This window comes from Hippocampus zosterae, chromosome 13, assembly GCF_025434085.1.
Source record: "Hippocampus zosterae strain Florida chromosome 13, ASM2543408v3, whole genome shotgun sequence".
Taxonomy (NCBI): Eukaryota; Metazoa; Chordata; class Actinopteri; order Syngnathiformes; family Syngnathidae; genus Hippocampus; species Hippocampus zosterae.
Window position 1 is genome coordinate 20,857,914 of NC_067463.1, and position 144,179 is coordinate 21,002,092.

At 43.4% G+C, this 144,179-nt stretch overlaps 2 protein-coding genes across 4 annotated transcripts in view; one reads left to right on the forward strand and one right to left on the reverse strand.

Moving 5' to 3' along the window:
- The first annotated feature begins 14,845 nt into the window (after positions 1-14,845).
- Positions 14,846-96,475, forward strand: LOC127612906 (VPS10 domain-containing receptor SorCS1). 3 transcript variants are annotated; one of them, XM_052083755.1, is made up of 27 exons: positions 14,846-15,750; positions 47,447-47,514; positions 55,235-55,334; positions 60,441-60,599; positions 62,727-62,800; positions 63,745-63,809; positions 66,460-66,578; positions 66,716-66,805; positions 68,949-69,128; positions 69,741-69,887; positions 72,477-72,579; positions 73,466-73,542; positions 74,463-74,554; positions 74,912-75,019; positions 75,260-75,377; positions 77,402-77,535; positions 78,918-79,031; positions 82,212-82,383; positions 82,863-83,049; positions 83,663-83,796; positions 84,967-85,090; positions 86,919-87,031; positions 88,832-88,960; positions 90,840-90,939; positions 94,050-94,155; positions 94,727-94,884; positions 95,477-96,475. In XM_052083755.1, the coding sequence occupies exons 1-27, from the start codon at positions 15,118-15,120 to the stop codon at positions 95,536-95,538; spliced, it is 3,666 nt and encodes a 1,221-aa protein (XP_051939715.1). In that variant the 5' UTR covers positions 14,846-15,117; the 3' UTR covers positions 95,539-96,475. The 3 variants fall into 3 exon arrangements, 2 of the variants coding, with proteins under 2 accessions (XP_051939715.1, XP_051939714.1); XM_052083754.1 differs by having other exon boundaries at positions 14,848-15,750; positions 84,964-85,090; XR_007966007.1 differs by having other exon boundaries at positions 14,899-15,750; positions 84,964-85,090; positions 94,731-94,884.
- Positions 96,476-106,769: 10,294 nt separating this feature from the next.
- Positions 106,770-144,179, reverse strand: part of sorcs3a (sortilin related VPS10 domain containing receptor 3a) — a 116,337-nt gene continuing 78,927 nt past the window's right edge. The window contains exons 8-27 of the mRNA XM_052083756.1: positions 143,927-144,016; positions 140,380-140,559; positions 138,050-138,196; positions 136,878-136,980; positions 133,978-134,054; positions 133,664-133,755; positions 132,271-132,378; positions 130,960-131,077; positions 130,707-130,840; positions 126,549-126,662; positions 125,956-126,127; positions 123,057-123,243; positions 120,643-120,776; positions 120,058-120,181; positions 119,239-119,351; positions 114,300-114,431; positions 114,110-114,209; positions 112,059-112,164; positions 110,278-110,438; positions 106,770-108,702 (exon numbers count right to left, since the gene is read on the reverse strand). Of these exons, the coding sequence (XP_051939716.1) occupies positions 108,644-108,702; positions 110,278-110,438; positions 112,059-112,164; positions 114,110-114,209; positions 114,300-114,431; positions 119,239-119,351; positions 120,058-120,181; positions 120,643-120,776; positions 123,057-123,243; positions 125,956-126,127; positions 126,549-126,662; positions 130,707-130,840; positions 130,960-131,077; positions 132,271-132,378; positions 133,664-133,755; positions 133,978-134,054; positions 136,878-136,980; positions 138,050-138,196; positions 140,380-140,559; positions 143,927-144,016 (2,451 nt within the window). The 3' untranslated portion in view covers positions 106,770-108,643. The remainder of the gene's footprint in view (positions 108,703-110,277; positions 110,439-112,058; positions 112,165-114,109; positions 114,210-114,299; positions 114,432-119,238; positions 119,352-120,057; positions 120,182-120,642; positions 120,777-123,056; positions 123,244-125,955; positions 126,128-126,548; positions 126,663-130,706; positions 130,841-130,959; positions 131,078-132,270; positions 132,379-133,663; positions 133,756-133,977; positions 134,055-136,877; positions 136,981-138,049; positions 138,197-140,379; positions 140,560-143,926; positions 144,017-144,179) is intronic.

Consider the following 144,179-nt stretch of genomic DNA (forward strand, 5'->3'; position numbering starts at 1 on the left):
AGCACCCCCCGCGACCCTAGTGAGGATCAAGCGGTACGGAAGATGAATGAATGAATGAATGATTTTATTGATGAAAACACAAAAAGCAGAACTGCCATTAAACCTTAAACGTGCTCCAGCTTTATTGATTTTCCAACGGATCCTCGTTGAATGTACCTTTCGGCATCTTGAAAAGTGTGAATCAGCAAAAAATTCACAGGTGCTCGTACAGAAAATAATTGTCGAGAGCCTGCAGTAGCCTTGCGGCTCGGCTATCTTTTTGACGCGTTTATGAATCCTCTGGGGTGTAGAGGTCAAGTGTCATCAGATAAGCCATTGATTTCAATTAGTGCGCAATTAACCAACCTTTGGCTGTCTGCCATCACTGACTTGTATCGATCCTAAAGCTTGTTCGCTTACGTTTGACTGATCAGTGGGACAATGTCAATTCCACAACCTGATTATCAGTCCTCTCTACCTCTCTCTGCAGCTTTTACACCACATCCAGGGTAACTTTTCCAAAGCCAGTTAAAACAATAAAACATTTGCGGAGCGTTAGTGAGAGTATCTGTCAGTTTTATTCTTTTTTTTTTAATGCCATAAATGTGCTTAATTGTATACTACTCTTGGTAGTTGCACTCGTTGGAATGTCTGCCTCACAGATGAAATGATGTGTGTGCGCGTGTGTGTGTGTGTGTGTGTGTACATACACTTCAGTTTTTCCTTATGTAAAGAATTTTGGCAATGGGTGATCTTTGTTTTGCAGAAAACTGCTGACATGCTTCGTGGAGGAGTCCGTGCGTTTTGGATCATAAGTAGATCTTTTCTTTCTCCGTACTTTGGCCTTTCCATCACTTTGGTCGAGGTTATTCTCGCAAGTTCACAAAATGTTCCGAAACTTTAGTAGCTCCCATCTATACTTCTTTACCAAATCTAATGAGGTCCAAAACACAATAGCCGGCGGCGAGTCTGGGTGTTGCTGATAAGTGGCTTCTTCTTTGCATTGTAGAGTTTTAAGTTGCACTTACGCATGTAGTGCCCAAATGTATTTTCTGATATTGGTTTTCTGAACTGTTCCTGACCCCATGTGGTGATAAGCTCGCAGTGATTTCTCCATATTCTCTAAAACTTTTGATATTATGGACCCTAGATGATGAAACCTGTAAATTCTTAGCAACTGTATATAGAGGAACGTTATATGGAGATGATAAAACACTCTGGGCAGACAATGGGTTTCTACTTGGACCAGTAAGGGGACACTAGGTTCGATTCACTGGAGCCAACGATTGTTGCCCATGCCACCATTGAGGGGGTGGCATGGGCAAAGAAACATGACAACAGTTGTAAAAACAATTAACTTTTATATCAAACATAAACACGGGACAACAAAATTATTATCACGACAAACACAGTGAAAAAGAAAGTAAATAAATCCAATTTAGTCTCAACCTTTTAGTTGACCTTTCCCTCAAGCAAAATAATTGGTGATCACCTTTCTCAACACCGGTGTGAGTTTCCTTTTTTTTCTTCTTTCAATCTGAATGAAATAACTAAACACAAAATGTTCTTGTCAACTCCTGTCGTACAAAATAAATTCTTCTAAACATCACCAACACAAATAAAATACATTAAAATTTATCAGGCGGCACGGTAGTCCAGTGGTTAGCACGTCGGCTTCACAGTGCAGAGGTACCGGGTTCGATTCCAGCTCCGGCCTCCCTGTGTGGAGTTTGCATGTTCTCCCCGGGCCTGGGTGGGTTTTCTCCGGGTGCTCCCACATTCCAAAAACATGCGTGGCAGGCTGATTGAACACTCTAAATTGTACCTCTGCACTGTGAAGCCGACGTGCTAACCACTGGACTACCGGGCCGCCCTACTCTTTTAGTCAATATAGATTTTGGTTATGTCCACTCCCCATTGCCTCATGCCATAATCCGGGTTACAATTGTCCTGAAACTGTTTGACTATTTTCTCATATTTGTTCACCAAGAGGTGAACCTCACCCCATCTTTGCTTGTGAATGAGTGAGCAATTCAGGAAAGCTCCTTTTATACCCAAACATGGCATGTTCCCATTTAGCCTGTTGACCTGTGGGATGTTCCAAACAGGTGTTTGATGAGCATCCCACAACTTTCTCAGTCTTTTTTTTCACCTGTCCCAGATTTTTGGGGAATGTATTGCAACCATAAAATTCTAAATGTAAAGATTTCCTCAAAACATGGTATATCTGTACTTGACATGTCATACAAGATGTGATATGTGTATATTGCTAGAGTATGCACCATCAACTGATGTCTGATTCGGTAATGCTATTTTGTGATCAAGGTGGATTGATGGCAATTTCATTAATTTTCTTGGATGTGTTTGATTATTCTGATATTCAACCCCAGCAGATGTTTCCCGTTTTGTTCGGAGCTTCAATGATAGATGTACTATCTGTGTCTTCTTCACTGGGAGCAGACACACTGTGAAGCAATAAATAATAGAACAAAGGATAGCTGCTTTTAAAAATAGCCATCCTTTTGTAATTTTTAAAACATTATTGTCGAGTGTTTGTTTGACATAAATGTTCATTAGCCTGAGCAATCGAGGACAAAGTGAAGCTTCTTGGTTATAAAAAAAGATTTTAATGAGCGCTTTGATTTTCATCTGTCTCAATGGCTTCGCATGCTTTATTCCTCACCATTTGCTTCTTTTGCATGCATTTTCGCTTGCACAAATCGTAGCTATTTTGCAGGCTGTTCGACAAAGCCCGAACACATCTGGATTTTTATTTATTTTTTAAATATATTATAATGTAGTCATGCAGAAAATTTTGTCTCTCTTTCTTCCTCAAAGTTATCAAATGCTGAGAGCGTTCCACATATCTACATGCCCATGATGAAAAAACAATAATATATACAAAAAAATTAACCCATCTTTGTCACACTACAGATGGTCCCACAAAACAAAGACATTTGTTTGGTTATGTTCCCTCATGTGCCCTTTTTGTCGCCACCTGTTCTCGTCATCACTGTCCCTTGTGTTTAACCAATCAGCTCCCTCAACCCTTTGTGTCTTGTCCAGGTGTTTCTCGTTGTCTCGTCACTTTGCTTGTATTGAGTTCCCTGAGTTCTGTCAGTCTTTGTTGAGTCATTGTGAGTTGTGAATATGTGAGTGTCTGTGTCATGTTTTGTTTTCTGTCACAGGTTTCCTTTGTTACTTTGGCCCCTTGTGATTTCCAGGACTTTGAGCGCTTGTAGTAGTGATGGGTCCATGAGGCGTCATTAAGCGGGTTGACACAATGACACACTGTGTTGATACTGTGTCGCTGACCACTGACTCTTGCTAGACTTCAAAAATCCCTGCAGACAACCCACTTGACAGACTGAACTGACGATGAAGTGTATACAATGTCATTCACATCTATGCATTTACATTTTATTATTCAATGTGTTTGAATAATGTGAAAATTATGTAAATGAGGATGCTTGTGGGCTTTGTCTTCACAAATTTTTATTCAGAAAAAAACAGTTGTTCCAGTGTTTTGAATTTCAGTCTGGTGCGTTTCTTGCATGCTACTTCCCCTGCTGTGGAGAACACACGCTCGCATGGCACTGATGATGCCGGCATACAGAGAAACAGTTTTGCGAGGTGGGAGAGGTTTGGAAAAGTCGTGTGTTGGTCCTTCGATTACAACAACGGGTCTTGACTGTGTGCAATTTTCCCCTCTGCCATGTATCGCTGGACCTCAGATATAGCATCTGATGTTGCAAATCTCTGAATAATCTCGCGCCACCTTACCTCTCTGAGCTCATCCGCCCCTACACACCTGCCCGGCGCCTCAGGTCTGTGGACCAGTCTTTGTTAGAAGTACCAAGAACTAAACTGAGGCTCAGAGGGGATCTAGCCTTTTCTGTTGCTGGTCCCTCTCTCTGTGTGATACAGTGTGATACAAGTATTTACCTTGAATTTATCCACATTGTTTCATTTTACAAACCATCACTTTTATAAAATCTTAATTATGTTTTTCCAAATTGTAATGAGTTTGTTCCACATTTAGACAAACAGGTTATCCAACACATTCAAAGATGTATTCCGAGTAATCACCAAGAAATCACTTCTATTTGGATAAATGAGAATCTGCCTTCCTCTCCGTTTGTCCATGTCTGCCTTATACCATGAGCATGAGTATTTATTACCTGCTGCTCTCTTCTTGTAACATTACACATTGCCCTCAAAGCCCCTGAAAGTGGAAATTGATGATGAATCAACATTTTGCTCGAGGGCTCCCAAATGAAAGCGGGAAGCTATCTGTCTGCAAAAGCATCTTCCTTCCACCCCCTTTCTCTGAAACACACGGATGTGCACGACTGGGTCTGCACTCGGTACTCACTGACAGCTCAAGCATCCAATTTAAAAGGCAGGCCTGGGAGTTGGGCCCACAACAAAAGGCTCATAATTGGCATCCTTCTTGTCTTATTAAAGAAGATCGGACAGGAAGGAAGCCCCGAAACTATTTTGCCCTTTTGTGTAAAGATTTGTGACCGTTTGGACCCTAAAGAAGATACAGAGCATTGTAAATTTAAAATTGAGTAAAATAAAAAGAAACGCACACAAACACAAAGGCAATTGACGAGTAGGGAGAAAATAAGTAAAGGAGTCATCAGAACAAAAAGTGTTGTAGTACAAAAATACTGAAAAAATAGAAATGAGCTGTGGCACAAAGCAAAAGTGCGGTGACAATAAATAAATACATAAACAAATGAGGGCAAAGGAAACAAGTAGGTTAAAGTGAGGGAGGAGTGGAGCAAGGAGTGTTGCCAGGAACACACTAAAATTTAGGGCAGTGGGATCTTGTCATACAAAAAATATATTCAACTGTGTGTGTGTGATTAAATGTAAATATATATATACTGTATATACATATGCGGCTGGAAAGCTCAGTTGGTAAGGCATCGGTTTGGCGTACGGGAGACGGTGGTTCGTGTGATGAGAGACAAAAAAAAAACGAATGACATGCCGGCTCAGACGCCGCCAGGCCAAACAAGTTCTGCGTCAGGTGCTGGGGAACCAGAGCACCTTGATAAAAAAAATGGGCTACTGGAACAAAGCAGAGATGGGCGAGATGCGATAACATGGCTCTGTTGGAATGCTACGACTCAAGCAACCCTAGTCAGATGCAGAAAATGTGGGCTAAATGGTAAAGCTTTCCCAAGCAACTTTTGGGGCTCTAATGCCGCTTATCCATTGCACAGGACTTTCTCAGCCGAGCCTCACCTCTACTTGGCTGCATTCGCCTCGGTTTAGGTGGTGTTTAGTTTTCCACTTCAAAAGTCGCAGTGATAGGGAGCAAAGGTCTCATGTAGTTACTGGACAGTACTTATTACTTATTTGTTTGTTGGTCTTATGGATGGGTCTGTCACACTGAAACAGGGTAAATCTCGGCTCAGCATGCCATGAACCTTTTCACATAGATTAAAATAATTCCAAACTTTTGCATAGCACTGACCCAACTCATTTACACCTCAAAGATTGGCCAGGTAGCGCACATTTTCCGGTTTCTAGGCAATACAATACAATACAATAAATTACAATACATGCTGATTTATATAGCGCTTTCACAACAGCGGCAGCTGTAACAAAGCGCTTTACAAAACAGTTAACATAAAGTAAAATAATAAACACAACACATAACATAAAACACGGACAGTCATGCAGTTCTAACCACTTTTCCATCACACGCTTTGTTGTTTGAAGCAGTTTGAGATGAAAGAGGAGAGAATCAAAGTGTCCTTTAACCAGTGGATCAGAGACGTCATGCTCAAAATGCGCACACGTCGGCTACAAGCTAAGTTTCAAAGTCAACAAGAAGCTGTAGCATCCATTGGCGAAAAAAGATTGGTTCACTTCTCCTGTCCCATGGAAATCCACTTCAATTCCAAGCGGCGACTCATGGATCCAAATACGCATCGGCGCTCTAAGCCAACGCGCCAATGCTGCCAATGTACTTATAAATAATAGGCCATCATTAAAGTATATCATCTGCAGTTAAAATTCAATAACTAATTTACAAAACAACTGTATTGTATATTGTGCAAAGCTTATGCACCTGACGTAGGCTACATGCGTGTTGTTGGTTTGGAGACTGATTTATTAATATGTACAATGCAAATGACTGGTTCTTGTCATCGAGGTAATATTGACTGAAAGGAGCTGGGTAGTGAGTGACAAACAGGAGCCAGAGGAATTTTAAGATTCACCACGTCACCACCTCCAAGTTTTGATCCAGCTGACTTCAGAGGAAGAGCCATAAATGATGTATCTCTGTGGATCCATCAATTATGCCCAAAGAGGACCTAATATAGGTATAAACTTTGACAGCTAGTTTTCACTCACAGCTTCCATAAATGAGACACTCAGGATGACCTGCATGAAACTAAAAAGCTATTGGTGGACATAAATCTCAAATAGATCAATTTGGGATGTATTATTCTTATCTTGGTCTCCCTGCACAAAACCATATTTTACTGTGTTATCGTATTCCAAAAACATGCGTCTCAGGCTAATGGAACTCTCTAACCGAGAGTTATAGGTGGTCATACTTTTGTCGCTGATCTACGAGATTTGGGGCAATTATTTTCTCAGTAGTAGTCACTTAAAACGTATAGTTCCTTATCTGGTGAAATCAAATAGTGTACAGTAAAGCTATCGGGTGGTAACTGTTTTTAACGTCTTAAGGGGAGAATGAATCCTGGCCCAAACAAAGTGGGTCTACCCCTTCTAACAAGATATGTCCACATCTGAGCATTTAAAGAGACAAGCTTTTTTTCCCGCCAGTCTGACAGGGCATTTCACAGAGGAATCAGGAGTGATGGAAGGAGGGGAGGGAAGAAAAGGAAAGGGAAATAGATGTAATTAGGCTGAAAGATAGAGCAGAAGAGGTCGAAGAAGATGCTGGGGGCGGGAGATGTAAGATGAGAGAAAGACATACCGAAAGTTAAGAAAGAAGAATAGAGCGAGAATGAGCTCAAACCGCCCTAACAATGTTTAGCACCAAGCTAAATGCCTCCTATAAATGGACTGTCAATCATCAAGACTCATATCCCGTTGCGGCACTCGCTTCGCAATAAAAAAAAAAAAAAAGAAAAACCCTGTTCATGTACAAATTGGTCTTTGACCAAGATTTTCAGACAAATGAAATATATTCCACTTTCACATGATCCATGTTGAACGCTCGGTTGTGCTTTCTCTCGCGCAGCGGAACCAGAGTTGACAACTTGGCTCCATCTGTCATCTATTTTCCATACTGGTGCAGGCAGTATGTGAAACTTTTTTTCTAAATTAGCCCGCAGTATGGTTCCCAAGAGAACACTATTTAGAAACCAAAATATATGTGTTTTTTGGGGGGTTGGCGGGGAGAGGAAATAATTGCTTATAAGGAAAATGGTTTCCATGTTTCTGATCTCCCGAAGCAATGTGGTTTGCGTAAGTCGAGGAGCAGCAAAGAATGTGTCGTTTTAATGCTTTCTTTATTTTTCAAGCAACTTATCCTGTACATGTATAATCATAAAAAGTATCTTCTTCATATTTTTGTAAATATTTGGCATTATCTTTTCATGTGAAAATGTATAAATTTGCCAGCAACGCAAAGATATTTATGTCTAAACCTCTGGCAACAATAGTGAGCCCGTTCTTAAATTAAATTGTCAGAATTGGGCTTCAAGACTCAATATAATGTGTGGCCACTTTTTTTTTTCTAGAACTGCCTTATTACTGGCATGTACCGTATTGGCCCAAATATAAGACGGTGTTTTTTTGCATTGAAATAAGAGTGAAAAAGTGTGGGTAGTCTTATATTCGGGGTCTAGACATTATACCCATTCACGACGCTAGATAGCGCCAGATATCATTGAAGTGAATGCTGAACTTGACTACACAGGCCAAAGTGAACCCCTGTCACGAAGAAGAAAATAAAAATAGTGGTAGCACGAAGAAGAAAATAATAGACGAGATAACAGAAAATGGAGAAACGTCACAACAATCTGGAGAAAAGTGGGTCGAAGATCAGCCAGGTTATATTATATAATCATTTGTTTCAGATGGACTGTAATTATTTTCTGTTATTTTCTGCTATGTGACAACAACATCCAGGAAAATGGCCCTTCAGGAACAGAATTGAAGAACAAAAAGAATAACAGTAAGTATAAAAGAACAAAGAGAGCCCTGCGACCAAGGTCACAAGGAAAACGGGAAATCAAGAACGTCCATCCATTTTCTAATCCGCTTGTCCTCACAAGGGTCGCGGGCGTGCTGGAGCATATCCCAGGAGAGCATGCAAACTCCACACAAGTGTCACGTTGCAATGTGGTGGACCCCAAAAAGCCGGCAGGAGAGAGGAGCAGGGTGTATTTGAAGAAGTTTATTGATAAAACAAAGAAAACTAAATCCAAAACAAAGTCATGAGAACAAAATGAATCCAAAGTGACAAACAAACACCATGGCAGAAACTAAAAACTCTCAAAAACAAAAACATGACCAAAACATGACTGAAGCTAAAACATAACAATAAACTAAACATGACTAAAACAGCATTCATCCTCAAATACATGACATGCGTGTGTCTCTTCTTTGATGCCACACTTAATTCATTCATTCATTCATTCATCTTCCGAGCCGCTTGATCCTCACTAGGGTCGCGGGGGGTGCTGGAGCCTATCCCAGCTGTCTTCGGGCAGTAGGCGGGGGACACCCTGAATCGGTTGCCAGCCACACACAGAGACGAACAACCATTCGCACTCACACTCACACCTAGGGACAATTTAGAGCGTCCAATCAGCCTGCCATGCATATTTTTGGAATGTGGGAGGAAACCGGAGCACCCGGAGAAAACCCACGCAGGCCCGGGGAGAACATGCAAACTCCACACAGGGAGGCCGGAGCTGGAATCGAACCCGTTACCTCTGCACTGTGAAGCCGATGTGCTAACCACTGGACTACCGGGCCGCCCGCCACACTTATTATTTAGTGTTTTTTTTTTCCTTTGTACATTATTTTCTGATATGTCACTATTATAAAATAAGAAAATCCTTATTCATCTCACAGTAGAGCAATTCTCAATTCACAGCAGCAAAAATCATGAAAGGGAGAAGTAGAAGAACAAAAACTATACAGGTAAATATAGATCAGGGGTGGCCAACCAGTCAGAGACGAAGATGTAAACGGTTTACATTATCCAAAGGTTAAATTGTGCGAATCCCAAATTCCTGAAGCTTTTTGAGGAGTGATTCTCAGAATGGCTACAAAGGTTACCACCATTTTTATTTCTTTAAGTTCACCTTCAAGCTCAAATGAAGTGACCAATTGTACTTTGTAAGAGATGATGGGATTTGGCTGCAAATGTCTTAGTGTGGGTTATTGGCTGCATACTAAAATATGTACTTTGTCAGCAAACACACTCGGACATTTAAGATCAGGAAGAAAATCTTAACCTTTTGCAATCCCCCCCCCCCCCTCCCAAATTTGTCTTTAGAAATGGATTTCTCTATTGGTTGTGATTTGCATTTAGCTGTAGGATGCACACACTTATTATCGATATAGCTACCAAATTAGACAATGACCTTTATACACTTTGTGACTTTTTGGTGTCATAGTGTGGTCCTGAGGAAAAAAAAAGATAGCAGACACTGCACTGCTGAGATCAAGTCTCTGAGCTAGGAGTTGTAAATGCCATCGCATTAACAATGTCTCCAGGGTCGCAATGTCCTGCACTGTTGAATAGTGGTCACATCACTCATGCCATGTGACTGTGGCTGCCATGATGACAAAATCAGCATGGTAATTGTGTAAGAGTCTCTGGATCGTTTTAATCAGTTCACTGAAATCAACTCAAATAATACTTCTTTCTCATCTAACCACCACTGAAGCAGGTTTAGACTAATTAACTCTACATTTGTTTTAATCCCCCCCCCCAAAAAAGTGCATGCAATGCACTTTTGCAGCTTCTTTTTACTATCAAAGCTCACGTGTATAGTTATAAAATGCTTCTCTTGGCCCTCCAGATTGGCATTCATTGCCCGTGCCCTTGGTGAATTGTACACGAAACAAACTCTGAATGAGAATAATGATAACGAAAAAAGATATAGCGCAACACCTCTGATCACAAACTGCTATGTTTAATATGAAACCATGGTGACAACCACAAAACATGACTTTCCTTTAATTAAAACATCACCATGCCATATCTATGACTGAATACAACTCTCACGAATAATTTGTTCATGGTTACATTTCTGCTCAACAATATCAGAAGCACAACTGATCCTCATTACTTTGTAATGGAATTGGAAGATGATGGAAATTCAAGAGTGGGCCCATTCTTGCCCAGTAGAACGAAGGCTATTGTGCGTGAAGCACACATTTCCTAAACCGCATGAATGAAATCACTGTGTGTAAAAATGCCTTCAGTAATCGCCAATGGATTCTCTCACCCGCCTTTTTGTTCCCCTGTTATTTGAGTCACAATAGTCTATTCATCGATATTTTCTTTCCAACAAACAAAACATCACGTTTTAGCAATATATCATCTGTGCATTGCTTGTCCCATTCAGGGTCCCGTTAGCATAAGGGTGCCCGAGTCCAGTCCTCAAAAGCCATCCCTCCTCTTTTAGGTGTCTCACTCCGGCAGCACACCTGATGCAAGTGATCAGCTCATCACTTTGTACAAGCCTGATAACAATCTTGATCATTTGAATCAGATGTGACATCTAAAACAGGCTGGCTAGGGGCTCTCGAAGAGTCACAGTGTACAACTAGACAACTATTCACACTCACATTCATATCTATGGACAATTAAAAGTCTTCATTTCACCCAACGTGCCTGCTTTTGGAACGTGGGGGGAAGCTTGAGTGGCTGGAGAAAATCTACCCATGCAACTTCACAAAGAAAGGCCTCAGATGAGATTCAAACCCATTGCATTACCAGATTTATAATCGACCCCATTGGTATTGTTTAGGAAAAGCTAACAAGAATGGACTAATTTGTATCATTTGAATCACAACAGGCGGCCCGGTAGTCCAGTGGTTAGCACGTCGGCTTCACAGTGCAGAGGTACCGGGTTCGATTCCAGCTCCGGCCTCCCTGTGTGGAGTTTGCATGTTCTCCCCGGGCCTGCGTGGGTTTTTCTCCGGGTGCTCCGGTTTCCTCCCACATTCCAAAAACATGCGTGGCAGGCTGATTGAACACTCTAAATTGTCCCTAGGTGCGAGTGTGAGTGCGGATGGTTGTTCGTCTCTGTGTGCCCTGTGATTGGCTGGCAACCGATTCAGGGTGTCCCCCGCCTACTGCCCGGAGACAGCTGGGATAGGCTCCAGCACCCCCCGCGACCCTAGTGAGGATCAAGCGGCTCGGAAGATGAATGAATGAATGAATGAATCACAACATAGTCGCTTAAAAGAAAGGACAAGCTATAGATAGCAGAAGTATGTGGAAGAAATACTGTCAGAGAAAAGCCGGTATAGAACCGGTAGGGCTTCGTCTCCAGTATGTTGTGACTCTTTTCAAGATGGTGTTCATATATTTGGAGTTGCATTGAAATCCAAACTGCAGGGTCTGCCTCTCAAACCCCATGTCAAGACAGAAGCTACCTGCTGTCCGAGTCAATTTGGGAAAGTGCTTGGGATTCAGTTCATGATTTGTTAATTGAATTCCAAGTGAATACTGGTCTTTTTTTTTGCTGGTGGATTAATAAAAAATGTCACTCACCATTTTTTTGGCCTGTTTGTTGCATATAGGCTTTCGTCTGTTGCCCCATAACAAAACATCATACTCGACTATTTTGTTTTGTGTTTATGGGTTTGAGATCCAAGGGAAAAAGAACAGCAATTTACATTGAACTCAATCTTAAAAGCTCTGAAAACTCTGTGTGATGTAATGCTGATGGTCATAAATGTACAGAATGCCCAAAGCCATTGAATGCAATTATCACCGACCTACTTGCTCCTTTTGCTTCTGTTGAATCCTTTTGTTGTCTTTCTTCCTTCTTCATCTGCATTCATTGGTCAGACTTCAAAGCTTTCCGGACAACACCACGATGCTAGAACAGATGACATACTGCTTCAGATGGCCGTACGTGCCCAAACTTGTGACGTTTGTAGATTTTGATTAAGTCATCAAAGTCATGAACTCTTCTTTCTGTCAAAGCACCACCACCACATTTGTTGCAGGAGGTGAATAAATACCCCCATTGGCAAGTCAATCAACCAATTTGAAGCCTTGGTGTGCGGTGCAATACCAGTCTCGGTTAACAGTTTTACAAACTGCTTGCCACCACACATACGGTATGTGTACTAGTTCCCCAAAAAGCTATAATATGTCTTGTGCCAAACCTTTTTTGACCACAGATCTACTTTTCAATCAATCAACCTCCCGCGATCGACCCGTGACCGCACACTTTGCTCCGTATTCCTGCTTGACAGCATCTTCTGCTGTGAACTAGAGAGCAGTCAGCTGCGAAGGAAGTCTGTGATCATATTTATTTCCGTCTGCGCCACTAAACGCTCAGCAGCAATCACTAGTCACGACCACCAGTCATTAGGCACAGAGCTGCAAGACAAAAGGGGTGAGTTTCCAGCCGTGTTGTTTGCACTGTTACACTGACTCCTGCAGTCTGAGACACGTTGGATGCTTGTCGAGTGCATCCGCCGACATCTTATGTGTTGCGTAGAGACATTGGAATACCGTATTCATCTGACTGTTACAGCTGACTGCAGTGTTTGTTTGAATCATACAAAATAAGCACGGACAACTTTGTTGTCTTTAGGATTAACAGCTGACACGCAAATGTCGTCAAACTTCTATTTATTTATCTAAGCAAAACTATACTGTTGGTCACAATTCAGAACATTTTCATGCCCTAATTTTGATGTATCGCCACTTATTAGAAAACACGAGGGAAGTTACAAATTCCAAGATGTAATTATGAAATATTGAGAAAAAATTAATCTAATAACGCATATACAAAATAAATACAGAATGTACAAAAATATCAAATTGTAAAATTCAATAATGAAATCAACAATATTGAATATAATGCCTCTTCTCATTTATTTATGTACTCTACATAGTTCTAATAAAAACAATGATGAAGCTCAAAATTATTCATACGCTGACATTATTTTGAAGTAACGTGAATTTTCATTTGAATGACTGGCAACCAGTTCAGGTTGCCTCTTGTCCAAAGTCAGTAATAGGCTCCAGCTCATCCATGACCCAATAATGACGATAAGGGCTCTAGAAAATGCATGGATAGATACATTTGTTGAATTTCAATAGACATGCTGAAAATCACACATAAAAGTAGCAAAAGACTGTTAAAACATTTTCAGAATATATATTATATTATATTATATTATATTATATTATATTATATTATATTATATTATATTATATTATATTATATTATATTATATTATATTATATTATATTATTAATTCATTCATCTTCCGAGCCGCTTGATCCTCACTAGGGTCGCCGGGGGTGCTGGAGCCTATCCCAGCTGTCTCCGGGCAGTAGGCGGGGGACACCCTGAATCGGTTGCCAGCCAATCGCAGGGCACACAGAAACGAACAACCATCCACGCTCACACTCACACCTAGGGACAATTTGGAGTGTTCAATCAACCTGCCACGCATGTTTTTGGAAAGTGGGAGGAAACCGGAGCACCCGGAGAAAACCCACACAGGCCCGGGGAGAACATGCAAACTCCACACAGGGAGGCCGGAGCTGGAATCGAACCCGGTACCTCTGCACTGTGAAGCCGACGTGCTAACCACTGGACTACCGGGCCGCCCCTATATTATATTATATATTATATTATATTATATTATATTATATTATATTATATTATATTATATTATATTATATTATATTATATTATCGGCAGCCCGATGGTCAACTGGTAAGCGCGTCAACCACACGGTGCAGAGGTACTGGGTTCGATTCCAGCTCCGGCCTTCTTGTGTGGGGTTTGCATGTTCTTCCCGTGCTTGCGTGGGTTTTCTCTGGGTGCTCCGGTTTCCTCCCACATTCCAAAAACATATGTGGCAGGTTAATGGAACACTCCAAATTGGCCAGATCAGGGTGGCCCCCCCCATCAGATGTATGTATGTATGTATGTATGTGTGTGAATATATTATATATATATATATATATATATAATATATATATAGGGCGGCCCGGTAGTCCAGTGGTTAGCACGTCGGCTTCACAGTGCAGAGGTACCGGGTTGGATTCCAGCTCCGGCCTCCCTGTGTGGAGTTTGCATGTTCTCCCCGGGCCTGCGTGGGTTTTCTCCGGGTGCTCCGGTTTCCTCCCACATTCCAAAAATATGCATGGCAGGCTGATTGAAATCTCTACATTGTCCCTCGGTGTGAGTGTGAGCGTGGATGGTTGTTTGTCTCTGTGTGCCCTGCGATTGGCTGGCAACCGATTCAGGGTGTCCCCCGCCAAATGCCCGGAGACAGCTGGGATAGGCTCCAGCACTCCCCGCGACCCAAGTGAGGATCAGGCGGTTAGGAAGATGAATGAATGAATATATACATATATATATTCTCTAGTAGTATACATTCCATTTGCAAATTGCAAAAATGGTCTATAATAATTCTCAATGCTAAACAATGACATAATGATATACTGTAATAAGAATACAGTATCCACAAGTTATCCTTAAGTATAGCATATGCATTTAAATGATCATAACTGTTAAGAGATTGGGTAAAACGGACATTTGAACTGTATGGAGTCAATAATCATAACAATAATAATATTCTCCGGTAAGAAATAAAAGCGCAACAGAGATCCTTTGAGTGTAATGATATTGAGCGGACACAGGGAGCAAGACAGTGGGGGACATTGTCCTTCTTCGGTGGATCCGCAGCTCCTCCCCCCCCCCCCCCCCCCCCCCCTGCGTGTGTGGCTTCAAATGATCAAATTCTTCAACTTGGATCAGTTTGACTCCGTAGGACTTTTTTAGCACACTGCAATCGGACAACGCCACAACTTGGGCAGCGCTTTGCATCCTCCAACCACCGAGAGGAGAGGGGGGAAAAGGCAGAGTGCGGGTGCGATTCATTGCAGCAGCAATTTTTCTGCCGTCAACAATGGAAAGGGAGATGCTATTTTGTTCAAAGTGGCACGGCGCGCTTTGGTGTGAAATGTTGATGATTTTCTTGATATTGCAAGGCGCCAGCCCTGAGATAACGTGCAGGTCATGTCAGGTTGGAAAGGTGGTTTATGCCCGGGAGTTATTGCTGCGATTTGTCACAAGTGAAAGTGTGACAGCATTTCAAGAAGTTGACGGACACCGCGTTGAGGCTGAGAGATCCCGGGCAGCAAGTGTCGGAACTCCGAGGCTCCGCCGCACATCTTTTACCCATGAACGCGCTCCGGATCGGGCAGACGCGTCAAATCTGACACGGAATACAAAAACGCTGCGCTCAAATGATGAAGTCGACGAGAAGCTTTTTTCCATGGGTAACATTTCACAGTATCACGGAAGTGGCGGAGCGCACAGAACGCGCGGTAGAAGGAGCAGCGATGACCGCAGTGTTGCTAGCCCGAGTCGGCGTTTCGGAACCAGAGTGACGCGCTCTGAACTGCGCTGGAACGGCGAGGAGAGGAGAGCAGGCGGTACCAGACAGGACGAGCTCAAACTTACCAGCTCTACCTTCGCTTTAACCGGGGATTCGTCTCACAACCAAGCTATGGTCCACTGGTCTGGCCAGAATAGCAGCGTAAGTGATTTTTTGTGTCCACGAAAAGCACTTCAAGTCTTTCCCTTGGCTCATGCTAGCTACCAGGCGAGGCACTCCACTCACTCCGCGGTATTCATCTGAAGACGAGACTGTCTGAAAGAGTGCCAGCGTTTTACCAAAAACCAAAAAAAAAGGCCAGAGTCCGTGATTAAAAGGTGTTAAAGACAGGAGTGATAAGAGGGAATTGATTAATTTGAGGAACGGCTGGGGTGGGAGAGGAATTCACAACACCGAGCACCGCTACCGGTTTTGCCAAATGGACCAAGCGTCTATTAATTCAAATTAGTTTTAAAGGGCGTGTTGCAGTTCATCGTGAATAGATTTGTGTCCATTACAAACACACAATGAGCATATTTAAAATAAAAGATACCCAAATTATTCAATTTGTCGGCCGGAGTGACACACACACACACACACACACACACACACAACACTAAGATCCAAATCTTTTGACATTTTTGAAAACACAAACACTCTTGTTTGTTTATTGAACATAAAACATATACAGTAATAATTTGACAGAAAATAAGGTAGATAAAAAAAGTAAAAAGAAAGAAATCAGTCTTCATTCAACAGTTATTATGTTCAAGTCACTCGACTCAGCATGACTTAGATTTGTTCTTGATTTTACTGCTTGGTGCTTTCTACCGCCTTTATTACCGATTCGTTTTACTGTTTGTGTGTATGTTAAATGCTCCATGTACAGCACTTTGTATGCAGCGATGGCTGTTTGAAAGTGCTCCAAAAATACTGTTGACTTGACTTGCATTAGAACATTAACATAATATTGTATACCTAATAAGATAAGATAAGATATCCTTTATTCGTCCCACAATATAATCCGTGATGGTGTCAGTGAGTGCATCAATGTCCTCCCCATGAACCTCGCTGAAGTCGCTAATAGTCATATTGCTTTTTAAATTGGAGGTTATTCAGTGAGTCGGTTGTTCACGTCACATACTAAAGATCAGTGGTGCCATCAGAGCTAAATCCTGGTTGACACGCTTTTAAGTCAGAAATATGTTTTGCCAATGTGCGCCTAATCGGTTAGCAACCACTCCTAACTCTGTTTGGCTCTCCTTAACATTGTGATTCGCGTTGGTTTCATGAATGTGGGTGTAAGGCGACCCCAAATCCACATATTTGTATGACTCTTTTTATTTGATATACGTACTGTATAGCCCCATTCCCAGATATGAATTAATCATTTTGAAATCGAACAAAAACAACCACAAAACATAGCTTAAATGCAGCTAGAAGCCTTTCACATGGCACAGTATTGGTCTTGATGGACACCAAATTAAATACAAAATGAAAACAGTTACTGATTTGCCAAGATTATTTATTTATTCATTCGTTCCTGCTAGTGACATAGCTCAATGCAATTTATTATTGCTCTAAACTTTCATTAACAGGGGAAAAATGTCCTTTGGGATCTTAAGCAAAGAACACGGCAGAGCATGGTGTAAATATATTCTTTTGCTGCAGGGCCAATGGCTGTTTTTTTTTACAATCGAAATACAATTAGAAACACCTCAGTGTTGAAGGTAACAGGACATATATAATGAATCACTTTGTTATTTGCTTTCCTGTAAAGGTCTGACGGTCTGTCTTCGAACTTGGCTTCCACAAGTCTTTTTTTTTTTCCAATGTTACACCAAAATTTGTACCAAACCACTGATAGTTAACCCTTTCAGGGACAGTGGTTACTACAATGGACAGTTTATCATGTTATCAGGTTACAGGATGCATGGAAGGGTTAAAATACTCAAATTACCAGCTCTCGCAAACACCAATTTTCCCCTGGCTCAAAATCTTGCACCTCAGGTGTTTCCTAGTAATTGACAAATCATTTCCGCTTTTAACAAAGCAGACCCTCTGTGGGTGGTAAAAATATTTTCTTTTGCAATGTAAAAAGATGCTACTCATGAGAAGATCCTTCTTTTGATTGATGCAAACAATTTACTAGAGCAGGGTTCCCCAAACTTTTTCCTGTGAGGGCCACATAACTTTTCCCTTCTCTGATGGGGGGGCGGTGAATGATACTTTGTAACATCAACGATCGTAGGGGAGCTTAAAAATGTTATTGTTTCCCAGAAAGCCACACATAACCAAATAAACCTTTCCAGGTTCTTTACAGAAAAAAAGTCAGGAAACAAAATAATAACACTATTAATGAAATAAATAATAACTAAATAACCCTCTCTGAGTTCTTCACAGAAAAAAACGGGAAATAAATAATAACTAAACAACTCTCGCTCTTTATAGCCCCTTGAAATCCACAAAAAAAGAGTTCTGCCATCTACGAGAACGCCACCTATCTTGTCTTGTTTATGTCTGCTACCGTCTTGTTCACGTGTTCTACTAATTGATCTGAGACACAACTAAAACACTGAAACATTCTATGTTGTTGTAAATAACGTTGTGACCTTGATTTCAACCCCATTTGCGTCATGGGTCATTTTGCCCCGAAGACCACCATTGTACTTTTTTTTTGTACAGCTTCCATTTCAATTTTTCTGCAGTTGGGGACAATCTAGGAAAAGTCATAAAATTTCAATTAAAAAAAATATCATTTAGGGTTTTTTGGGGGGCTTTTTTAACACAGTGATGGGTCATTTTGACCCGAGGACAACAGGAGGGTTACAGGGCCGGGTCAAATGTGCCCGTGGGCCGTATCCGGCCCGCGGGCCGTAGTTTGGTGACCCCTGTACTAGAGTAATGCAAAGCTGATCCGGCACTGAATCTGGAACATTTTTTTGCAAGCAGAACTTATCCCTGATCCTCACAAGTGCAGATGTATAAATAAAAGATGAGTCAACATATTGCCACGGATTGTGTGAAGAATAAAGATAAGGCTTTGCTGCGGTTAAAATGAACCTTAAAGGCATTTCTGTTGTCTTGTGATATTTGATGCTTGTAAATACCGGATGGATGTGAGACACTAATGACAGGGATTCAAGTCTAACAGCCGCTACCGCATGACTCAAATGGAATACAGGAGGACACCAAATGCATTAGATAATGGCAGAATATGACAGGGACGCACAGGTAAACGGTTGGATGCCTAATGATGTGCTCAGAGCATTGTGTGCAATTATGTGTACATCAATTCGAGTCTGACCAGTCAGAGCAGTCCTCAGCTTCACTGTTGAGCCATGCACTCCGGCACAAGTGTGTCCCACCAGAAGAGCTATCGCGGATCTGCCCCGATAGCATTGAATCTCCAACTTGCAGCCAAGATTGTTATCATCGACAATGATGAAGAAAGAAATACACATTTGCCGATTGCATGTGCTTGACTGTTAGATACTACATACGACTGTAAACGATGCTATGCTAGCAGATGCTAACAGCACATTATGATGATGATGATTCATTCATTCATCTTCCGTACCGCTTGATCCTCACCAGGGTCGCGGGGGGTGCTGGAGCCTATCCCAGCTGTCTCCGGGCAGTAGGCGGGGGACACCCTGAATCGGTTGCCAGCCAATCGCAGGGCACACAGAGACGAACAACCATCCGCGCTCACACTCACACCTAGGGACAATTTAGAGTGTTCAATCAGCCTGCCATGCATATATTTGGAACGTGGGAGGAAACCGGAGTACCCGGAGAAAACCCACGCAGGCCCGGGGAGAACATGCAAACTCCACACAGGGAGGCCGGAGCTGGATTCGAACCCGGTACCTCTGCACTGTGAAGCCGACGTGCTAACCACTGGACTACCGGGCCGCCGATGATGATGATGATGAGGATTATTATTATTAATAGCTCTTGGGTTAACGTCAACGTAAGCATCGCTGTTCAGACGCATTACGATGATGTAATGACGTAGCTCCTGCTTGTCTCTTTGCCCGTGGAAAACCAAGCACATTCTTCGTAAGAACCTGTTGAGAACCAACTAAGCAAAGCACCCGCACTGGAGCCGAACAAGCATTTTTTATTTATTTTTTGGTTGAAAAGTGGTATGATTCATCAGGGTTTGGACCTCATTTCACTTATACTGCTCAACTTTCAGTAATTGTTCAACTACAACTTTGAGTGTGCTAATTCTCGCTACTTCAACCTTTTTCATTCTCACTTTTTTTTTTAACTTTTTGCCGCAAGACATATATGAACTGAGCCACAAAAAATTGTGTGACTTGAACCATGTAGCGTAAATCCAAAGCTACTGAACTGTATTAGACTTGGTCATTTAATTTATGATGTAATTTCCATTCTTTCGTAAAAATATGGGTGACAAAATCAGACTTCTCTGAATCACTTGGGGGGGAGGGGGGGGGGGATTCTGACCGAAAATCTGCAGGACAAGGGTCTATGAACTCAAACCGCACTTTCACATATTCCAAATCAACCCGCACCCACTTATGTCCTTTTCATTCATTCATTCATCTTCCTAACCGCTTGATCCTCACTATGGTCGCGGGGGGTGCTGGAGCCTATCCCAGCTGTCTCCGGGCAGTAGGCGGGGTACACCCTGAATCGGTTGCCAGCCAATCGCAGGGCACACAGAAACAAACAACTATTCGCACTCACACTCACACCTAGGGACAATTTAGAGCGTCCAATCAGCCTGCTATGCATGTTTTTGGAATGTGGGAGGAAACCGGAGCACCCGGAGAAAACCCACGCAGGCCCGGGGAGAACATGCAAACTCCACACAGGGAGGCCGGAGCTGGAATCGAACCCGGTTCCTCTGCACTGTGAAGCCCACGTGCTAACCACTGGACTACCGGGCCGCCCCTCATCTTAAACATTTAACAGCAAACAAAAAAAGCATAGGTGAATTTACAATATTTTAATGTTCAAAGATGACATGGGAAACAGCATAGCACTGGACAACTGGTGAGGACCCTACAAAGACACGTAGACGGATATTTTTCTAGCCCCAGGTTTGAACAAATGTGCATCTGTGCGGGTTTTGTCCGCATGAATGTGCATTTGTTGGTTCAAGCACATTTTGTCCAATCAGACTGCTAAAAAAAGCAACGCCAGCAGAATCAGTCGCTTAATTTGATGCCTCCATTCTGACATGTTCAGCATGTTCAATCAGCACTGCTTTATACGGACTCTGGGAGGGAACATTAATCGATATACTGCGCAGTGAAACGCTACTTATTTGCCATTCGCCACTCTAAATTCACTGATTCACAGGCTATTTGTGGAACTTATCCTCAGTTATTTGCTGAAAAACTTGGCCATCCTCCGTTTTTGTACCCTCTAAAATGCTCTAAGTCGGTCCGGTGGTCGACTGGTTAGCGCGGCAACCTCACAGTGCAGAGGTACGGGATGCAAATCCAAATCCGGCCTCCCTGTGTGTAGTTTGCATGCTCTCCCTGTCACGTTGAGATGTAGTGGTGGACCCCAAAAAGCAGGCAAGAGAGAGGAGCAGGGTGTCCTTGACAAATTGTATTAAAACATAGAGAAAACTGAATCCAAAACAAAGAAAGTCCAAAGTATCAAAGAAAAAATCATGACTGAAGATAAAACATAACAATGACCTAAACATGACTAAAACAAACATGACAGCAGCCAACAAACAGCAAAAATGACCCAACAATGAGTGGTCGGGCTGGGAGTCCTTTGAAAGCACTCATTACAGAATGAGGCGGCCCGGTAGTCCAGTGGTTAGCACGTCGGCTTCACAGTGCAGAGGTACCGGGTTCGATTCCAGCTCCGGCCTCCCTGTGTGGAGTTTGAATGTTCTCCCCGGGCCTGCGTGGGTTTTCTCCGGGTGCTCCGGTTTCCTCCCACATTCCAAAAACATGCATGGCAGGCTGATTGAACACTCTAAATTGTCCCTAGGTGTGAGTGCGAATGGTTGTTCGTTTCTGTGTGCCCTGCGATTGGCTGGCAACCGATTCAGGGTGTCCCCCGCCTACTGCCCGAAGACGGCTGGGATAGGCTCCAGCACCCCCCGCGACCCTAGTGAGGATCAAGCGGCTCGGAAGATGAATGAATGAATGAATTACAGAATGACCAACAGGTGTACAGCTGCAGGGAGAGCCCTACAGTGCCACCTGTTGGTCATAAACAGAATCATGACACTCCCCGTGCCCGAGTGCGGTTTCTCCGGGTTCTCGGGTTTCCTCCCACATTCCAAAAACATGCGTGGCAAGCTGATTGAACACTCTAAATTGTCCCTCGGTGTGAGTGTGAGCCAGGTGGTTGTAGGAACCAGTTCAATGTGTACCCCACCTACTGCCGGAAGACGGTTGTGATAGGCTCCAGCACGCCCTGCGACCCTTGTGAGGCTAAAGCAGATCAGAAAATGGATGGATGGATAGATAAATGCCCTAAGATGGTTTGAAATGGTGCCCCGAACCCCTGTCTTATTGCCAAAGAACTATGTTGAAGTGACACGTCTCAAGAGAAACAATCCCCAAAATTTCTAGGGGAGTCCATTACTTGCAGGAGGGTTTTATGTCCAATAGTAGGGGTGGGGGAAATTATTGTAAATCGAAAAACAAATCAAGTAGTTTTGAAAATATCTGTGTAAGTGTGGCGATATATTCAGAAAGAAAGAGAAAACATTTCCTGCTTTTTGGGTAGGCCCCATCTGTTATTTCAGTGCTCCTTGAAATAGTTCAGGTGAAGGCATCTGGAGAATCAGAACTTGCCACATGTGCTAATGTCAGAACAGATTTACTTCAACCTTGTCATTACCAAGTGAAATTTCCATGCATCCCTCAGGTGAACCTTTGATCGTCCGAGCCCCACGTCTCACAGCCTGGAAGTTATCAGAGTCTATCAGGAAGTAAAAGTGAGTTGTTGACACGTTATCACTTTGGATCAGATTTAGATCTTCTTTATTTGCTACTTACAGCTCAGAAAAACAAATTCAATGTCACATAGATTTCATCTTAAGTATAGAATAAAATGTGTGTGTTTAGGAGTTGACAAAATCTACAGAAAACCCTTTGAAGATTAGATTTTCTTGGAGAAAATAAAAGATCCTTAATCCACATGTGGTTAGAGATGCATTAACAATAATCCAGTTCAACCTTTTTGACAGTCCAACATTGTTTTATCAATTTATCACTCACCAATCTTTCATTTGGGACAAATTGTTTAGGAGTCGAGGGCGGCCCGGTAGTCCAGTGGTTAGCACGTCGGCTTCACAGTGCAGAGGTACCGGGTTCCATTCCAGCTCCGGCCTCCCTTTGTGGAGTTTGCATGTTCTCCCCGGGCCTGCGTGGGTTTTCTCCGGGTGCTCCGGTTTCCTCCCACATTCCAAAACATGCGTGGCAGGCCGATTGAACACTCTAAATTGTCCCTAGATGTGAGTGTGAGTGCGAATGGTTGTTCGTCTCTGTGTGCCCTGCGATTGGCTGGCAACCGATTCAGGGTGTCCCCCGCCTACTGCCCGGAGACAGCTGGGATCGGCTCCAGCACCCCCCGCGACCCTAGTGAGGATCAAGCGGCTCGGAAGATGAATGAATGAATGTTTAGGAGTCTCGCTGATAAACTCTGAAAGAGTCGTATGCAACTTACTGCACACAGTATCTGACTCATCAAAAGTGCGCAAATGTATGGATGCTTTAGCCCACTAGTACTGTTTGCACATTTTAGAGACAAGGGAGAGAGATCATACGTTTCACATTGTATGAAACCTTCACTTTTTGAGCGCCGTTGACTTGAAACGATTTCAAACTGGAACCCTAGCGAGGAATGCCAGCGACGCCAACTGATGTCAACCAGTTTTTTTTTTATTTTATTGATGTATTTTGGGGTTTATTTATTGATTTACTTATTTGTTTGTTTTTATGGAACAGGCAGACAAAAGTCTTGGGCAGCTCTAGTTTGTTTATTATGCTGCAAAAGTTTTTAAAATACAATACAATACAATACAATACATGCTGATTTATATAGCGCTTTCACAACAGCGGCAGCTGTAACAAAGCGCTTTACAAAACAGTTAACATAAAGTAAAATAATAAACACAACACATAACATAAAACACGGACAGTCGTGCAGTCCTAACCACTTTTCCGTCACATGCTTTGTTGTTTGAAGCGGTTTGAGACGAAAGAGGAGAGAATCAAAGTGTCCTTTAACCAGTGGATCAGAGACGTCATGCTCAAAATGTGCACACGTCGGCTACAAGCTAAGTTTCAAAGTCAACAAGAAGCTGTAGCATCCATTGACGAAAAAAGAGATTGGTTCACTTCTCCTGTCCCATGGAAATCCATTTCAATTCCAAGCGGCGACTCACGGTTCCAAAACCGCATTGGCGCTCTTCAATTTAGAGCTGGAATCGAACCCGGTACCTCTGCACTGTGAAGCCGACGTGCTAACCACTGGACTACCGGGCCGCCTGATAAGAAATCAATAAATCAATAAAATAAATAAACACATTTATGCATGAGCACGCTGCAGTCACAGAACATTTACCTCGGCGCCTCCATTCCTTCTTGTGTCTGGCACATGCTCAGCGTTAACCTGATCTTATCAGGGAAAAGAACACGGTTACAACAGTGAATATCAATTCCAGCGTTTTCTGGCAGATGCCAATTACGCCGCATACTTTGAGCACAGGATCCATTTGTGGACATCAGGCCAGGAACATATTGGACGTTATTTGTGGTCTGCGCAAATGCGATTTGTCCGTCCGTCTCTGGTGGAGATCATTGTGTTGATTACCAGGTTGCTTTCACACTGACAAACCCCATGTTCAATGCAATTAGAATTTCGATCAAATATTTGAATGACTTATCTTCTGGTGGAAGCGGGAAGTCAGGTGGACAGGAAGTAGTAAATCAGATCATGTGCTGCTTGGAAGCCAAACTTCAATGGATGGACAAACGAAAGCAAAGAAGGAAATGCTGGCGAAATCTAATCATGCTCTAAATGAGGAAGGATTTGAAGGAAATAGATTCATCCTTCAATTTCATGTCCGATGAGCTGAGTAAGGTGGCAAAGGAGCAGACTGCTCTTATGGAGCTCATAAACAAAGTCAAACAATGGAAAGCCCAGGTGAGCGAGAGGGCAAAAAACTTTTGAGTGCATGATTAGTCTTGAACAGAATTCACAGGAGGAGGACAACTGGAGAAAAGACATTGGATCTATGCCAGGGTAGCTGCCGGTGGCCCAAATTATCAAAATGATGGAGAAAAATGTTTCCAGTTTGCAAGTCAATGTCATTCATTCATTCATTCATTCATTCATCTTCCGAGCCGCTTGATCCTCACAAGGGTCGCGGGGGTGCTGGAGCCTATCCCAGCTGTCTTCGGGCAGTAGGTGGGGGACACCCTGAATCGGTTGCCAGCCAATCGCAGGGCACACAGAAACGAACAACCATTCACACTCACACTCACACCACGGGACAATTTAGAGTGTTCAATCAGCCTGCCACGCATGTTTTTTGGAATGTGGGAGGAAACCGGAGCACCCGGAGAAAACCCACGCAGGCCCGGGGAGAACATGCAAACTCCACACAGGGAGGTCGGAGCTGAAATCGAACCCGGTACCTCTGCAGTGTGAAGCCGACGTGCTAACCACTGGACTACCGGGCTGCCTCTTCTTATTATTGTTAGTACTAATATTATTACAATAATTCAGTGGTTGTTTTTGAACAAAAAGACTTGTGTTTTTCTGTTCAAACAATTTCATAAGTGGCACATTACATTGTCATTTAAATTATTCATTTGTGACATACTGTATATCTGTAATTTCATTGCTTTATAAATCAAAACATATTAACGCAAATGTAAGGTTCCCGAAGATTTGTTTTTCCTTTAATTTCATTTGGACTGTCATGTTGGGAGTCAAAATGACATAAATCCGACAAACTGTAGAGCACATCATAAGACATGCAAAAGTTCCTTTGCGTCTTTCTTCCTGAGCTGCGGGCCATGCCGCCATGATTGCTGTGAACCTAGAAAGGAGCAATCAGTGGTGAAAGAATGGACTGTGCTCCACAAAAAACATGCTGGGAAAGGATGTGGCTCAACACTTACTGTACATAGTACTGGCTGGTACTATGGACCGTTAATGTCCAAAACCTGCAATTGTTTGTACCTGGTACTCATAGACCTTCCGATTGTGCAGTTTAAAAAAAATAAAAAGAAGGAGAAGAAGAAGAATTGGCAATGAGGCCAAAAAGTCAGTTTAAGATTAACTACCTTTTTTTATGATGGGATTTACAACAAAGTACATTTCTCCAGTGGCAGTGGAAAGCAAGGAACAATATTTGTGTGGGGGATGCTTACTTACCTTCTTCCCTTTGACTGCTTCCTTCTCCATCTCACTCTGCTGTCAGATGTTGACTGAATCAGGTTAGAGATGGGAGGCGCAGAAACACAAGCACTGCTGATGGAAATGACAATGTTTCTACTCTTTGTGGAGTTTCTATACGTACAAACTTTATTCCCGAGTCTCGGAAAAAAGAAAAAGAACTAACATAACTTGTACACAGCTTGGTGTAGGTCAGCAATTGAAACTGAAAAAAAAAAGATGTTATTTTCAGACTTAAAACGCAAAATGTCTATTGAATTACTCAGAAAGCCTCAGACAACTCCTGGGACCATTGGTACACAAACTCCTCCACCAAAATAGTGTGAAGCGTTGGGACATCTGAACATTCTTATTAAATATTTAGATCTGCCCTTATTGACAAACGTTTCGCTTCCGAAGCAGCATTTAGATGTCTCGTTATTTTTCATGCAAACTTGCACACTGCACGCATCCACAAAATATTCAGTTTTGCACTTTTTATTTTTTTAATTATTTATTTTTATGCATCAGCGAGTTGAGCAAGATGCCCTGTTTTGTCAAGGTTCTGCTTTGTTCTTTTATTTTCCATCAACTTGGATCCTTTACCTTAGCTGTGTGGCGGGGGCAGCAAGGGAGAAAACTATTGTGTCAAAAGGGATTCCTTTGAGCGTCTCCATTTTGCTTAGTTCAAGTGGAGGTTTTCTTCTCGCCGTATTTCAAAAGTGGAGGACTCCTTTGAATTCACACCTTGGGCAGCCCTATCCTTTCTGATCCCTCAGAAGTGCACTGATGAGTTGATCGGAGGCGTAAAAAGTTCTACTTAAATGATGAGCGATGGAGACACACGAGTCTGACGGCATTTCACAGTTTTTAATTGCTTCCAAACTGAAGACCGAGGATGCAAAGAATGATGCATGAATGGATCATAGTGTTACGAAAACCATAACACCATCTCCATCCTGAAAAGGGCCCGGCAGCGGATGTACTTCCTGAGGCTGCTGAGGAAGCATGGCCTGCCATAGGAGGTGCTACGACAGTTCTACACGGCAGTCATCGAATCAATCCTGTGTTCTTCCATCACGGTTTGGTTTGGGGCCGCCACAAAAAAGGACAAAATCCGACTTCAACGGACAGTTAGGACGGCGGAGAAAATCGTTGGCACTGCCCTACCCACTCTTGCGGACTTGCACAGTGCAAGAATCAAGACAAGGGCACGGAAAATCCTCCTGGATCCCCCGCACCCTGCCCACCACCTTTTCCAGCCACTCCCCTCAGGCAGACGCTACAGATCCATGCGCACCAAATCCAGTAGACACTTAAACAGCTTCTTCCCTCTAGCCATTAACTCCTTAAACAGTCACTGACATAGTCACTCTTCTTGCACCACAAAATGGTACTACAAAACTACTGGTTACTCTAAAATGGTTCAATGATTTTGTTGTTTACGATGATACTAGTGCAGCGTGTTATACCGGAGACAAATTCCTTGTGTGTTCTACATACTTGGCCAATAAAGATGATTTTGATTCTGAAGACATTTTCTACCATCACAATGATGATCTTTCAGCGCTCCATTTTCTGTACCACTAACAATCATGAGCCTCTACCGGCCAATCGCAGAGCACACAGACAAACAACCGTTCGTAATCGCATTGGTATCTGTGGAAATCAAGATCAGATAACCGGAGCTGCTCTATTCATATCCTGTAAATGCCAATGGCAGACGTCTTATTTCAAGTAGATCATCCAAAATAAGTCCTAAGGATTTGAAGTTGGCCCTCTCAAAATTTCATTTGCGCTGTAATAAAATCTCAAGTTTTTTTTTTGCACTCCAGCATTTTTATTTTGGGTTCGTAGCACGTCCGTGAAGCACTTAGACAGCTGGCCCAGCATATTTTCTCTGTTTCTCTGGCAGTCTGCTGTTTAGATAACCAGACAAGCAATATAACCAACCCACATCCACATTGCTCTAGTTTCTACCTGATTTGCGAACTGCAATGATAGACCCTCTTTCCGGAGTCCATAAGGGTGTTGAACTTGAGTGATGGAATTCACAGGGGATGAGTAGTGAGGTACTTTCATTACCATCAATCAAGAAATTGTTCATTTCAGTGATCAATGTTGCCTTCAGTCTCCTTTGCTCAAATTGCCTGTCTTTTCAACAAGTGTTGCTGATCTGGGTTGTTTTAAATTAAATCAAATAAAAAATGTTTTATATTTGATGAATTACCTTGTATATTAAATGTTGAAAACCTTGATTTATTTCATTGAGCATAATGAATAAACATGGAAATTGTGTTCCCATATTTCACCATATTACAGTATATATATATATATATATATATAAAAAAATCCTCATCTCACCCCTCGGGTGGTGTCCGTCCCTCATTCAGCTCGGGTCCTCTACCAGAGGCCAGGAAGCTTGAGGGTTCTGCGCAGTATCCTTGCTGTTCCCAGCACTGCACATTTCTGGACTGAGATGTCCGATGTTGTTCCCGGGATCTGTTGCAACCACTCATCTAGTTTGGGGGTCACTGCCCCGAGTGCTCCGACCACCACAGGCACGACTGTCACCTTTACCTTCCAGGCTCTCTCCAGCTCCTCTCTGAGCCCTTGGTATTTCTCGAGTTTCTCATGTTCCTTCTTCCTGATGTTTCCATCACTTGGGACCGCTACATCCACTACAACGGCTTTCCTCTGCCCTTTATCTATGATCACGATATCTGGTTGGTTCGCCATTACCATCTTGTCAGTCTGGATCTGGAAGTCCCACAGGATCTTCACTCTGTCATTCTCCACCACCTTCTGTGGTGTTTCCCATTTTGACCTTGGGGTTTCCAATCCATACTCCGCACAGATGTTTCGGTAGACTATGCCAGCCACCTGGTTATGGCGTTCCATGTAGGCTTTTCCTGCCAGCACCTTACACCCTGCAGTTATGTGTTGGATCGTCTCAGGTGCCTCTTTGCACAACCTACACCTTGGGTCTTGTCTGGTGTGGTATATCTGGGCCTCGATGGCTCTGGTTCTCAAGGCCTGCTCCTGAGCAGCCAGGATGAGTGCCTCTGTGCTGTCCTTCAGGCCAGCCCTCTCTAGCCACTGATAGGACTTCTTGAGATCAGCCACTTCAGTTATGGTCCGGTGGTACATCCCGTGTAGGGGCTTGTCCTCCCATGATGGTCCCTCTTCCAGCGCCTCATCTTCTGTTCCCCATTGTCTGAGACATTCTCTGAGTACGTCATCCGTTTGAGCCTTCTCCTTGATGTATTCATGGAGCTTGGATGTTTCATCCTGGACAGTGGCTCTCACACTCACTAGTCCCCGGCCTCCTTCCTTTCGGCTTGCGTACAGTCTCAGGGTGCTGGATTTGGGATGGAACCCTCCATGCATGGTTAGGAGCTTTCGGGTCTTAACGTCCATGGTCTGAATCTCTTCCTTTGGCCACCTTATTATTCCTGCAGGGTATCTGATCACTGGCAGGGCATAGCTATTTATTGCCCGGGTCTTATTCTTGCCATTGAGCTGGCTTCTTAGGACTTGCCTCACTCGCTGGAGGTATTTGGCCGTAGCCGCTTTCCTTGTTGCCAGTTCGAGGTTGCCATTGGCTTGTGGTATACCAAGGTACTTGTAGCTGTCCTCAATGTCTGCTATTGTTCCTTCAGGGAGTGAGACCCCTTCAGTGCGGACTAACCTTCCTCTCTTAGTCACCATCCGACTACATTTCTCAAGCCCGAATGACATCCCGATGTCGCTGCTGTAGATCCTGGTTGTGTGGATCAGGGAATCTATGTCCCTTTCGCTCTTAGCATACAGCTTTATGTCATCCATGTAGAGGAGGTGACTGATTGTAGCTCCATTTCTGAGGCGGTATCCATAGCCTGTCTTGGTGATTACTTGGCTTAGGGGGTTCAGTCCTATGCAGAACAGCAGTGGGGAGAGTGCATCACCTTGGTATATGCCACATTTGATGGACACTTGGGTAAGTGGCTTGCCATTGGCTTCAAGTGTGGTTTTCCACATCCTCATCGAGTTCGCAACGAAGGCTCTTAGGGTCCTGTTCACCTTATACAACTCCAAGCATTCAGTGATCCATGTATGTGGCATCGAGTCATAGGCTTTCTTGTAATCAATCCAAGCTGTGCACAGGTTGGTACGTCGGGACCTGCAGTCTTGTGCGACTGTTCTGTCAACCAGGAGTTGATGTTTGGCTCCTCTGGTATCCCTACCAATGCCCTTCTGCGCTTCGTTCATGTATTGATCCATGTGTCCACTTATCTTAGCCGCAATGATGCCTGACATGAGCTTCCATGTTGTGGAGAGACAGGTTATTGGCCGATAGTTGGATGGGGCTGCACCCTTCGAGGGATCCTTCATGATCAGGATCGTTCGCCCTTCGGTTAGCCATTCTGGGTGAGTCCCATCCCTCAGCAGCTGGTTCATTTGTACTGCTAGGCGCTCATGGAGTGCTGTGAGTCTCTTTAGCCAGTAGGTGTGGACCATGTCCGGGCCTGGTGCTGTCCAGTTCTTCATATCTGAGACTCTTTCCTGTATGTCTGCCACTGTTATGGTAACTGGGTTCTGTTCAGGGAGGTTGCTGTGCTCCTCTCTCAGGGTCACCAGCCATTGTGCACTGCTGTTATGTGCAACCTCCTTCTCCCATATGCCTTTCCAGTACCTTTCAGTTTCCAGTCTTGGTGGGTCAGCTCTGTTGTTAGGACCCTGCCACTGAGCATACACTTTCGCAGGTTGTGTTGCGAACAGCCTGTTTATTCGTCTGGCATCATTCTCTTTCGTGTACCGCTTTAGGCGACTGGACAAGGCTTGGAGCCTTTGTTTGGCAGTTTCGAGTGCTTCAGGTATGGTCATCTGGATGTACCTCTCGGGTATCGGCCTTTTCATCACACCTCTCTGGGCCTCCGTCAATTGACTCACATCTTTCCGGGCCGCCTTGATCTTAGCCTCCAACCGTCTTTTCCATGGTGGGTAACGTATCTCATGGCTCCCATGGTTGCTCTTATAGCCCAGAGTCTCCAGGATCACTGATGCTGAAGCGTATATCAGCTCATTGGTTTCTGTGATCGTTACGGTAGGGATCGCCCTCAGTGCTGCATTCACACTTTCTATGAGACTTTCAGATGGTACTTCACATAGCCGTTGTAATCGGTTTCTAGGTTGCCCAGCTTTCATTCTCGCCATGATCTTAGCTTTCAGGTCAGTTGCTGCCTCGCTCAGCATTTCATTCATTGGGGCTGGCCACCCAATCTCATCATCTGCATTCATTGGGGCTTGCCTCCCAATCTCTTGTATGACCTCCTCCTCTGATCTGGCAGCCTGGGGCCCTTCACCATGGAACCTGCGTTGTACCTCATCAATCTCAAGTTGTGACAGCAGTTGCCGTTTGTGGATGTTGGAACACTGAGCTACTAGTTGTTTCGCGGTCAACCGTGACTGTGGGTTTCGAAGTAACCATTTAGCCCACATTCTCTGCATGTAACCCCTCTGACTAGGGTTGCTTGAGTAGTAGCATTCCAACAGAGCCATGTTATCGCATCTCGCCCATCTCCGCTTTGTTCCAGTAGCCCATTTTTCATCAAGGTGCTCTGGTTCCCCAGCACCTGACGCAGACCTTGTTTGGCCGGGCGACGTCTGAGCCGGCATGTCATTCGTTTTATTGTCTCTCATCATTGTATGAGGTAGGCATTAGCGTGAAGGATCTTGCCCAAGGACCCACACTGGATGGTGTTATGTGCTCTTTTTTTTTTTTTTTTTTTTTTTTTTTTTTTTTTTTTTTGCCCCAAGCGGGATTCGAACCACCGTCTCCCGTATGCCAAACCGATGCCTTACCAACTGAGCTATCCAGCCGCTATTATATATATATATATATATATATATATATATATATATATATATGGGCGGCCCGGTAGTCCAGTGGTTAGCACGTCGGCTTCACAGTGCAGAGGTACCGGGTTCGATTCCAGCTCCGACCTCCCTGTGTGGAGGGAGTTGCATGTTCTCCCCGGGCCTGCGTGGGTTTTCTCCGGGTGCTCCGGTTTCCTCCCACATTCCAAAAAACATGCGTGGCAGGCTGATTGAACACTCTAAATTGTCCCTAGGTGTGAGTGTGAGTGCGAATGGTTGTTCGTTTCTGTGTGCCCTGCGATTGGCTGGTAATCGATTCAGGGTGTCCCCCGCCTACTGCCCGAAGACAGCTGGGATGGGCTCCAGCACCCCCCGCGACCCTAGTGAGGATCAAGCGGCTCGGAAGATGAATGAATGAATGAATGAATGAATTAATGAATATTGGGGAGCCACCCCCATACCGCCCTTGCAAACAAAACACACACTGAAGTGGACTGCCTCGTGACAACAATTTTTCATTTTCACTTCGATTTTAATTTAGAAAATAAAGAAAGAAATTAAAGTGATTGTTTGGCTGTGATCAGTTTATAATACTATGTATGTGTTTTTTGTTGGAAATATGCCATCTTTTTTGCTGAGCAGTTATATTTCTGTTTTGTCTTTTTGAAATTAATACATCACACGATTCACGGGACGGGAGTCGGGGTCACGAGAGCAGTTATTAAAGTAGATGTTATGTTTTGAGAGAGGAGTTTGTGCGTTTATTCACTTTGGCTCAGGCTGTTTGTTCTCTTTTGGCGGCGGCTACGGCACACATTAGCCATGTTTGTGATTTACAATAAAATGTGAGATAAACAACTAACATCTGACATCATATCCTTGAGACAAGGTTATAAAAGTTACACATCCTTTATTGTTTGTGTATTTTTGTGTATTTATTTTATTTGTACAACCACAACAATTATAATTAAGCCAAAGCCATGTGCACAAAGGGATGTCAAAAATTTGAAACCCTCAAAGTAAAATATAAAGAGGCACAATTAACACTCGAGGGAGATTTTAATGATTTTCCCGATGACCTTGATGAATCGATTACCAATAAGAACACACCAACACAAAGAATTTAAATACACTGCTTTCATTAGCGAACAATAATCAGTCATCCACGTATGTCCGATTCTTGAATCTTGAACATCATATATACCTAACTACCTATACATTTCACGTTTTATGGTTATTGAAGATAAGTGTCCTTTTTGCACAGCTGAACCTAAAGTATGTTTGATGTGAACAAGCACAACGGATGGGAAATTGTGTGAGCAAGATGACCATGGCATCTTCAAGTGAACGCCATTGATGTGTGTGAAAGTGGATGAAGATGGGGATAGAATCATGTGTGAATAATGTATAAAAGCACCCAGGTTGAACCCTTCGTACCCAAGTTGAAATTTTAAATGCAGTGCGTCACAAAATTGTGTCACAAAAACAGTGCATGACAGCCTGCTGTAGAACTGTGCATTCTAACGATAGATATCACAGTAGGCTATAAAGTGTTTGCCGTATGACATAACCCTCTATCTATGCTGTAATTAGATTTTACATTTGCTGTTCCTGAGGAAATCCTGTAGTTTCTTTACCTCTGCTCTGAGTAAGATGCGTATGCTGAGTGGGGAGGGGCTGTTCCCCTGCAGGCTGCCGCGGACCGCATAAAGACTCGTTAGGAAACCAGCAGTGACACAGAGGAACAGACGTGTTTCCCACTGAGCCGGGGGCCACAAGGTGCATTTGAAGTGCCGCTGATCAATGTATCCTGAAATGATTAATTCATATTATTTCTCTGAAGTAGCCGCACTCTTCCTTGATGCACAAGATTTTTTTTTACTGTGTTACTGCAAAGAGCCACATCCGACACATTGAAAATAAAGTAGATCCAATTCCAATGAGCACACATAAACATCACCACATCCTAAACACACACACACACTTACAATATGAAGTGTCAAATAAGTGTGTGTTCATACTTATGCAAGATTGGAATAAAAACAAAGAGTACACATACGTTTGTGTGTGCGTGTACAAGGACTTTTGTGTGTGTGTGTGTGTGTGTGTGTGTCTGTTTACATATGACATCAAGTTTGCTACAGTGAAAAACGCCCTGTTGTGAAAAATATCTTGCTACAATCATGTTTTCGTTGTAGAGGAGTTTCACTGTATAGGCAGTGAAATTCCTCTAGAACGAAACCTACATGGGTGAAAATACCCCCTTATGTGAAAAAATCTTCATCCATTGACACAATTCCCATTCTACTGCCCAACATACGACAAAAAAACCCCTGTTGTGTTATACGAAATCATTTTCTCTGCTTCTGCTTCTCTTGAAGCAATTCTGCGAAAAAGACTGGGCCAAACTTTTTCCACAGCAATGTGAAAGACTCATCACCAGTTAACGTTTGATTTCAGTAAATGCTGCCAAGGGTGGCACAGTCCATCATTAGGTTCAGGAGGCAATTGCTTTTTCACATCGGGACAAGACGGTTAGGATATATATATTTTTTTGTGCCATTATAAATTAATTTGGCCTTTAGAAACAGCAATTTTTATTTTTTTGGGTTGTCTCTGTGTGATATTAAAATTGGTTTGATGAATTGAAACCTTTGTGTGTGATAAATATGCAAAGAACACAGAAATCAGGAAGGGGCCAAGCAAATGCTTTTTCACGGCACTGTACTTGTCTCAACTGGTCCATGACACCAAAAAGGTTGGGGACCACTGCTCTAGAGCGTCAATTTTCCATAAAGCGGAGACTGAAGGGATTACCCCCAGAAAAAGGCTGCGGTGAAAGCTTGGCAAGGCATCACAAAATAAAAATGCAAAACCTTTGTTATGTCAGTGCCAGCCGGAAAAGCTGTTGCAACAAAATTGCTAATCTTATTTTCTCAGTCTTTGTAAAGTTTCAAATGCTTTTACTGTTACAAAGAGTCTCACAGTACCGTATAATATCTTATAAGTTGTGTATCAGCTGTAGATGTAAATACCTGTAATTAAAAGCTAGAACAAAATTTTTTTCAAACGCGTTTTGCTCATAGTTACATGGCTGCACAACTTTGTCATTATAGAAGGGCATTGGCAGCAGACTGAAGCACTTCATCACTCCACTGTATTAACCACTGTAAAGAACAATGACCTGTGTGACGTGACTGATCTCCCAGAACTGGCAGTGGGACAGCATTTCCATTTTTTTCTTTCTCCTATTCTATCAGACTTTGCAGGGAGACTTGTCAAGGTCAGGTGGGCATCTGTAACCACTAACTCCATATATATATGTAGAGAGAGATTGCATTTTAAATGAAACATTAATTCTTCAGTCGTTCCTTTTTGGTGCAAGATAAGATGGTGAAGTGGTTTCGGCATAATTTGATTTGCATGCAGGGGTACAGTATGTACTTTTGAAGAACATAAATATTTCAATATAAGATATGTATGTACAGGTATTTGGAATATTTAGCAAAATATCTTGAACCCTGCACCTCTGTGCTGTGAGGCCGACATGCTAACCAATATAACCACCTAAATAAAACATCAATCATCAGCATGGGTTAAGTTCAAATTAGTTTTCCATTACTGCCAGAGATGGCCGCAAAAAAAAAACAAAAAACAGGCATAATTAATCATCTGCATTCTATATACTCCAAGTCTAGAAATCTGAAAGAGGCAAATGATCTGTGATTGATAATTTAGCACTTTTTATGCTACTACGCAAAGAAGTAACATACAAAAAAATGACTGTACTAAAAATAGATATTATATATGATATATTATTATTATTATATATAGATTTGCCTGTTAAAAAATCACCAGTAAAAAATGCATTGACAATTTCCCCGTGATCCTGACTTGTATTGAGAATAGCATGTTTGCCTTTACCACAGTGATCCCTACTCACTTGTTTTAGTGGTCTATCGTTTTGACGGTTCATCCTACGATACAATATGTTACTGTTACACTTGACATCACAATTACTATTAATTCAACGGATCTTTTTTTTTCTTATTCTATAGCCATAAACATCGAATTGCGGGAGTTTTTCATTGTTGGTGCTTCTTTGTAGAAATATAAAGAATGGTCACCAAATATGGTTTAAAAACATAAAACATAACATCAGGCTACAAATCTGTGTTATTTGTTTTCCAAAGTCACCCCCCCCCCCCCGCTCCGTGTTATGACTTTCTTGAAGCTAAAGAACATCATCCCAGACACATGACAGTAGCAAAGAGCACCATGACTCGACAATGAGCGCTCGGGATGGGAGTCCTTTTAAAGCCACTAATTATCTAACGACCAACAGGTGTGCAGCTGCAGGGAAAAGCCCCACAGTGCCACCTGTTGGTCACAAACCGAAATATGACAGTAGGTCAAGTATAGACGAAAATAGACAAACAACCATTTCCGTTTTTTCACACGTCAGTATTCAAATACTGTAACCTAACATAGTGGACATGTTTTGGAATGTGAGAGGAAACTGGAGAAAACCCAAATAAGCACAGGGAGAGCATGCAAACTCCACACATTAAGGCCAGAGCCCAGATAGAAACCCACAACCTTAATGGAATACTCAAAATTGTCCCTAGGTGCGAGTGTGAGCGCGGATGGTTGTTTGTCTGTGTGTGCCCTGCGATTGGCTGGAAAGCAGTTCAGGGTGTACTACATGTATATAAAAAAACTGAAATGCATATTGTACATACAGTACACTCTATAGACAGGACAAGCTTTGTCTGTGCTGTACATTCACTGTAAATGTGTGTGGGGAGGGAAAGAAGAAGAGGAAGAAGACCGATTTACTGCTGCTTCATCATGTTTTCATCACATTTGACCTTGGCAGGTTTCAAGGCAAAATATTTTTCTGGACAAAGGCCACGTTATCCATGACTTGAAAGTTAATGTGAGACACATCAGTGACTTCTTCACAGTGCACTTGCGAGCTGTTGCTTGTTCCCTAATGAGATACTTTTCAATAAATTGATTCACTAAAGCAGGGATTACATTTGCTGGTAAAATGCTTCGGACTTGTTCTTTTTAGATTCTAAGACCTTAATCTTTTCTAATTGCCGTAATGCCATCCTGAAGGAGGATATAAACACTAAGTGTCTTATGTCTTTTCCTGTCCCTCTGGAAGAATTACTCAAAGTGCTCAGCCTTATTTCTTCTTAATGCTTTCTTTTTTGCGGGGTGGGGGGTGACTAGGGGTGGTGGGTATATGGTGGAGGGCTGACAAAGCCCTTTTATTCATACAAAATTTGCATTGATACACATACATGTACACATCACAGAAGATACCCTCAGCGCTTTGCTGTAAGGTACCTTGGTAGTCCCCCTAGACCCAAACTGGCACCACTCCAAAAGTCAGCTCTAATTTCCATATTACTACTGATGTAGTGATTATTTTTGAGCAACAATAATTAAAGTGGGCGGCCCGGCAGTCCAGTGGTTAGCACGTCGGCTTCACAGTGCAGAGGTACCGGGTTCGATTCCAGCTCCGGCCTCCCTGTGTGGAGTTTGCATGTTCTCCCCGGGCCTGCGTGGGTTTTCTCCGGGTGCTCCGGTTTCCTCCCACATTCCAAAAACATTCGTGGCAGGCTGATTGAACACTGTAAATTGTCCCTAGGTGTAAGTGTGAGTGCGAATGGTTGTTCGTTTCTGTGTGCCCTGCGATTGGCTGGCAACCGATTCAGGGTGTCCCCCGCCTACTGCCCGATGACAGCTGGGATAGGCTCCAGCACCCCCCGCGACCCTAGTGAGGATCAAGCGGCTTGGAAGATGAATGAATGAATGAATGAATAATTCATCTATTTTAAAGTGCAATTATCTTTCAATTCTTAGGTGTAGTAAACATCGAAATCACAATGAAAATGTAGAACGATAAAATATCTTCGATGGAAAAAATAGAAATAAAATAGATACAGCACAGGTGTCAAAGCTCAAGGCCCGGGAGGCAGATTTGGCCCGCCACATCATTTTATGTGGCCCCCGAAAGCAAATTGTGTGTGTCATCTTCAATATTAATAAAACATACAACACAGGTGTTAAATTCAAGTAACTACTACGACTGCACAGTATCAACATAGTGTTTCATCATTACAAAATAAATAAATAGTGTCTTAATTTTAAAGTCACACTTCAATATGACAATGTTCTAAATCAGGGGTGGCCAAACCGTGGCTCGCGACCCGCATGCGGCTCTTTGGCTGGTTCAATGCAGCTCCCGAGCTCTCACACGACAAGCGTCGAAAACGCCTCGGCAGCAGCGATGCCATTCAAACAAGGTGTCAACTTCACAGAACGTACTCCGTCAGCCTATCTTCAATCCCGTTACTTGATTGACATAGAGGGCAACCAATGAGCAACCAATGAGATGACTGCATCACCGCTCATCACTGCATCAAGACTTTTTGGTGCGCCCTATAGTGCGGAAAGTACAGTTACTGTTAAGGCACCGTATGGATAAGCATTATTGTTAATAGTAGGAGTCTCAATAAAATCTTAGCAATACACATCCATCCTGATTTTCTTTGTGTTTTTTGTTGGTGTTTTTCCAAGACATTTGCCAATATCTGCTTTTATTTTGAAAAATAACGATGACCATTTTTGCAATTTTCTGACATGTTACTGACCAAAACAGGAAAATTATCCATCCATCCATCCGTCTTCTACCGCTTATCCGGGGCCGGGTCGCGGGGGCAACAGCTTTAGCAGGGAAGCCCAGACTTCCCTCTCCCAAGCTACTTCTTCCAGCTCTCCCCGGGGGATCCCGAGGCGTTCCCAGGCCAGCTGGGTGACATAGTCTCTCCAGCGTGTCCTGGGTCTTCCTCGGGGTCTCCTCCCGGTGGGACATGCCCGGAACACCTCACCAGGGAGGCGCTCAGGAGGCATCCGAATCAGATGCCCAAGCCACCTCATCTGGCTCCTCTCGATGTGGAGGAGAAGCGGCTCGGCTCGGAGCCCCTCCCGGATGACCGAGCTTCTCACCTTATCTCTAAGGGAGAGCCCGGACACCCTGCGGAGAAAACTCATTTCGGCCGCTTCTATCCGGGATCTCGTTCTTTCGGTCACGACCCATAGCTCGTGACCATAGAAAGACCACAGGAAAATTAATCATACCTAATTCATGTGTGTGCATTTTCTGCATCGTCAATTTTAAAAACATTTTTGGAATAAAGGAATGAAAAGTAAAACCCTACAGTACAATCAACCAACCTGCAAATTTACAGCACACCGTCACAAGTTAATGGAGTTTTAAACGCTTGTCATTGTGTCCAATGTGTGAGAGTTGGATGACTAAATTGCACTATTAGAGGCTCAAGCATCTTGTTGATGCTGGATCAGTACATTCATTAGTATCATTAAAACCATTTCGTCCACTATAAATGACTTCTGCTGTGCTTTCAAGAACAGCTCAAAGCTAATTTGGATTTTCTGCACCTTGATACTTTCATAATCACATTTGCCAGCTGTTTTTCTAGCTGCTGGGACATTTTTCACCTTGGAGACATCCAATTACACATCATCTTATGCTGTTTTTGCGACAACATAATGGAGTGTTTGGGGATGCCTCCAAGATTTGCTTTTCCTTTGTGGGAATATCAATATGCTCAGACAGCAGTTTACTTAATTGTAATAAACAAAACAACAACAACAACTGGCCGCAAGTGAGGTTTTACTCCTTCAGGAGTAGTAACTGTGATTTAGTATGAGGATATTCAACTGTGACTTCTGAAAAAAAATGATGTTTTGATACCAAGCTGTCAAAAAGTGGCTTTTTTAAAACAGGTTTTAATTTACCGTTTCTATTTTTGTCCAGTTTTGGCTTTGACAATGATTCAGGCAGAGGCAAGTTTGGATTTGGATTTGGAGTATGGGATTTTCGAACTTGCGGGCACCAAGGTTATGACAATAATCACAATCCGCACATCTTAATGTTTTACAATGCTGCAAAACTGTGTTGAATAAATATTACATTTCAACATTTCTGTCAACGAGGATTTGCGTCATAGCCTGCGGCACTCGATGAAGAGGACGGGAGGCCAGGCAGATGGCTGTTGCAAAAAATAAATAAAAATAAAACAACAACAACAACAACAACAAACAAAAAAAGGTGTTTCATGTACAATTCGCCGAGGGTACTGGCAAAGAATGGGAATCTGGAGTGCCGAGAGAAGCATTTTAAAACGGTACACGTGAGCTACGATAGTGAACACGCTGCAAAAGTGCGTCAGGTCTCGCCGAAGGTAGGCAGGCATGCGTGTGTACGTGAGTGCGTGTGCAGTAACGGGCCGATCGCAGGAGGTTGGTTGATCGAAAAGGAGATCTTTGGTCCAAAAAAGGGTTTGGGCACCCCTGTTCTACAGGATGCAGTGCAGGAAAATATATACAGTATATATTTATATTTAATGCCGGAGGGTCCTTGTGTATTTGTAGCCAACGTAGTCATTTTGATAGTAGGCTTATGTATATACATACAGCATGTGTTTCCTTCTTTTTAAGGCTTAAAGAAGGCTTTTATTTATTTATTCATATTTTTTTGTGGCTCCAGACATTTATTTTTTTGTAATTTTTTTTGTCCAATATGGCTCTTTCACCCCTCGGAGAAAACTCATTTCGGCCGCTTGTATCCGGGATCTCCTTCTTTCGGTCACGACCCATCGCTCGTGACCGTAGATGAGGGTTGGGATATAGATCGACCGGTAAATTGAGAGCCTCGTCCTTTCGCTCAGTTCCTTCGTTACCACGACAGATCGACACAACGTCTGCATCACAGCAGACTCCTTTAGAGATAAGGTGAGAAGCTCGGTCATCCGGAAGGTGCTCAGAGTAGAGCCGCTTTTCCTCCACATCGAGAGGAGCCAGATGAGGTGGCTCGGGCATCGAATTTGGATGCCTCCTGGACGCCTCCCTGGTGAGGTGTTCCGGGCATGTCCCACTGGCAGGAGACCCCGGGGACGACCCATGACACGCTGGAGAGACTATGTCACCCAGCTGGCCTGGGAACGCCTCGGGATCCGCCAGGAAGAGCTCAAAGAAGTGGCTGGGGAGAGGGAAGTCTGGGCTTCCCTCCTAAAGCTGCTGCCCCCGCGACCTGATAAGCGGTGGAAAATTGTACGATTGTAAACATTTGGACACAGAGGGTGTAATGGAAGAACATAAGAGCTTGTTAGTTACCATCATCCTGAGTTGGGCCTTAGGGGACTTCTTTTAATAAAATTCCAGAATGGGCAGCAGCTAAAGTACCCAAACTGAAGGATTATCATTGAGATTTACTTGTTTTTGCAGAGGTTGGGCTCATTTGTCAACCATTGTTACTTCAGATCATTGACTGGGGCGGTCAGTGCATGTGTTTAATAAGGCCATTAAACAAATTGAATAGTACTCTGTTGAATGCCTTCATACAGTGGAGTAAATAATTATTTCATCCCCTGCTGACTTGTGTCTTAGCTCACTTACAATTTTGTTTTGTTTTTCTGGTTGTTTATTCATAATGGGAATAGACAAAATGCATGAAAAAACCCAACGTATAAATGTTAAAACATTATTATGTCCATTTTATTGAGTCAATTATTTGCTCACAAAAGCAAACATAACAACTTGGTGAAAAAACTTATTGAAAAAGAAACCCATTGCAAATGACCCATCCATTATTATTATGGTTGCTCTTATTAACATTATTATTATTATTACTGTATTGACTTAAATGAAATACTTAACATACTGTCCTGTCCTTTCAAATGATTTGGTAATCTAATGCGTCATCCTGGAATTTTAGCTCACTGTGTGCTAAAATTCACAGTGGTTTGGAAGCACAGTGCTGTGGCTTCCAAACTGGAGCCGTGGTGGTGGCGCGGGTTCGATTTCTGAGTTGGCTGGTAACACGCCACCGGTTCCACATATGTGACTGGTTAGACATATGTGCATCCGCGGCAGTCCAATACACCCCACACACCCCACGCCTGTGTTGAGGAGAAAAAAAAAAAAGGTCACTTGCGCGAGGTTGGCTATTTGAAGAGTAGATCTTGGGTCAAAAAATGTTCGGCACGAGTGTTGAGTCAGTATTTTAATGTCTTATTGTGTTCATTGAAAAGGTAACTTTTGTTACTATAAGCATGCTCTGGGATTTTCACTCATGATGTTTTCCCCACTAATACTCATTATATACACAGTGCCTTGGTGGATAACACTGCTGGCAGGAAAGGCATGCTACAACCAACATGTACTCAAGCCAGTGTACCTGTATCATTCGTGGGATGACCACTGAGCTATACTCTAAGCAGTTGTCAAGGAAATTGGCCAAGAAGTTAAGAGCAGGTGATTGATGTCTCGACTGCACCATCTTTTGCCCTGCATTCAAAATGTTATAAAATAATCCAAAAGCTTCATAAATATACCTCTAATCAGATTGTTTATTGTCTGTAACTGGAACGGAATCCAGGCGGCCCGGTAGTCCAGTGGTTAGCACGTCGGCTTCACAGTGCAGAGGTACCGGGTTCGATTCCAGCTCCGGCCTCCCTGTGTGGAGTTTGCATGTTCTCCCCGGGCCTGCGTGGGTTTTCTCTGGGTGCTCCGGTTTCCTCCCACATTCCAAAAAACATGCATGGCATGCTGATTGAGCACTCTAAATTGTCCCTAGGTGTGAGTGTGAGTGCGAATGGTTGTTCGTTTCTGTGTGCCCTGCGATTGGCTGGCAACCGATTCAGGGTGTCCCCCGCCTACTGCCCGAAGACAGCTGGGATAGGCTCCAGCACCCCCCGCGACCCTAGTGAGGATCAAGCGGCTCGGAAGATGAATGAATGAATGAAATGAAGGAACGGAATCCAGTCTATTTTTTTTTTATTTTTTGTATCCTGAATACGGACCACCGTTACAGGTATGCGTGTCAAGACAGAACACTTGCACGTAAAAATGGAAACAAAACAAAATAAGATCAAACGTGGTCAGACAAGACTTCTCAAAATTTCTTCAAATATGTTTCAAAATATTGACTCTTTTTTTACAATTTCCCGCCCTCACCATGGAACCTGCGTTGTACCTCATCAATCTCAAGTTGTGACAGCAGTTGCCGTTTGTGGATTTTTGGAACACTGAGCGACTAGAATCAGAATCAGAATCATCTTTATTGGCCAAGTGTGTAGGAATTTGTCTCCGGTATAACACGCTGCACTAGTATCATCGTAAACAACAAAATCATTGAACCATTTTAGAGTAACCAGTAGTTTTGTAGTACCATTTTGTGGTGCAAGAAGAGTGACTATGTCAGTGACTGTTTAAGGAGTTAATGGCTACAGGGAAGAAGCTGTTTAAGTGTCTACTGGATTTGGTGCGCATGGATCTGTAGCGTCTGCCTGAGGGGAGTGGCTGAAAAAGGTGGTGGGCAGGGTGCGGGGGATCCAGGAGGATTTTCCGTGCCCTTGTCTTGATTCTTGCAGTGTGCAAGTCCTCAAGAGTGGGTAGGGCGGTGCCAACGATTGGTTAGTTGTTTCGAAGTAAGCATTTAGCCCATATTCTCTGCATGTAACCCCTCTGACTAGGGTTGCATGAGTCGTAGCATTTCAACAGAGCCATGGTATCGTATCTCGCCCATCTCCGCTTTGTTCCAGTAGCCCATTTTTCATCAAGGTGCAAAGTGTTAAGGTACACTGGTACAGCGCATAAAAGTAGTAGTATACTGTATATGCTCCATGTACAGCACTTTGTATGCAGCAATGGCTGTTTGAAAGTGCTCTATAAATTGAGTTGAGTAAAAATAACATGAGAATATGCAGTGGAAACAATTAGTGGCCATACCTGTCCAAAAACAAACAAAAATAAGGATAGTCATGCAATATATTCCCCTATTGTTCACGATTGGCCTTTCCAGGGGGCTGTGTGTTATTGAAGCGGTTTAGAAACTGTCTGACTTGAGTGACTTTGTGAAACACTTCCACCAGCATGGGATTCCTGCGAGTACAAGCTTGACAGATGCACCTCGGGTAGAATTACATTGCTTGGTTGGGGACCGTGTGATATTGCTTATTAAGCGTGAGGTAACATCTGCAGTCCCCAAAACACTCAAAACGTGCAGTGCATTTGGACAGCTTTGAGCTATTAAAATGTGTAGGGGGGCATAACAGCGTTAGTAAAGGGGGTTTATTAAGAGTGATTGGGGAAGAGCATGTTGTCAGTGTGGGGAGAATTGGCCTAGGGAATGAATAACCTTAAATGTCTAGACGAAACTAGGCGAGACCTTTGCATGCTAATGACTGACCAAGTGCTTTCAGTTGCCCAGCTGGAGGCTAAATTGACACTTGGTTCTCCACAGCTTCTCACATCCACTGAATTCATTCATTTTCTCCTCTTCATGCGTCTTTCAAGTTATCCTGAAGTAAATTGGCTTACAGTGGAACGGTTCAAATGGTAAATGGGCTGTCACTTGTATCACGCTTTTCTACTTTGGGTACTCAGCATGACTTAGATTTGTTGTTGGTTTTGCTGTTCGGTGCTTTCTACCGTCTTTGTTACCGATTTGCGTTACTGTTTGTTGTATATGTTAATTGGTCCATGTACATCACTTTGTATGCAGCGATGGCTGTTTGAAAGTGCTCTATAAATACAGTTGAGTTGAGTTGAGTTCAATCAGCCTGCCATGCATATTTTTGGAATGTGGGAGGAAACCGGAGCACCCGGAGAAAACCCACGCAGGCCCGGGGAGAGACAGTAATTCATTCATTCATTCATCTTCCGACCGCTTGATCCTCACTAGGGTCGCGGGGGGTGCTGGAGCCTATCCCAGCTGTCTTTGGGCAGTAGGCGGGGGACACCCTGAATCGGTTGCCAGCCAATCGCAGGGCACACAGAAACGAACAACCATTCATGCTCACACTTACACCTAGGGACAATTTAGAGTGTTCAATCAGCCTGCCACGCATGTTTTTGGAATGTGGGAGGAAACCGGAGCACCCGGAGAAAACCCACGCAGGCCCGGGGAGCACATGCAAACTCCACACAGGGAGGCCAGAGCTGGAATCGAACCCGGTACCTCTGCACTGTGAAGCCCACGTGCTAACCACTGGACTACCGGGCCGCCCTTTCATAAACATTAACAATAAATTTAAAATATAAATGGAATACTTTGAATTAAAGTGTCCTTGTGGGAGCTCAGGTATACAGTACTTCATGGGATTGGCATCGGTGCTCGCATAACTTGAACGCTGACGATTTGCCTCTTGTACTGTGTATGTACTATTATCCAAAATACTGTACAAAGAGATATTTTACAATGTATATTAAATAATACAATCCATGAAATATGTTTTTTCTTATGTCGATCAGAATATTAGGCATGCTCATTGTAATGGCTAACATGTACACAATTTCACATAACAAGCAGCATTTATTCTAATAATCTCTGCTTACTAACTTTATATATTAATGTTTACACTTGTTTAACCATATGGCATAATGCATTTTTAACAATTATCTGTCAAGCTGAAGAATGATGATGACACTTGAGCTTTTTTTTTTTATTTTCCAAAATTTCCTTTGGAGAAAATGTGCTCCAAAAGCCGAAAGGTCAGAGATCATCTAGCGTGCGGCAATGGGCTGGATTCATCCATCGTTTACATTTTCAATGTTCACAAAGATGGAGGTTTTGCTGCTCTCTTGTCCCTTGTGGCTCATATATTTGCACTCAATGGTTGAGTGGAAATCCTTGAGTTTGTGTCTGCACCCTGTACAGGGAATTGCTTTGGGTCTCATGGCGGAGTAAAAGCAACTAATGGGTGGATGTATAAGACTCCGCTTCATTAGTTGAAGGGCAGTGTGCATACGGGCCCTTCTGTCTCACACATATGGAGACTATGTGGGCAGTCCTCAGTGAGAGGTCCTGTCAGATGGGCTCCCACCGGAAAGCGGATAGACCATGCCAATTAGGCTGGCGGGCTTCTCCCGCTTGTAAATACTACGAAGAGCCAGCGTTGACGACCTGTAGTCTGAGCAACCCTACCCAATGCGGCAACTTTGGTAAGGTTTTATTTGGTCCTCCGCTCCGTTTGCGATTTACAGTGCATATGCTTCCAGAGAAATGGAACAGCATTGCTCTTATAAGAGTTCAAATTAGAAATAACGGCCCATTTAAGAATGTTTTTTTTCAATAGTTATTTCATTTGAAAATATAAAAATGGGAAAAGCTAATTGATAAATGTTGTTTACTTTGCGGCGGCCCGGTAGCCCAGTGGTTAGCACGTCGGCTTCACAGTGCAGAGGTACCGGGTTCGATTCCAGTTCCGGCCTCCCTGTCTAGAGTTTGCATGTTCTCCCCAAGCCTGCGTGGGTTTTCTCCGGGTGCTCCGGTTTCCTCCCACATTCCAAAAACATGCATGGCAGGCTGATTGGACGCTCTAAATTGTCCCTAGGTGTGAGTGTGAGTGCGAATGGTTGTTCGTCTCTGTGTGCCCTGCGATTGGCTGGCAACCGATTCAGGGTGTCCCCCGCCTACTGCCCGGAGACAGCTGGGATAGGCTCCAGCACCCCCCGCGACCCTAGTGAGGTTCAAGCGGTTAGGAAGATGAATGAATGAATGAATGTTTACTATGCATCAGGTATCAGTTGTTTACACTGAGCGAAAAGGTTTAATCTCCACAAATGCTTAAAACAACTCCATGCCACAAAGCTACCGAAATATCCATCCATCATTTATCCGAACGCCTTGTCTCCAGAGGCTCGCGGGCGTGCTGGAGCCTCTGCCAGGCATCCTCAGGCCGCCGGCATTTTGCTTTTGGCAATCCAACTTTTCAGCTGTTCTCTAAACCAGCCGTGCTGAGTTAATTCTGCAGATGATCATATTTTGGGCCCTGGTGGCAGCTTTACAACCTCATAATTTGTCATTTGTTTTTCTAGTGCCAATATTACATTTTACAACACAGCAATTGTTGTAAATCAGAATTATGCGGCAGTGTGGATTCATACTGCATGTACATGCGGTATTATTATTTTAATACTATTTTTTTTCCACACAGTCAACATATAATATGTATCAATTTTTTTTATGAATGGTTTATGTGTTCTTATACCAAAAGAATAATGTTATACTATTATTGTAGCATGTAGTATTTTATATTATGGTATGTGATGTGTCAATAAGGAGTTATGAGTATCTCACAAAGAAATAAAAACCACCAATGAAGGGACATTGTGATTTCCTAATTATATTGTAGAAATAATCATTTAAAAATGTAACCACATTTGCCGGATTTCTGGAAATAGTATTGATATATTGACATGTTGAATCAATAACAGGATTGTTGTCTTCACAGAGATGAATATAATTAACTAATTATAATGGTTTAATTAAGGGTCATTTTAGCAAATTTCTGAAGTGTGCATCAAAGTGGTAGCCATTTGCATGAATCGGTTCCCAAGAAGTTACTTCAACTTTCAAAAAGGTTGGTGGCCTCAGTGTACACAGTACTGTAACAGACAATTTATTCTAGTGGAACCTCATTTGTCATACGCTCCAGTTTTTGAAAGATTTATGTCATTTCTACATGTATTCATTACAATGTGTTGTGTTTTGCAGGTGATTTTGATGCTGACCAAATTATTTGATTTCAACCTCAACAGTGTTACCGAAAGCTCACTGTGGAGGTAAGTTATTGATACTTCAAAGAAGAGCCAACGAATTTGCTGTTAAAGATTTACATATTTCAGTCTCATCCCCACAAACCATTGCACAGCCACTGGCCAATGTAACAATAATATCCAGACGTTACTGTATAATACTATTGTAATAACATGTCACGTCGCGTGCTCGCCAGCAGGTGGCGGGTTCTCCCGCCACCTGTTCGGCACACCTGCCCGTTATTTCGGGCTGATTACGTGCCTTTATTAGGCGACTCCGGCAGTCATCTCACTGCCGGAGAATTCCTTACCGTGCCATTGTTCGCTATTTGCTATTCTCGTCGTTCGACCATTTCTCGCTGCCCTATTGCCTTACGGCCCCAATTCTTCGCGTACTTCATATTGTCATCTAATTGTTATCTCGGTAGTTCCTCGCCCTTTATCGTTTCGCGAGCGTTTTCGGTTATCTTCCATATTCTTTCCTGGTTCTTATTTGACCAGCGCTTTCTGTTACCGTTTTCCCTGTTCGGGCTCCTTTTGTTATTTATTAAAATCCCTTTGTTCACACAAGATCTTTTCGTTGTCTGCTTCTCCGGGGATCCACCTCGTCTTTTTTTCTGTTGTGCACGAGGCGATTTCTCATCGCCTCGGGCTCAACGTGACAGAATTCTCCGGCCACCATGGATCCCGCAGACGCCGAAAAGATCTTGTCCGCTCTTGCTCGACAAGAGCGGCAAGTGAGTCAGCACCGCCAAGCCCTTACGGAACTCAACGGCGCGGTCTCCATGCTGGCTCATCGGTTCGATGATCTCGAACCTCGCCTTATTCGGGTGGAGGAACGAAGACCACCTTCCGGGCTTCGTCCTACCACCCCGGAGGCTCCCTCCTCGTACCCTCCTATGTCGAGGGAGCCCTCGCTTCCACACCCCCCTCGCTACGGGGGTGAACACGGGCAGTGTGGACACTTCCTACACAATTGCTCGCTAATATTTGACCAACAGCCGTCCGCCTACGCTACTGACGCCGCCAAGGTGGCCTATATCATGAGTCTCTTGACAGGTCCGGCGGCATCGTGGGCAATCGCGACCAGCGACGCAAAGCCGAATCTCCGCACCTCCTATCCGGATTTCGTGGCAGCCTTCCGTCGGGTGTTCCACCATCCCGTGCGGGGCAGAGAGGCGGAGGGGCGGCTGCTCGACCTGCAGCAGGGAAGGCGTTCGGTCGCTGACTACTCCATCGAGTTCCGGATCCTGGCCGCGCAGAGCGGTTACGACGATCGGGCCCTGTGTGGACTGTTTCGCCGTGGCCTGAACTCATTACTCAAGGACGAGCTGGCGACCCGCGACCACAGCACCGATTTGGAGGAGCTGATCGACCTCGCCCTCCTTATGGACAATCGCCTGAGGGAGCGAGGCCGGGAGCGTGGAGGTGATCGGTATCCGTCCCGCCGCACCACGTACCGTGAGGAACATCGTGGGTTCGGTGATCACTCCCGGGACGAGCCGATGCAGCTGGGCGGCAAGGACGGTGGTGCGGAGGAAGAAAGGCGCCGTCATCGCGACCGTGCTACAACTAGCGGCGACCAACCATCCCCCCGCGCCGCAACCAGCCATCCGGGATCGTCCTTCCACGCTCCTCCCGAGTACTGTGAGTCACGGCCCCGCGCGTCGCCCCCCGAGTCTAGGCGAGTCGATAAGCGACCAGGACATCCTAATAGACTCGAGCTCGAGGCGGAGGTATTCGGCGAGTCCCGGTCAAGACGGGTTCGGGCCCTGGTGGATTCGGGAGCCGATGATTGTTTAATGGACACTAATCTCGCGTCCGAACTGGGGTGCTTTTTAGAGGAGTTGGTTGTGGCGAAGCGGGTGCGTGATCTGGATGGGCGCCTCCTGGCGGTGGTAACGCATCGAACGGAGCCGTTAAAGCTTTCATTATCCGGGAATCATATTGAGCATCGTCGTTTTTATGTTATGCGGTCCCGGAACGCCCCGATCATCCTCGGTTTACCCTGGCTCCAGACGCATAACCCGGTGATCTCATGGGCGCGCCCCGCGATCGATAGCTGGAGCCCTTATTGTTACCAGCACTGCCTGCGGTCAGCCGTCGGGAGGCACGAACGCGTCACGCCCCCCGAGGAGATCTGCCTTGACGGAGTGCCGGAGTGCTATCGGGACCTTGGGGAGGTCTTTAGCGAGGATCGCGCGCGCTCCTTGCCCCCACACCGCCCCTACGATTGCGCGATAGACCTGCAGGCGGGCGCTCCGTTGCCAACCTCGCGTCTGTATCAGGTATCCCATCCCGAGCGTGAGGCGTTAACGGAGTATATTAACAGCTCGCTCGCTGCAGGTCTCATCAGACCATCACGCTCACCGTTAGGGGCGGGTTTCTTCTTCGTAGGGAAGAAGGATAAGTCCCTACGACCCTGCGTAGACTATCGTGGACTAAATGAAATTACAATTAAAAATAGATACCCGCTACCCTTGTTGGACTCCGCCTTCGCCCCATTGCAATCAGCCACCATCTTCTCAAAATTAGACTTACGCAGCGCGTACCACTTGGTTCGCATCCGAGAGGGCGACGAGTGGAAAACCGCGTTTAAGACCCCCCTGGGCCATTTCGAATATCTCGTCATGCCTTTTGGCCTCACAAACGCACCTGCCGTCTTCCAGAACCTCATTAATGACGTGCTCCGGGACATGATCAACATCTTCTGTTTTGTTTATCTTGACGACATTTTAATTTTTTCTCGTTCTCTGCATGAGCACCAGCAACATGTTCGGCTGGTGCTACAACGTTTGCTCGAGAACCGGCTCTTCGTCAAGGCAGAAAAGTGTGAGTTCCATGTTCCCGTCATCTCCTTCCTGGGGTTCATTATAGAACAGGGCAAGCTACGGGCGGACCCCATTAAGACGCGTGCGGTCACTGAATGGCCGGTCCCGTCCAACCGTAAGGAGCTGCAGCGCTTCTTGGGGTTCGCCAACTTCTATAGGCGTTTCATCCGTGGTTACAGCCAGATGGCGCTTCCCCTAACCCGCCTTACCTCGGTCAAAATCCCTTTTAAGTGGGACCCTGCCGCGGATGCGGCGTTCGCGCGTCTTAAGGCGGCGTTCACTAGTCCCCCGGTGTTGCAACATCCTGACCCTGACCGCCCTTTCGTCGTAGAGGTGGACGCCTCGGATTCAGGGGTGGGTGCGGTGCTGTCCCAACGCTCCCCAGTCGACCAGAAGCTGCACCCCTGCGCCTTCTTCTCCCGTCGACTCAGTGCCGCCGAGTCGAACTACGACGTGGGCAACCGGGAACTGTTGGCTGTGGTCACCGCATTGCAGGAGTGGCGGCACTGGCTCGAGGGGGCTAAGGAACCGTTTACCGTATACACAGACCATAAGAACCTCGCCTACCTCCGCTCCGCGAAGAGACTTAACGCCCGTCAGGCCCGGTGGGCCCTCTTCCTCACCAGGTTCGACTTCGTTCTCACCTACTCCCCCGGTTCCAAGAACACTAAGCCTGACGCCCTTTCCCGGCTCCACGAACCTGCGGGGAGGGACCGTTCCCCGGAGACCATCCTCCCGACCCAGTGCATAGTGGGGGCCGTCCAGTGGGAGATTGAGCAGCGGATCCTGTCCGCCCTGGTGGGGGTGCAGGTGCCGGCGGGGTGCCCAGCAGGGAAGCTGTTCGTGCCTCCTGCCCTCCGTTCGGAGGTCCTGCAGTGGGGACACGCATCCAAGGTGGCGTGTCATCCCGGGGTGAACCGGACTGTGCAGCTCGTCGCCCAGCGTTTCTGGTGGCCGGAGCTCCGCCGCGACACGACGGAGTTCGTCAAGGCCTGCACCTCCTGCGCCTGCGGCAAGTCGTCGCATCAGCCCCCGGCGGGACTGCTCCAACCGCTGCCCATTCCTCCTCGCCCGTGGTCTCACATCGCGGTGGACTTCGTCACGGGCCTACCGCCTTCCCGGGGCCGGACGGTCGTGCTCACGATCGTGGACCGCTTCTCCAAGGCCGCTCACTTTGTGCCCTTGTCCAGGTTGCCGTCGGCGCTGGAGACCGCCAACCTCCTCATCCAGCACGTCTTCCGTCTCCACGGCATTCCGGCGGACATCGTATCGGATCGGGGGCCCCAGTTTGTGTCCCGCGTCTGGAAGCGGTTCTGCCGGTCCCTCGGAGCTACGGCCAGCCTGACCTCGGGATACCACCCTCAGTCCAATGGGCAGGCTGAGCGCGCCAACCAGGATCTGGGGGCGGCCCTCCGCTGTGTCTGTCTCCACCGTCCGGCATCCTGGGCCGACCACCTGCCCTGGGTGGAATACGCCCACAACACTCTCGTCTCCTCCGCTACAGGCAGGTCGCCGTTCATGACGGCCTACGGCTACCAGCCACCGCTGTTCCCGTCCCAGGAGGGGCTGGTGGAGGTCCCTTCCGTGCAGCGCCACCTTAAGCGGGCCCATCACGTGTGGAGGGAGGCCCGGGCTGCGTTGTCCCGCACAGCGTCCCGGAACCAGCGGATCGCTGATCGTCGTCGGCGCCCGGCGCCCTCATATGCGGTGGGAGAGAAGGTGTGGCTGGCTACGAGGGATCTTCGCCTGGCCGGCTCGTCTGCCAAACTGGGGCCCCGATTCGCTGGCCCGTTCGAGGTCGAGGCCGTCATCAGCCCCGTCGCGGTCAGGCTCCGGCTGCCGGCCTCCATGAAGGTCCACCCCGTGTTCCACGTCTCCCTGCTCAAGCCTGTGTCTTCCAGCGCCTTGGCGCCCCCTCCCGCTCCGCCGCCGCCCCCGCGGGTGGTCGACGGGGACCCGGTGTACACGGTTCGTGCCATCCTGGACTCTCGGCGCAGGGGCAAGGGCTTCCAGTACCTGGTCGACTGGGAGGGCTACGGGCCGGAGGAGCGGCAATGGGTGCCTCGCTCCTGGATCCTTGACCCGTCCCTTCTGCGCGACTTCCACGCTGCTCATCCGTCCAAACCGGGTAGTCCGCCGGGAGGCGTCCGTTGAGGGGGGGGTACTGTCACGTCGCGTGCTCGCCAGCAGGTGGCGGGTTCTCCCGCCACCTGTTCGGCACACCTGCCCGTTATTTCGGGCTGATTACGTGCCTTTATTAGGCGACTCCGGCAGTCATCTCACTGCCGGAGAATTCCTTACCGTGCCATTGTTCGCTATTTGCTATTCTCGTCGTTCGACCATTTCTCGCTGCCCTATTGCCTTACGGCCCCAATTCTTCGCGTACTTCATATTGTCATCTAATTGTTATCTCGGTAGTTCCTCGCCCTTTATCGTTTCGCGAGCGTTTTCGGTTATCTTCCATATTCTTTCCTGGTTCTTATTTGACCAGCGCTTTCTGTTACCGTTTTCCCTGTTCGGGCTCCTTTTGTTATTTATTAAAATCCCTTTGTTCACACAAGATCTTTTCGTTGTCTGCTTCTCCGGGGATCCACCTCGTCTTTTTTTCTGTTGTGCACGAGGCGATTTCTCATCGCCTCGGGCTCAACGTGACATAACAACAGCCATGGATATGACAATCCTTTTTAGTAACATGCCTATGGCCATGCTAAGCTAATGTGGATGATTTCCATGAACTTTGATTGGACAGTCATCCCCGATGGCCACGTAGGCACAACTGACCGACGCTCGTCGACTGTATATCTGTGATCTATAACACAGAAACACGTGGACCACTACATTTATGCATATGTATGGAACTGTTCCAATACTTTTGGTGCACTCATTGTTTCTGGTTTGACCTTCAAAAAGTGTTCCCGTTGGTGTTTTTGTCTCATATCCTCTTTTCATCATTTTCCTTTATCTTCATTTCAAAATTGTGTCTATTAGAAAAGCTTATCAACAATAACATATCAATCAGTTTACTGATTGATATGTTATTGTTGCATAGAGTAAAACAGATTTGCCGTATGCGCAGCCCGACCACATTTAAATGCCCCTTGATTTATTTGAATGTTGTGATGAGTCCTGTGCAGATCCAATATTGCCCTCCTGTGTATTTCCAGAGGGCGGCCCGGTAGTCCAGTGGTTAGCACGTCGGCTTCACAGTGCAGAGGTACCGGGTTCGATTCCAGCTCCGGCCTCCCTGTGTGGAGTTTGCATGTTCTCCCCGGGCCTGCGTGGGTTTTCTCCGGGTGCTCCGGTTTCCTCCCACATTCCAAAAACATGCGTGGCAGGCTGATTGAACACTCTAAATTGTCCCTAGGTGTGAGTGTGAGTGCGAATGGTTGTTCGTCTCTGTGTGCCCTGCGATTGGCTGGCAACCGATTCAGGGTGTCCCCCGCCTACTGCCCGAAGACAGCTGGGATAGGCTCCAGCACCCCCCGCGACCCTAGTGAGGATCAAGCGGCTCGGAAGATGAATGAATGAATGTGTATTTCCAGAATCAAAATATTCTTTGATAGCAGCAACTATATTTCAATAAGTGGATAAAAAAAAAAGATGTCACATGGAATAAGTTCCTGCTCACGTTGTTATACGCCAATTGTGTGTTTGTAAATGTTTATTTTAAAAAGTATCAATAAAAGGAGGTTCTGGGGGGGGGGGGGAAGAGAGGCAGGAGAATCACTATGTACTGAACCAAATGTATGAAAAAAAACAAAGGAACACACTGAACAAACTAAATCAATAAAAAAAACAGTCCTGAAACCCCCCCCCCCCCCCCCTTCAAACTCAAAGAAACAAAACCAAGCCAAAATATATTGTTCGAGTGTTATGGAAACATCTGGAAAATTCCATTGGCAGATGGGAGTTCCAACTTCTATGTCCAGCAGAACTTCGACCACTTACAAATACCCCTTTCTACCCGCACCCGTCTACCAAAAATACAAAAAGTCCACCCATGTGTGCGGTTAGACTACACCTTGCGCTCGACTCGCGGTAATCATGAAAATAGGGCCCCATGAGTTCAAGTGTATGACAAATGGAATATGGGTGTCTTTTCTTTTATGATCACATTTTGGTCAGAGAATCACATTACATATTTCAGTTTCATTAACCTCCATTTCACAAGCTTATAACAGAGTCACACAGTCCACCCTCACATATCCACGACCTGTAAATAAACAGTGCGCTAGCTCGGCGGATAATTTTCAGAATTATCGTCCCGATAAAACTACAGCTTTTCATTTTATTGCATCTTTCATCATGTTGGAATCGGATGACTTCCGACTGTTACAGTCAACTGTGAAAGTTGCAGTGACACTTAGAATAAGTCATACCCTCAATGGCCCGTCGACAGAATCCCCCGAAGGGGCAGATCAATAACCTGATATCAATAACCTGATGACACTGTCCCCATGGACCAGTGTGTTGATGATTGTGGAGTCACCCTGAGGACATTGAATCCTCACCATGGAAAGCAGGCAGTGATATATGCAATGGGGTACTACATTTGCAAGCGTAGCATGATTAGTCTGCTTTTGTGTTTGGAGGGGCTCTCAAACAGTGCTAAACTATTTACCGGACTGACAGATAAAGAACACAAATTATTACTTCTCTGAATTTTGGAAATATACGTTCAAATCTCAAACGGAGGACATATTGTGTGTAAAAATAAATCAGAGAACGTGAGTACGGTGGCCATTAAAATGCGGCCATTGCACTCCTGCGGGAGGATCCTGTTGATGTGTTCAGCTCAATAGGGACTTAATTATATCAGAGCCTTAACCCGTGTCATACCCTGCTATCAAGGGGACTGTTAATTGCAACAAGTCATTTTTTCAAATGTTCATCCGACCTTTCTATTCAAATTTCAGGTCAACTGACTATGGAGCAACATACCAGAAACTGAATGACAAAGTTGGCGCAAAGACAATACTCAGTTATTTGTACGTGAGCCCAAACAACAAAAGAAAGGTAACACTACTCATTTATTTTATACTTATGCTAATGTCAAAGAATGTATTTCATTATTATTTCTGGGGAAGCAACATGAGCATTTCCAGAGAGGTTGCTGGTGCTGCACTGGACACCCCAGGAAGTCAATGACTCTAAAAGTGCCAACCCAAAAAAAACAACAACAAAAAACAGTTGTGCTTTTGCTCCTACCAATTGGCTTTTCAAACTCCTTCTTATTCCCACTCAAAATTCAAAATTAAATGATGACTCACTTGGAACATGATCACTCCACAGCATTGCCCACCACCTACACAAGACCACTTGCACATGGATAGTGCATTTAGTGGTCTCAAAATACTCCTGTCTTGTTTGATAACATGAAAGTATTGTAAGTGGTCAGGAGTCATTTTACTGTATGATTATACTGAAAATTGTTGCCATTTTAACCCTTGTGTGCTCCAAATTAAAAAGGCCTTAAGTTGCGCATTTTACAATTCTTGTAATTATGTATTTTATGTTATAAAAACATTTTTTTTTCAAACACTCAAAATGTTCAGAGGCATCTGTGCTATCCATACATATAGTTTTTATTAGTTCTTTGGGATTTTATATTCTTTATTTTTTGCAAAAGGGAAAAAAATACACGTTAGGTTTACGATGCATTCAAAAATATGAATTATAATGGGTCTCTATGGTGCAAAATATGTAAATTGTGAAGATTAAGGTATCAAAATGTTTTTTTTAATTATTGCTGCAATGCCTGAGAATTATCAGCCGGTGACGTCATGACATTTAGGCCATTTTAGAACCCCTCCATAAGTTTCAGCTCTCTCGTGTTTTTCTGAATGCCTTTGCCTTTGATTCAAAGACATCATTTTACATTTATCGCAAGCGGTGCACTACGAGGGTTAAGCACGATGATGCTCGATGAAGAGTAGAAAATCTGGCAAAGCATATGCAAGGGGGAAACTTTGTTTACATTCATGGGGTCCAGGATTCTTGTAAATACTGTTGCTGTCAAAATTATTCCACTATTTACCACAATTGTAAATGTCTAAGTTTACAATGAACCGAAAAAAAGAAAGAACATTTAAATAGCTCTACACAACCAGCAATCTGCATGTTAGACTGTGGGTCATGGGGTAAAAATAGCTTCAATTTTTTTTGTTGCAGGACCACCATCGGGGGTGAAAATTTGATGACATGGTGCCCAAGAACCCTTTGAAGAACATATTTTTCTTTTCACACGCGCAAATGTTGCACCTGAGCGAGTATCGTTCCTCTTAATTGGGCAAATTGATTTGGGAATTTTCAGATTTTACCTGGGAATTTTTTATCAACATTTCAAAATCAAAGTGTATGTTTTGAATTCAGAACACTGAGAGACCATTAGTTGTAAAATAAACAATGATATTTTAGCTGAAGATATACTAGCAAGCATTTCAATATCTGTTATTGTGTCAGTACATGAACGAAAAAGTTTTTTTAAAAATTTTGGTCAGAACAAATAAAGATGCGGTTATTGAGAGCATTTGGATGTTTTTACTGCTCTGGATACAAATTCAAAAAGATGACTCTTTCAATCATTGGTTTGAAAAACAAGAAAGAAATCTTCATATCCTAAGCAAACAACTCAGTCTCACAATCATGCACTTAGGCAACCTAAAAGTGTGACTTCAGGTTAGGAATGTCATTGCTGACAGGTCAAGACAATTGATTTGTATCCCATCCTTCCATTTTCTAATCCGCTTATTTTCACGAGGGTTGCGGGCGTGCTGGAGCCGGAATTGGTTGCCAGCCAATCACACATTGACAAACGTTCACACTCACAGTCACACAGAGGGACACTTTAAAGTGTTCAATTTACCTACTGGGCGGCCCGGTAGTCCAGTGGTTAGCACGTGGGCTTCACAGTGCAGAGGTACCGGGTTCGATTCCAGCTCCGGCCTCCCTGTGTGGAGTTTGCATGTTCGTTGGGCCTGCGTGGGTTTTCTCCGGGTGCTCCGGTTTCCTCCCACATTCCAAAAACATGCGTGGCAGGCTGATTGAACACTCTAAATTGTCCCTAGGTGTGAGTGTGAGTGCGAATGGTTGTTCGTCTCTGTGTGCCCTGCGATTGGTTGGCAACCGATTCAGGGTGTCCCCCGCCTACTGCCCGGAGACAGCTGGGATAGGCTCCAGCACCCCCCGCGACCCTAGTGAGGATCAAGCGGTTAGGAAGATGAATGAATGAATGAATGAATGAATGAATGAATGAATGAATGAATTTACCTACTATGCACGAGTACCTGGAGAAAACCCGGAGAGAACATGCAAACTCCACACAGGAAGACCATTGCCTGGAATCAAACCCTGCACCGTCTTCAAGCAGTTGGTGGGGGACACCCTAAATTGGTTGCAAACCAATCGCAGGGCACACATGGACAAACAACCATTCATGCTTAAAAACTCACACCAAGGGACACAACTTGAGAGTGTTCTATTAACCTCCCATGCTCATTTTTGTATTGTGGGAGGAAATCGGAGTAACCGATGAAAACCCACGCAGGCACCGGGAGTTTATATTTTCCAAATCATAAATTAATATAATAAAAAGTGATTCAACTCAACAGATTGAGGTGGGGGAGAGAACAGTCGAGATGGCTCTCTTAGTTCTCAGAGGAGATACCTATACCTAAAATTGATTGTAACAGGACATAGTGAGAATGCGGAATGTGTGAAGTGTCAGTTGATATCCATGTGCCTTTTTACGAGTCTGTAATTGTAAATGCCAGTAAAGTGACTGCTGCTCTTGACCTGTAATTTTACTGCAGATTTGTATGATTTTATTGAGCATGTTTCCATTTCCAAAAGTAAGTGACCCAAACCAGGTGGTGATATAAAACATTTGGACAGATTCAATAAAACATTTATCATCGGCATTGAGGATGGAATGGTGAACCTGAAGGTTGCAGAACTTAAGGAGGAAGAAGAGACGTTATGGGCATTTTGAGAAAATATATTCAGTGTTCAGATGAAATGTGAGTTTAAGGCAGTGCTTCTCAAATAGTGGGGCGCCGTCGGGGGGGAGGGGACAATTTAGAGTGTTCAATCAGCCTGCCACGCATGTTTTTTTTTTTGGAATGTGGGAGGAAACCGGAGCACCCGGAGAAAACCCACGCAGGCCCGGGGAGAACATGCAAACTCCACACAGGGAGGCCGGAGCTGGAATCGAACCCGGTACCTCTGCACTGTGAAGCCGACGTGCTAACCACTGGACTACCGGGCCGCCCGGGCTTTATTCACGTATCACTTATTAGTTCTTACAGAAAACGTTCTTCCGAATGCTAAGATAAAGTATGTAGTAGCATTGCTGTCTGTGTCCAATCACTGCCAAGTCAATCCAGTAACTCAATTTAATGGCTATAAGCAGTGACTAAAACATGATTTGCTAATCATTTCAAATAAACACCGGCATTTTCCCCACACACCGATGGATTACTAAATGTATGCAAAGATCCAAATGCTGCAACTGGTAAGCATTGTACCACGTAAAGGACATAAAGTATGCAGTACACTCTATCAAGCACGGCTCCGGTAATTTCTCTCTCCAAGGGCTAAATTTGGCTTGATCGATACATAAGGGGGCTGAGAAAAAAAATGAATATGTATATTGAGAAGATCAAATTCAATGCTGGAGAGGCTTAGCTCCAGCTACAGCAATTTCTGACAGAAATTGGTGTAGCCAGAGTTATAGTGGCCCTATCCCAGGTGTAGCGCCTTCCCTGCACTTAATTCAGTCGTTTTCAAAATGAGAAAGGAACCCAAATACGTAGCGGGAAAGGCAGGAGGTACATTTCTCAGGTGTGGAAGTGGTCTGGGTAAGCTAATATTTTAGGCAATGTTCCATTAGCCTTGATAGCAAATGCCTAAACATCAAAAGAGCCGTGTTTGTTTCATCCACTAGCTCAAACATCTGGTAGCACCTCAACGATGCAGCAGTAAGATAAACAGTCCGCAGCAGCTTTTGCTTTGATGTGCTTTAAAGGCACACAGAATGGTAGCGTTAGCTTGTGTTTAATGAATATTCAGTGAATCAAGTCACCATAGTCTTATGTATGATGTGCTGTCAGTTAAAACAAAAAAAGAAGGCTGTTGCAAATGAGTACACAGATCCCCGTCTTATATTTTAGTATTACAGGCAGCCACTTGCTAATTCTGCAATCTAAAAAGGAAATTCAGAAACGATAAAAAATGTGTGAGTAATCACGATTAATTTTTTAGTCAATTTGAGTTAATTATGACAGTTGCATTTTTAATTAGATTAAATATTTTAATCGTTTGACAGCTCTAGATAAAATACAAATATACATAGATGAAAAATAAATCAAAAGACTCTCTGGTATTGTTCAGGGGGGCCGAACCAAATGTGTAGGTGGGCCAGATCCGGCCCGCAGGCCGTAGTTTGGTGACCTTGCTCTAAATTGTCCCTAGGTGTGTGTGTGAGTGCGGATGGTGTTTGTCTCTGTGTGCCTTGTGATTGGCTGGCAATCAGTTCGGGGTGTCCTCCGCCTACTGCCCGAAGACAGCTGGGATAGGCTACACTACAGCATGCCCCGCGACCCTTGTGATAATGAAGCGGATCAGAAAATGGATGGATGGATGGATGGCATTTTGTTGAACTGAATACATTACAGCTTGCAACATGATTAGAAGTAAAAATGTATCAAAATTTGAAATTGAAAATATTCACACACTGCATTTAAGTGCAAAACTATGACAGACACGTAAACTTACCGGTAAATGTAAAAAAGAAATCAAGGAAAACTGGGCCATTGGGGCGTGCTCTCTGTATTTGTATATTATTACACAGTAAACTGAGCCTTATCCAACGTTCAAAAAGAACAAATATGCTAACTTATATTAGTTTACTTCTAAATGATGTCCAATGGTGTGGGCATCACACCCACCATTCACATGCATCGAGGTTCACTATCACGATCAACGGCCACTGACATTGGCAAGCTGGAAAGACGCATGCACGCATGTGTGCAAGCTAACAAGCGCAAGCAGTAGAAAATGGATGGCTGGGCACATACCTTTCTTTTTTTTTAAATGCTGTGCTATGTCTCATTCTTTCCAAAGATTATGCTCTTAACCGATACTGAAGTGGAGAACAGTCTTCTGATCAGTTCTGATGAAGGAGCAACATACCAGAAGTACCGGCTGAACTTCTATATACTGAGCCTGCTCTTCCATCCCGAGCAAGAGGACTGGATTCTGGCTTACAGTCATGAGCAAAAGGTAAGGGAATTGGTTCAGCCTTGTTTGACGAATTCAACAAAAGTGGTGGCTAATCACTCAGATCAGCAGGTTAAACAGTTGCAGAATCCCGTCACAAAAGTATTCCAGCAATTACAATTTACTTACTTAGAGCCACATATATATAAGACAAATTTACCAATTTAACAATACTTGTCTCACGCCTATTAGGCATGGGTGGATTAATACCATTCATTCATTCATTCATTCATTCATCTTCCTAACCGCTTGATCCTCACTAGGGTCGCGGTGGGTACTGGAGCCTATCCCAGCCGTCTCCGGGCAGTAGGCGGGGGACACCCTGAATCGGTTGCCAGCCAATCGCAGGGCACACAGAGACGAACAACCATTCGCACTCACACTCACACCGAGGGACAATTTAGAGTGTTCAATCAGCCTGCCATGCACATTTTTGGAATGTGGGAGGACACCGGAGCACCCGGAGAAAACCCACGCAAGCCCGGGGAGAACATGCAAACTCCACACAGGGAGGCCGGAGCTGGAATCGAACCCGGTACCTCTGCACTGTGAAGCCGACGTGCTAACCACTGGACTACCGGGCCGCCAGGATTAATACCAATATATCAATATTTCGATCCAGAGGGTTCCGTTTTAAATATCGATCCTCAAGCTCGATAGTTTAAATGAATTCCCTATATTTTCTTAATCTCTACCTTTTGTACATATTTCCTGAAATACAAACACATTTTCCTGACGCCTTCTGCGTGCACGTAAACACTGGCATCTGCTCCCGCCCACTCTTACTTTTATTACAGCGTTGTGAAGCTGACTTGAGAAGAGGAGGGGGGGGCGTGGAGGGGTTTCAAAGCAGGCACAAGTCCTCGCTTTCAGTAGGTTTGACATCTCACAAGACACAGAGCTAACTATTTATAACATGCTTGATTTTTTTTTCACCTTGCAAGTCAAAAAACAAAAAACCCAGTGTGTGAAAAAAGCCCTCAAAGTGTATTTTTGTGGTGTATTTTGTCATGTTTTAGCTTCCGTCGTACTTCGAAGCGCACGTGTGTGTGGAACTACTGTCAGATCGTTGTCGGATGTATCACTGCCAAGTATTTATTTGTTTGACGTTTGATTTACGTGTCTCTGGTGTTTGAGCACATGCACGGCGACTTGAGCCCTGACAAATTAGACATAATAATAAATAATAATACATAATAATAAACATAAACGTCAGACATAATGATGATAAATTCGGCCATAAGTGTCATAAATGAGCCCAACGACTGACGAAAATATGTAAATTCACCATTTGAACGACGGGACGCCCAAAAAGTTGTAATGCCTGTTAGCTCATAAGCAGGCATTATCGGATACTTGCTAACCGTTAGCGTGTGTGATGTTACTATACTATACTAATATATATTCAGACCTACTTTATATATGTTTAATTAATTTTTCCATCTAGTAAGACGTGCAGTTTGCATGTGCATATTATGTTTCGTGGAACAAAGTTATATGTAGGAAGTTAAGCTATTGAATCTTTTACATTATTGTCACACTCTGCACATTAGTGCCCGATTGATTTCCAGCCTCATCTACATACACTTGTGTGGCCAAATTATGTTGTGGCGAACACTTACCAAACCGTACATCAAACGATTTAGTAAGTTAATACCTGTAATTGCAGCAAGTTTTCATATTAATGAATACTTTATTTGCCGTCAACTTAGTATCCTATAGTGTATATTCATTCATTCATTCATTCATTTTCCGAACCGCTTGATCCTCACTAGGGTCGCAGGAGTCCTTTTATACAACCAATTACCAAATGACCAACAGGTGTGCAGCTGCCGGGGGAGCCCTACAGTGCCACCTGGTGGTCCCTAAACCGAATCATGACAGGTTGCATATCTGCTTTATTATTGTCATATCAATATTAAAGCAATCAGTTGACTTTTTATTTGTTAAAGTTTTTACAATATTTGATCCTTCTTCTTGTTTTACAGCAGTAAGGAACCTCGTGGATGAGTTTTTTTTTTCTACGTATCTATTTATTTCAAATAAGTTTGTTGGACACAGTTTCAGAAGGTTTTTACTGTATTGTAAAATAGTTCCATGCTCATTCTGGTTGGTTTGTGTTGCATACAGCTCTACAGCTCAGTGGAGTTCGGGAGGAGGTGGCAAATGGTGCATGAGAGAGTGACTCCAAATCGTTTTTACTGGTAAGTGTTGAGATCTGTGTCCAACAAACTGCGGGCTGTTTCACTATGAATTAAACTCTGAATGACAGAGACTTAAATAACTTCACTTGGCAGTTTTTTTTTTGTTTGTTTGTTTTTAATCTCAAGTCAAAAATAGTTTGGGACTGTAAGGACTTTGATAAATAAAAAGCCATTGTGTTTTCTAATGTGGACCTAGTTTTGACATGTAAAATGTCCTGATTTTGGTGATTACAACGAGGGCTGCACAATTAATAATCATGAACGTTAATCACAATTGCATATCTATATTTTTTCGGCACTACTTTTGAACAAAACAATATACAAACCGTTTTCAGTGCCAAATAAAATGTCAAATTTGTTGATTATTATTGTAGGATAAATGTTACTTAAAATTAAAAAAAAAAAAAAATTCCTAACATTGACCCAAGAATTCAAATTTTTTAAGAGCTAACTGAATAAAAATGATATCATCTTTCTGGCCCTAAATCAGAAACGAAAAAGTCCAGACAATGGTTGTAGAGCCCTTTCGAAGCTCGAGCTCCTCCCCATGATGCTTCTCAACTCCAATTTTTTTTTCTTCTCTTGCCATGACCCCAGGAGGGTACGTTCTCTTGTTATTTAACTCAACTGAATGAAGCCATAAGATATCCTTTATTTGTCCCACACTGGGGAAATTTGCAGCTTCCAACAGCAAGAATGTGGGTAGAAAGAAGAAAGAAGAAAAAACAAACAAACACCGTTCAATTAAGTGCAATATAAATACAAAATGGATAAATTGCAGTGCTATTTACAATTGTCTTTTACACCATTTAATTATTATTATTATTATTATTGTTGTTATTTTTATTCAGCAGCCTGAAAGCAGTCGGTCGGAACGAGCGTTTGCATTTGCAAAGAAGGCATGCGCTTCCTTTTTAAAAAAAAAACACATTTTCACCTTTCAGGTCAAAAATGGGTTTGGACAAGGAGCCAGGTTTGATTCACCTGGAAACCACCATCGCTGAAGGACGTGAGTAATTGAATTTTATGTTCAGTCCTCCATTCTGTTATGTCTTTGTACTATTCTGGGAAATTTGATGAAGTCGAGATGATCTGGAAGCTGCCATTTTGTTCAAGGGTAATGCAAATGGTCGGCATGAATGAACAAGTCTGGGGCCTCAAAATGACAATACTGTATCAAAAATAATGCCTGCATGACGATGTTATGAAAACCAAGGGAAAAACACCATCCCCCTCATGTGGGTTAAAAAAACAATCATGACTTTCTGAATTATAACGAATGGATTCAAGTGAATGAATTGGGATATTATGTGCTGATACAATCTGTCACAATCAACCCCCCAAAATCAAATTGTCTCATTCTATTCTGAAAGGAAGACATGTCCAACAAATTAAAATAGCAACAGGATTATTCAAGAACTATCGATTGAACCAGAAGGGGAATAACGCAGGTGTGTATTGACATATTTTTGCCTTTTAAGAGTCCAGACATCCATTTCCAGGTACATATTCTGATGTACCTGAAAATTTGTTTTCAAGAACATCCAAACTGTACATAGCACCGTGTGTATACATTTAACCCGAGTTGGGTACCAGGCCGGTAGTCCAGTGGTTAGCACGTCGGCTTCACAGTGCAGAGGTACCGGGTTCGATTCCAGCTCCGGCCTCCCTGTGTGGAGTTTGCATGTTCTCCCCGGGCCTGCGTGGGTTTTCTCCGGGTGCTCCGGTTTCCTCTCACATTCCAAAAACATGCGTGGCAGGCTGATTGGACGCTCTAAATTGTCCCTAGGTGTGATTGTGAGCGTGGATGGTTGTTCGTCTCTGTGTGCCCTGCGATTGGCTGGCAACCGATTCAGGGTGTACCTTGCCTACTGCCCGGAGACGGCTGGGATCGGCTCCAGCACCCCCTGCGACCCTAGTGAGGATCAAGCGGTACGGAAGATGAATGAATGAATACCCTTGTGTCCACAAATAAGAAGTATTTGAGAAAAAGGCAAATACTTTTGCATGGCACTGTCCATTAACCTGTAACATATAAAACTATGAAATGCAATTCAAATGGGAAAAGACTATTATAGGCCTTAGTTTTAACTTCACAAGAACATAATTATTGTCTTCTCGGCCCTGTAGTGACTTTAAAGTTCAAATCTTAATATAGTTTTGTGCATCTGCAGCATTTACCAGCACGACCGAATAACCTATTATGTCCAATAATGGCCTTGCCGACAGCATATGGCGCCGCGATTACACTGGGACAAAAGAGGATATGTTCGTGTGCGCATGCATGTGTGCGGGGGAGAGTGTGAGACGAGATGAGCGCGGGTGTGAAAAGCAATAATTGAGTGTGGGCTATTACTCTTTTGCAATTGAATACAAATTAGTTTCCACATCCTAACATGATATCTCGCCATGCCTACCACTGCAAGCTCCATGCATTCTAAGCAGTGACTGCAGGCTATATTAAATTAGCTTACATCACTGTTTATTTTACAAGCACCACAGGCGCAAAGTAACGTCAAGCTAAGTGAGTGCTTTCGGTTCAGGTGTGGAATCATCGTAGATGTTCTGTTGTGGTACGCTGTTGATGCTTAGACACATTATACTTTATTTTCTTTTTCTAAATCATCACAAACTTTGGACTTGCTTTCTTTTACGAATGGTTTCTTGGGTGCCGCGCCAATGTGCCGCTTCATTTCTGAACAGAGTAGCGCGAGTCCGCAATAACTGTCTGTATAGAAAAATGATCCCAGGGCTTAACAAGCCACATAACATGTCTGGTTTGAGTTGAATAACGCCCTGAGGCAACAATTTAGCTTTTTTTTCATTCATTCATTCATCTTCCTAACCGCTTGATCCTCACTAGGGTCGCGGGGGGTGCTGGAGCCTATCCCAGCTGTCTCCAGGCAGTAGGCGGGGGACACCCTGAATCGGTCGCCAGCCAATCGCAGGGCACACAGAAACGAACAACCATTCGCACTCACACTCACACCTAGGGACAATTTTAGAGTGTTCAATCAGCCTGCCATTCATATTTTTGGAATGTGGGAGGAAACCGGAGCACCCGGAGAAAACCCACGCAGCCTATGAATTATTCAAGATATGTGAAGAATCACGAAAGCATTAATTTTCATTTGTAATTTCAATTAAAACAAACAAACAAGAGATTTGACACAAATCAAAAAGCCCAAGTTGCCGAAAAGTCTGGAGTTTTTCCAGTAATGGTGTTGTTCCAGGTAGGCAGTGCCAAATGAAAAGCATTGCTGCAAGCATTATGGAAAAAGGAATCAATGCCTCTCTTTGACATCAGCACAACAAAAGAAAGGCCAATCACTCAGTACACGGCCACAAAGAAACATTTATTGTGTCTGATGTTACAATCAGATGCTAGAAACTATCACCATTGATCATGTGCATGTGTAGAGAGCTAGCGCATATGCCCGCATGTGGGGCCCGACTCTCTCGATGGACTTCAATTGAAGGCGAAGAAAGCAATTGGCCTCTTTGGTCATTTCTCTTTACCTCCAACTAGCATCAAGATTTATTGACGCGATTAATATGGAAAGGCAGAAAAGGCCATCTGGCTTCATGGGAAGGTTGTCTATCTTCATCGGTTAACGCCACGACTGATGAATTCTGTGTTTGTGTGTGTTTGGGAGCAGAGGCACTCTATGTCACCTGCAAGCTGCAGAACTGCACAGATGCTAACAAGGGCAAACCATTCCCTGGCTACATTGACCCCAATTCTCTGGTGGTTCAAGATGAGTATGTGTTTGTCCAGGTGGGTGATTGTCCAAACCCGCATCACAGTTCAAAACAATGTAGCGGTGTTAAACGTCAAGACTTGAACACACACTATTCCAAACAATTTGATCATGTTTTTCTTCTTTGTCTCGTTCATGCAATGTTCACCTGAAGGTGTCGACCACAGGGAAGCCTATCTACTATGTGTCTGCCAAGAGAGATGTCTTTACTCCAATGAAACTGCCAAAGTACACTTTGCCAAAGGTAACCAACACTGCGTGATTATTAAAAAAAGTAAGATACAATATCTCAATGAATATAATGATGTTATCCCAAGGAAAATGCCAGATACCGGATTGTCAGTTTTATGACATGTTCACTAAATTGCCAATACTCTTCGTTCAAAGTCTTAGCATTTAACACATTCATTCATTCATCTTCCGAACCGCTTGATCCTCACTAGGGTCGCGGGGGGTGCTGGAGCCGATCCCAGCTGTCTCCGGGCAGTAGGCGGGGGACACCCTGAATCGGTTGCCAGCCAATCGCAGGGCACACAGAGACGAACAACCATCCACGCTCACACTCACACCTAGGGACAATTTAGAGTGTTCAATCAGCCTGCCATGCATATTTTTGGAATGTGGGAGGAAACCGGAGCACCCGGAGAAAACCCACGCAGGCCCGGGGAGAACATGCAAACTCCACACAGGGAGGCCGGAGCTGGAATCGAACCCGGTACCTCTGCACTGTGAAGCCAACGTGCTAACCACTGGACTACCGGGTCGCGCATTTAACACATGGAAACCAAAAATCTTTCAGTGTATTGAGCTTATTTTTTTGCTTTTTCATTGTGACTATAGCTTGGTTTGTCATATCTGCATTGACACTTGGTCACTGTTATCGTTTTTGTTTAGTTTTTTTTTTCCAACCAAGCTGTAGGCACTGAAAAGCTCTCTGCAAGGCTTTACAGGCAGTCGGAAAGAACATTGCCTCATCTGCATAATCTCTACTTGATGACAATGATACGAACTTATGGTGAAACGGATATATTTGTAATGATTACAGTCTCCTTTCTTTTGCTGTGTGGGTAAAATCATTTCACCATGAGTCACAGTCCTTAATACTGTAGATTGGAACAATAGCTACAATCTAAGAATGAAGCACGTGCGTAAGTAGTAGGACCTTTTCAAGTTACGTAACATTGTCCATGACCCTTTTCAAAGTCCCTTTGTCTCCTCGAATTGCTGTCCAAACAGGCAATACTCACTGAACAGCCAATGAGAACACCGTTAATTCTTTCATGTTTCAAATAAGTATGTCTTAGGCTGATTACACATATTGTTAGACACCATTCGCGGTTGGTTATATTATCGTCGTCCCACGGGAAACATTATCTTAGCGTACATGAATCAGTACTCGTTTAACATATTTTCCTTGCCGTTGTTTTGCAAGCGTTTTCTGTTGTCGCGTGTCCTTATTTCCTGGTGCTCGTTTTTACCAATGCTTTCTGTTGCCGCGTTCCTTATTTCCTGGCTATCGTTCTGTGATCAGCGTTTTCTGTTGTTTATTAGGCGGGATTTTTGTTTATAATAAATATTATTGTTTTACAAAGTCCTAGTCGGTGTCTGCTATTTCGGGGATCCGCTTACTTTCGTTTTCTCCGTTACGTACGAAGCAGTTCCCTTTTCCTGCTTCGTGCGTAACGTGACACAAACACGTAATGCGTCAAACAGAAAATCAAGAGAGGAAATCACAAAATAAATTATATGGGGGGCGGGGGGTTGTGAACACACAACAAAGGAACAAACTACACAAACAACTCAGAGACAGTCCAGTCTCCTACAAAAGGAAAGACGTTACCAGCCAAGTCTTGTGTCGTTATTAAACAAACACATGACGGAAGTCCGACAGAGCACGAAAGCAACGCATTCTCGCCGTATGTAAACTCTTCACAAGCATTTTGCTCTGGAGCAAATTAAACCCAGTTGCGTTCACAGGTGCAAATTTACACCGGTGCTGCTTCGCAAACGAGCATTTGCTCTGGAGCAAATTTTTTTAAACCACCTCCCTGAGGTGGATCAAATTTGCTCCGGTGTAAGCTGTTTTCCGGGGCTACGCCGGAGCTAATTTGCACGTGTGAACGATTAATTTTTTAGTTCATTTGAGTTAATTACAATAGTTGCATTTTTAATTAGATTAAATATTTTAATCCTTTGACAGCTCTAATATATATATGTGCGATTGGCTGGCAACCAATTCGTAGGCTGTCCCCCGCCTACTGCCCGGAGACAGCTGGGATAGGCTCCAGCACCCCCGCGACCCTAGTGAGGATCAAGCGGTTCGGAAGATGAATGAATGAATGAATGAATGCCCAAAAGGTCCTTTAATGGCTTGATCTTTCTTGCAGGACTTGCATGTCATCAGCACAGACGAAAACCATGTTGTGGCAGCAGTACAGGATTGGAACCAGAATGAAACCTATAATTTGTATGTGTCTGACACATCAGGTGTCTATTACACTCTGGCTTTGGAGAACGTTGTCAGTAGCATGGGCCCCGAAGGAAACGTCATGGTTGATCTATATGAGGTAAACATATCATATTTTATTCCTTTTTGAATGATGGTTTCTAGCTGTATAACATAAATGATCCTCGTTGGTGGTGGGATTCTTTCGTACATGAATGTATTGCATGCAATTCTGTTCATCAGCATACTCTTGCTGCTCATGTCTTACTTTGGCTCAATCTAAGGAATCAAATTCACTGTCTTGATTGGGGTCATCACCCACAATGTAAAATATTCTAAATCCTTCCTCTGGGGCAGATTGAAGTGCGTGCCAGTTGTAAAAGTAAAGTTTCATTGCCTGGTGCAACTGCCTCTGACTCACTTCAGTATCCCCAAGCTACTCCTCCTCGAGCAAGCAATCAGAAACATTTTAGAAACACACTGGGCATGTGCTAATGTTCAGCCAGTCGATCATTTGCCACTCAGTGTTTTGTGGCTGTCTTTGGTCTCGTTGGGAACACAAAAGAGGCAAGTGGGTTTTTGATTGGGTTGCTTTGGAGCTTTGGATTTTGATTCCAGTGTAATTGTTTTCATTTTCACTTGTGTTACTGTGACAGAAATCATTTCCAAGTTGTTTTTTTTTTTATTTTTGGCTTTGTCTCTGAGCTGTTTGATTTGTTTTCTGCTTTTACAGGTGGCAGGAATAAAAGGCATGTTCTTGGCCAACAAAAAGACAGATAAGCAAGTAAAGACACATATTACCTACAACAGAGGCAGAGACTGGAGGTTATTACAGGCACCAAACAAAGACCTGCGAGGCAATAGCATACACTGTATGCCAGTGAGTCTCTGCATTTATTTATCAGTCGATCCATTTTCTTTCTCTGTTAGTCCCTATAAAGTCCACTGTGGACTGGTTACCAATCCATCCCACAGCATAGACAACATATCATTTACAAGCAAATGTACGCACATTGCGAGTTGTCAATGAACCTCTCAAGCATTGGATTGCTGAAGGGAATGCAGACATTGCGAAGTGTGTAAATCCTTTTGGAATTACCGTATTAATTTCATTTATTCTAAATATAATCATAAAAGGCGGCCCGGTAGTCTAGTGGTTAGCACGTCGGCTTCACAGTGCAGAGGTACCGGGTTCGATTCCAGCTCCGGCCTCCCTGTGTGGAGTTTGCATGTTCTCCCCGGGCCTGCGTGGGTTTTCTCCGGGTGCTCCGGTTTCCTCCCACGTTCCAAAAATATGCATGGCTGGCTGATTGGACACTCTAAATTGTCCCTCGGTGTGAGTGTGGATGGTTGTTCGTCTCTGTGTGCCCTGTGATTGGCTGGCAACCGATTCAGGGTGTCCCCCGCCTACTGCCCGGAGACAGCTGGGATAGGCTCCAGCACCCCCCGCGACCCTAGTGAGGATCAAGCGGTTAGGAAGATGAATGAATGAATACATTAACTATTGAGATTACCACAGCGATCAATCTTGAATGTCTGGTCCAAGTCCAGACAGCAACACCCCCTCGCTCCCCCAGTCTAAACTCCGCGGTCATTGAAGGTTTCCAACTGCTGAGCTGGGCACGATGAAGCTAGATGCTAAAGCTACCCCTCTGTGGCAGTGTTTGCTCTCATAGAAGGTAAAGGTTATAGGTAATGTTCTCAGAATGAATTGCATGGCGCAATATATTTAATCAAAGGAATTACAGGGACGTTAATCATTGACACATTCGTACTCCATGATCGACTTTGTAGTCGTGTCATCGGATTTGCGAGCGCATGTTTTGGATACTCGGGTGAAGAGGAGGCCAAGCTGTCAACTGATCACCACCTGGTGGTGTGTTGGCTCCGGAAGATGCCGGCCCGACCTTGGCAGACCCAAATCTCTTGTGAGGGGTCGCTGGGAAGGTCTGGCAGGATCCCCAGTCAGAAAGAGTTTCATCTCCGAACTCCGGCAGAACTTTGCCCACGTCCCGGCCGAGGCAGGTGACATTGAGTCTGAGTGGATCATATTTGGTGCCTCCATTGTTGAGGTGACTGACAAAGTGTTCTGAGGCAGGTCAACTAAAAAGTTATCCAGTTTAATGTCATCCAATAAGCAAAACTCTCATTAAAGATTTGCGGATGGAACTAGGCAAAACTGAAAAAAAAAATGCAATAGATGTTCTTTTGTCTATATTTCGAAAAGTAACTGAGAATATTTTACTTTTCAAACATAGAAATGGGGCGGCCCGGTAGTCCAGTGGTTAGCACGTCGGCTTCACAGTGCAGAGGTACCGGGTTCGATTCCAGCTCCGGCCTCTCTGTGTGGAGTTTGCATGTTCTCCCCGGGCTTGCGTGGGTTTTCTCCGGGTGCTCCGGTTTCCTCCCACATTCCAAAAACATGCGTGGCAGGCTGATTGAACACTCTAAATTGTCCCTAGGTGTGAGTGTGAGTGCGATTGGCTGGCAACCGATTCAGGGTGTCCCCCGCCTACTGCCCGAAGACAGCTGGGATAGGCTCCAGCAGCCCCCCGCGACCCTAGTGAGGATCAAGCGGCTCAGAAGAACATAGAAATGTACCTCTTTGTTTGGGGGTCTCACCCTGATGAATGAGAAAAATAGTCTTCATATAGTTTGATATCGGGCGGCCCGGTAGTCCAGTGGTTAGCACGTCGGCTTCACAGTGCAGAGGCACCGGGTTCGATTCCAGCTCCGGCCTCCCTGTGTGGAGTTTGCATGTTCTCCCCGGGCCCGCGTGGGTTTTCTCCGGGTGCTCCGGTCTCCTCCCACATTCCAAAAACATGCGTGGCAGGCTGACTGAACACTCTAAATTGTCCCTAGGTGTGAGTGTGAGTGTGTGTGGTTGTTCGTTTCTGTGTGCCCTGCGATTGGCTGGCAACCGATTCAGGGTGTCCCCCGCCTACTGCCCGGAGACAGCTGGGATGAGCTCCAGCACCCCCCGCGACCCTAGTGAGGATCAAGCGGCTCGGAAGATGAATGAATGAATGAATGAATGAATAGTTTGATATCATTTCCTGAGGACTATGTGGACTATCTCTTTCTTCTTTCTTCAGTGTGCCGTTCTGCCGCAAGCTTTGCCTTCTACCCATATTATACGGCAATTTGTCAGCAAATGTCAACATTTTAATAAACCCCTAAACATTCTGTCACCCCATGGCCTGCATCACTGGCATTTTGCTTGGCCGTAATGAGAATGGTGCTGTTAAAGGTTAACCAAATCAAAACTAATGGCGAGCCCAGCCAATAGAGGAATGGCATATGTGATACATTGACAGACATGGGATTATTGGATTATTACCCAAGGAGTTCCATCATTTTGGGGGGATTATTATTATTATTATTTTTCTTTTGAGTGCTGCTTTTGGTTCGGCTTGATAGTTTGAAGAATTAGGCCTGTGACTATTTTTGTTTTTGTTTATTTACACAGCCATATTGCTCATTGCATCTTCATCTCCACGTCTCTGCAAATCCCTACACATCTGGAAACATAGCAAGTAGAGACTCAGCACCTGGGATTATTGTAGCATCGGGTGAGTTTTTGATGCCTTCTTTGCCTAATCACTATGTCCTGCTAATAGCATATCTCAACAGAAGGTTAAACTGGGAAAAAAACGAACCCCCCCCCCCCCCCCCCCCGCTCTCTAATACCTTAAATTTTAGAGACACCTCTGAGAGCTGTGAAAGGGACTCACTAACAGTATAAGAGAGATAATAAGATGTTCACTGCAACATGTGCCTGCCACCTCACAGAGAAAGGCGGAGCAACATTCAATTTCTGCCTCTGACCAGCAAAGTTTCTGCCAGAAAACGAGGCAAAGGAAATACTCATTGTAGCAAACTGTGGAGGAAAAGTAAGAACTGCCAGAAAATGAGACCAATGCCCCCCCCCCCCCTGGGTGAATTCACACATCTGTGATATTTACTCCCACATGAATCCTCAGTGTCAATAACTCAGCAGCACAGTGCCCAAGGTGTCTGGAGATGCACAAGTTTTCTTCAAAAGTGAGCGTGTGTGGACTTTGCCTTAAACACATGGAAGCAATGCGAGAGTGGGGGAGGGGGAAACATTGAATATAAAAATGTATACATTGTAGGCCTTTTTAATAGCATACATTTTCTCTCTGAATCACACATTTCAACCGTTTTTCGGTTCCGTCGGATTACCCAATGGGAAACCAGGGTAACTAATTTTGGGTTCCGTAAACGTTCATCATGGGAACCCTTTTTTTTTTCTTGACTGATATTCATAATCAAGAATTCTGAAACTCAAAAGTATAATGTTTCAAGGGTAAATGTTTGAAAACTATGCATTAACAATGAACACTCTCACACACCACACCACAAACACACGTACAGGCAGGAAGTTGCGACACGCTTTGCGAAAATTCACATTGTTGTCTTTTGTTTGCATGAAAGGTTCCTTTGGTTCTGAGCTGACCACCAGCAACGTCAGTGTGTACATCACCTCAGATGCAGGAAACACATGGAGACAGGTGGGCTATGTACACAAAATATGCTGTTATTCGCCACCCTTTTCATATGCTTCTATTTTTTTGTGGTGGATCGTAAAAGGTTTTATGGGAGAGAAAAAGGCAGGTCAAAAAAAGTCAAAACATGTCAGGAGGAATCTAGATACACTAATGTTATGAAAATGAGACAATCTAGTATCAGAGGGATAGGAGGGCTTCACTTTAAGATGATTCCAATACCCAATATGCAAATAAATACAAAATCAAAATGAATATTGCAACAATATACTGTACATTTGCTTATAGTGGAGCCCGGTCTCGATAACCAAACGCCATAGATCAGGCATGTCCAAAGTCCGGCCCGGGGGCCAAATCCGGCCCGCGGTCGAATTTCATTCGGCCCTCGGCCCCTGTCATAAAATCAGTGCCGTCTGGCCCGCAGGTTGGGTGCAATGGAACACGTGTTGCATTGACTGAGGTCTCGTAGACTGGTGAGTGATGTTTCATAGTACTGCTTCCCTCTAGTGGCTAAATGAGTAATAGCATTCACTAAATGAGTAATAGCATTTAGACACTAGAGGGCATCACTCACGTGTTTATATTGACTGATATGTCATATTTCAATTGATCCTTGCAGTTGTGGATATGTGTATTGCTTGTTCATTTCCCTGTTGTTCGAGTTAAAGGTTTTGTGACTATTGAAAAGTCATGGTGATACATTTTAGAGTTCACAGTGTCGGTGACCATCTTTGAGCTCATTTCAGATCCAGATGTTTTTATTTACTTGGGCCTGTTTCCATTGAATTTAGTCTTATTGGATGTTTACAGACAAGCAGACTTTAGAACATATTTAGCACTTTGTGGAGATTACAAATAAAATACCTTAGGTTGTAAGTCTCTCTCTCTCTCTCTGTCTCTCCCTCTCTATCTCTCTGGCCCTAAAGATATTCAATGAAGAGTATGCAGTGTTGTATCTTGACCAAGGAGGAGCCTTGGTGGCTATAAGGCATACTCCACTCCCTATCAGACACTTGTGGTGAGTCATGATGACAGAAACGCAATCAGTCACTGCCTGACTCACTCCTAGAAATGAAACCCCAAAGTATGAAGTTCATCAAACAAAAACTAATGAGTTTATCGTATAACTTGAGGGGGGGGGGCATTATTATAATCAGGTGAACTCCTTGCAAAAATCTGCATTAAATTGTCTTTTGATTGCACCTTCCTTCCTCTCTGAGAATTTATAGACTGTCTAACTGCCAGTGATCGATCTTCATTTGTAATACCCGAGCCCTGTGCAGACTATGAAATCAAGTTATTAGACAACGTTCGGGGTCATTAGCTTGTGTAACCAGCGTGGGCCGCAAATGTAATTTGATGTATGTGTTCCCAGGTTGAGTTTTGATGAAGGACGGCAGTGGAACAAGTATAGCTTCACCAGTACACCTCTGTTCGTAGATGGTGTGCTGGGAGAGCCTGGCGAAGAGACACTAATCATGACGTGAGTGAAGATTTGCCATCACGGCAATCCATCCGCCACACATGAGTTAATTTGAGTTAATTATGACAGTTGCATTTTTAATCAGATTAAATATTTTAATGGTTTAACAGATTTAATATGTATTCTTATTTACATAGGAATGCCTAAGAAATTGTAATGTAAATAAAGATTCCATTTTTTCTTTTGGGTGTATGAGTCGGCATCTTTTTATATACGGTATGCATGGCTTTTTTTTTCCAGGATATTTGGCCACGTCAGTCATCGCTCAGAGTGGCAATTGGTGAAAATAGACTTCAGGTCTATCTTCAACAGGAGATGCACGGAGGCAGACTATCAGACGTGGCACCTTCACAATCAGGTATCATGACATCACATTAAAATTGAAAGGATTTAAAATGCAAAATTCCTTATTTTTATTTCCTCGTGTACAATATTTTGTCTATTGGAAAGTTATTGAGAATTTACTGCTAGCAATTTGCATTTTCATTACATTGAATTTTGCATGTCTTTGAATCTATGTTTATTTCACGCGTCCCCCACCCCCCAAAAAAAGTAGTTTTATATTTAGCATGTCGTTCACTTCCTGTGCCAAATGTTAACCAAACAATGTGACACTGAAGTGTAATTCCTGGTGTAATAGTCAAAGACTACTGATTCGACCACTTTATTGAACTTAAATAGTTTTTTTATGCTCTTTCTTTTTTTACAAAGGGCATTCAATAAGGAATTGGTTCGGGTTCCATGCATGGAAATTATGATACAATAGATAGAATGGTATACAATGCCGTTTGAGAATAACTGGGGCTTGGAAAAAAAACAAAACACTGAGTGACTGCCGCACAGTGTAGACCAGGCATGTCCAAAGTCCGGCCCGGGGGCCAAATCCGGCCCGCGGTCGAATTTCATCCGGCCCTCGGCCCCTGTCATAAAATCAGTGCCGTCTGGCCCGCAGGTTGGGCGCAATGGAACACGTGTTGCATTGACTGAGGTCTCGTAGACTGGTGAGTGATGTTTCATAGAGTACTGCTTCCCTCTAGTGGCTAAATGAGTAATAGCATTCACTAAATGAGTAATAGCATTTAGACACTAGAGGGCAGTAGCACTCTACGAGACATCACTCCGTGTTTATATTGACTGATATGTCATATTTCAAATGATCCTTGCAGTTGTGGATATGTGTATTGCTTGTTCATTTCCCCGTTATTCGAGTCAAAGGTTTTGTGACTATTGAAAAGTCATGGTGATACATTTTATGTTTCAAATCAATACATTTGCACTCAGGAGACTTCTGTTTAAGCAAAAGTCAAGTGAATAAGCAGTTGCATGTGATATACCGGTTTCAAATGAACCAAAAGAAATTCTTAAGATTGTTGAACTTAAAATAAAAATGCAAATGTGAAACAGACTGGCTTACTAAAATTTGTTGAACAATATTGTTGTTCAATGTAAAGAATGTCAGCCAAGGTCGGCCCCCCGACATTGTACCACATAAAATCTGGCCCCCTTGGCAAAAAGTTTGGACACCCCTGGTGTAGACCATTACAACGAAATGAAATTGCAAGAAATTTTACAATCATGATTACAATCTTGTTTGATATGTAGTACACTGTGTTCAGACAGATCATTTCAGTTCTTGGAGAATGCTCTTTATGCGAAGCAGTGCATCGGAGTCAGATTTAAGACTTGTCATCAGCCTCGTAAATGATGAAAAAAAGTTAGGCTTTGCTAAACCTTCACCATAAACTATCACATTGTAGAGAGATACCCCAAACTAGGCATTTCTATTGTTTCTAAACACTGAATGTCTGCAGTTTTCTCTGACGTGTGCTTTGAGTCCATTTTTATTTCTGCAAACACAGGAAGCTGTCAACGTGATCACGCCTGAAGCCAAGCTGAAGACTTGTTTTCTCTTTATAGATAGCTCAATCTCGGCATCCATATGCTCAGACGTTAATGATCGACATGCAGCACAGAACAGACTCAAATCAATGCCGTTCTTCCATATGGACGAACGGTCAATCGCACTTACAACATGAAAAAGATGACAGAGACATGTTCACATGCTTGAATTTTCTATTTGTGGAAGTAGCCAGAATCTTTAAACATTTCACTACTGCCACCTAATGGGCAAAGGCAGAATCAGAATGTTGTGCTAAAAGGAGCAGTGCAGTGTAAAACAAACAAACAAACAAACAAACAAACAAACAAACAAACAAAAAAACTAGCATGACATTCCACAGTAAATCTTAATCCAAATTTTGCATTTCCACATGGTGTGATACATACATGAATGAGATCTTCCAAGTTCTTATTCAAGGCAGAGGTGACAGTTGTAAAAATATGCGTCTTTCATCTTGTTACTTCTTTGAAATGGACCCACAGGGGGAGCCCTGCCTGATGGGAGTGAAAAGAATCTATAGAAAGTTGAAGCCCACGTCCAGGTGTGTGATGGGAAAGCTCTACTCGGTTTCAATGTCATCAGGTCCCTGTGACTGCACAGAGGCTGACTTTGAATGGTAAGCTGTTTTTATTTTTTTTTACCATATTCCTTCAGAGCTGCTCCTTAAAGGGTGCATTCCATCACATTTGACAAGCATTCATGAGTAGACTCAGACTGATGGAATCTAAATTTGTACTCTACTAATGGACTTCCTCTACCTAAACACTTCCTCCTCACATTCTCTGCCTCTGCCATCAAGTCACCATGTGTCATCTGGTTTTGGAAGTTCAAGACATTGACATTGAAACTCTGCACCAAAATTGACAATGTCATAATTCCAGACAATGGCTCCAAACCCGACACACAGGGAGCACACCCTCCTCCTCCTCATCTGCCCCTGGTACACCCCTCACTTACAGTGATCCCTCGCCTGTCAGGTGTGTGCTCCTGTCTTAGTTTTTTTTGTTTGTTAATTTGGTTTCTTGTGGTTTTCAGGACTTTGTTTGTGTTTTTGATTTCATTTTTTCCATTGTATCCTGCAAGTCTTTTTTGTTAATACATTTAGTCAATCCCACTCTGCTCTTCCTGTCTTCCTGATTTTTGTGGTTCCCTCTATCATCACGCCACAACATGGGAGGACACACAATTACTGACAAAACCCTGGGAGTGAAATACACGCAAAGTGACAAGACAACAAGAAACACCTGGCAAGAAACAAAAGGTTGAGGGAGCTGATTGGTTCAACACAAGTGACATGGATGACGAGAACAGGGGGAGACAACAAAAGGCACATAAAGGGAACCAGAGCAAATGTAACCTAAACAAAATCATAACACTATACCAGCTGTCTTCAGGCAGTAGGCACGGTACACCCTGAACCGGTTGCCAGCCAATCGCAGGGCACACAGAGACGAACAACCATCCGTGCTCACACTCACACCTAGGGAAAATTTAGTCTTCAATTAGCCTGCAATGCATGTTTTTGGAATGAGGGAGGAAACCGGAGTACCCGGAGAAAACCCACGCAGGCCTGGGGTGAACATGCAAACTCCATACAGGAAGGCCGGGGCCGGGATCGAACCCACAACCTCTGCACTGTGAGGTTGACATGCTAACCACACACACACACACGTTCCTGCACTTGTGGCATAGTGAGGACCAAGTAAAAAGGCCTACAAAGCGAGGACCAACACACACACACACACACACACACACACACACACAGAAAGAGGAATTCAGATTAATGTAACATTTTCATCAAAATGTCAAAACATTATGAAGTGTCAGTACTCTGTATCGGTGAGTACTGAAACATTGGTGCGTGCACTCATTCTCTGTCTGGGAAAAATAAGTGGTAAATTTGCAGCTTGACTTCAATGCCCTCTCCAAAACAGACACTGTAAAAAGAGGCCAGTGAATCCGTTCCCAATGAAAATGTTTCTGCTTGGATCGTTACAGTGATTATGGATACGACCGACGGACGGATGGCAAGTGTACTCCTGCCTTTTGGTTCCATCCATCAGTGATGTCCAGGGGTTGCACCACGGGGATGACCTTCTTGAACAGCACTGGGTAAACACAGGCTGAGTTCTGATTCAAAGGCTTTGGTTAAATGTGTAGATCGAGATACTGTATGTTAAAGTGTCCGAGGACCAACAAAGACAGATTGAGGGGTCATGAGGGCTGGAGTCTTGATTATACTGTAAATCAAAAGAAAAATATTAACTTAATATCATTTACAGCAGAAGCAAATAAAATGGCATTTTCCAATTTTTCTTTCTGACAACCAGAATGTATTAGAACATTCTCAAACTTATTCATAATCCACTCCACAATACTTGGTGTTGATTCTTTATATCTGAGTTCAAATGCATTCTCTTTCAACTGATGGCCTTTGAGATCAACACTGGATTGAGTTTATCGAATGTATTTGACTCAATGAAATTAATCATACACAATTTGTAAAGACACAAAACATAAAACTGCTTAATAAATGCATTCATTTTTTTTGCTGATTCCATTGTGCAGGGTAACAAAACATCACCTTTTACTGACACCTACCGTATTTTCGGAGCACCGTATTGTTGGGCGCAGTCTCATTAATGGGTGCTATTTCTGTATTTGACACATAGACAAAACGCACTGTATTATTGGCCGCAGTTTTAAAGTGGTAAAACATACGCCAGCTTAAACATACGGCATGCATGCGCGCACGCTAAAAACATGTTAGCTTGAAGCATACGGTAGCATGCCAAGACATACAGATACAAGCTAAAAACACGTTTTTAAAAAGGCAACGGAAGCAAAACTGAGTTCCGTTGTATTTTATTTAGCCATCGTACAATGTACTCACGTTTTTTGATCAATCGGGGCGAGCATCGGGTGCGTCTCCTTCCGGTGAGGTCCCTCCTCCTTCCCCGTCAGCTGGTAGGTATTCAACTGCAGCAGGGGCTCGAGACCCCCGGCGTTCCCCCTCGCGCCACGTGGAGGCATCCCACCATGCGAGGCCGAAAAAAGCATCACATCTCTCTTTGCCTCCTCCTCCTAATCAATTAATTGTCTTATCATAAACACATCGGCTGCACAGGCATAGCTGGCCCACAGCTAGCTGGACGGTCAGAGCGGTGTAAAGTGAAGAGTACCATCGCATTCGCCGCATTGCTGTGAGATGGGAGGCTGGCGGCTATTTGGTTCTGTCTCTTAAAGCCTGCTTTGTGACATTCTGGCTCCACGAGATACATTCAATCCTCCTTAGGGCCCTGGAGCCAAAGCCATCAAGCCTGGCCGCAAGAGAGTTATTCAGTGGCCAGGTTTCAGAGCCGTACAGGAGGACGGAGATGACTGAGGCATTGTAGAATCTGAGCTTTGTTGCCCGGCCGGGATATGTGCCGGTGGCGCCACAGCGGTCTCTCCACAAGGACTGCATGACTGAGGCTGCTTGGGCACGATGGCGGTCGACCTTTGTTTTGAGGTCTCCAAAATTGTGATGTACTGAAGCCGCGATAAATGAAGTGCGATATAGCGAGGAATCACTGTATACTTTAATGCAAAAGTGGAAAGTGTATGACCTTTATTGGCTTCCATCCAGTCCAGAGTCTACTCCGCCTCTCTCCCAGTCAAGCTGAGATAGGCTCCAGCACTCCATCCATTATCTGGATAGGGGGCAACAGCTTTAGCAGGGAAGCCCAGACTTCCCTCTCCCTAGCTACTTCTTCCAGCTCTCCCCGGGGGATCCCGAGTCGTTCCCAGGCAAGCTGGGTGACAGTCTCTCCAGCATGTCCTGGGTCTTCCTCGGGGTCTCCTCCCGGTGGGACATGACCGGAACACCTCACCGGGGAGGCGCTCAGGAGGCATCCGAATCAGATGCCCAAGCCACCTCATCTGGCTCCTCTCGATGTGGAGGAGAAGCGGCTCGACTCTGAGCCCCTCCCGGATGACTGAGCTTTTCACCTTATCTCTAAGGGAGAGCCCGGACACCCTGCGGAGAAAACTCATTTCAGCGGCTTGTATCCGGGATCTCGTTCTTTCGGTCACGATCCATAGCTCGTGACCATAGATGAGGGTTGGGACGTAGATCGACCGGTAAATTGAGAGCTTCGCCCTTTGGCTCAGCTCCTTCTTCACCACGACAGACCGATACAACGTCCGCAACGGCTCCAGCACTCCCCTCACCCTAATGAGTTTAGAAAATGGATTGATGGAAGGATGGATGGATGTTATGGATGAATTATTTCTGGGAGCCTTAGGAGGTTTATCATAGTTCAAGTTTTATCTGGGAGCATGTGAAGATTTTAATGTCATTTCAAACATGTAAGCAGTGTATTATTTCAATGTTCCATTTCGTCTTGGATGCCATTCACTTCATCCACGAGCGGCAGCTGGTCGTGAGCAAGCTCACCGATTATCATGGCAGCATAGCGATGATATTCCTCAGGCAAGATTTAGGGAGTCAACTGTGAATTTGGCAGCTGGAAGCTGGCAGCAGCATTTGAAGGCGCTTTATTGTCATTTCAGTTCAGAATTGTTGTTTGGATTTTCTGTTAAAGAAAATGTTATTCATTGTGACTCCTACTTTGGCGCGCTTGTATTTACAAAACACAGACTGTAAATATTCATTCATTCATTCATTCATCTTCCGAGCCGCTTGATCCTCACTAGGGTCGCGGGGGGTGCTGGAGCCTATCCAAGCTGTCTTTGGGCAGGAGGTGGGGGTACCTTGAACTGGTTGCCAGTCAATCGCAGGGCACACATAGACAAACAACCATTCATGCTCACACTCACACCTAGGGACAATTTAGAGTGTTCAATCAGCGTGCCACGCATGTTTTTGGAATGTGGGAGGAAACCGGAGCACCCGGAGAAAACCCACGCAGGCCCGGGGAGAACATGCAAACTCCACACAGGGAGGCCGGAGCTGGAATCGAACCCGGTACCTCTGCATTGTGAAGCCGACGTGCTAACCACTGGACTACCGGGCCGCCTCGTTTTGGAATTTATCTTTGATTATTTATTTACTAGCTTTTAACTGTAAACTGGGATGAATTTAGGCAAAATTTATTTTTAATCTACAATTAATCTTGTTTTATTTTGATGATTAACTGCATTTAAAAAAAAGGATACTTTCAATAATTCCTATTCACTTTCTCGATTTTGCTTCATGTCAGGATGACATGATTGTATGTTTAGGCTTGTGCTGTTGTATCATTAATACAGGCGTTTTGCTTTTTTTTTTTTTTTGCCCCCCAACACTAGCTACAGGAAGGTGGTCTCGAACAACTGTACAGATGGAGTCATTGTGGAGTACACAGCCAAGAGGCAGCAATGTCCCATGCAAGCCCCTAAAGGTCTCCACCTGGTCACCGGTGATGGTACACTGTCAGCTGTACTGGGCACGAATGTCACCTTTCTCATTTTTCTGGAACAGGTAACTACCTTTTCTCAACTTCATGGACTTAATAGCTAATGCCTTTGATGCAGTGCACTTCTTCACGATCGCAAACTACACTCATGATCATAAAGATGTTCCGAGAAAAGTTCCTGGATTGATATTTCAGATTTAAACTGCAAACTAAAACGTTTCCCCTTGAAAGGAATATTCCTCCTCCTCCTCCTCCTCCTCCTGGATATCGATGATGCCGGACATTGGAGTCCTCCTTATCTCCCTCACCCACTTATTTTTCTGTGCTTCATGTTTGATGCCATCTCCATGGCAATAAAACGATCTGTTTTAGTGTGCCGGGTAATGCATTTGACACAGATTTATACATCCACATTCATAACGATACATTGCTTACCCAACCATATGATCCCACACCTTTTCTTTGGATCTCTCACAATCAGGGTATAATGACAATGTTCTACACTGCCGACCAGACCTTCAGATGTCCTGTCTCTTCTTTTTAGGGTGACGCAGCACGAACAAGCATCACACTAGATTTCGGGGATGGTCACGCTCTGACATATTCCAATCTGAGCTCCATTGAGTATGGGATCAAACACATCTACAAAAATGCAGGCATCTATCGGGTGACTGCAGCAGGGAAAAATAGCCTCGGAACAGACACTGCAATTCTCTACCTACACATAACATGTGAGTTCTACATAGACTTCTATTTCTGTTTACAAATGTGTGTTTTTCGGGAGATCACAATATTCATCGAATTTCATGGTATTTTCTTTATTGATTGATTGATTGTCACAATCAGTGAAAATATGTCTCGACGGTATTTACAAACAGAGTCCAATGTGCCACATACTGTAGATCAGGGGTGTCAAACTCTTTTTTGTCAAGGGCCACAATGACGTGACCGTTTTCCTTGGAGGGCCGTTATGACTATGAAAACATTCAAAGAAGTCAAGAATAATGTTTGATTGAACGATTAGTTATAAGTTGATGTGATGAGTTGTTTGGTAACAAGAAAATGCTTACAATATATCTTTTATTTATTACATATGAGAAGTTGAAATTCTGGTCCAGATTTTAAGTGGTAGAAGGTGACATTTGATTAACTTTTGCGGGCCACCTAAAATGATGTGGCAGGCCAGATCTGCCCCCCCGGGCCTTGAGTTTGACACCTGTGCTGTAGATACACCACAGGCCAGGGATGCTACTTATATCATAAATAAAACATACACAATACATTTCTCAGAGCATCGATGCATCTTCCTTCTATTTATGTAAAAGTATCTGTGTTCCCGAGTAGGTCGGCTGGAATCCATCCATCTCTCTGCACCCTTTGTGGCTGTGAAGAATAAGGAGGTGAACCTGACGGCAATTCTGCGGCCGAGCCTAGTGGGAACCGTTACCTATATCTGGTGGATAGGAAATAGCACAGAGGTAGTGAATATATACAGTGCACTTAAATGTTTGTGCCGAATCCTCTGTTTGTAGATAATATTTTACAGCAAAAAGGTTCTTAAAATTACGTCTTTTGAGCACATTTTGCCAATGAAGCCCTTCATTTCTGAAAAAAACACATAGTTGGTTTTGTCTGAAATAACCCTTCCGAAAAAAAAATCAACGGCTGGTCATAATGCTGAAGGGTATGTGTAAACAGTGTATGTACATGGTGTGTTTTGGTGTCACTGGGCACTTGGCTTACGGACCCGTCCAAGCACAGCCCAAAAAGTTCAATGTGTTTCCCCTTTCCCATGAGCTCACCAGCTATGGGAGGGGCCAAGGGGTTGGGCGCACTGTCAGGTGGGTAGTGGCCGAAAGCAGGGACCGAAGGTGAACCTTATACTCCGAAGCAATTTATAGTGTGGTAATTAATATACAGTAGGGCGGCCCGGTAGTCCAGTGGTTAGCACGTCGGCTTCACAGTGCAGAGGTACCGGGTTCGATTCCAGCTCCGGCCTCCCTGTGTGGAGTTTGCATGTTCTCCCCGGGCCTGCGTGGGTTTTCTCCGGGTGCTCCAGTTTCCTCCCACATTCCAAACACATGCGTGGCAAATTAATGGAACACTCTAAATTGTCAGTAGGTTTAAGTTTGAGCCCGGATGGTTGTTTGTCTCTGCACGCCCTGCAATTGGCTGGCAACCGGTTCAGGGTGTCCCCCACCTACTGCCTGAAGACAGCTGGGATAGGCTCCAGCACCCCCCGCGACCCTAGTGAGGATCAAGCGGCTCGGAAGATGAATGAATGAATGAATGAATGAATGAATGAATGAATGAATGAATGAATGAATGAATGAAAGTTTCATAGGCCATAGGTCACAGTAATGGCGGGGAAAGGTTTTGAAGTATTTTTTCCGTCATTAACATAAACAGGAAGGCGCGTAAAAATATATATCGACATAGATGACAGGAAGGAGTTGCTGGTACCCTGATACATTATTCTACGCAGTGTGTTTGTGTGTGTGTTTGAGAGCTAAGGTGTATATGTAATGGAAATAACAGCGGTGTGAGACGTGAACCAGCTGTTTCTAAGTTCCCCTCATGGGAGCCCTGAGATTCTGACTCTTTCTCAACTCTCCTCCTCTCTCTCCCTGCCTTTATTTTCCCAGCAGCCCATAATCACTCTTGAGGCAAGTGTGACATGTACATTTTCCCAGGAAGGCATCAGCACAGTCACCGTGCAGGTGTCAGCAGGGGATACTATTCTGCAGGAGGAAAAGGCCATCTCCGTCCATGGTGAGCCAACTTTGTAACTGCTTCTGAGATTCTGTCCTTGTAAGAAACATCTCATTAAACATGAAACAAAAATGCCATGCTAGCCTGTAATGGCTGCTGTGATCATCATTATTATTACTTTTATGTGTATGATGAGCTCTCTCTTGCTCTCTCTCTTTATACATATATATATACCTGTATATATACAGTATATATCAGAGCTGTCAGTTTAGCGCGTTTTTATTGGCATTAATTTAAATGAATTTTAACGGGATTACATTTTTTCTCGCGAGATTAACGCGGCACATGTCACAAGCGGGTGTTACGGTGCTCTATAAATACACCAGAAACAAAGCAACAAACGCGCTGCCAAAGTCCACGCCCATGTCTGTTTTGCCAGCCATGGCAGCTCGAGACACCGAAAACGGATACTTAAAGACTTTATGAATGGAAATTTTACTTTTAAAAAGTTGCCAAATTGCTCCACTGACAAGACCAGTTACTTGTATTTTACAGGTATACGATGTATATCACTGACGCGATTGTTACTTGTTTGGAACTATTTTGTGTGGAAGGTTACAGCGTTCTGTGTACATATAAATAGAGCGGGTGGCGCTTCTCTGTGTTCGTCTGACAGTGACAGTGCGCTGCTGTGGTAGCGACCTAGCGAAAATCAAACGTCTCCAGTGTTGCCATCGAACCAAGTGTAGTCATCCGAAATGAGGTCTACACAAAAACCGTAGAGAGACTTCCGTGCAAGAAGGACCAACATAATCAACATAGCCTGACTGAGTTAGGGGGAGTGAAACCCCCCTCTTTCAGAATGGTTTGCCCCAGCAGCACGGGGGAAGTGCTTGCGCTTGTTTGTACGGCCGACAGTTTTGAATACAGCGGCACATAACGAACACTGGTGTCCGGGGTCTCGTTATTCTCCAACAAACATACAGAAACAGACTGCTGTGTTCAAAGCAAACATGAGAAAAACGAAGTATGCAACCATGGTTTAAATCAACTATAGGCTGAGTACTAGTTTACCTTAGATGTGCACTTTATAATGTTATATTGCTCTGTTTTGATTTCATTTTTTAAAAAGCTGCTAAAGCAGCTGTTGTGTGACAGAATACTTTTTTTCACTGTTGTTGATGGACAGAAATATTGTGTGAGAGATTATGTGTGAACAAAATGTTCACACATCGAAAAATGTTCATTCTTTGTATTTCAGCAAATATTAGCATTTGGCACAAAGAAAACTGATTCATGATTCCAAGTTGATGAGAGCATTAAAATGGGGGAAAAATAGGACAAAAAATGTAAAAGGAAATTCTGAAACGATAAAAAATGTGTGAGTAATCACAATTAATTTTTTAGTCCATTTGAGTTAATTATGACAGTTGCATTTTTAATTAGATTAAACATTTTAATCGTTTGACAGCTGTAGTATATATATATATATATATATATATATATATATATATATATATATATATATATATATATATATATATATATATATATATATATATTAGAGCTGCCTCTGTCTTTCTGAATTGTGCCACTCCTCTGGGGGTCCATATTTACTTCCATAAACAGTATCCCATACATTTTTCGATTTTTTTGTAGATGTGACATGACTTGTACGATTTTACAAAAGATCCGAATCGGGCATCATACCATGCAGTGTGGAAGCAGCTGTAGAAAATTACCTGGATATTAAATGACCTCCAAACTCTCTCGGTTGCGTTAAGCTTAAACACAACCAGACAAACTAGAATTAGATGTCGAACAATAGAATCTCAAAGATGGCCTCTAATGACAAGCTAAAAGTGAACATAATTTCCTTTTCATACAGAATATTTCCAGTCTCATCTGCTGGCCTTTTCTTCAAACTTGGACGACCACAACCCTGATGTTTCAGAATGGAGGCGGGATGTGAGCCGAGTCATTAAGAATTCGCTTATCCAGGTAAAAATGAGTAGCTCCTATCGTGGAAAATGCTTCTTTTTTTTTTTTTTAATACTGTCAGCTTGACTGAAGGCCAGTCTGCAATTGCAGCATGACCTCGCTGACACTTGCAAAGTGAATCTGACTTTCATGATGATGGATCACAAGACAGAGAGGGCAGGGGAAACGTATAGTTTCAGATCATTTGGATTGCAAGGCTCTTGCCCACGCCAGTGTGCAGTGCCACACAAGTTTGCGGAAGTTGCGGCAATGGAAGCCTTAATGTCAAATGTGAGCCTACCCCAAAGGGGCAGTTTCAGGTCAATGCTTTTTGCAGCTTGTCAAGCGAGAGGCATAGTTCAAACATAGAAGGCATGTAAGTACAAAGTTTGCCTTATTAATTGGCTGCTTGATGCAACTTCCTGCAAATCTGCAATACATTTGCATCATATTTTCCTTTGACAAAATTCCACTTTGAACCCATAAAATACACACCGCGTATCCTTCTACCAGCAGCTATGTCCGTTTATTTCTTATTAACGTCCGGCAGAATCCCCATGAACGTCTAAGATCAAAAATATAACAAGATGAAAACAAAAATCTTTAACTTGCACAACAGCAAAAATATTATTTGCAGCACAAGCACAAGAATGAGTCGACGTACTGAGTAAATTTCAATGCAACATTTTGCAAAAGCAATAAGGCTAAGCTTGCAATAAACTCTTTATTGAGAGCACAGGAAAGGTTAATGTTGGCCATAACCACGGCAAGACAACAACGCTAACCGGTTCATAGCTTATAACACCCATTCCACTCCTCTCCTCACTCCTGTCATCCAACATCTTCACACTCCTGTTGCCTTCACAGCCTCTCCGGACCAGAGGAAATAACAGAGCTTGTGCACCGTATACCACGGTTGCCACAATGTAAAACACATTGGATCTTAGCTACACAATTGGCAATATCTAAATGACACCGGGGTGTGAAATTATAAAACGTTCGCATTTCCAGTTCATGTATACATGAGATATCGACAATATATCGGCAGCAGATGTACTTCCTGAGGCTGCTGAGGAAGCATGGCCTGCCACAGGAGGTGCTACGACAGTTCTACACGGCAGTCATCGAATCAATCCTGTGTTCTTCCATCACGGTTTGGTTTGGGGCCGCCACAAAAAAGGACAAAATCCGACCGACTTCAACGGACAGTTAGGACGGCAGAAAAAATCGTTGGCACCGCCCTACCCACTCTTGAGGACTTGCACAGTGCAAGAATCAAGACAAGGGCACGGAAAATCCTCCTGGATCCCCCGCACCCTGCCCACCACCTTTTCCAGCCACTCCCCTCAGACAGACGCTACAGATCCATGCGCACTAAATCCAGTAGACACTTAAACAGCTTCTTCCCTCTAGCCATTAACTCCTTAAACAGTCACTGACGTAGTCACTCTTCTTGTACTACAAAATGGTACTACAAATCTACTGGTTACTCTAAAATGGTTCAATGATTTTGTTGTTTACGATGATACTAATGCAGCGTGTTATACTGGAGACAAATTCCCTGTGTGTTCTACATACTTGGCCAATAAAGATGATTCTGATTCTGATTCTGATTCTGATATGAAGCAAGTATGATTTCATAAAATCAATAGAAAATGATTGAACGGCTTTTCGAAAATCAAATTCCGGGTGCATGTACAGTTCCCTCCTTCAGTAGATCAACATTTAAAACACACCAAAACATTGGACACATACATTTTAGCTAGTGTAATTATGCCGATCAACGTACCCTCAATTTTTCTCCAATATGTTCCCCACCAGGCCACGGGTGTGAATGGGGATCATCTACTCGTCACTGTCCTCCCAGGTTTGCCGACAACAGCAGAGTTTTTCCTCCTGCAACCGCAAATTGAAGGAGAATACAAGAAGAAATATGCTTATTTAAATCAGGTAAGAATGTTGGTTTAGAAATTCTACTTCCTTGACTGTCTCCAAATCGGCCCTTCTTATTCCTACCTTTTGACAGCATTTGTATTGGCAGGTTGATTTCAGCATGTTATCCACGAGGAGATAATTTTCATTCATACTGTTTCAGCCTGATCAACTCAAGATATTGAATCCTGAAAAATAATAACCAAAAAGTGACTTCAGTCTTCTTCCAGTAGATGTCAGTATTTGCACATTAGTGCATGACCATCGTTGAAGAATTGCTTCATTATACTCATCGAAATATAAACCTGAGAGATATCAGAAAACTATCAGGGCGAATGATCTTGAAACTCTCCTGTGGCTCATCAAGCAGGGATATAGATATTGTCCGGAATGATGGATAAATCACTGAATCACTCCTGGCTAAAGGTGGACTAAGAGAAGCTTTGACTTTCTTATTCAAATAACTGATTGTAATCTTTTTTGATCTGCTCTCTGTGGGAAAGGTTCCATGAGAGTGAGTGAAATATGAAATTGCAAAGGAAATCAATTTGGTTCACTTGCATGTGGTTAACCGCATGGAAAAGGTCTGTTTTTTTCCCCCTACTATCCAGCAATAAATCTGTATTCAAGGTCGTAATCGTAAAGGGACTGTGCATATTAAAATTTATAGTTAGATTTACGAACTTTGTCAGGTACTAGGACCATAAAGTAACTTAATTTAATATACAAAGAAGCATAAATGACTACACGAGTTACTCTAAGTTGCAGTAGTCCACTCTGTGTTTGTTTCGAATGTCCAAAAATCATCCAATGAAGAAAGAAAATCGTTTTGGGGGATCATAATCACCTTAGCTTTACTGTCAGGAGTTTTGTGTGCGTGTATTGATGTGAGCATTGGAATATCCTGTTTAGAGTTACAATAAGTAGTTTAACATTGGGTTGTGCTCATCTATCTTTGCATCAACATTAGGTAGTGTGCCCATTGAAGGCAATGCTGATTAATCAAGTAAGGTTGCCAAGTCATTCGCATTCAGACTTTCACCTGAAAACCGAGGAGTTGCTGCAAGGGACTGAAATTCCTGTGGGACACAACATAATTGAGATGAATCCTAAACCGTTAACTGTATAGTCAGAACAATTAATTATGCCCCTTAATTCAGGATGCTTCACAGCAGGAGTATCTCAGGCATTTTGGACCATTTATTTTTTGCCTACAAACCTTTTAACAGGGTCACAGACACATAACAGCAAGCGGGCTGGCGGGGGCTGTGCCAGTTCACGAACATGCTTATGCCCCCAGACCTGCATTTGAGGCATATATTTCTAAAAATGAGCTATTTTTGTGGTGTGAAATACTAATGTTGAGTTGCTTATCACAAAGACATGATATTTAAAGAAACGGTGGTGCTCAGTCTTATGTGCAACAGCCAATCAGGGCCTGACTGAACATAATGTTAGGTACGCACTACGCAGGTTTATGCGCGACAAGTACGTCAATGTTTGCATGGGAGAGTCCTGCGCATCTTTCAAAGTGAATCTGGATTTATTTTTTTTTTGGGTGGGCGGCATGATGTTCTGTTGCAAGACGTGTCTGTGGCTCCACGAAAGACGTAAAACTTGGGTGATCATTCTAATATTTCAGAGGCTGATGTGAGCAAAAGTATAAATGTCAACATGTATTTTGGTGACTCTTTTTCTTTCTTGCTTTTTTTTTTAAGCAAATAAACGTGATACTGATACATGCATTTTAGGTGATTTGGTGTTTTTCACAAACTCACAAAGCGGGCAGTCCCACTGAAACATTTTAAGCACCCAAAAGTTTTTTCTGCTGAAGAAGAAAAAAACAGAAGACATAAAATCAAACATATAACCGCAGTTTCATTCTTTGTACCAACAGTTGTTTGAGATGATGCTGAGTGCCTTGAATCAAAATCTGGTTCAGTTCACCCTGCGACCTGGGGTCCAGGTCACAGTCTACGCAGCACACCTATCAGCAGGTAATTACACAGCCAGTGGTGTAAAACTATTTTGTGCTGCCTTTTTCAAGTCACTGTTGAGCAATTTAATAGTCAGCATACAGAAAGTATTTGGAAATTTATCTGATCTACACAGCGGATATGCACAGTATTATGTGCTGTACATGCTGTCCTCATTACTGAATAATGCCAACGCTGTGTGTGATTGGCTTACACCATTTAGCAACACGATAAAGTTTGAGAGTAAGAATTGTTGCAAGTATGTGTGCCTCTCTGCTAAATGGGATGCTGCTACTGTCCCGACCAAAAAAAGCAAATGCCCTGCAATAAATGTAACCACTGTATACTTGTACTGTAATTACCGTAAACTCCTTTAAATATCACTCACCTGTTTATGATACGCCCCCTTCAAATCACCCTCAAAAGCAATTTTATTTCTCTGTACTTGTGTACGATTTGCTGGTACCCTTAGAAATGCTGCGGAAAATGATCAAATTTACGTAATTGGTTAAAAAATATCATTTATATATAATGAATGGATGGATAGATAGATGGATGGATGGAGGAAAACCAAATTATGGAGCTTTGTCTGTCATTGCCAGCCGATTATAGGGATAGACAGAGCAAATAAATAATTTTCTATTAAATGGCAGTCAGTGTGTAACTGACATGCATTGAACATGGGCTCATCTCATCATCATCATCATCACGGTCTCCTGCTTATCTGAGATCAGGTCGCGGTGGCATTAGCTTTAGCAGGGAAGGCCATTTTTCCTTCTCCCGACTTTGTCCACTTTGTCTTGCTTGTCCTGGGAGATCCTGAGTCCTTCCCAAGCGAGCTGGTAGACAGTCTCTCCAGCATGTCCTGGTTTGTCTTCTGGGCCTCGTCCCAGTGGGACATGCCTATAACACTTCACTAGGGAGCCATCTAGGAGGCATTCTAATAACATACCCAGGCCATCTCATCTGGATCCTCTCAACGTGGAACAGCCCGTACTAGGGTGTTCAATACCCAATACTCCTGGAGCACCCCGCACAATATACCCTGGGGTATCCGGTCAAAGTCTACAAAACGCATGCAGACTGGTTGGGTAGGTGAACTCCCCGGCCCACCTTCTTAAAATAACCCTGGTCTGTCAGCCCTGAGACACTGTCTCCAATGTCCATGCGCTGTTTTAGAGGGATGTCAACAAGCCCCACAACATCAAGAGCCTTTAGGAAATCCGGATGGATCTCAACTGCCACTGGGGCTTTGTCACCGAGGAGCTTTTTGACCACCTCAAGGACTTTAGCCCCAGAGATAGGAGAAATCGCCTCTAAGTGCACAGATTCTGCTTCCTCAATACAATACATCTTTATTTTTTAGTGCTTTTACTACAGCTGCAGCTGTAACAAAGTGCTTTATAGGACAGTTAAAAAATAATAATCATACATAATAATAATAATAATGATTATAACAACACAACATAAGACACGGACAGTCATGCAATCTTAACCACTTTTACTGTGTACACTTGGTTATTTGAAGCAGTTATAGATGAAATAGGATAATCAATGTGTCCTTTCATCCGGGAGATCGGAGACATCATGTCCAAAATGTGCACACACCTGCTCCAAGCTAAGTTTGAAAAGAAACAAGAAGCTGTAGCGTCCATTAACAAAAAACAAAACAAAAACAAATAAATATAGATTCACTTCTCCTGTCCCATGTAAATCCGCCTCAATTCCGAGCGGCAACTCTCAGTTCTTAATATGTACAACAAATGTTGTGGCCAAAACACTGAAAACAGTTCATATCGGTTCTACATGAAGGACAACAAACATCATAGGACAAAACAAAAGACAACCAACTCTTGCAGACGTCTGCCATCTTGGAGTCTTCGATGTATTCTCCCCACCATCTCACAGTGTCTCGATTCGAGATCAGCCATGCCCCATTTACACTATTTCAACCCGAAGCCCTCAGAAGCGTTTTCTCTCACACAGCATCATTCGTTCTGCATGTAATTCATCAGGTATGTTTGTTTTTGCTGCTGTAAATTAGGGTTGGGTTTTTTTTTTGCAAATGTAAATCTTAATTGATGAATACAAAACTTTGAATATCATTCATTCATTCATTCATCTTCCTAACCGCTTGATACTCACTAGGGTCGCGGGGGGTGCCGGAGCCTATCCCAGCTGTCTTCGGGCAGTAGGCGGGGGACACCCTGAATCGGTTGCCAGCCAATCGCAGGGCACACAGAGACGAACAACCATTCCCACTCACACTCACACCTAGGGACAATTTAGAGTGTCCAATCAGCCTGCCGTGCATATTTTTGGAATGTGGGAGGAAACCGGAGCACCCGGAGAAAACCCACGCAGGCCCGGGGAGAACATGCAAACTCCACACAGGGAAGCCGGAGCTGGAATTGAACCCGGTACCTCTGCACTGTGAAGCCGACGTGCTAACCACTGGACTACCGGGCCGCCCACTTTGAATATCCTAAATACAAAATAGTACCTTCAAACTAGAACCATAAATTAAAAAAACAAGAACAAAAAAAAAAAAATTAATTCACAAAAAATGAAACTGTCTGGGTTCTTTATTTTATTTATTTATTTTTTTTGCATTTAAACTCAATTGTTTATAGCAGGGCTGTAAATGCTTTGCTTGGCAGTCCATTTTCCATTCCTACAGCTTCAGCAATACAGCATGCCCATCAGTCACTGCTGTGCACATAATAGAGTGCCACTTTATGGCAAAGTTTGTTTTTGGAATGGAACCCCTGCCAAAGAAAGACAACCATCCTTGCCCAGTGGAGCTGCTGTGCGGGCTGGTCATCTGGAGAGGGCGCGGTGGCTTGCCAAAATACTCTCAGCTCAGTGTGCTCACAGCGTGTGTTTTGGGGCACTTGGAGCAGCTTAATAGCATTTCAATTTAGTTCAAAGAGAATGTTTTAATTCATGGACAAGAAAATTAAGTTATGTGCTTGGTCACGGAATAACTTTTAAATCAAACTACCACCTAAGATTACAGTATATTTGGTATGCTAACATTTAGTTTCGCTAGGTTGTTAGCCAAACTAACTTGAAGTTGTTTTTGAAGCGACATTTACGATGCTTACTTCCGTCTTCCGTTTTCTCCGCAGCACCGCTAGTGGACAGCAGCGGGAACCACAACACCCCTGCCATGTTGATGTTGCTGTCAGTTGCGATTGTGGGTTTAGCTGTTTTTGTCATCTATAAATTCAAGAGGTAAAATATTCCCGAAATGCTATGAGTATGAGGACACTAAAATGGAAGCAAGTGAAAGTTTTTGTAGCTTGTAGGTGGGGAACTTGATAGCTTTGTCAACAAAAGCACCATGCTAGGTTCCATTTTGTTTTGATAGCCGCCATTCTGCAAAATTTGACGGAGGCGAGTCATCTTTTCCCCTCACACGTATTTTCAAACAACTTGGAAGTCTTTTGTTTGGTCTAAATGTCAGTCCGTCATCATAGTTTATCGATAGTAAGCCCTTTTAATGTCGGCAGTTGACCTTTCTCAAATGTTAAATGTCTGCTCACCAATGTGGTGTGTTGCACAGTAATAGGGCAGGAGGTATCATGACGATTCAGACAATCAAAAGTAAAGAGCAAAACCTTATCACCTGTACTTGTAATTGCTGAGACATGACACGCATTTCAGAAATAAATGCTTTGTAGCTGCTGTGCAAATAGGAGAGCAGTACAAGTGAGGTGAAGACACTTGAAGTGGCCCCCGCTCTTGTTAATTCAGTTAGGCTACACCCTTCATCCATTTGCCTCAATGTAAATCTTTTCTCAAGGAAGATCCCAGGCCTCAACGTCTATGCACAGATGCAGAACGAAAAGGAACAAGAAATGATTAGTCCGGCTAATCCAACAGAGGCCACGGCAAGCTCCCAGCGGGACGTGGTTCATTCTTTGGAGACTTTGGACACAGCTTTTAACTCACGGCTCATTGGTAAACATGGTGTTGATGATATATACCAGGGGTGTCCAAACTTTTTGCCAAGGGGGCCAGATTTTATGTGGTAAAATGTCGGGGGGCCGACCTTGGCTGACATTCTTTACATTGAACAACAATATTGTTCAACAAATTTTAGTAAGCCAGTCTGTTTCACATTTCCATTTTGATTTTAATTTCAACAATCTTAAGAATTTCTTTTGGTTCATTTGAAACAGGAATTTGAAATATGACATATCAGTCAATATAAACACGGAGTGATGTGATGCCCTCTAGTGTCTAAATGCTATTACTCATTTAGTGAATGCTATTACTCATTTAGCCACTAGAGGGAAGCAGTACTCTATGAAACATCACTCCCCAGTCTACGAGACCTCAGTCAATGCAACACGTGTTCCATTGCGCCCAACCTGCGGGCCAGACGGCACTGATTTTATGACAGGGGCCGAGGGCCGGATGAAATTCCACCGCGGGCCGGATTTGGCCCGCGGGCCGGACTTTGGACATGCCTGATATATACAGTACTACCAAATCATCATGTTTGAATTTTCATGAAAAATTCACATTATTTCTGCTTTGTTTCCTCTAGGATGTAATAAGCCTCATGCTCATGTACAATTCTCCACAGAACTCCCCACGTACGTCGTCTAAACTGTGAAATGGAACACCAATACTGCTGCATCATATATTTGCTTTCGGCAATTTCGTACTCTGTGTTTTTCAGCTTTACACCTGTGCATGTTGGACCTTTCTGACACATAGTGTGTTTCGTTTTCTTTTAACATATATTCAATAAATTCTATTTTTATGACATTGTGGTTTATACAAGACATCCCAGCAATTCAATGACAGCATGACCAAGAAGGGTGACAAATGTCACAAGAGGTAATGTTTTGGTTTTTTCCTACCTGAGAACACTGTTTATATGCTATGCGAAACAAAGAGCGGCGGTGAATTATTTATTCATAGGAATATACATTTGTTCTTGAAGTGGATTTGAACTGATTTGTAAATCATGTCAATCTTTGTTAATATTGTACAGTATGTATTTGAATAACATGTGTTACATCAAACAAGAAAATTGTTTTTCTTTTGAATAAGCTACAGCAAGGGTGTCAAACTAATTTCACATTGTGGGCCCCATACGGCCTCGGTAGATGTCAAGTGGGCCGGACCATTAAAATTCTACCATACTCTGCTATAAATAACCAAAATAATGTATTTCCTTTGTTTTGGTCGAAACAAGCACAAGAACATTAGGACATTAATTTAATGAACATCTCTTTTACAAAACATTTCATAAAGCACCTTAGATTTCCTTAGACAAATGTGAAATTACTTTGATCATTCACAAATATGCATTGCAACTGATCCCAGCGGTTGTACAAGGGCACAAAACTTTAACAAGTAATTAGTAATGAAAACTATAGTAATGTACTTTAAGATTAAATGAGATTTATAAATAGAGACATTTTTAAATAATTTACACATGGGCATATAAAATCTAAATTGAGTCCCTGCTTACACCTTACAAACTAAGGAGAGTGCTATGAAAAGTGTAAAGAATAAAGTATTTACAAGTCCTTGACAGCGTCTGCTGTGTCGGGTCTGTCTCAGTGACATTCTGAAACTGCGGTTGTCTTCTTCTCTGATCAAAACAATGTTGGCTTCAACAATTAAATGTATGAAATATGCATTTGACTCTGATACATTTCTGTTGAACATGTTATTACAAGGCGGCCCGGTAGTCCAGTGGTTAGCACGTGGGCTTCACAGTGCAGAGGTACCGGGTTCGATTCCAGCTCCGGCCTTCCTGTGTGGAGTTTGCATGTTCTCCCCGGGCCTGCGTGGGTTTTCTCCGGGTGCTCCGGTTTCCAAAAACATGCGTGGCAGGCTGATTGAACGCTCTAAATTGTCCCTAGGTGTGAGTGTGAGTGTGAATGGTCGTTCGTCTCTGTGTGCCCTGCGATTGGCTGGCAACCGATTCAGGGTGTCCCCCGCCTGCTGCCCAGAGACAGCTGGGATAGGCTCCAGCACCCCCCGCGACCCTAGTGAGGATCAAGCGGCTCGGTAGATGAATGAATGAATGTTATTACAAAAGCTTCTAAAACATAAAATCCAAAGGAATGTTACATTGATGTAATGTTTTAATTTCAAAAAACCAAACGGAAGAATAGTCCTGGCTGTACTGATGCGGTAGGAAGACCAGGAGGAGAAGGGCATGAAAATGAGATGAATCAGGAAGTCTTTATCTGCTCACCAGCTGTGTGTGTGTGCGGACACACACACACACACACACACACACACACACTCAATTTACCTGTGACCTTGAATCGGATGGATTATTTGGACATTTGAACACATGAGCCTTGAGCAAATGACCAGGATGTTTTATCATCACCCTCTGAGGGTACTCGTAGTTATTTGATTTTAGAAACATTAAATTATTGGATACAACAACAATGGATGCAACAGTGAAAATCATCGGTTGTATACTGTTGTCATTAATGTGGAATGACTTCAAGTGACAATACATTTTATTACAATTCTACGAGTATTTTAAATGTGTTTTTCATGAATCTGGCATTTTTACCTCTATTTTTGTAGATGGCGCGTGCAGAAATGTTGCCGTATCATATTTGTGTTGGCGCAAGGCATGCTGCACCTGGTAGCCAAGTTGGCTAAACACTGCACCGTGCTGGGCATTCCAGCACAGTGAGGGTGTGTCCTTCAAAATGCATAGAGTGACAATTTGGTGGCAGAAAGTGAAACGTGTGCTAAGGGGCTCCAGTACAAACAAAATATTTCTTCCCGTCAGTGGTCTTCTCTTCCCTTAGTGTAACTGTCTTATAATTTGTGTAAAATACATTAAGAAAAAAAAAAACAATTAAACAGTCTCTGTTGCTTTTTAAAAGAGAAGCCATACTTTGCAGAACAACTGTTTTTTTTTTCTAATGTGTTTTTGGAAACAACTCCAGCGAGCTGCTCCATATTTCTGCGAATGCATGTGCTATCTGTGTGTGTGTGTGCTGGTGGGTGGGCGAATCCAAGCTGGCGGCTTGAGTGCTTGTTTGTGCTACTAAGTCATACGGCAGATGGCATCATATAAGATGGGAGAGGAGAGAGGGAGTTAGGTTGCAGGAGCAAACTGTCTAGACAGAAGCAGCAACCTGGCTGTTGCCCGTTTGACAAAATGGCAGCGGTCCATACAAGAGTGAACCTGAAACTAGTGAATTGATTTTATTGTGCTAATATCGATCAGATATTGATACTTGCGATCAATAATATTAGGGCCCGACCGAGTGATCAGTTGGCCCATTAAATCACCCGATTCTGGATCAGATGGTTCAGTGTTTATTTTTTTAACACACGGCGATCTGTTAAATGTAACGTCGTTCTGTAGGTGCAATAGATTAATTGCTTTTTCATTTATTTCAACAGGTAACATTACCTCAGTTTCCAAATGTTTTGTTTTGAAAATGGGGTCATTGCACGAATGAAATTTGTAACCTAAGCTTCCACTGTAGTAACTAACTTAAAATATTCATTCATTCATCTTCTGAACCGCTTCATCCTCACTAGGGTCGCCGGGGGTGCTGGAGCCTATCCCAGCTGTCTTCGGGCAGTAGGCGGGGGACACCCTGAATCGGTTGCCAGCCAATCGCAGGGCACACAGAAACGAACAACCATCCACGTTCACACTCACACCTAGGGACAATTTAGAGTGTTCAATCAGCCTGCCATGCATATTTTTGGAATGTGGGAGGAAACCGGAGCACCCGGAGAAAACCCACGCAGACCCGGGGAGAACATGCAAACTCCACACAGGGAGTCCAGAGCTGGAATTGAACCCGGTAGCTCTGCACTGTGAAGTCGACGTGCAGCCACTGGACTACCGGGCCGCCCTAACTTGAAATATCATTCATTCATTCATTCATCTTCCGAGGCGCTTGATCCTCACTGGTGGCGGGCGGGGTGCCGGAGCCTATCTCAGCTGTCTTCGGGCAGTAGGCGGGGGACACCCTGAATCGGTTGCCAGCCAATCGCAGGGCACACAGACTCACACTCACACTCACACCTAGGGACAATTCCGAGTGTTCAATCAGACTGCCACGCATGTTTTTGGAATGTGGGTAGGAAACCGGAGCACCCGGAGAAAACCCACGCAGACCCGGGGAGAACATGCAAACTCCACACAGGGAGTCCAGAGCTGGTATTGAACCCGGTACCTCTGCACTGTGAAGTCGACGTGCAGCCACCGGACTACCGGGCCGCCCTAACTTGAAATATCAAATATAAATTTTCCTCCTCTTTAAAGCTTTGTGTTGTGTTGCTCGACCTGAAAGTCAGAAAGAAACCACAAGGGAGGGAGAGGGGGAGAAAAAAAAACACATGCTCGAACTACCCTCATTCTGAGGATAATTTGAGTGAGGCAAAAAACTCCTGCACAAGCATATGACAGTTACAACAGGTCACAAGACACAAACAATGAAGACGGTGAAACAAGGGAATTTATGAGGGAGGGGGCGATGATGGGGGACTAGCTTCCGTGCATACTTTCATCAGGGGAAGGTCGAGATAGCAGATGTTGTTTTGGTAGCAGGCTGCCCAAAAATTTAAGACAGCCTTGAGTCCGTGGCTTATGTCTCTTTAGTGGCGTCGATCAGCCAAATCCATGATTTCAGTCAATATTTGAGCACGGATTCCAGTTTCTCCAAGTTCTTGACTATCTTCCCGAGACGCTCCAAATCCGCAACAGTTTGTGGTTGAGCACAGTCTGAGTCTGAGTGTTGGACATCCGCGTTATGCCATCCTTAGACCGGCAGCCTCTTCACTTCCAATTGAGCCGCTCCCGTCGGTTGAATTTTGCGATAGATCAGGAAACTGCTAACACCAAACAGCAGCATACGTGCTATTGGAAGGCCGAAAATGTAGATGTCATCCACATCCTCAACGGACAGTGTTGACAGGCACACCGGTCTCCACTTTTTCCATGGAGCCAGGGCGTATCCAGCAGCAAGTGTCCCCGGAGGGCGACCAGGCTCCCCACTGCCTGCTCTTCTCAGCGAGAAAATGTTGTCGATGGCATCGAGAGACCAGCCAACCGATTCCATGTTTGTTTTTAGGATGAAAATACGACAGGAGGCTAGGAAAAGTCAGACAAAGACAGCACATGGACTGAGTGGCGAGCAGGGAAGGGTGGGGGTGGCGTTTGTTTTTCCTTCCTCTTTCTACCCACATTCTTGCTGCTGGATGCTGTAAATTTCCCCAGTGTGGGACAAATAAAGGATATCTTAATACTTCCTTACACACTTTGTTGCGCACTTTCAAGGCACTGCGATTCTCCTGTCAAGGCTTCTGACACACCCACTATGGATGAAAAGTGTTTCCCACTGAATTCTGAGGAGACCTGCACGTCTTGGTTCCCACTCGGTGACGGTGAATGTGGGTGTGAATGGTCGTTTTTTTCTCCATATGTGCCCTTCGACTGACTGGCGACCAGTTCAGGGTGTAGCCTGCCTTCTGCCCAAAGTCATCTGGGATAGACTCCAGCAACCCCCCGCGACCCTGTTCAAGATAAGCGGTGTTGAAAATGGATGGATGCATGCATGCATGCGTGGATATAAATACATACACTGTACAGATAGATGGACATATGTAAATTCTTGTCATTCATTAATGCATGGATAGAATAATTTTGAAGCAGAAAAATTATTGTCTTACTCTTGTGAATGTCCTCAGAGCTTTCTCACTTCTTTAAGAAGGTCTGCTTGAACCCAAGCTAATATTGCCTACTCGCTGCTATGCATACACTTATCCTTCTGGTGAGCTAATTATTCTAAATAAATCTTTGACTGCCTCATTGTGTGAGAACTACTACCCTCATCATTATCTCCGTGCATTTATTTTTATTTTTTTAAGACATGAAACTGAAGGTGGGGCGGCCCGGTAGTCCAGTGGTTAGCACGTCGGCTTCACAGTGCAGAGGTACCGGGTTCGATTCCAGCTCCGGCCCTCCCTGTGTGGAGTTTGCATGTTCTCCCCGGGCCTGCGTGGGTTTTCTCCGGGTGCTCCGGTTTCCTCCCACATTCCAAAAACATGCGTGGCAGGCTGATTGAACACTCTAAATTGTCCCTAGGTGTGAGTGTGAGCGTGGATGGTTGTTCGTTTCTGTGTGCCCTGCGATTGGCTGGCAACCGATTCAGGGTGTCTCCCGCCTACTGCCCGGAGACGGCTGGGATAGGCTCCAGCACCCCCCGCCACCCTGGTGAGGATCAAGCGGTACGGAAGACGAATGAATGAATGAATAATAATACATAAACAGATGTGCATTTGTTCGAAGTAAGACAATCAGGCTTTGCGGTGTGTTTACTCAACATTCCACACAGCTCCTTTTTTGTGGCATTACAGTTGTTGCTCCATATCTGCAGTTAATAGAGACACGAAAATAAAAGAAACAACGTCAGATCATACTGTATATCTTTTCGATTGACTGAGTTTTATCATTGCAATGAAATGTTATGCACGCATTTCCACATTTCATATCCAGACGAGCCTTAAAATTGATCTGTGTTTGATGCGGAAACGGAGCATACGCGCACTCTGAGCCATGCAATCTGCATTCACAGAGGGTATTTTCTACAGGTTTTGTTGATGGAAAACATCAAGCAGCACAGAACTGTTGCTGACTGCAAAGTCATTTGGTAGGAACAGATGCCGACAATAAACTACAGCCTACAAGGAGACCTTAGTCACGCAACCGTTCATTTTCAGTCTCTTCCTCGGCCGGTTAAGAGTCACGGATGAACTGGACCTTATCCCAGCCAACTAAAGGCTCATGGTATCGAATGGGGGAGATGACGAGAGATGCAAATAAACTTTCTGCTGCTACCAGATGACCTCACTACACTTTGCAAGCTGATAAATGGATCATTCCTCTGAGACTTCCATCTCTATCATTAAATAGGGAGCGTGCGACCAATCTCAGTCTCTCAACTGAAACACTTGAATGTTTTCGGTGCAGGAGTGAGTGATGAAGAGGGGCAGCTGATCTCATCTGTGTTAACGCTGAGAAATGAGGATCACATCTGCTAGTCAAGTTTCAAATCACTGTGCAATCTAAAGCTCAAGTTCGAGACTGGGATGTGCAAGGGCCACTGGGACCAAACACCAGAGCTTCCGTTTTCTTTTCATTGAAAGGTGGATTGCAGTGACTTGTACTTTTTTCATGATTGAGGAAGAGGGTTAAGGCTTTCTTTTGGTAGGTTCCATACTCATAAAGCTCGAGAACTCAATTTTCTGTCAGTCGGAAAAGGGTGGAGTGCCCCCTCCGGGTCGGGGGGGAGATCTTGCCCCAAGTGGAGGAGTTTAAGTATCTTGGGGTCTTGTTCACGAGTGGGGGTAGGAGGAAGCGGGATATCGACAGGCGGATCGGTGCAGCGTCTGCTGTGATGCGGACGTTGTATCGGTGTGTCGTGGTGAAGAAGGAGCTGAGCCAAAGGGCGAAGCTCTCAATTTAGCGGTCGATCTACGTCCCAACCCTCATCTATGGTCACGAGCTATGTGTCGTGACCAAAAGAACGAGATCCCGGATACAAGCGGCTGAAATGAGTTTTCTCCGCAGGGTGTCCGGGCTCTCCCTTAGAGATAAGGTGAGAAGCTCGGTCATCCAGGAGGGGCTCAGAGTCGAGCCGCTTCTCCTCCACATCGAGAGGAGCCAGATGAGGTGGCTTGGGCATCTGATTCGGATGCCTCCTGAGCGCCTCCCCGGTGAGGTGTTCCGGTCATGTCCCACCGAAAAAAAAAAAATAGCCCTCAATAATCAGGCAAAATTGTCAAAATGGCTGGCTTTTGTTGGTGTGGCATCTTGGCCAATGGGGCCAGTATAATATACCGGTAGTCATCTTGACACAAGTGAATTCAGTGAAGAAGGGTTTCACAACTACTTTAAGTGACTCAGTAACCGACAGTAATACTGTATTAGTTTTTCACAGAAAATAAAAAAGATATATGTCTATGCATGGTAATATTGTTATATTGTCCATCTTCATGTGTTACTGCACCATTTGTGTTCAATGATCCATTCCTTGAAACATTACCACTGAATAGGTACCATTAGTTAGCCCGTCTGTGACATTTCTCGTTATGTTTTAGCATTGGGCTGCTGGACTTAACGGCAATGTTGTTTGTGGTTTTTGTGGTTTTTTTTTGAATACACAAGTAATTTGCTTTGTTTTACATTTCGTTTGACAATTAACTTTGAGTGGAAGTGGCATTACAAAGCTTGAAGCTCTTTTTTCTTTTTTTTGACAAATTGTCCGCTATCTGCAAAGCTGTTGAATTTTGTGGCGTGAGTTGAGGTCGCTTCTGTTATATTGTGCTCGAATACCAAAATTGTGCTTGCAAGTCAAAGCAAAACTCAACAACAACAACAAAAAAACCCAAAAAGGTCAAATTACATCTTGTATCTCAAAAAACCCTCTTAGTCGGGTCACTTGTATCTCAAGGCAGCTATTTTATGTATCGTAGTCTATTTGCCAACAACAAATGCCAAATGGCATGCAAATAATGTGCTCCTTTATTAATTAATTAGTCATCTAAATGTTGAAAGTATTACAAATGTGGAGGTTTTATTGATTTTTAAATGTGGGAAAATTAATTCATTCATTCATCTTCCAAACCCCTTGATCCTCACTAGGGTCGAGAGGGGTGCTGGAGCCTGTCCCAGCTGTCTCCGGGCAGTAGGCGGGGGACACCCTGAATCGGTTGCCAGCCAATCGCAGGGCACACAGAAACGAACAACCATTCGCACTCACACTCACACCGAGGGACAATTTAGAGCGTTCAATCAGCCTGCCACGCATGTTTTTGGAATGTGGGAGGAAACCGGAGCACCCGGAGAAAACCCACGCAGGCCCGGGGAGAACATGCAAACTCCACACAGGGAGGCCGGAGCTGGAATCGAACCCGGTACCTCTGCAAGGTGAAGCCGACGTGCTAACCACTGGACTACCGGGCCGCCCCCTACCTGAATTAAACTCCCGATAAAGAGGATATGGTAGGGAAAATAGAGTACCTAGCGAAAACCCACACACGCACGGGGAGAACACTCAAACTCCACACAGGAAGGATCCGGAGCGAGAATTGAACCAGGATCTCTGCACTGTGAGGTGGACGTGTTAACCAGTCGTCGACCGTGTCGCCCTCAGCAAGAATTACATTGACTTACAAGAGTCAAATAAATTACAATTAGTGAGATAAGACCGCTTTGGATGAATGACTGTGTTCTCTCCAAATTAGTTCGAGGATGACAAGGAGATTATCATCACCCAGTTTCATTGTATGCGTTTCACTTAGTTCATCCACAGATAGCGGGCGTCTCATGCAGAGATTTGACAAGCAGTATTTTTGTGACTCAACAGGGGGAGATGTGGCTCTGTTATGTTTGACTCAACCCACGTCAGTCAAAGATGCACCTTGGCAGGGTGGACTGCTTCCAGGCGGTGACAAGTACTGCCATCCTGCCTCACATAGCCCCCCCAGGCAGCTGATCTGGTTTGAACTTGCTGTTTTTATGTAGTTTAATGGGATTTTCAGAGCAATGTGCCATTCCCTGCAGTATGTGATTTTCTCAGACGGAATGCATAGATAAACAAGAGAGCAGGAGGATAAAATGGAGTGGGGGTGGCAAGCTGGGGGGGGCTGGATTTGGGTAGCATGGGGTCTTGTGGAGTTCAGTGTGGTTTCAGCCAAATGTTGCAGATCAACGGATTGATAGCATTACTCAGTACCTGTGATAAAAATTACCTGTGTCAGACCCGGGTGTGTGCAGGATGCAATAAAATCAGGTAAGCAAATTCCATTATAGGAAACTCGGCTTAGAAGAGTTCAAAATGATTGCGTATGATTGCATGCAGCTTGTACCATCCATCTGTTCATCCATTTTCAACAACAGAAGTTGGACGATATCTTTGACTAGCCACCAATAAATAAGTTACATATTGTCACTATTGCCAGCGTTCATTTAAAAAGACTTTCAACTACTGTCAATAGTTATCTGTTCAAAATGTAGTCAGTAAAATCACAGTCACACTTTCAGTAAATTTTGGAATAATCCAATAGCAAAAGTGTCATCTGCTCCTAAAAAACAAAAATGGCTAAATATCATCATCTTCCGTACCGCTTGATCCTCACTAGGGTCGCGGGGGGTGCTGCAGCCTATCCCAGCCGTCTCCGGGCAGTAGGCGGGGGACACCCTGAATCGGTTGCAAGCCACACACAGAGATGAACAACCATTCACACTCACACTCACACCTAGGGACAATTTAGAGTGTTCAATCAGCCTGCCATGCATATTTTTGGAATGTGGGAGGAAACCGGAGCACCCGGAGAAAACCCACGCAGGCCCGGGGAGAACATGCAAACTCCACACAGTGAGGCCGGAGCTGGAATCGAACCCGGTACCTCTGCACTGTGAGGTTTTTTAAGTTGTCTAGAAATAAGGTTGACTCCAATGCATGGGTGGTCTGAAGAAAAAGGGGAGAAACATCAAAAATATGTTGGCATGCGAGGATGAATGATGCGAATGTATGATTAAAAATCTGGGCTATTTTTCATTGCGACTACTGTTTTTTTCTTTCTTCTTAAATTTTCTCCAAAATGGTCAGGACGCCTTATAATGCGGAGCGTCATGTGTATGAGCCGAGTTCCAAAGCATGACTGAGAACGCTTCTGGCCGTCCAACTACTGTTTTTTCTTTATTCAATTACTTTTTATAGCACATTTTTTTCAGGCTCATGTGGTGAAAGGCTTAAAAAAAGGTGCACGAATTTAATTTGAGCGCCAGTACAACAAGACTGTTGTCAGACTTCCCTGGTGAATAAAGACAAACCATTTTTGATTGTGCCAGCTTTGTCATCTTGCATAGCTAAATCCAATAATTCAATTCATGTCCGGTTCTCATCTGCCATGGCCAGCAATAATAACAACAATGAAATGAAATGTAATTAGAGGAGCCAATATGAAGCTGACAGTGTGTTTGTCACACTCAAGTAATCCTTTGGTGTGGATAGAAGCAGAATGAGCGGGGAGTTGTTTTTCGGCTTCAAAGTCTGTGTTTGACTACAACATATCTTTCTTTTTTTTTCTTGACCGAATGGAAACATGAAATCACGGTGCTTGTTTAGCAGATATTTTCTCCCTATTGCTGATCTGTCTGCGCTAATGAAATATGGTGTCCATTATTAATATTTGCTGGATTTGTTCCACCCTCGCAACTAATTGTCATCATGATTAAGCTGCGGACGTTGTATCGGTTTGTCGTGGTGAAGAAGGAGCTGAGCCAAAGGCCGAAGCTCTCAATTTACCGGTCGATCTACGTCCCAACCCTCATCTATGGTCACGAGCTATGGGTCGTGACCGAAAGAACGAGATCCCGGATACAAGCGGCTGAAATGAGTTTTCTCCCCAGGGTGTCCGGGCTCTCCCTTAGAGATAAGGTGAGAAGCTCGGTCATCCGGGAGGGGCTCAGAGTGGAGCCGCTTCTCCTCCACATCGAGAGGAGCCAGATGAGGTGGCTTGGGCATCTGATTCGGATGCCTCCTGAACGCCTCCCTGGTGAGGTGTTCCGGGCATGTCCCACCGGGAGGAGACCCCGAGGAAGACCCAGGACACGCTGGAGAGACTATGTCACCCAGCTGGCCTGGGAACGTCTTGGGATCCCCGGGGAGAGCTGGACGAAGTAGCTAGGGAGAGGGAAGTCTGGGCTTCCCTGCTAAAGCTGTTGCCCCCGCGACCCGGCCCCGGATAAGCGGTAGATGATGGATGGATGGATGGATGGATGATGTCAAGGATTAGCCAAGAAAAACACTTACATTAGAGTCTTACATTAAAAACAATTTATTTACATCACTGTCCAAACCTGCCACTAATTCAACATTATGAATTTCACTTTTTCTTTTCAGAGAAGACTCCTGGTTTACATAAATCATTCATTATTATTTCAGAACATACTAAAACAATCCTACACTTGTCTTGAAGGCTGTTTTGCTTCACTCCACACTCTAAACGCACTCTAACGTGCAGAATTTGAGATTGCTTCTTGCTGGGAAACAGTAGATACTGTATCATTGATTCAATTAATAAGATGCTTGCTTTTGAGAAATTTGCCTGAAGCTTTGACAGAAAACAATTTGAATTGGATACAACTTTATTGTCAAATGTGCTGTACGTATGTGTAACATACAGCACCAATATAATTATGTATTCTTACAAAATGTTCGAAAATGACTCTGTTACTGTCTAACTACAACACATGGAATGGTCTTCATCAGTGGCTGAATACTTTAACGACCGGTAACCATAACAACGGATTCGGTATCGTGTGCTCTGATGCCGAGTCAAACTGTTCATTTACCGACAGAGGCAAAAAAGCAATAATGCAGATTTATCTCAGTATACATTTTATACACAATACAAAATTGAACGGTCTGCGGCTGGATGGATGGAGGTCTTGAGGAGCCGACGATGAGAAGAAAGGAGCGTTGGCGCGGAGTGCCGATGCGGATTTGGAGCTGGGAGTCGCGGCTTGGAGTTTGAAGCGGATTATGTGGGACAGGAGAAGTGAACTAATCTCTTTTCGTCAATGGACGCTACGGCTTCGTGTTTGCTTTCAAAACTTTGCTTGTAGCAGACGTGTGCACATTTTTCAGCATGATGTCTCTGATCCACTGGTGAAAGGACACTTTGATCCTCTCCTCTTTCATCTATAACTGCTTCAGACAACAAAGTGTATGCAGAAACTTGGTGAAGATTGAACGACTGTCTGTGTCCTATGTCTATGTCCTATGTGTTGTCTTGTGTTATTTTTGTTATTTTTGACTTCAAAATGGCGCCGCGAGAGTGGCTGCCTTTCCAGCAGCTCCTTTATTTTGTTGTTCTACTTCTTCCTTTCATAACTTTGCTGCTGTGAATCTGGAATTTCTCCATTGCGAGACTAATAAAGGTTTTCTTAATCTTTTTCTTAATCTTAAAATGAAAGTATTAACGTTGAGCATGGCAATTTTGCAAATGTACATTTAATTCCCAGAAAATTCAGGGTATGAAAATGTGCAGACAGAGATATACATTTCTCTCAAGATATGTCAAGAAGAGCAATACTCTTAAACTGAGTCAATGTGGGGGTTTTTTGGGGTTTTTTTTTGGGAGGGGGGGTGTTGATTGACTGAAAAACAACTATTTACAGTCATTAATTATTTACATAGATGCCATCATTTGCAACAGGCACTGGTCAATGACCTTATTAAAACAAAGCTGGCATTTTAATTTTTCACAGACTTTCAAAAAGCACACCATTTGTCTGATCGTTTGCTATGACACACTATGGGCCTTTAAAAATCTACATGGTAAATACAAGACAGTTGATCGTGTATGCATTAGTAATATTCTGTTTAGTTAAATATTTAGACATTGTGGTTCATACATAAGCAAGAGATCATTTCCGAAGCAAAGTATTTAGCCAACTTTACAAACGTTGTTACCGAGCTGACACAGGCACAAAACTGATTTGATGTTTGGTCTTCAGACAATAAACTCATTTCACGGAATACATTGATTTGTCGCGTGGATGTTGAAGGTGACTTCCATGCGCGGCTGTAAAAATGAGGTCTCTTAGAAAACTATTCACAGCGGTTGTGTCGAGAAATTACAAAACTGAAAGAGACACCACTTGACGCTTGATTGCTGTAAAGGACACACTCTACACACTAGTACAGTTTGGAATCTCCCTTGTGCTCTCGCGGACATTTGCGACTCCCCCTGAGAAGACAAGAGGATACAGAATTTATTTTTTTACAAGCATGAGAAATAATAGCTAGTACAACTACTTCAAGATCAAGAAAAAACGATGTTGGGATTGATAAATCCAGTTTATTGTGGAATTTTATTGTTTATAATTGATTGACTACTACGGCGGCCCGGTAGGCCAGTGGTTAGCACGTCGGCTTCACAGTGCAGAGGTACCGGGTTCGATTCCAGCTCCGGCCTCCCTGTGTGGAGTTTGCATGTTCTCCCCGGGCCTGCGTGGGTTTTCTCCGGGTGCTCCGGTTTCCTCCCACATTCCAAAAACATGCGTGGCAGGCTGATTGAACACTCTAAATTGTCCCTCGGTGTGAGTGTGAGTGCGACTGGTTGTTCGTTTCTGTGTGCCCTGCGATTGGCTGGCAACCGATTCGGGGTGTCCCCCGCCTACTGCCCGAAGACAGCTGGGATAGGCTCCAGCACCCCCCGCGACCCTAGTGAGGATCAAGCGGCTCGGAAGATGAATGAATGACTGACGACTGACCACTACTGTGACTTCCAGTGTGTTGTCCACTGCATATGTGCCGTATGTATTGTTGGTAGACTTGACCATTTGGAGTAACCACAATGTCAGCTAAAACTGAGAATTTAAATACTGTACTTTCTTTGGATGTTTGTGTGAAATGTCAGACTAAGGATGTACCTTTCCTGTACATTTTCCGCACTATTCAATTTTCTCAAAGGTTGACAGTGCGCCCTATAGTCTGATGCACCTTTTGTATGTATTACAATCCCTTTATCCCACTGAACATTCGGCAAGCCTCCTTCGCTGCCCATCTTTAAAGCCCTCCTCAAAACTCACTTGTATTCTTTGGCGTTCGACTCAGCATGACTTAGATTTGCTCTTGATTTTACTGCTTGGTGCTTTCTACCGCCTTTAGTACCGATTCGTCTTACTGTTTATTGTGTATGGTAAATCGCTCCATGTACAGCACTTTGTATGCAGCGATGGCTGTTTGAAGGTGCTCTAGAAATACTGTTGACTTGACTTGACTTGACTTTATATTCCCCATTGAGTTGTTTACATGTTCGTGTTCCTATGCCGTCTACTGGTTATGAGCAGTAACCTAAAAGGGTTCTGCCCGACACTAACTGACGTGTATTCGCCAACACACCAAGCAGCCATTGTGAAATGAACACTGAAAGCAGAGTTAAGGACTGACAGAACGAAGCAAGGAGACAAGTAAGACTTCTAAGGACCTGCTGTCCGTGCTCGCCCCTTGTGGATGTAGGGCCTACGAGGTTTGTCCGCCTATTTGTTGAATCAATTGTCTTCGTGAATTTTGTTCTTTTCTTATAATGCAGTGCGCCCTATATATGAAAACAGTTTTAAAATAGGTCATTCATTGAAGGTGCGCCTTATAGTGCAGAAAATATGGGACTCTGGTTTCATTTTAACATGCGGTATGTCGTTTGTTTTTACAACTCTCAACTCCGTTTGCTTCAAAGCCACTTTTTGACCTTCTGGGTGAAATGGGGGTTGAGCTCAATCAACTGAAATAATGTGATCCATTTTGGTGGTTGATCACTTACTTTTGACTGTTGAATCCAGTTGTTTCTCCATGAGTTCTTTGGATGAGGAGAACTCATTCAGTGTTATTTTTGGCATGTTGTCGGCTTGGCCCACGGAGCTAATCATCTCTTGCTCCTTCTCCTGGTTCACCTCTGCGTATATGTTTAGCCAAGGTATTTTTCTAAAAGTTTGCCAAAAGGAGACACGCAAATTTTAGTGGGCCTAAAGTCTGGCACATGCGGAGTGAAAAAAATAAAATAAATAAAAACCCCAGCAAACCTTCCCCTTCCACATCAAGTCCAACATCAATTCCAGATCACAATTTTAGATATTTTCAATTTGAGGAATACTTCTTTTGACTAATAGGAGGCATTCCATATTCGTTCATAATATAACATAAAATATAGATATAGATGTATATTAGAGCGGTCAAACGATTAAAATATTTAATCTAATTAAAAATGCAACTGTCATAATTAACTCCAATTCACAAAAAATTAATTGTGATTACTCATGCATTTTTTATCGTTTCTGAACTTCCTTTTATATTTTTTTTGTCCTATCCCCCCCACCCCCATTTTAATGCTCTCATCAACATGGAATCATGAACCAGTTTTCTATGTGCAAAATGCAAATATTTACTGAAATAACAATTTCGATTTTCAATTTTACATGAACATTTTTCACTTGGAGCAGTTATTCACACATAATCTCTCACACAATATGACTGTCCATCAACAACAGTGAAAAAAATATTTTGTCACGCAACAGCTGCTTTAACAACTTTTTAAATGGAATTAAAACAGAGCAATATAACATTATAAAGTGCACATCTAAAGTAAACTAGTAGTCAGCCGATAGTGGATTAAGCCATGGTTGCATACTTTGTTTTTCTCAAGTTTGCTTTGAACACAGCAGTCGGGCTATGTTGATTCTGTTGGTCCTTCTTGCGCGGAAGTCTCTCTACGGTTTTGTGTAGACATCATTTCGGATGACTACACTTGTTTCGATGACAACACTGAAGATGTTTTATTTTCGCTAGGTCGCTACCACTGCACCGCTGAACTTCACCGTCACTGTCAGACGAACACAGAAGCTCCACCCACTCTATTTCTATGGACACGTAACACTGTAACCTTCCACACAAAATAGTTCCAAACAAGTAACACTTGCGTCAGTGGCATGCATCGTATACCTGCATGATACAGGTAACTTTGGTCTTGTCAGTGGAACAATCTGGCGACTTTTCAAAAGTAAACTTTCCATTCATAAAAACTCTTTAAGTATCAGTTTTCGGTGTCTCGCGCTGCCATGGCTGGCAAAACAAACGTGCGTGGACCTATGAAGCGTGCTTGTTGTTTTGTTTCTGGTTTATTTATAGAGCAACGTAACATCCGCTCGTGACGTGTGCCGCGTTAGTCCCGCGAGAAAAAATTTAATCCCGTTAAAATTCATATAAATTAATGCCAATAAAAACGCGCTAAACCAACAGCTATATATATATCCAGTATATAGTTTCACAATGCATGAATGTCTTTAAGCCCAAATAAGGCACTTGGACTACATGATACACACTGAATCGTATTACTGATGATATTCTCAACATACTGGAATGATGCTGCCTGTGGCCTAAAGGGATATGTAAAACTCTCATTTCCAGACTTGACAGCGAATGACGAGCCTAGACCTTTCTCCTGCGGGACCATCAATAATGGGTTATACAGAATGATAACATACACATTCGAGCTTTGTATGTAATTCTGTTGTGGAGAAGGGGAAGGTCATCACACAAGGTTAGTACCTCTTGAATTTGTAGATGAGAAACACGGCAAGGCCAAGGAAAACCACTGATAAGAGCATGAGCATAGCAGAGCTCCTATGTCGAGGGTTGGAGTCCACCAAGGGTGCTGTAGGAACACGGAGTAATTTTACAATTGCTCCCTTACCATATCGACAGTATCGTCCTTTTATGTACAGTATTATTCAAATCTACGGTTAAAAATGAATGGGAGGTGAATGAATCCTGTAGAAAAACTACATTCAGGAAAATTACGTTAAGGTAGATGCAGAAAAGTCCTAACTTTGTTTAGACCAATCATCTGCTGCTGCCAAAGGTTGTAAGTAAGACTGACGCGATCGTCCTCTCCAACATTCACATGTCCTGAGTCAAATAAACGTGCAGCTTTTGATTGATGCTCAGGAAAACTATCGGATTTGCGCTTGAAATGAAAATGTTTAGGTCACTGAAACATTTTGTCCCTCAGGCGCCAAGAACAGTTGGTGTGGTGTATTCTTTTTGCCCCACCGAACGACATTCAGAATCAGACTAGCAAAGCTTCGTCCGGTCCGGAAAATGTTAGCGTCAACCTGAGCTCCTCTGCGACGGGAGAACTTGTTTCAACGTACTTGTTGTTTGTTTTTTTTATATCAAGATGTTACTTTGATAAAAGTTTCATATGATTATAACTACTGTGCTCAATAGACAAATGAATGTGTGATGTTTAAAATGACGTCGGACTGTCACGTGGCTGTGATACAATTGATTTGGAAACAACCACAGACAAGTGATGAAACCATTGTATTTTCACAAAACAATGGAGAATCATGAGCAAAAAATGTCAATCATCAGATCACAGGAAACGTCAAAATGCAGAGATAGCCCCTAATTATTTACCTTTAATAAGACCTCACATATATAAACAATCAGTGATTACCAGATCAAAATCATGCCTGGATTTACAAATGGTAGGTCAACATTTTCACACGGATGTCAGTACAAAAACTAGCAAGTAACCCCACCCTTTTCCGACTGAGGACCATTGTTTCAGATTTGGAGGTGCGGATATTCATCCCAACCGCTTAACACTGAGCTGCGAAACGCTCCAGTGAGAGTTGGAGAGCCCTACTTGAAGGAGCAAACAGTACCACATCATCTGGTAAAAGCAGAGATGTAATCCTGAGGCCACCAAAACGGACCCCCTCAACACTTCGGCTGCGCATAGAAATTCTGTCCATAAAGGTGATGAACAGAATCGGCGACAAAGGGGCAGACTTGGCGGAGTCCAACCCTCACTGGAAACGATTCCGACTTATTGCTGGCAATGCGAAACAAACTCTGACATCAGCGGTATAAGGGCCGAACAGCCCGTATCAGGGGGCTCGGTACCCCATACTCCCGAAGCACCTCCAACAGAACTCCCCGAGCGACACAAAGTATGAGATTCCTCTCAGGTGATTCGAGTTTCACCCAATGGTTCGGCATCAGCGCTATCTACGGCTCACGTTCACGAGCCGACGACAGTTATTTACTCAATTGCCAGATGTCCAAATCACTTATTTGAAGGAACGCATTACAGGCAGATGTTTATTTGCACAGATGTTAGCCAACATGCTTCACATGCACACTTTGTCGTCGTGTGTTCCGTTATTCTTGGTTCCTATGAATAATGCAGGCCTGACGAATTCCCTTCTTTCTCCGCGGTCACATTTTGATAGACGGACCTTCCCGAATAGTATGATTGAGGCAGATGATCAGTACTGGAGAAGGCGTCATATGTTTGTTATTCAGGCTATAGTTGGGTAGAGTTAAAATGTATATAGAGTGCAGCACAGCATAAAAAAAAAGGATTTTGACTTAAATATTTGGAAATAAGATACATCGACTTTTTAAAACTCGGAACTCTGCGTTTGCTCTCCAGAGCTATCATCTTATCTCATAATCAGTGAAGTATTTGCATTGCTGATCACCTAATGGTCTGATAATAACTCAAGGGAAACAAAAAGAAAGAAATTAAGATGGTGAAAATGAGATGAACCAAAACAACAATAACAAAGAAACAAGAAATCTCTTACCCAGTGTTAGCTGTGTGTTATATACGATCACCCTCACGCCAGGCTTCAGCTCAAACTCCACCAGATTCTGGTTCAGTGCACTGACAATGATGTTCGAAATCTGTTTCGGAAACACAGCAGGGTTTTAAATCGGAACAACATGGTTTGATCTCATTTTATCATCTTATTATTAATTAGATGGCACTCATACTTGGTCAAGTTCCTCCTCACTCTTTTTCTTGTCATGTGACTGGTTCTTGTGTGGTAAGAGGAACAGCTCAGCGGCAGTTGGAACTCCGGGGAACACAGCGACCAAAAGCTGTTCTTCAGGGAACTCGGCCACCTATATCAAAGCAAGAATAAATAATGCAGACTGCAAACCAGACTCGAGAAAGGAAGATACATTTTATGAAGCAACTGTGTCGTGCGTAGAACTCATCATTTCCTGTCTTTTCTTGAAACGCTTGACAAATCCAAATATAATACCTTTGAAATGAACATACAAGAGCCAGAGATGCATTGCTTACCATCCATATGGATGGATCATCGTTGGATTTATTATTTTTAGTAATCATACAGTCGCATATTATTCGATTGATTCTCGCAAAGACAATTTATGCTCGCAAAGAAGAATGCTTCTGCCTCTCAGGATAATTTGATTTTGCTTGCAAAGAAGAACGCTTATGCTTGCAATCATTAGTTGGCTTTGCCTGCAATGAAGAACGCTTATGCTTTCAATAAAGATATATCCTTTATTATTTACTTCCCCAACTGCTCCTGTGACAGGCCGGGTTTCCGTAGCACCTGAACCAAGTATATTCTCTGCCGGGCCTGTTTGAGGATGGAGTTGATGTTGGCCTCCAATATCAGGTCCTGAAAGACTGAAATCCCCAGGAACAGGATAGTATCGATGGTTGACCCCGGGCAGTTGAACGGCGCGTTCATAAGCACTTTGAAACAGTAACTCATGCCTTCGTCACATCCCGGCTGGATGACTGTAATGCACTTTAGTTTGGAATCAGCCAAATCTACATTAAGCGTCTCCAGTTGGTCGCAATGCTGCTGCTCGCCTCTTGACTGGTACTCGCAAGAGGAAGCACATAAGACCTACTCTGGCATCCCTTCACCGGCACCCTATACATTTTAGTGCTCTTTTTAAGATCCTATTATTTGTTTTCAAATCTTTAAATGGCCTCGCTCCACCTTACCTCTCTATGGCCGTTCACACGGCACACATTTGCTCCGGCGCTGCACCGATATATTTTGTTGCGATATATTTTGCACCGCAGCAAATTGCGTGGAGCGTTCACACGTACAAAGCCGCTGAGCGTGGCAGCCCCGACACAGTGTCGGGGCTGCCCCACTTGCGTTCACACGGCAGTTTCTGCAGCGGAGCAAAACGAAAGAAAACAAACGAGCTGTCATGTTGGTTCTTTTTAAAACGTACTGTATATACACAACTCAAGCGACTACTGGACCGGCACGTCTTTCTCCTTCTCGGTCTCCGGGCCTTCTGCTCGTAAATGAACAATGACTTCGATGACACTCAGAAAAGCAAACACTAATGTGCCAAACAGAAAATCAAGAGGGGAAATCACAAAATAAATTCTATGGGGGGCGGGGGGTTGTGAACAAACAACAAAGGAACAAACAACTCCGAGACAGTCCAGTCTCCTACAAAAGGAAAAATGTTACTAGCCAAGTCTTGTGTCGTTATGAAACAAACACATTGCGGAAGTCCGACAGAGCACGAAAGCAACGCATTCTCGCCATACGTACTCTTCACAAGCATTTGCTCTGGAGCAAATTTAACCCAGTTGCGTTCACACATGCAAATTTACACCGGTGCTGCCTCCTATACGAGCATTTGCTCCAGAGCAAATATTTGACCCACCTCCCTGAGCTGGGTCAAATTTGGTCCGGTATAAGCTCTTTTCCGGGGCTACGCCGGAGCTAATTTGCACGTGTGAACGCTCTACTGGGGCAGCCCCGGCGCAGCACCGGACCAAATCTTGCCGTGTGAACAGCCCTTATGAGCTACTCCGCCCCAACACACCTGCCCGGTGCCTCAGGTCTGCAGCACCGGGGATTCTTTGCGGTACCAAGAAAAAAGCAGAGGTTCAGAGGGGATCGAGCCTTTTCCGTTGCTGGTCCCTCTCTTTGAACATCCGGCAAGCTCCCTCGCTGCCCATCTTTAAAACTCATCTCAAAACTCATTTGTATTCTTTGTCTTTTTACTCAGCATGACTCAGATTTGATCTTAGTGTTACTGTTTGGTGCCTTCTACCATCTTTGTTCCTGATTTATTGCTTTATTGTTGTATATATGATTTTTTGCTCCATGTATAGCACTTTGTATACAGCGGTGGTTGTTTTAAAGTGCTCTGTAAATTCAGTTGAGTTGAGTTGAATGTTGAGCAGCTGTGGCAAAGGATGTTTCCTGAGGTCATAACCGTCTGTAGAGTGGGAAGGGTGCTCGCTTCCAGATTGTCTTGGCTGCTCCAGAGCACCAGCCACTTCATTTCCTCTCGATATGCAGAGCTGTCGGTGTTGTCGATGAGGCCGATGACTAATGGTCTTTGTAAGATGTGAGCAATTGTGGACCACTCTGGCCCTCTCAGTGAACAGCAAATGTATGCAGCACGTACCTGAGATGCACTTGCACCCTGAATTTTCATCTTCTCCTCATATAAAGAAATCGAAAAGTTTTATTTGGCACACGTGGTTGAGGGTGCGGAAAAGAAAGATCTGACCAAAAAAAAACCCACAAAAAAACCTCCGAAATGCTCAGTGATCACCCATGTCTTGTAATCATTGTCAAGCCACCCGAAGGTTAATTTTAACTGTTCGCGCGTCGGTCATGATCCTGTTCTTGTGTTTCTCCAGCAGGTGGCAGTGGAGGGTGTCTCTTCCAACGTGCACACCTGCTGCCAATTGGCTCATCATGATGAACCCATGTCTCTCGTCGAAATATTGACCTTGCCTGACATTTGCTCAAGGGATATTTTCGAGGCACCACTTTCATGTTTATAGTCGCTCTTGCTTTGATAGATTATCGTGTTCTTATTAATTACTTTGGATTTATTTTTATTATTGGCTGATTAAGTTTTGTGGAGTTGGACTTTAGTTATTTTGTTTTGTGTATTTTTCAGGATTCAAGGTTACCTGGCCATTTGCAAGTGTTTTTTTTTGTTTTGGGGCTTTTCCTTGGGTTGTGTTGCCAGCGCTTTCTCTATATACTTTGTCGGGCCTCTGTTTTTCTGTAAATAAATCTTATTTTGTTTGAGTCTACGTTAGTTTACAGATCATGTCAGAATAACCTGACCATGGATCCCATAGACCAGGGGTGTCCAAAGTTGGTCCTCAAGGGCCTCTGTCCTGCCTGTTTTCCAGCTCTCAAATCAGAATCAGAATCATCTTTAATGGCCAAGTATGTAGAACACACAAGGAATTTGTCTCCGGTATAACACGCTGCACTAGTATCATCGTAAACAACAAAATCATTGAACCATTTTAGGAGCAAGGCACCTGAATCAAATCATCAGGATTGTTCTAATGCTACTTCAGAGCTGGCTGATGAGCTGATCATCTGAATCAGGTGTGTTGCAGCCGGGAGAGCTGGAAAACAGGCAGGGACAGTGGCCCTCCAGGCCCGGAGCTGGAAATGCCTGCCATAGACTCAAACAAAATTAGGACCCAAGGTCCGATCTTCCTTTCCGGAGTTTGTTGCCGAGTTACGTCGGGTGTTCCACCACCCACTCGGTGAAGAGAGGCTGGAGGTCAATTATTAGATTATAAGCAAAGAAGGCAATCAATTTATTCCATTCTATCTGATTATTCCTTTGCTTTTTGTATTTTGGCCGCCGAAAGCAGTTTTGATGACCTCGGCTTACGCACCATCTCCCAGAGCTCTTCCCTGAAAGATGAACTTTGAGTGCGTGACGACACCACAAACTTGGAGGAAGTCATCAGTCTAGCCTTTACAGATCGGGTCAGGGTCATACAGTGCATGCCTTCTTTACGGTAACATTAATGTACTTTACAAACAACATTTCTCTGGTTGAGTCTCAGAGAGGTTGAAAATGAGCAAAATTAGATGGCAGATGGTTGCAATTAGTTTGAGAACAACAACAATAGCAGACACTGCATTGTTTAATGTTCGCACATTCCAATTGTCATCTGGTCAATCCTCTCAAAATTCTCATATCACCGATCGAGAGAAAGAGCCTGATGCTCGTAAAAGTGTCGATGGTCAATGTGCGCAGCAATTCACATGAGTTCTGGCAGGTCCAAGGCGCCTAATACGAGTCCCGAATGATCAGACTTTGCCTGGCTCATTCCAGGGTGAATCATTTGGAGGATGGTTTCTTGTAAATAAAATTTAAGGCACAGGCTGTGGCCAGAGAGGACTGAGTTTTCTCACAGATCTGTTTATTCATGTACTACTGTATGATTATAATGACAGTTTGAAGTATGACACAGCGTTAATATTCAAACTGCATGTCTTGTTTCTGATGAACACTTTGGCCTACTATTCTACTGTATTTTTATGTTGGTCGTAAAAAAACACTTGTCTACAGTATTCACCAATTTCACTTTCACCGTAACAGGCTAATTTTTTGTAAGATTCAGGTCGCCTTATTCCCTTGCAATTGACACAGTGGCAAATTGTTTCTAGTCAGAAGTAGCTGTTCGAAGTATCGTGACTGCACACAGATCTACATTTCAGTCGGGAATGTGTACATACACACCCGCACGCAACCACACGCGCATGAACACACAGTGGAACATAAATAGGTCCCTTCTAAGCTCCCATGCTCAGAAGTGAGCAGATCACTGTGTGTGACTTTTAAAATTAATGAATTAGAGCTCATGAGTCAATTTCCTGAGGGAGATGGGAAGATGAGACGTCTTCACACCTGTCTAATGATGAATCACACGGTGGCCTGAGGGTCTTCTCTTGCCGCACCAATGACTTCAGAGTATTGGACAGCACAGTTAATAGGAATATAGGAAATAATCGAGAAAAAAGCTAGACAAGGAGTCATCTAGCCGATACGAAGATAGAAAAGGAAGAATCAAAAGACAGTGCGACAGGAGAGATGGAAGGAAAAGAAAGAGTGCACCATTGAGCAAATGAAAATAACTCACTTGGAGAACAGCCTTCTTAACTACTCTCCCCACATCCTGCCTCCACTCGGATAAATCAGGGTTGAACTCATCCAGATTTGGCGAGAATGACAAAAGAAGAGATTTGAAGAAGTCTGTCAAGGAGAGACAGGAGAGAACGACTTTTAATTCGCTTCAATATAAAGGTGATGCTCATTTTTCAAAGTCGAGTCCTTCCAACGGATCATTTGGTTGACATTCTGTCTGAGGGTTTTTCATATCGCAGGCACTACCTTTGGGCCAAATGCGCACATTTTAAAGCTAGTCAACATTAAAGCAGTACAGTCTGCTGATAGGCGGCCCGGTAGTCCAGTGGTTAGCACGTCGGCTTCACAGTGCAGAGGTACCGGGTTCGATTCCAGCTCCGGCCTCCCTGTGTGGAGTTTGCATGTTCTCCCCGGGCCTGCGTGGGTTTTCTCCGGGTGCTCCGGTTTCCTCCCACATTCCAAAAAAAACATGCGTTGAACACTCTAAATTGTCCCCAGGTGTGCGTGTGAGTGTGAATGGTTGTTCGTTTCTGTGTGCCCTGCGATTGGCTGGCAACCGATTCAGGGTGTCCCCCGCCTACTGCCCAAAGACAGCTGGGATAGGCTCCAGCACCCCCCGCGACCCTAGTGAGGATCAAGCGGCTCGGAAGATGAATGAATGAATGAGTCTGCTGATAATAAATCTTCCTTGTTCACAGATGTGACCTGTCATTAGATCGCTTAATTCCAAATAAAGACATCCAATATAATGTTGAGGTTGTCAAGTGTGACTGGTTTTCATTAAACATGAGTTCTAAGGAAAGAATTGACTTACCTCTAACCGCTATGGTTTTGGTATCCTGGAATATGAGGTTGGCTGCAGCAACTTGAACTGTGAGAGAATACATTCCCTCATTGGGAAATGTGTATGAGACACTGCCAGCCAATGTGACGATTGGCTGCAAACAAATACAGAGATCTCAATCAATGCATCACTGTCCGTATATTGTACAGATCGCATGTTTTAGGTTTTGTTTTCCCCACCCCCATCCCCCGTGGAACTTATCCTCAGGTATAAGGTTCCGTGGATTCTTCACTGCGTGTTTATGTTTTTTGCTTTACTGAGTGTCTATTAAAAAAACTCTCGCTAACAAATGATGGAGGTTTTGTTATTGCTTGGCACTTGACAAGGGGCTGTGCGACACACACGTGGAAGCAGTGTGTGCGTGTTTGTGTGTGTGTGGCAGGGCGGGGTGTAAAAAGGATACATCTTGGTCTCATTTTTTATTTCACTATAACCTGGCATTTGAACAGACGTATGCAGACTTTTAACAGCCACACCGTCTCCACAGCCCCCTGTGGAGACGGTGTTTCTAAAAAGAATAAATAAAGACATAAAATAAAGCTTGCAAAAAGTTACCTCTGTGTTGTTACCAAGCCACCAGAAATAGGTGACTGTGCGTGGGTGAGTGGGCAGGACAACTGCTGAGATGTTAACTTCCTTGTTTCTTATGACGACAAAGGGAGAGAGAAGCTGGATATGCTCCACAGGACCTAAGACAAGAAGAGTTCAAAGGAGTCAAATAAATATAAACTAGCTGGCCTGAAGCTAATTTTGAGGATTAAAAAAAAAAAAGAGGCTTTAGTATATACAGTACTGTTGATTGCAAATTAAACGTAAAAAAAAACAAAAATAAACGTTTGTCCGCTCAGTGCTTCAAAAAGAAAACCGACCATAATTTTGGTGTAATGTTCAGGTGTTCCAGGTGTTCTTTGTTTTGTGAATGATGGAAGGAGGAACAATTTATGTATTTGGCAAAAAAAAATCCTCTAAGAAAATTAAAATACTTTGCACTACGACTTGGGCGGCCCGGTAGTCCAGTGGTTAGCACGTCGGCTTCACAGTGCAGAGGTACCGGGTTCGATTCCAGCTCCGGCCTCCCTGTGTGGAGTTTGCATGTTCTCCCCGGGCCTGCGTGGGTTTTCTCCGGGTGCTCCGGTTTCCTCCCACATTCCAAAAACATGCGTGGCAGGCTGACTGAACACTCTAAATTGTCCCTAGGTGTGAGTGTGAGTGCGAATGGTTGTTCGTTTCTGTGTGCCCTGCGATTGGCTGGCAACCGATTCAGGGTGTCCCCCGCCTACTGCCCGAAGACAGCTGGGATAGGCTCCAGCTCCCCCCGCGACCCTAGTGAGGATCAAGCGGTTCGGAAGATGAATGAATGAATGAATGAAGAAACAGTAAGACAAATCAGTAATAAAGGCGGTAGAAAGCACCAAACAGTAAAACCAGTAAAAGTACAGTATCTGATGTATGTTTAAGTGTTTAGAAATGCATTTATATAGGAGTTCTTTGAACATTTTCAAAATGTGTGGAACAGCAGAAATGGGATGGTAATGTGTTTTAAAAAAAAGAAAAGAAAATCGCCTGACTTACAGACCTTTTCCAGTCTCTAAGTCTGCTTCTATGGATAATGAAAAAATGTGTGATAAGGGTTTCAGAATTAATTCCTTAACTACTTTAACAAGACGTGCAGTAATTCCATCATGACCTACAGCAGAATTATTTAACTCTCTGATCTCTATCCCTACTATTAATTCAAAATGGTAAACTGATGGAAAAGAGATTCTGGGATCCTAAGGTAAAACACACACACACATAGCAGTGTTTTCAGCAAAAACAGAAGGTGTCAGTAACTATAGCGAAGTAAGATGGCGAACCAAGATATACCACACCAGACAAGACCCAAGGTGTAGGTTGTGCAAAGAGGCACCTGAGACGATCCAACACATAACTGCAGGGTGTAAGATGCTGGCAGGGAAAGCCGACATGGAACGCCATAACCAGGTGGCTGGCATAGTCTACCGCAGGGGTCACCAAACTTTTTGAGAGTGAGAGCTACTTCATGTGTCCTGATTGTGTGAAGGGCTACCAAATTGATACGCGTCTGAAATAACATTTGTACAAATTACATTTAATAATATTAGAACATTAGCTAGCTAGATATATACTGTAGCTAGCTAGTTAGATAGCTAAATAGGTAGCTATAGAATCTATAATACGGCCCATGTTTGCATTTTTAAATCATAATTTCTACGAGCAAATCACAATCCTAGCACTGGCGGGCTACTGGTGTGGTCCTCACGGGCTACCTGGTGCTCGCGGGCACCACGTTGGAGACCCCTGGTCTACCGAAACACCTGTGTGGAGTATGGACTGGAAACCCCAAGGTCACAATGGGAAACACCGCCAAAGGTCGTGGAAAATGACAGAGCGAAGATCCTGTGAGACTTCCAGATCAGGACTGACAAGATGGTAATGGCGAACCAACCAGATATCGTGATCATAGATAAAGGGCAGAGGAAAGCCATTGTAGTGGATGTAGCAGTCCCAAGTGATGGAAACATCAGGAAGAAGGAACATGAGAAACTCGAGAAATACCAAGGGCTCAGAGAGGAGCTGGAGAGAGCCTGGAAGGTAAAGGTGACAGTCGTGCCTGTGGTGGTCGGAGCACTCGGGGCAGTGACCCCCAAACTAGATGAGTGGTTGCAACAGATCCCGGGAACATCGGACATCTCAGTACAGAAAAGCGCAGTACTGGGAACAGCAAGGATACTGCGCAGAACCCTAATGCTTCCTGGCCTCTGGTCGAGGACCCGAGCTGAATGGTGAACGGACACCACCCGAGGGTTGAGACGAGGATTTGATTTATTTTTTTAATACACACTCATTCCTTTGTATGTTGTTCAATGATACGCAAGTGAAACTTGATCATGCGTGTAATTTACAAATGCAACACTGAAGATGTACTTTTCATCAATGCGGAGACTTACATGTGACATGCAGATAGAGTGTTGTTGTGTCATAACCCAGAGAGTTTTCTGCCAAAGCTGTGACACTAAATATCCCTGCAGACTTGTAGACGTGTTTAATGCCCTCTTCAGCCCAGCTGAGGTTCGAATATGACACAGCTATGCCATCGCCAAAATCAAGTTGAATGTTAGTCCGGATAGAATCACCCTGAAAGAAAGCACAAGTGTTATTTGGTTCACAATTCAAAATACAGTAGGATGTTGCCGCTATTGTATCTTATCTTTCATGTAGAAGGACACGAGAGTGTATGTACATTTTACGAGCACATTTCAAAACAAGGCAAACACGAGGAAATGAAATTCACAGAGGGCAAAACGGCTTGTGGAAATTGAAATGGGATGAAGTGAATTTTTGTGACACATGTGACATCTAATATATTTTGACACATGCTCACCCAGAAGAAGGCAACCGGAGGTCATTTTGAAGGACACAGAATTCCTACACAGAACTGGCTATGCTCTCGCATCACTAATTTTCAGATTTTGCTCATCTTCACTACGTGGACCCATATCATGACGTGTAGCATGACGCGATGGTCGAATACAATATCTGATGCAGTAAAAAAAAACATATGCACTATATCTGCTGCTCTTTACCGGGAGAGAAAATGTCATTCGGTTCTTGCTGATAAAATCTGTGGAATCATGCAGTCACGCTTGTAATTGGCAATAATTGAAGACAAGACTAATCTGTGTCCTTCGAAGAGAGGACAAAGTATATCATTTAGGCTTATGTGATTTAATCTAAATTGGCACAATGAAAATAGGGGAAAACAAAAGGTCAGAAAAAGCAAATGAAAACAACGACGACTCAAAAGACGTCTAAGAATCTCCCCTATTGATCTAAATATAGTACGGACATTTGAATTGTGTATGATCTATGTATACAGTAATCCCTCGTTTATCGTGGTTAATGGGGACCAAAACCACCCGCGATAAACCAAAATCCGCGAAGTCGCGTTCAATGAACATAAACAGGTTAATTTTTATTTTTTTTATTTTGCCGTTTATTTCGGCAAACGGTCCGCGAGAAGCTGCAAAACAACAGCGAGCCACATAGAGCAACATATACAGTACTGTACTCCATGTATACGTTAAAAAAAAAAAAATTAAATGTTTGAAAAAATCCGCGATGCACTGAACCCGCGATAAACGAACCACAAAGTAGCGAGGGATCACTGTATGTTTACTGTATTTTGTTATTTATACACTAACCTAAGTTATACATCATATATATATATATATATATATATATATATATATATATATATATATATATATATATATATATATATATATATATATATATATATATATAATTAGTATATAGCACTGAGTAATGTTATTTACTACAGTGAAACTCCTCTAGAACGAAACCTACCGGTCCTGCTTCGTTCGGAAACGGCAACAGCAACCACCACACTGGTTATATGTTAGTTGCTCCATGTATAGCATTTTGTGTGCAGCAATGGCTGTTTGAAAGTGCTCTATAAATAGATTTGAGTTGAGTTGAGAAATCCTGTTCTTATTTGTTTAAATACTGGTGTAATTTAAAAAAAATGACTTGTCATGTCTTTGTTGTTTCGATTTGTATTTGGTTTTGTCTCATGTTTTCTTGTGGTTCATGCCTTGTCCTGCTTGGTGTTTTTTTTTTGTTAGTTTTTTTTTTCTTGTGTCTTCCAATCATCTCCCTTAGCCTCTCCTGTCTTGTCCAGGTTGTCCTCGTGAGTTATTTCCTGTAGTTCCCTGGTTTCTTTTTGTCTTTGTTGGTTCATTGTGTTTGCTGCTTCTGTTGCTCTCGCTGCGAGTCCTGTTCCATCCATCCATCCATTATCTACCGCTTATCCGGGGCCGGGTCGCGGGGGCAACAGCTTTAGCAGGGAAGCCCAGACTTCCCTCTCCCTAGCTACTTCTTCCAGCTCTCCCCGGGGGATCCCGAGTCGTTCACAGACAAGCTGGGTGACATAGTCTCTCCAGCGTGTCCTGGGTCTTCCTCGGGGTCTCCTCCCGGTGGGACATGACCGGAACACCTCACCGGGGAGGCGCTCAGGAGGCATCCGAATCAGATGCCCAAGCCACCTCATCTGGCTCCTCTCGATGTGGAGGAGAAGCGCCTCGACTCTGAGCCCCTCCCGGATGACTGAGCTTCTCACCTTATCTCTAAGGGAGAGCCCGGACACCCTGCGGAGAAAACTCATTTCAGCCGCTTGTATCCGGGATCTCGTTCTTTCGGTCACGACCCATAGGTCGTGACCATAGGTGAGGGTTGGGACGTAGATCGACCGGTAAATTGTCCTGTTTTCCCAGAATAATGTCCCGTTTCCTTTAGTAGTTACTTTATGTCCATTTATGTTGATGTGATCATCCACCCGTAACACCCCAAAGTCGGCAATCAAGACAAATGTCTATTTTTTTTTCTGCCAACACATATGCGTGACAAATTAGAGATGGTCAAATCTTGTGATTCTTAGCAACTTAAAGTATGACAAACCAATGACACGTAGCTAAATATAAGTGGATATACAGTATCAGAATCAGAATCATCTTTATTGGCCAAGTATGTAGAACACACAAGGAATTTGTCTCCGGTATAACACGCTGCACTAGTATCATCGTAAACAACAAAATCATTGAACCATTTTAGAGTATACCAGTAGTTTTGTAGGACCATTTTGTGGTGCAAGAAGAGTGACTACGTCAGTGACTGTTTAAGGAGTTAATGGCTAGAGGGAAGAAGCTGTTTAAGTGTCTCTACTGGATTTGGTGCGAATGGATCTGTAGCGTCTGCCTGAGGGGAGTGGCTGGAAAAGGTGGTGGGCAGGGTGCGGGGGATCCAGGAGGATGTTTCGTGAGTTCTCACCTCGTCTAGATGAACCAGGAAGGTAACGTTAGTCCCCAGGTTGGCAGCCAGTTTCCCATCTTTGGTAGTCAGAGAAAGTCCCTTTGGAGGTTTCCTGGGGCACTGTTGCTTTCGAGCTGTGTACATTTCTTTTACTCCCTTGGTGCAGTTATTTAACACCACTTTACGGTACCTTCACAAAGACATCCAAGTTGAAAATTCATTTGCATTTTTTGACATGCGTGCATGCAAGTCTTGAAACATTTCTGCATCGTGCTATTTGGGCTTAACAAGAGGTGCAGAATGCAAAGAGCGTTACTAGAATACAAAGTTGTTGGAGAGCAACTGTGAGAAGAAGCTCCCTGACGGCCACTCCCGTATGTGGTCAGCTCAATATTCAATCTCGCCTTACTTTGCAATGTGATTATTCAAATCCCTTTCCTTAAATCTCAACGCTAAAAACAAATGAACAATGAAAAACTCAATTTTTAAACTGGTCATTACGTCTTAAAAGATCGAATCGTATATGTTGGTGGTTTTATATTGTTGAAACAATAGCGCCGGAGAACGGCATGCATTGTTCTCATGGCGTATGCTGTTAAGCGGACTCTCACCCTGTGCTGTTGAGATAGTTCTGACCAAGACTGCAGCTCTTGGAGGTTGACGAGGGATTAAACCAAAAGGAAGGCCTGCAGTTCCCATTGCCGTGGCGCTCATATCCATAGTCACTGTCAGACAACAAAGTGCATCCAATACACAAAGGACTTGATCAATGTCAACATGCACAAAAGGATAGATTGTAATCGGGTTTCTATTTTGCAGCGATTGAAAAAGACTTGAATAGACTTGCACCATTATTAAGTATTGATTTGAACTACTGCACTCCAATATATATATATACCGGTATATAAAACATTATCGAGGGGCAAAAGAGAATCATCTATTGCCTGCTGAAAACGATCAATATGTTGTGAAGCAATGTACCGTATTTTCACGACTATAAGGCGGTAAAAAAAATGTCCTGACATCATTACCATGACCATGTAATTCAGTGGTTCTCAATTATTTTCTGTCATGCCCCCCCCCCCCCCCCCCCCGAAAAAGAGGAAAACATCTCGCGCCACCCCCATCCCCCGCATGAGTATAAATCGTATCGTTTGTCTGTAAAATTGGAAAAAGAACATATTTGCATCACACTGTATCCTTATTAACAGATAAGAGAATAGAAAAGAAAGAAATACGGACCAACTTACAACAAATAGCTTTAACCTGAACAGGAAAGATTTAAAGTGCATTTGAAATTCAAAAATCACATTAAATCCTTAATTTAACTATAAATATTTTTGAGTGACAATGTCAAACCATATGAATACTAAAAAATTAAATTACATTAAATCAATAGCTAATAATGCATTCAAACTAATCACAAAATAAACTCTTAGCCCCCCCTACAGAATTTATTTTGGCATTTCCTTGAGGTAAGGTCCAACAGAATGATGAGATGTCAGTAAAATGTAGGAAACTGGACTATCTCAGAGGTGTTTGTTATTTATTCCTTTGTTTTGTTCTGTATTCACAAATGAGGAGATCACAAAATAAATTCTGTAGGGGGGGCTATAGAATTTATTTTGTAATTTCCTCACTTGATTTTCTGTTTTGATACATTATTTCAATTTTCGTAGTGTCATTGAAGGGATCGTTAATTTACGTTTTTCGGAGGCAGTCATGAACGCCTCTTGAGTCGAACAGAAAAAGAGAAGGCATATACTTGTATTGGTTGAAACTGTGAAAACCATGAATAAAGTGTGCGTTTTAAAAAACAACACCACAGCTCTCCTTTTTTCCGAGCTGCAACAAAAACGTATTTAATAAAGCAGGGACACAGTTCACTGAACCAACAGAAAGTTATAACGTTGTGAACATGTCTCCAGCAAGGAGCCATCTTGCGGTCGATATATTATCGTAATGACCGTATACAAGGCGCACCGGATTTTTAAGGCACGCTGTGAGCTTTTAAGAAAATGTAAGACTTTTCGGTGCGCCTTATAGTGCTGAAAATACGGTGTACAAGCAAGTATTTTCACGACCACTCGGCGCACCGTATTGTTGGGCGCAGTCTCAGTAACGGGTGCTATTTCTGTATTTGAAACATACACAAAACGTATTATGTGGGCGCAACCAGGCATGGTAAAACATACGCCAGCTTGAACATACGGCATGCATGCACGCACGCTAAAAGCAGGTTAGCTTGAAGCATATGGTAGCATGCATGCACGCTAAAACATACCAGGTATGTTAGCTTCAAGCATAGGATAGCACCTCAGACTATACGGACACACGCTAAACACACGTTTTTAAAAAGGCAACGGAAGCAAAACCAAGTTCGGTTGTACTTTATTTAGCCATTTTATTTTTTTTTGCGACTGGTACCTGCTAGGGACGTGCCTTTAGCGTCCTCTTAAACGCCTATCCTTCACTCATTGGCGGACTTCCACACACCTTTTCTCTGTATAAACAGCGTATTGGCCAGAAGTGCCCTTAGTCAGGCTTTGGAACTCGGCGCATACACTAGACGCTCCGCATTATAAGGCGTCCTGTCCATTTTGGGAGAAGATTAATACTTTTAATGGTGCCTTACAGTCGTGAAAATACGGTATATATAAACAGATGAATATAGGTTATAAATGATTTTCAAATCATGTTTTTTTTTCAAATGTCCCGATTCGAATTTGCACCTTAGTGCGTTTGGAAGTGTACTGAGACCACCTTGTAGATCATGCGGACAAAGATGAGTTTTTTTCAACTTTTTCAAGCTAGAAGTTGACACAGAGAGACAGTAGGAGTAACTTTATCCTTGTTTGACAGAAACTCATCAGCGCAGACATGCAGGACTGCTCCAAAAACTATTTATATCACACTGTAGCCTGGTTTGGCTCCCAACTCTGTTATTTGAAATAAAAAGGCAAACCATTGATTGATTTGCATACAAATTGAAATTATTAACATCCAAATGCCTTTGCCATCTTTTAATTGAAACAATCACAAACAGCATATTTTCCCGTCGGAGACTGGGGTCAGACATTATTAGCATGTTGTTTAAAACAATTTCAAACAAGTTGGTGCCATGTAAAAATTGTGGGTGCCATGCAAAAATTGCACTAATTGTACACCAAACAAATGATCAGAAATGTGACCATGAAGTTGATGGTCATCCTGGCTGAGATCGAACGGAGAGAAATTTCAGGATTTCAACCATTCATTCATTCATTCATTCATTCATCATCCGAACCACTTGATCCTCACTAGGGTCGCGGGGGGTGCTGGAGCCTATCCCAGCCGTCTTCGGGCAGTAGGCGGGGGACACCCTGAATCGGTTGCCAGCCAATCGCAGGGCACACAGAGACGAACAACCATCCACACTCACACTCACACCTAGGGACAATTTGGAGTGTTCAATCAGCCTGCCATGCATATTTTTGGAATGTGGGAGGAAACCGGAGTACCCGGAGAAAACCCACGCAGGCCCGGGGAGAACATGCAAACTCCACACAGGGAGGCCGGAGCTGGAATCGAACCCGGTACCTCTGCACTGTGAAGCCGACGTGCTAACCACTGGATACCGGGCCGCCCGGATTTCAACCAGATTGCTCCAATTATCAACAACAAATATATTAAGATCTTGACAATCTAAATGTTTGTGCCAAACAGTTAAAAGCTGATGATTTTGATCGAGCTGCAGATTTGGGTGATTTTGATCGAGGTGCAGTCAAACAGATTCTAAGCATCTCGACTAGTGCGGTGGATGTTATTGTATTTTATTCATAAATATGACATCGACATGCATCGAATCCTCCGAATCATTCATTCATTCATCTTCCTAACCGCTTGATCCTCACTAGGGTCGCGGGGGGTGCTGGAGCCTATCCCAGCTGTCTCCGGGCAGTAGGCGGGGGGACACCCTGAATCGGTAGCCAGCCAATCGCAGGGCACACAGAGACGAACAACCATTCGCACTCACACTCACACCTAGAGACAATTTAGAGTGTTCAATCAGCCTGCCACGCATGTTTTTGGAATGTGGGAGGAAACCGGAGCACCCGGAGAAAAGCCACGCGGGCCCCGGGAGAACATGCAAACTCCACACAGGGAGGCCGGAGCTGGAATCGAACCCGGTACCTCTGCACTGTGAAGCCCACGTGCTAACCACTGGATTACCGGGCCGCCCTTCCTCCGAATCATGACAGAATTCAATTCATTGAACACATTTTTATTATCATCAGCTTGATTATATAGTTTTAAAATGGCCGGGGGCACAGTTAAGGAAGTTGGTGTGGATAGGGGTTGTCACTGAGTGGAAGGTGATCTCCAAGATGGCCTCTTCACAGATCTATGATCTCCCTTGCCAACTTTGACTTATCCACCCAGGAATTACGGTTCCTTCGAAATGTACTTTACACTCCTTGACCTCTTGCAGGACTCAAGCACACGTCAGCCTGTCTTTTGCACATGGCATTGAAAGGTTATTAGAAGAGCTGCTTCGATTGGCCGTGAAAACAAGTGGTCTCATGCAAAATACTTTTTTTTTTTTTAATCCGCCATACTGCAACACCTTGCATGGGTCCGAATACCAAAACGTAGTCTCGTCCAACCCCAACAGACACTTACACTATGCCGTCTGCAAGACTTGCAAATAAGAGCTCTTCCTTTAAGTGTAGTGCTTCCTAAATGTGTGCTGCGTATGATAAAGAACATGTTTTTCATGTTCATCTTACCATTCAAAATCATGAGCTCGGCAAATACAAGACTCAGCAGAGAGGATTCTTGAGTAGTCATTGCCGAGCATGCAGTAGTTTCCTGGACGACGTTTCATGTAAATCTGTTTTTGTCCCATAATACATGGCTCACCCTGCGGAGGAGGAGGGTTGTGGGGGGGGGGGGGGGGGGGGGGGTTAGGGTGGACGGAGGGGGAGTTTTAAGTGATGATCTTGTCATGGTATACACAGCAACAGTTTTTTTTTTCCTCACCTGATTGTGCAAATGCCATGTTTGGTAATCTTCCTCAGTACATTTCCTACTGAAGATCGACTTGTAGTCTATCTTGATGAGCTGCCATTCTGAGCGGTGGCTGAAGTGCCCAAAAAATCTGAAGTACAACGCAGAAAATAATAGCTATTTTAAAACCATTTTACATTGTAACTGCCTGATGAGTGGGTCAAAATAAAGTATTGCTACACAAGTAAAATTACAGTATTTGCACACACACACAAAAAAAATCTCCATCTACATGCATGTATGTATGACGTAAGTGCAGAAAATTGAGTTTTCGTGAATTTGTACAGTATAAATTCTAGAAACAGTCCAGGCAAAATAATTCACATCCCTACAAAACAAAAGGACAAGTGTAAAACGTCTAAATTTAGGGAATCTCCCTTATTGATCTAAATATAGTACGGACATTTGAATTGTGTATGATCTATGTATACAGTAATCCCTCGTTTATCGTGGTTAATGGGGACCAAAACCACCCGCGATAAACGAAAATCCGTGAAGTAGCAACCAATTAACATATATATACAGTATATATATAAATTACCCCACGCGGGCCTTTATGCTTGAGCAGAGCGCACTAACACACACATTCGCGCACACACACGCACACACACACACACAAGCCAACGATCCGGGCTTGCAGCAGATTTGTTTATGATTAGTCAATTAAGGATGTTTAGACAATTAAGGATGGAGAGACCTGCTTCTATTCTTATAAGTCTCTCTCTCTCTTCTCTCTCTCGGTCTCTCTCTCTCTTTCTTTCTCTCAGCAACACACATACACTTACCTGCGCACCCATGCGTGCAGCACGCACACGTGCCCCACGTGGACCTTCCGAGCTTGAGCAGAGTGCGCACACACTGGCATGCAGAGTAAACAACACTTAGAGACGCTGATTTTTGAGGACTTCAAAACAAACAAATAACAAACAATTTCTTTTTGTGATTGTTTGAAAAAATCTGCGATGCACCGAAGTCGCGATAAACGAACCGCGAAATAGCGAGGGATCACTGTAAACGAAAATGTTTTTTTTTTAAATGCCATTAAAAGTGCAACACATTTCTTACATGGCCCTTAAATTGTAGTTTCAAAATTATAATTTTAAATGGCAGATTGCCTTTGGGTATTATATAGCTCCTGAATCTGTCTTTAAGCTCTGCAAAAAGTAACTCAGATGACCTCACGTATACAAAAGGCTTTTTAACTTACAACATCACAACACTCCCCGAAAAGAAGTAATCATTTCATACTGAAATGTTTGCAGTTCGGGAATTTGTACGACTTACGTCATAATCTGGTTCTCTGCCCCAGCTTCTACCAAAACGCCATCCACGAACAGAGGCACAGAGGAAAAGCTGTGTTGGGTCCATTGCCTCCCTTCGTCAAAGCTGACCCTGTACATGTGTGTCAAAACACATTCCCATCACAAACCCAGCAACAGCAATGGCACACAAAACAGAAACTCTCTATTGGAGCTTGGTCATAGGGGAGGATTAAGGTTGAGATCACAATCACTAGTCACAACAGACTCAGATTCACAGCCTCTGTGTACAGTGACGTGAAAAAGTATTTGACCCCTTCCTGATTTCTGTGTTCTTTGCATGTCTATCACACACAAAGGGTTCAGTTCATCAAACCAATTTTAATAACACACAGAGGCAACCCATGGTAATACAAGGTACAGTTTATAAATGCCAATTGAATTTATCCATCCATCCATCCATTTTCCGAACCGCTTAATCCTCACCAGGGTCGCGGGGGTGCTGGAGCCTATCCCAGCCATCTTCAGGCAGTAGGCGGGGGACACCCTGAATCGGTTGCCAGCCAATCGCAGGGCACACAGAAACGAACAACCATCCACGCTCACACTCACATCTAGGGACAATTTGGAGTGTTCAATCAGCCTGCCATGCATGTTTTTGGAATGTGGGAGGAAACCCGGAGCACCCGGAGAAAACCCACGCAGGACCGGGGAGAACATGCAAACTCCACACAGGGAGGCCGGAGCTGGAATCGAACCCGGTACCTCTGCACTGACAGACCGATACAACGTGGTGGGAAATTTACCCACCACTCCCATTTGGATATGTTAATGCGCATACTAAATGGGGCTCAAACAACCGAATGTTAATGACAACAAAAAAAAAATGAATAAAATAAATATACTTTCTTGCCATCAGATCAAAATGGATGTACCCTCGAGAGCAAAGGGAAGAGTCACATATTGTACATCATCAAGCTTATTAATCATCCATCCATTAATCCATCGCTCCACTTTCTATTCGTCATTATGGTGTGCTGGAGCCAATACCAGCCAAATACACCTTTGACTGGTTGCCAGCCATGGCAGGGTTACAGACCAAACAATCATATCAACCAATCATTCACACTCACATTTAAGTTAAATTTAGAGTCTTCAATGAACCTAACATGTTTTATGGAATATGGGAGAAATCAGGAGTTCCCAGAAAGAAAAAAAAACCCTCATGCATGCGCGGGGAGAGAACATGCAAACTCCACACAGGATGGACCACAGGATTGAAATCCCAAACTTCAGAACTGTGAAGCAGATGTGCCAACCACTTGTCCAGCATGCCGCCTATTTAAATCATAAGAAATGAATTAACTTCACGTGACTATGAAAAGCAATACAAAAGGGAACAAATCAAACTGACATACCATAAGTGTCTGGTTGGCACAGAAGGTTGTTTTACGGCAACAAGGGCCCCTCCTTTGTCCAGAAACCAAATATTGTGCTCCTCTTCAAAAATCTGAACATTAATGATCATACATAGATTGCATAGAGTGGTAAAAAAAACATAACAAAGACATGCCCATTGACATCCATCTTTAGACAAGGAGTTGTATTAGCTAAATCCTACCAAAGTAGCTTTTTAATAACAAGTTGAAGCACGCACGCATGCACTCTCTCTCACACACACGCACACACACACACACACTGAAAATAGACTTAGTCATGATGAAGCTCTCACCTGTCTCCAGCTATTTCCGGCATCCGATGATATATACATGCCAACATTGTTGTAGGACAGCTCACCTCCAATATTCCCTGCAGTCAGCAGAATAAATAACAGAACAAAACAGATAGTTGATAACATAAGAGAGGGGCACAACATACTCACTTATGATTAAGAAATACTATTAAGTTCTCAATTTTTTTAACTCCATGAGAAAAGTATTGCATCGTTCACGTTTCAATCAAATCACAAAATGTACGTCTTTTTATTCATCCCTCGTTACAACAAATCCAAGCAAGCACTCTCCAAAGTAAAGCAACATTTTCTTCAGATTGGCTGAATTCCAGGAGCGTGTCGAAAGTAGGCATCCTTTTATTTTACTGCCTTGCTGTGTCTGAAGTGGACGAATGTATCAAGTTAGAAAAACAAACAAACACAAAACACAAGAAAAGTGATAAAAACTTGGCATGCTTTTCTTTCTCACTCTGAGATTGCTCAACTATCACCTACGATCATGATAGCTTTCAGTTTTTCTTCACTTGAAAGCATCTCCAGCTAGTTGGATGATAACCAGCAGTCATTAGCTAATGATTTCCCACTTTGCTTTCAACATGCATAGAGCCACGTGAACAAAAAAAAAAGCCTCCAGCAAAATTGTTACTACCTCAAATGCTATTCAGATTCTGGACTCGCTTCCAGTCAACTTTGGGGCACGTTGGTATATTAAGATATTTTGTGATGTTTTCTTTAATCAATGTATATCTTCTCAGTGAAAAACTCTTGAACCTGCTTTGAGATGATTGCATGACTTGGTAACTTGCTTGCCTAAGCGACTTCAGAGATGGACTCTTGAGCCTGCTTTGACGACTTCAGAGATAAACTCTGGAGCCTGCTTTGACGACTTCATAGTCTGCTTTGCTTGAATTGTCGAAACTTGATCGTGATCAATGCCACTTGGTTACACAACAAACAGTGTGGCGTAGGGAGAGATGAGAATGGCCACTCACCCCTCCCGATGCACACACTTTAGAGGATAAAAGGAGGGGAGCGATGCTCCTCAGTAGAGTCTGCTGTGGGTAGCGTACGGACGCCCAGCTCTTATTGAAGCTCCTACTGGCATACGGTAAGAGTATATCATCTTTAGCTTCATACAATTTGTTTGAACTGTGTTATCATTTCTGTGTGGGACCAATAAAGTGCCTATTGTTGGTAGCCAGAAGTGTCTTGTCGTTATTTCTGACTGCCTATCTCCAACGATCCTTTATAAAACTTGATATTCATTAAAATTGAGTATCAGAAGTGTTTCAAAACACACGTATAGAGTAGATAGACATGCAATTTACTGAAGTACCCTGACAAAACCCATGCAAGCTGACGGACATGCGGTGGACATGTAATTGCCAGAAAGGTTAGAGACCAGATTCAAACCCCCAAACCTGATTATAGGGCAGTTTTGTTTGCCACATGGCACAACAATGCAGCCATGAAAATGACCACAGCCCTAAAAATCAAAGTAAGCCTAACTTTGAGTTAACTAAATACTGAGATTTGGGTTATGTGAATCTATTTGAGGTATGTTTAAGTGATTGTTTGAAATATTTGCTCTGTTGGATCAATTTCAAGTATCTGCGTATGCAAAAAAACGCCACAAAAGACATGCATGCACACGGCAAGCTTTCAATCTCCCCGAGTATGTGATTATAATGCTCCTCACGCTCCACTCTCAGGGCTGTAAAACTGTTTTTTCGGTTCATGTAAATAATAGAAGACTGCAAGTTCTCCCCTATGGATGCCTGCAGCATTCAGACAACATAATGCAGTCTTTGCACTAGCTGATGTCTTAAAAAGGTGCAGCAAGCAAATTCAATCACACCAATAAAGCACAAAAGAAAAGGCTTTGCCCACCAGTAAACACGATACCAGGTACTGTAAAATTTTATAGTCCCCCCCACCCAAAAAAAAATAAATAAAATTGCTGTCTATTTTGTGTGTCACGTAAGAAAAAGAGCCAGATCACACACATACAGGAATGCAGAGAGAGACACTCCAAAGCTTGGTTTGCTAGTTACTCGTTGTCAGGAAGCAGACCGGCATCGCTCCAAGATCTAGGTTACATTTGATGTATTATTACATGTATTTCTTTGGGCATACTCAGATTTGTTTTCAACAATTTAAAAGATTTTCAGCGACAAGAAAAACAGTTTGCGACCATTCAAAAGGTTTGCGAACGTCTGACGATCATCTTTGAAACTTTTGGCGAACCCTGACAAAAAAAAAAAAACAACATTTGCCACGTGGGCAAAAAACTCACACGTGGCCAGATATGGATCTAAAAAGCTATGCTTGATTTTTCTTGCGCTCAAGGAAGATGGCCATCCCTCTACATCTGCTTATGCACAAACTATTTCTCTCTGAGGTGAGTGCTTGAATTAGGTGCAAAATCGACTCTTTATCCAATGACATAAAATAGTTGATGCCTACTGTATTTGAAATTGGTTTCATTGCAATTGGACATTCATTCATTCATTCATCTTCCGAGCCGCTTGATCCTCACTAGGGTCGCGGGGGGGTGCTGGAGCCTATCCCAGCTGTCTTCGGGCAGTAGGCGGGGGACACCCTGAATCGGTTGCCAGCCAATCGCAGGGCACACAGAGACCAACAACCATCCACGTTCACAATTTAGAGCGTCCAATCAGCCTACCATGCATATTTTTGGAATGTGGGAGGAAACCGGAGCACCCGGAGAAAACCCACGCCAGCCCGGGGAGAAGATGCAAACTCCACACAGGGAGGCCGGAGCTGGAATCGAACCCAGTACCTCTGCACTGTGAAGCCGACGTGCTAACCACTGGACTACCGAGCATTTCTGTAATTACATAAATTATAGTCCACGTTGAGTTTTTTTTTTTTCCTACCTGTTGCAACAATAATCCCTGGTGCAGAGCTCTTTGTGGAGATTGCCCCGGACAGGTAGGGGTTCTCTGAAGTGTGTAGTTGAAGATGAAGGGAACAAAAAGGCTAGAAAATAAAATCAAAACAGTACTGCAAATTTGGAACATTGCCAAGACTAAAGTAGACTACATTATATCCTAGAAAATGGAAGGATGATAACCTATAAATTTTTTTCTTCTTTCTTTCTTCTTCTCAGCATGACTTAGATTTGTTCTTGATTTTACTGCTTGGTGCTTTCTACCGCCTTTATTACCGATTTGTCTTACTGTTTATTGTGCATGTTAAATCGCTCCGTGTACAGCACTTTGTATGCAGCGATGGCTGTTTGAAAGTGCTCTATAAATACTGTTGATTTGACTTGATTTTACTCCAAGGTGCTTTCTACCGCCTTTCTTACCGATTCGTCTTACTGTTTATTGTGCATGTTAAATCGCTCCATGTACAGCACTTTGTATGCAGCGATGGCTGTTTGAAAGTGCTCGAGAAATACTCTTGACTTGACTTGACTATAAATACAGTTGAGTTGTGTTGGAAGAGTATCAAACGTCAGGTCGGAGAGTTACCAGGTCTGATAAATTATTGTCGAACTGCATTATGACATTTCTTCATAAGAATAAGAGCAATGAAGACTTAACTTTGAAATGCGGATCCCACCCGGATTCAGCGGTGAATCATAAATGGATGAGTTGCTTTGTTAATTTTTTTTCTCATTTATTTGTTCATTTAGGCATTCATAGGTGGTTTAGAATTGCTTATATTTTACATTTGAACTGTGTGTCACTAGCCACCAAGGCCAAGCAGTAATATAAGGATGTGACGGTGGTATTGCGGTAGTTTCTGCTCAGCAAAAAAGTATGCAGACATTACAAACAGGAAGTGGACAAGACAATTAATTATATATAGCCTACTTAATCAGTCTCTTTCTCTCTCTCGCTCTCTCTGTATATATATATATATGTATATGTATATAATTATTCAATCATCTCCCTATCCAGATCTGCTGTAAAATATATAATTTGGTTAATTTTATTCAGAAAAAAAAACCCCTCAGCATTTTGTACTTGGTACTATGAATGTGTTTGTAAATCTTTGTTTCTGGTTTCAAACACAAGCATAGCAACTCACTGACTCTTACCAGTATGCAGTGAATTTCATTTCCATCCAGGTCGGTTGCCGGGGCTTGCAGGAGCCTCCAATCTCTGCCTTTGTTGTAGGTGATGAAGGTCTTTACTTGGTTGTCTTGCCTTTTGTTCGCAATCAACATGCCTCGAATGCCTGCGACCTAATGGCCACACACACAATTAACACAATTCATTGAAACCTCATCCTTGTGATACTCTTGGGAAGTGTTCATGCTTGTCAGATGAGTTTATAAGAGTTTATAGCCATTTGACTATATCGGCTATAGCGGATCAGCTCAGCTCAGTCATTCATTCAGTCATGTCGTAGCCTGCCACAGGAGGTGCTACGACAGTTCTACACGGCAGTCATCGAATCAATCCTGTGTTCTTCCATCACGGTTTGGTTTGGGGCCGCCACAAAAAAGGACAAAATCCGACTTCAACGGACAGTTAGGACGGCAGAAAAAATCGTTGGCAGCGCCCTACCCACTCTTGAGGACTTGCACACTGCAAGAATCAAGACAAGGGCACGGAAAATCCTCCTGGATCCCCCGCACCCTGCCCACCACCTTTTTCAGCCACTCCCCTCAGGCAGACGCTACAGATCCATGCGCACCAAATCCAGTAGACACTTAAACAGCTTCTTCCCTCTAGCCATTAACTCCTTAAACAGTCACTGACAGTCACTCTTCTTGCACCACAAAATGGTACTACAAAACTACTGGTTACTCTAAAATGGTTCAATGATTTTGTTGTTTACGATGATACTAGTGCAGTGTGTTATACCGGAGACAAATTCCTTGTGTGTTTTACATACTTGGCCAATAAAGATGATTCTGATTCCGATTCTGATTTTCTGATTGACCGTAATTCCATAATTCGACGGCATGTCGTTGATCAGATCCGTGAATGGGGACATGAATTAAAGTTGAAGTGTGTCCCACATATACATTTATCTGTGCAGGGCCAGATAATTTTGGCTCCTACGGTTGGATTTTGGCGATAACTGCCAATTTTTACCAATTTTATGATATTAACTTGCTTTCGTTATGCAAAGAAGGTTTCGCTGTGCTCCCGATATGGTCCTTGTGTGGGTCTGGTAATCAATATCCCTATTGCTTTCCTTGGTGCCTCAAATGACTAAAGCAGGGGTGCCCATTCGGTAGATCCTGATCTACCGGTAGATCTAAGACAGGTCCCAAGTAGATCCGAGGAGTGTCGAGGAGAAAAAACAAACAAACAACCATTTGTGTGTCTTTGTACATGTTAATAATATATGTTTTGTGTTAATGTACACTGCACCCTAATCATCTTATCAGTCTCATTTTCACCCAAGAAATATTTAAAAATAAAATAAAGCAGGTAAATCTTGAATTTACGGTGGCACGTGATTACGTCACCGGAAGTCGTTAGCAGTCTGCAGTTGCAGCTTGTGATCAGAACTGTTGCGCTCTATCTTTTATCGTCATTATTCTCATTCAGAGTTTGCTCCGTGTACAATTCACCGAGGGCACGAGTAAAGAATAGGAATCTAGAAGGCCCAAGGAAGCACTTTAAAATGGTACGTGTGAGCTACGACAGTTTCAGGCTGTTTCTCATCATGGCGTGTGTGTGTGTGAGAATAGTGACACAAGTGACAGTGAGGAACAACCCACACGCTGATCAGATGCATTTCAAAACATTTTTGTGTGCTTATTAATGAAGTGTGACGCTCAATATGCCCCCATGGATACATTGAAAGCTCCCAAATAGCCATTTTGATCAAGAAGACAAGAAACCGAATAGAATTTAAGCGAGAACCTGTAGTATGTGAGTATGACTCTATACGAAAGTCATTTTATTTATTTTACATTTTTTTCTGTGTGTTAAACTGTAGTTTTCCTCTATTAAATGTAATTAAAAAATATTTTTGTATATCTGGAATTGATTACTTCAACCAGAGTAATCAACAAAACCAAAGTGTCCATGATCGAGGTATCATGTACTGAGGCAGGACCGGGATGAATTGGAATTTAGAATTGTGGGAAAGCCATCTGTTAGTTGAAACACAAACCGTATTTTTACTCACTGACATTGATCACTAAGCAAATGCGGATGCGTATAATCGGTGGGTCCTATCAAACGATTTAACAGCGTGTCTCAGGATAGATAAATTTCAGCAAAAGTAAATGCTTGCATTACAAATTGCAGTTGTGTACCCTTTCCAGTAATTTTCATGCTAATGTGCAGGTGATTTATGGTAGGTCCCAAATTGCAGTAAGATAATAATAGTCCCTGTGACATCCCATTAATTAAATTGTGAGAGGTTTCCTTGCATTTATGGCCAATTTCATTAGGAGCATACCTCGTACAAATCCAGCATCTGGTTCCCTCCTATGCCTTTCGTGGTTTTGACATTTTCCATGGCCAAGGTGAAGAAGATGCCTCTTGTGTCGGACAGGTAGAGGTTATAGGTGTCATTCTGGTTCCACTCTTGGACTGCAGCAAATACCTGCTTTTCATCTGTGCTGACAATGTGTAAATCCTAACAGGGAGCAAGGGAGAGATTAAAAGGAGTTATGACTGGCGTCTTAGAGCGGTGAGATTAGAGCAGGATGACCCTGTGGGAGTGGTCATAAGATCAATGATGTGCTATGAATATAGACAATGACAAATTGCATCGGATACTGTTTCTTGTGCTGTATGGCATTTGCTGATACAAGAAGTATTACTTGCACAGAGAACCGGTAAAAAAAAAAAAAATACACAAAACCATCATTTGAAATTAGCATTCGAGACACCCTTTGTGAGTGTCATTTTAACCGATACAGGCCCGGTAGTCCAGTGGTTAGCACGTCGGCTTCACGGTGCAGAGGTACTGGGTTCGATTCCAGCTCCGGCCTCCCTGTGTGGAGTTTGCATGTTCTCCCCGGGCCCGCGTGGGTTTTCTCCGGGTGCTCCGGTTTCCTCCCACATTCCAAAAACATGGGTGTCAGGCTAATTGAACACTCTAAATTGTCCCAATGTGTGAGTGTGAGCGTGGATGGTTGTTCGTCTCTGTGTGCCCTGTGATTGGCTGGCAACCAATTGAGGGTGTCCCCCGCTGACTGCCCGAAGACAGCTGGGACAGGCTCCAGCACCCCCCTCGACCCTAGTGAGGATCAAGGGATTTGGAAGATGAATGAACGAATTTGACGTTCACCATACCACACTGTCTTTTACGTTGGGTAAGTTGGGTAATATCCGCGCAAGATTCTCCGACACCCTCTTTTGGATTTATCTCCTGTTGTCGACCCTGCTTTCCGATGACCCTTGTAACTCGCCGTTTTCGTGGTAATCACCCTCAGCTTTCTGTTCCCGACTATGCATTTTGCCTCGGCCATTGCTGCATTCGGTTTTCCCGTCCGTCCCCATGGCTGTTTGGTGTTTCCTGTTGTGCTAACAGTAAATTGCGGACATTAAAAGTAATTTCCGTGGTTTGGTGTCCTGTGTTTTGGTTTTAATTTTACCTCTAAAATTCCCACTATTTCCGCTACGCTCTGAGCACCTTCATTCCTTCAGTGCCTTTTTCCAGTTAAGTACCGTAATAATAACGTGGCCCATTTCTACCACTACAATGTGCAGTTAGCCGTCAAGCTATGACTACAATCTGAGGACATGTGCATATTACATTATAACGTCTTTTGTGTTACTTATCCTACTGTTTCTCGGTTGTGTGGACCCTCGTGAGACACACAGTCAGGCTGGGGTGAATTTGACAGCGAGTGTCGGGGCTGTCCAATTTGCCACAGCTTCGCTCCCTGCGCCACATGTGGTTAAACGCAACAGAGCCACGTAAGGGAAACTGTTTATTATAATCAGTAGTCCACAATCTAATGAGCTAGCAAGCTCATGAGCAGACTGACAGTGGCGTCATCAAATATGTCAATGTCACGCCCGTGTTGTTGTGCGTGGGTCCACACAATTTATTATCAAAGATAGTATCACACATTTTGCATCCTGTGGCTCATTCTGCAAATATAAGATAAGATAAGATATCCTTTATTCGTCCCACACTGGGGAAATTTGTGTGAGCCATAGTAACATATTACCGTGAGTCGCCGCTTGGAATTGAAGTGGATTTCCATGGGACAGGAGAAGTGAACCAATCTCTTTTTTCGTCAATGGATGCTACAGCTTCTTGTTGACTTTGAAACTTAGCTTGTAGCCGACGTGTGCACATTTTGAGCATGACGTCTCTGATCCACTGGTTAAAGGACACTTTGATTCTCTCCTCTTTCATCTCATACTGCTTCAAACAACAAAGCGTGTGATGGAAAAGTGGTTAGAACTGCACGACTGTCCGTGTTTTATGTTATGTGTTGTGTTGATTATTTTACTTTATGTTAACTGTTTTGTAAAGCGCTTTGTTACAGCTGCCGCTGTTGTGAAAGCGCTATATAAATCAGCATGTATTGTATTGTATTGTGTTGTATTTAGCTGATCGGTGAGGGTCGAGTGGGGCTGGTTTTCACAGCATCCAACAACTGCTAAGAGGGTTTCATTTTTCAGTTTTTGAGCCTCATTTTAAATAGTGAATGTCAAATTTACAAAACATTTTTCTTTTCACTTTACAAGGACTTTGAATTTTAAATTGGCAAACAGCAATCCATCCATTTGTTACTTTTTCTTATCCTTACGAGGGACGCAGGCGTGCTGGAGCCTATCGCAGCTGTCTTTGGTCAGCAGGCGGGGGACACCCTGAACCGGTTGCCAGCCAATCACAGGACACACATTGACTAACAACCATTCACATGCACAACCACACCTAGGGACAACTTAAGAACACAACTAGGGACAACTTAAAGAGTGTTCCATTGACGTGCCACACATGTTTTTGGAATGTGGGAAGAAACAATTACCCGGAGAAAATCTCAGCTCAAAAAGCTGTTTCCATTGCCAGGCACTCCCTTTGGAATGGCTCCCGTTAAATGTCAGTCAAGCCCCTTGCTCGTCCATCTTAAACCCCATTTTTATTCTTTGGCTTTGGACTCGGTAGGAGACTTGGGCATTGTTTTGGGCCTTTTTGGTGTTAACTGTCTTTGTTTTTAGATGTTTGATTTTTACTTTATGTACAGCACTTTGTATGCAGCTGTGGCTGTTTTTAATAATGCTGTACAAATCAAGTTGAGTTGAGACTATCCAGGTGCTTTATTGCAAACCTCAAACCTGTAGCAATGCTTGTTTGTTTGTTTTTGTGGATAGCATTGGCATGTGTCATGGTGTGCTCCAATGACAACCACTCTTGTTTACTTATTCATAGCTAGTCAACCGAGATGTTGTGACATATGCCAGAGATTTCTGTAAAGCTTTGGCTGACACTTTTGGATTTTTATTCACTTATTCAGCATCCTGCACTGTACTGTTGCGGCCACTCCAAGTTGAGTAGCGAGAGTACTGAACTTTCTACATTTATAGGCATTCTGTATAAACCTAGACTCATGAAGTTCAAGGAATTTAGAGATTGTTATGACCCTTTCCAGCCTCTTGCAAGTTAACAATTCTTCACAACATCACACATACACACACACACACACACACAGACCACTTCACAACAATCATTCTTCAGATGTGTAATAAAAACCTCAAAGCATATCGAGTGGTACGTTGATTTCCGAGGTCAATTCATACTGTGACTGAACTTGAAATTCAATTGATTTGATTTTCACATATTGATATTGTTTTAAACAAGCTGTTTGTCTGGCGCTGTGATTTAGATGGTGAGCAGCTCATATTTTATGACCAATTTATGCAAAACTCCAGGGTACCCTCAAAGGATTCTCATAACTTTTTCAAGCAACTCTAGGTATGCATTGACAGACACAATGAATGTGATTAAACCATCACAAAGTGACCACAAAAAAAAAACCTACCTTGGGTAAGGAATATTTTGGAAGTTTAATTTGGATGAATACGTCTCTCTTGTAGGAAACATAATAAGTGGCTCTTTCCGTAGTCGGTACCTATAAAAACATCATTCTCAGTTACACAAATAAATCATTTTTGTCATTTTGCTGAATATGAGGCCTGAAACAAACAATTCTTTTCATAATTCATCAGTCTATTTTTTGATTATTTGAATAAAGGGGTGGATTTTCTTCCTGATTCAATGATTAAAGAAATAAA

Excerpts from the sequence above, each read along its gene's own strand:
- LOC127612906 (XM_052083754.1), top strand. The coding sequence starts at position 15,118 with ATGGAAAGGGAGATGCTATTTTGTTCAAAGTGGCACGGCGCGCTTTGG. Across the intron at positions 66,806-68,948 it reads CAAAGTACACTTTGCCAAAG|GACTTGCATGTCATCAGCAC; the intron begins GTAACCAACACT and ends TCTTTCTTGCAG. Across the intron at positions 90,940-94,049 it reads CGCAGCACACCTATCAGCAG|CACCGCTAGTGGACAGCAGC; the intron begins GTAATTACACAG and ends TTTTCTCCGCAG.